The sequence below is a fragment of the Geotrypetes seraphini genome, chromosome 3 (genome assembly GCF_902459505.1).
Source record: "Geotrypetes seraphini chromosome 3, aGeoSer1.1, whole genome shotgun sequence".
Classification (NCBI taxonomy): Eukaryota; Metazoa; Chordata; class Amphibia; order Gymnophiona; family Dermophiidae; genus Geotrypetes; species Geotrypetes seraphini.
Genome location: NC_047086.1, coordinates 323,220,160 through 323,322,115, shown reverse-complemented (window position 1 = coordinate 323,322,115; position 101,956 = coordinate 323,220,160). Strand labels below are relative to the sequence as shown.

At 43.2% G+C, this 101,956-nt stretch overlaps 2 protein-coding genes across 2 annotated transcripts; both read right to left on the bottom strand.

The window, feature by feature from the left end:
• Positions 1 to 1,844: 1,844 nt before the first annotated feature.
• On the bottom strand, positions 1,845 to 82,608 carry KAT14 (lysine acetyltransferase 14). The gene is made up of 10 exons (XM_033936374.1): positions 82,259 to 82,608; positions 75,819 to 75,937; positions 54,629 to 54,750; positions 49,847 to 50,067; positions 46,504 to 46,920; positions 42,521 to 43,089; positions 35,363 to 35,499; positions 24,162 to 24,337; positions 20,415 to 20,605; positions 1,845 to 7,003 (listed from the first exon to the last, which is right to left on the bottom strand). The coding sequence occupies exons 1-10, from the start codon at positions 82,524 to 82,526 to the stop codon at positions 6,830 to 6,832; spliced, it is 2,394 nt and encodes a 797-aa protein (XP_033792265.1). The 5' UTR covers positions 82,527 to 82,608; the 3' UTR covers positions 1,845 to 6,829.
• A 185-nt stretch (positions 82,609 to 82,793) lies between these two features.
• Positions 82,794 to 97,575, bottom strand: LOC117356749 (protein PET117 homolog, mitochondrial). Its single transcript, XM_033936377.1, has 2 exons — positions 97,203 to 97,575; positions 82,794 to 82,968 (listed from the first exon to the last, which is right to left on the bottom strand). Exons 1-2 carry the CDS (start codon positions 97,296 to 97,298, stop codon positions 82,828 to 82,830), a joined length of 237 nt encoding a protein of 78 aa, XP_033792268.1. The 5' UTR covers positions 97,299 to 97,575; the 3' UTR covers positions 82,794 to 82,827.
• Between the last annotated feature and the right edge of the window lie 4,381 nt (positions 97,576 to 101,956).

Sequence of the window (101,956 nt, the reverse complement as noted above, 5' to 3'; positions counted from 1 at the left end):
TGAACCAATGGCTTTGGCTCATCTCAAATATATCACTTGGAAAGTGATTTTTCTCATTGCTCTCACATCTGCAGGGTCAGCGAGCTACAAGCTTTAGTTGCAGACCCAACCTTTCACAATATTCCATCATGACAAAGTGGTCCTCCATACTCATCCTAAATTCTTACGTAAAGTGGTTTCAGAATTTCATCTCAATCAATCCATTGTACTTCCAGTGTTTTTTTCCAAAGCCTCATTCTCATCCTGGAGAAACAGCTCTTCATACTCTGGACTGTAAACGTGCTTTAGATTTTTATTTGCAAAGGACTAAGCCACACAAATCTGCTCCTCAACTTTTTGTCTCCTTTGATCCAAACAAGTTGAGACGCACCATCACCAACTGGTTAGCTGCTTGCATCTCTTTCTGCTATGCTCAGGCTGAACTGCATCTACAAAGTCGAGTCACAGCCAATAAAGTCAGAGCCATGGCGGCATCAGTAGCTTTCCTTAGATCTACTCCTATTGAGGAAATCTGTAAAGCTGCCACTTGGTCCTCAGTTCATACCTCTCATTATTGTCTGGATGCTTTTTCCAGATAGGAAGGCCATTTCGGCCAGGCAGTGTTACAAAATTTATTCTCCTGAATTGCCAACACTCCCACCATCCCATTCTGGTTTGCTTGGGGGTCACTCACATGTTGAGAATAGGCTGCCTGCTTGTCCTGGGATAAAGCACAGTTACTTACCGTAACAGGTATTTTCCAAGGACAGCAGGCAGCTATTCTCACAATCCACCCACCTCCCCTGGTTGGCTTCTCTTCTAGCTATCTGAACTAAGGAGACGTACGCCCTGCGTCAGGCGGGAAGTCATTCGCGCCTGCGTGGTGCAGAAATCACAAACTTTCTAAAGTTCTTCAAGCAAGTCTGCTTGTGAAGCTGTCCACATCCGGGCTCCGTGGATGATGTCACCCACGTTGAGAATAGCTGCCTGCTGTCCCTGGATAACAACTGTTACAGTAAGTAACTGTGCTTTATAGCAAAACTTTTTATTATATGCTTTTATTAGCAGTTTCTACATGCATATATTACAGATGTATGCACTTCTTAAATGTTTTTATTCTGTTATATTTATTTGACTCCTGATGCAGGCCTGTTAGCTGAAATATGACTCATGTTGAATCATTTGAAGTTTTATCATACCAATAAAGCCTGACTGGTGTTTGTTTCCACTGGTTGCTATCTGCTCCGTTTCTTCTGTTGCTGGTTTCTAAAGAAGGAAAATCAGCCCTTTTACTGCTTTGGTAAAAATGGCCTTTTACTGCTATGGTAAAAGGGTACCCTAATTAAATAAGTTGTCAAACTGGGACAAACCGAAGGTGCATCAAGCTCAGTTTCCTGTTTCCAACAGTGGTCAATCCAGGTCACAAGTCCTCCTTACCTCTTATATCCAAGAGACATCAAAACATGAGGTGAACATACAACCAAAAAAAAACAAAACATGAGGAAAAAAAAAGAAACACTATTTATTATAATTTATCCAGAGACAAGAACTAAGTCCTTTTAAAGTTTAGGAATAATGAAAATATGACCATTAAACCCATGTACTCGTATAAAGACGAGGCAATAGTGATTCAAAATTAAATGTGATTATGTAGCAGAAATGAAGCAGCAGTTGTGCTGTCCATGAGCTCCATTTCCCTTTGAGAGAAGACCTGACCAGTGAATTGAAAAATGATATAATCCCTAGCAGAAACTGGTGCACGAAGGGCTTCCTAACACCAAAGGAGACATATTTCTAACAGGTCAAAAACCCTGTCAACCCTATGATTTAAACTCTTCCTAAATTTAACAAATCTCTCACCAAGCCTCTTAGAGCCTTTATCCCAGTTTATAGACTTTTTTTTTTTCCAGTCAGTTATTCCAAACATATCTTCTTTTATTAGGGATTCAGAACACACCATAAACATCCTTAATAATATGAATATTAATTTATCTAATGTTCTGTTAGAAAAACAAGATAAGATATTGAGTCCCTCTATACAAACATCCCATATATTTTTTAGGGGGAAGGCCTAACCAGTGTCCCCACTAAATTTATTGTTAATTGGTTTAGCCTTAACAAAAAATTATTATAGGTTGAATGGAAAGTTTTAATAATGGATAAAGAGCCACCATGGCTCCAGACATTGCTAATCTGTATGCAGATCATTTTGAAAAGAATTAACACCATGACTTCTGTACAAACAAGTTTTTGTGGAAAGGGTGTATCAACAATATCATTTTTTTTATAGCATGAGAACCACCAGCAATTAGATCATTTTTTTTCCAGTGGTTCAATTAAAGTGACAAATGATTGCAAGGAGTCCAAGATATTTTTTTTTTTTTTTTTAAACTTTTTAATTAAAAAAAAGATCATTTTGAAACCACAATTTTCCAAAAACCCACAGATGGAAACTGATAGAATAACAGTTTATTTCTATGTATGAAGTTTAAAAGATAAATTTATCAAAGAGACAGTTTTGAAAACTTAAAAAGATTGTGTACCATTCAAAAGAAGTTTGAATGAGAAGTAGATTTAAAAAACCGAGTTAGTCAGATAAATGTGTATGAGAATGAGTATAGAGAAAAATGAAAGAGGGCCCTGAGGAATACAGATTCAAGATGGGATATAATAGTGAAGACCTTTGTGTATGTATACAAATGTATGGGTAAAATACCTTTTTTTTTTTTTTTTTAACTTTTAGTGTGTCATTGGCTTTCATTCCTTAGTTTTAATTTCAAGGTCATGATATTAAAAATTATTTAATCGGCAGGAAAGGCTCCTGCCTAATTAAAATAGTGCTGAATGGGTTGGAAGGGAATATTCAGTAGACTTTAGCTAACTGGGCAAACTGGACTGCACAAACAAATCCTAACTTAGCCTGGCTAGTACAGTATGCCAGTATGGCACTGAATATCATTTGTACCCGTATAATTTCCAGGTACCGCTGATACCCAGATAGAGGGCAGTACTCAATATCCAGCTCTAATTTAGCTAGAATACATTCATTGCTACTGGATGAAATTTATTTTTAAGATATGTCTTTCAATTAGGGGTCCTTTTACTAAGGCGCGTTAGCATTTAGCGTGCGCTAAGACGCACTAGTGCGCCTTAGTAAAAGGACCCCTTAATTTGTTGTACGACATAACATTTTTTCCCACTTGGTAGATTGTTCACTTTATTCTTGTGTGGAATTTACTAGTTTATTAAGCTATGTATTATTTTCGCTGCTTGTGGAAACACATCTATTAGAAGACAAAGACAGCAGTTCGGTGTCTGTATTTACACAGGTGCCTAAAAAGCACCTAATTGGGAGCCTATTCTATAAAGAAAAATAGACACCTACTTTTCTGAATAGAATACTTAACAGGTCAAATTCCACGCCTATATTTTAAGTGAAAGTACTTAAACCAGGCACAGATTGTTGAAAACCAAGCATAAATTATTGTATTCTACAATTTATGTAACTGTGCACCCTACCTGTTTCGCTCATGTGAATGCACACCTTCAAACTATACACCATGGTGCCAGTTACAGCATAGTGCATAGTCCAAATACTAAACTGTGACGTACCACAGAGATCCATACTCTCACCCATATTACTCAATCTCTTTCTCGCTCCCCTAGCATTACTTATTCAGGAGTCTTCTAATCTATCTTTTCATATTTACGCAGACATTCTTCTTCTATATCCTACCACATCTACAAACCCTAATCTTAAATCATTACAAAATTGTCTTTAACAAATTGCGGATTGGCTACTCAACCACCATTTAGTTCTAAACCCTGATAAAACCAGTTGTTTGTTGGCTATTAGGCCATTTACCACATCCTGAAGGCGCCCTTTCTCTCTTAAATACCAATACCACCCCAGTCAACACTTTCCGTCAGCTAGGCATTCTTTTCAATTCTCAGCTATCATTTGCCCTCAGGTGTCTGCACTGAGCAATTCCTGCTTTTTTACACTTCACCAACTACACTCATTTAGAAACCTACTAGATGCCAATATATTTTCCACTCTCATTCTTGCTTTATTTACAATTAAGTTAGACTACTGCAACACAATCTATTCAGAAATTTCACAGGGTCCTATGCACAAACTTCAGACTTTACAAAACTGTGCTATCCAGCTTCTATGTCATGTCGACAGATACACTCGCGTCACACCCCTACTTAAAGAATGTCATTGGCTTCCCACTGAATCAAGGATTAAATACAAAATCCTCTTTCTTACTTTCAAAGCTCTTAGATTTGGACTTCATGATTATCTTTATTCTTTAACTAAACAATACATTCTACCCTGGGTTTTCCATTCAATGAATGATCACTGTTTAGTTCCCCCCCCCCCCTCGATTCACACATCTAGAATCTACACCACTATTTTCTTTAGAGCCCCAGCACTCTGGAGTAAATTACAATTTAAAAACTTAAAAACAGCAATTAAAACCTGGCTCTTTAACCATGCTTTTCATGAGTAAGCTGGAGAGTTCTCTAAGCATTTTGGTTTAGCCGGTTTCTATTCCCCTTCCTTCTATTCGCCCTATTGTGTCTGTCAAATGCTGATCTATGTTTGTATCTAACCTTTAATAAAAAATTTTAAAAAACCCTGTAATTTCTATCTATCTTAATTCATTTAGATTGTAAACCGCTATGTTATGGGAGTTTTTTTTTTTTTTTTTTTAACATTTAATAGCAGTATAGCAAGTACTAAATAAATAAATTTGGTGTCTAAATGTTGGCACTTTGGGCTGGATTCAGTAAATTGCGCTCAAATTTCAGCACAAAACAAACTTGACACTGAACTGTATTCCAAAAAGGTCGTTCCAGAATTGGCACCCTTTATAGAATAGCACATAACACTGGAATCCACGCTTAACTTTGGGCACAAGGATTTATACCAACTGAAACCAGGTGTAACTTGCAACGCGCAAGTCGGTTGTGGAGCCGCACTATCTATAACCCTGCGCACATCTTAAGGGAACGTCCCTAACCCGCCCAAGTCCCTCCCATCATTACTCCCCCTTTGCAGATCTGTATGGAAACCCTTAGGTGATGTTCTAAAAATGGGAGCATGGGTTTTCATGTGGATCTGCCATTTTGGCCTGGTTTCGACACCTTGCATCCATTAGAACACTTTTCTATGCTGAAGATCCACTGCAAAATTAGTGCTTAACGTTTGGCACCATATATAAAATCCCTCCACTTCTTTATAGAATTACTTCTATGAATGGATTGGTAGCTATAAAAGAGTGAACCAAACCAGAATGGAGTCCTGAAATCCAAGTCTGACATTGATTATATTAAAAAAAACAAAAAAATCCCACACAGTTAACATACAGTAGATAAAAGGAATGGGGATTTGTATACCACCTTTGAGAATTAAGTGACTTGCCCAGGGTCACAAGGAGCAGCACCGGGATTTGATCTCACAACCTCTGGGTGCAGAGGCAGCAGCTCAACCGGTGAGCCAAAGCCCTTCCTCTAGCAGTGGTTCATCTAATATGCTGAGTAACGTGCTAGAGCCATAGCTACCACTCTGTGCAGAAAATGCCTTTGTTTAGGATTGCACCTGCCTATCTCTGCAGGTTATGCTCCTCTTTGTTATTTGGCTTGCTTCCATCCCATCCTCTTGCTAGTTAGGGATTCTCTACATTTATCTCCCAGTTTCTTGACTGTTCATGTCCCAACTACTCCACAAGACAAAATAAGAGGGACTTCATGGTCAACAGCATGAGAAAACGCTATGTTCCTAAAAATTCCAGAACATTCATGCTATCAAGTAATGGAGACCACACAGCTCATTGTTTGCTTGTCATTAGATCACTGGATGATTTTATTTACTTATTTTTACTACAGCGGCTTCATCCTTTCTTTTAGGCTCACAGTTCAATTCAAACTGGGCCCTACTAGGACAATGAGCTTTCATTTGCAGCTCACCCATTTTTAACTTTGTCTAGTCTCTGTAGCAACAGTCCTTAGGCTAAGATATAGAGAATGCAGCTCCTTCTAGAGCAAATCAGAAATGCACTACCTGGGACTTTCTCTGCTCCCGTGGGATATAAACTTCATTAAAACAAGACATGATATTTTTACTTACCCATAATTACCCCCACAGCAAGAACATGTTGAAAAGTGTACACTTATTGTATGATAAAATGGTGCGTTTCCCTTCCTTCATTTGTAAACTTATGCATGTCTGTTCAAGGACTGGGTGTGAAAAGAGAATAAGGTATGTCTTGTGACAAAGACTGTATAAGGTGTGTGTGTGTGCTTGGTGCCTATTCATCTAGATGGAGAGACAGACAGTTGTATAGAACCTCTCCAACAGGTGCTAATGCTTGGACAAAACATGCCTTAAAATGCTGTGGGTTCTCTCTGCACTAATGCTGCCACCTGTACCAGGGCAACTGATTGAAACTAATTCTGGAGTTTTCACTTTTATCAACACACACACATAAGAGTCAATAAGGCCCTTAGCTCCTCAGAACTGCAATAATCTCAAGTTCTATTTATGAGGTTATAGGGTCCAAATACTTACAAAAGAGCTTCGATATCCAATCCTTCACAGAATAAGTTAGCTCTGAAGTATTTCTTGCTCTCAGACCTTGCTAATGCTTTGAAAATCTTGCATGCTTTGAGCATGTTATCTGGAATCTTAGCCCTCAAAACCTGTCTTACAGTATACATCCAATGTGCAGAGAAACGCTCCTGCTGCTGATAAAACGGCAGCTCTCGGCAATCAGCTCAGTCGTGACATGATGGGTCTCTTACTTCATGCAGCCTCTTCAGCATGAAAAACCTTCTTCTTGTCTCATCGTCGCAATCTCAGAAAGAATGCATGCTTGCACTCCTTGCTGTCCAAGGGATAGTATTTGTCATAAAAATCCAAGATATATTCCTCAGTCTTAAATCCAAACTTCTGATACAGCAGCATAGCAGGGTTGCTTGCAGAAACGTGAAGGGTTACATCTTTGCCCATGCAAGTCTGCCAAACCAAAAAAAAAAAGATATTAATGCAGAGAAAGACTAAGAAGAAACAAGCAGTTTGAGAAACCCTGATATGTCCGTAAGCTCTTACATTTGCCGACAAGGAAAGGCATAAGGCACACATACAGGAAAATAATTTCAAATCCTAGTTTTTCTTCTTAAAAAATGTAGGGAACTGACATTGCCAACCAGCAGAAAGTACTTTTATAGGGGAAAATGACTAATTTTAATATGCCTGACAAATCTTTAACTCTAATCAAGGCATACTGAAGGTGAGGAGGCTGAAGCTAAAATACCACACACTGTCATTTTCATCTAAACTCATTGATCAGTAGAATATGAGAGGAGCTGAACAATGAGAACAGAGTTAGTTACCAGTGAATGCCTAGACTCCTAGAAGTCTTCTTCATGAAGAATAATAATAATAATATTGGGATTTCAATATCAAAGGTCTTTTGTGTTTGGTTGTGGTTGTAAACCTTTGCCTAGAACAGTGTTATATTATTGCAGTATTTTCAACATCTTTCTCTTTAAATTTTGGACGCTCACCTGGCTCAACTCTTGCTTACAACACTACTACTACTACTGCTGCTGCTGCTGAGCCACTGACTATACCTGCTATATTTCTAAAACATCTGTCATCCAAACAAGTACACTAACCCCCCTTTTACGAAACTGCGATAGCAGTTTCTAACGCAGAGAGCCGCGCTGAATGGCCCGTGCTGCTCCTGACGCTCATAGGAGCTCTAAGAGCATCGGGAGCAGCGTGGGCCATTCAGCGCATCTCCCTGTGCTAGAAGCTGCTATCGCAGTTTCGTAAAAGGAGGCCTAAAATATCCTGGAAGTATTGCACATGGCAGAGGATGTACATCAGGCCACCAACCGAGTAGATGCCTGACAGTATAGAGTCCTGCACCACTCTGAAAATAGTTTTTAAATAACTCTACAGTACACAGGTGCTCATAGCATGCTTAGTAAGATGAGAACCTCTAACAAAACCTATTAAATCAGAAGACCAACAAACAGGCCAACATTTCAGTTCCATCATGAACCTTCAGAGTGCAGTGCCTTTGGTTTTCTGCAATTAAAAAAATCCAATGCAGACCTTTTTATTCTTTCTAATCCAATGAATGTTAGAAAGAAAAATTATAGGGCGTGGCTTAACGCGAACACGAATGGAAGTGTAATCGCTAAGCTCCTCTATATCTAGGCAACTGAAGAAAAAATATTATTCCCTTCTTGAAGATTTCAAAAAAAAAATAATTATTAATAATGATGGTGTTACCCTCTAAAGCCTGAAGTTGAAGATTGAAAGAATAACAGCTGAAAAGTTAGAGTGCCGACATCAAATCGCCGACATCAAAAAAAGCTGAGGGGAAGGTAATTTCACCGGCTTTTATCTTTATTGAAACGGCAAAGCAGAGAGTGAAGATAGATAAAAACTTAAAATGGCCAACGTATATAAAATTTATGGGCATTGAGAGAGAGAGTCTTGCAGCGAGAGAAATTTAAAAGATAGAGCTGTGGCGGTTTGAAACAAATTTCTCTTGCCCGCGCTGAACAGAGACTCTGAGGGCAAAGAATCGGCAAATTTTCTCCTTACTGAAATATTAGGAGACTGAAGAGGAGGTTTGCTGGAGCGATTAAAACTGACAAAAAGTTAAAAAGAAAAGAACTGATCTAATTGTGAGGCTGCTGTCAGTTGATTTGTGTGGCGATTTGATTTCTCCTGCCGGCGCTGACTCAGAGCCCTACGGGTGGTGAATGAGAGAGATCAGTATTGTCCTTTTTGCCGGTTTCTTTATGTGAGGACAGATCATTGAATAAAGAAAATTGGATCGGCACGGGATAGAGAAGGGATATTAGAAATTTAAACTGACCAAAAAAAGAAAGAAAGTAAGAAAAAGACTGATTCTAGTGTGAAGCCTGCTGTTGATTGAATTCCTGAGCTGTGACAGTTTGAAATTGCCATTTACAGCCAGTTGAAGCCCTGAGAGATCAATTAATAACTTGAAGTATTGAAAAAACAAAACGATCTCATTATAAGGCAGTTGTCAGTTTAACAATCTAAAGCTGAGACAATTTGAAGCAGCTCTCTCCTGCCGATATTGAGTTGGAGTCCTGAAAAAGATCAAATTACCCTCTGCTTGAAGTAATTTCTAGTAGAACATTGAATACTCCATTTAATTAATAAATAGAAAATTTTACACTTCAGACTGATTGGGATAGAGGGCTGCCTGTCAAAGATAAAAATATGACATTGATATAGCCCTCTCCTGCCTGAAGTCAAAGTAAAGCCTGAGGAAAAATAATTATTTCTTATGTGCTGAATAACATAGTGTTTCTAAAGAGCTGAAAGACATTAAAAGGAGACTTGTTTCTTTTCCTTTCTCATTGAGACAATAAAACAGATAACTAATAAGAAATTACTGTGGAGTAAATTTCTGCTGCTTGAAATTCTGAGAGAGAGAGTCTTGAGAACAAGAGGAAAAGGATTTTTCTTTTATTGACTATTATATTTAGACAGAGATACTGATTTGTAATCTGCTCAGTACTAGAACAACGCAACACTGGAGTAAAAAAGAAAAGATATCAAAGACAGATTACAAAAAAATTGTGACTGAAATATATTTTAAGATTCCTAACAAAACTGAATAAATAAAATCCACGAAAAAAGAAACAATAATATGGCAAGCACCAGACAAAACAAAAATGAGGCTGGTACATCTGCAAAAAGACAGAAACAAGACCAAATAACACCTAGCAAGATACCACTTCCTATCGAAGAATCAGACATATTAAGCAAAGCAGAAGTTATGGAAGAACTAAAACAAATCAAACAAATGCTTAAGGAAACTATAACTAATATGTCGGAAATGAAAGAAGAAATTTTAAATATTCATAGACAAATGGAAGTTAACAACAAAAGAACAACTGAACTAGAATCAAAAATGGAAACTATAGAATGTGAATCAAAAAGATGTAAAAACGACAGCCTGGAATTAAATAAATTAAAAGATCAACTGGAGGACTACGAGAACAGAGGAAGAAGGAAAAACATCAAACTTTTTGGAATACAAGAAAATTTAGAGGGAAAAAATACTATCCTTTTCCTTGAAAATTTAATTCCAAAAATACTACAGTTAGACTTGAAACAACCAATTGAAATTGAAAGGGCGCATAGAATCCCAATTAAAAATTTAGAAAACAAAAACAGACCAAGACCAATAATTTTCAAAATGTTGAGATACCAACAAGCACTAGAGATACTAAATGCTGCAAAAAAAGATAAAAACCTAAATTATAAAGGATCAAGATTATGGTTTTTACCAGACTTTGCCAAAAACACAGCAAATAAAAGAAAAAGACTACTAGACATGAGACCTCTACTAAAAGAAAAAGGATTTAAATATGGTCTATACTACCCGGCGAAAATGAGAGTATCATCTGGAGACAAATCCTTATATTTTGAGGATCCCGAAAAACTAAAAGATTTTCTCTCTAAACCAGAACCTATGATATTTTAACATAGAACATTAAGATGGTTTTGAAGACTCTATGAAAAATTAGAAAATATGACATATCGAAATATCTGAAGAAAAGGAGGAAAACAATACAAAGAAAAGACAACAATAATTATAAGAAAGAAAGAACAAAATATAGGAAAATTATTAAATATAAATGGATAATGATACATTAATGAAATGTTATGGAAAATGATTAAAGATATAAAAGATCAATATAGATAGATAGAAGGGAAATTTAATTAAATATTGAATATTGATTGCCTGGAATGGGGAGAATGTTTGGATTACAGTTCCAATGTGTATCCTTAAGCAGCCAATGTACTGGGTGGGAAAGGGAGGGACAAAGAGAATATTTACTAGAATAATTAAGGGAGATATATTAGGGTTAAATATGTGTGTCATGAAGAAAATTTTTTGGATATTAAATATGAAAGAGGAGAGGAAGAATAAGATAATGAAAAGTATTAAAATGTATAATGTCTTTTAAAATATATTCTATTAATGTCAATGGCCTGAATCATGTAATTAAAAGGAAAAAAATATTAACATTTTTAAAAAAGCAAAATGCGGATATTTACTGTCTGCAAGAGACCCATCTTAATATGAAGGAATCACAGAAATTATCAGGTGGATGGATAAAGGAATGTTTTTTTGCTCCAGCAGTGGGTAAAAAAGCAGGGGTTGCAATTCTTATAAATAAAAAATGTATGGCCAATATAAAGGTAAAAAGTTCAGATCCACATGGAAGATGGATACATATCGATATAGGTATGGGAAATGATACCCTGACGTTATTTAATATATATGCCCCTAATTCGAATCAATCAGAATTTTTCAAAAAGCTACAAAATATGTTATTACCACTGGCTGCCTCTAATTTAGTGGTGGCTGGAGATTTTAATGCTGTAATGGATCCATTATTGGATAAAAAACCAGGTAAAAATATTAAATCTTTAGGTCTAGATAATTTAGTTCGATCATGCGATTTGAAGGATATATGGCGTATTCTTCATTTTAATGATCAGGAATATTCATTTTGTTCACAGGTTCATAAATCATTTTCAAGAATAGATTATATTTTTGTTTCAACAAATAAAGTGCAACAGGTGATTAAAGCCTCCATTGATCCTATTATCATTTCGGATCATGCGGGAATATGGATAGAATTACAATTAGATCAATTAGAAAATAATAGACCTCTTTGGAGATTTGATAATGCATTGCTTGTGGATGACAAATTTTTGGAAAATTTTAAAACACAAATTAATGAATTTTTTCAAACAAATTTAGTGGAAGATACATCTATAGAGAATGTATGGGATGCATTTAAAGCAACTATGAGGGGTAATATTATATCATATTCAGCTTTTATTAGGAAACAAATTAAAAAACAATATATAGAATTAGAAAAAGAAATAAAAATATTAGAAGCTAAATTGATAAGTAAATGGGAATATGAAGTTTTGCAAGCTCTTTTGAAAGTAAAAGGTAAATATAATGAATTAACTTCAAAAATGATAAGAAAAGATTTGTTTTCCAAGCAAACAGTGTATTATGGAAATTCTAATAAGGCGGGAAAATTATTGGCAAATTATCTTAAGGCAAAAAAAAGGAAAACTAATATTAATGGAATAAAAGATGATAATGGTATAATAACAAATCAAACAAATATAATATTAAAACAATTTTTAAATTTTTATAAGGATCTATATTCTTCCGAACCTTGTTTGGGGAAACAAAAAGATGGAAAAAAATTTTTAGATTTAATTAATGGACCTAAAATTCCTGATCATATAAAACGAAGTTTAGAAGAACCTATATCATTAAAAGAATTAGAAACAGCATTGAGATCTCTTAGAGTTGGATCCGCTCCAGGTGGTGATGGTTACACAGTAGAATTTTATAAAACATTTCAAAATATCCTTTCCCCACATTTACTAAATTTATATCAGACACAACTTATAAAAGGTAATATTAAAGGTACTATGGCTGAATCAATAATAATTGTTTTGCCTAAGCCAAATAAAGATCCTACTTTGGTTTCAAACTACAGGCCTATATCTTTGATAAATGTTGATAATAAACTTTTGGCGAAAATTTTGGCTTTGAGATTAGCTAAAGCTCTCCCACATATTATAGATATGCATCAAACGGGTTTTGTTGCTAAAAGACATTCCTCCAATAACTCTAGACTATTATTTCACATGCTAAACTTATCAAAAAAAATGGATGAACCGGCTTTTACAGTTTCATTAGATGCTGAGAAAGCATTTGATAGGGTAGAATGGAATTTTATGTATCAGGCTTTAGAATGGTTTGGTATAGGTTCTGGATTTATACAAATGGTAAAAACATTGTATAGCTTCCCGATTGCAAGATTAAATATTAATAATATGATATCTGATGGTTTTCAATTGCAGAGGGGAGTTAGACAAGGCTGTCCTTTATCTCCTTTGTTATTTGATGTTGTATTAGAACCCTTATTGTTAGCAATACAGCAAACGAGGGAGATACAAGGTATTCCATATTCAGATATGGAATATAAAATTTCGGCTTATGCGGATGATATTTTGCTTTATTTGAGAAATCCAGAGTCTACCTTATCTTCTTTATTGGAATTAATTGATAAGTTTGGCAAATTTTCAGGTTATAAAATTAATTGGAATAAATCTGAAATTATACCCTTGAATGTTTACTGTGTAAAAGGATTATTTGATACTTTTCCATTCATATGGAAAGAAGAAGGATTTAAATATCTAGGCATTCAAGTTAAAAAAACAATTGAAGATACTGTAAAAGAAAATGAAAAATATGTATTAAAAAAAGTTACGGAGTTATGTGAGCAATGGAACCCATTACATATTTCTTGGTGGGGAAGAGTTCAAACTATTAAAATGATGATGTTGCCTGTAGTTTGCTACCAAATGAGTATGATACCTATTTATTTTCAGGGGTCCTTTTATAAAAAGCTTAATAGAATTTTAACAAAATTTCTTTGGCTTGGTAAAACACCTAGAATAGCTTTAGTAACCTTACAAAAATCAATTAAGGAGGGAGGGGTAAATTTTCCAAATTTCTATAGGTACCATCAAGCCTATATTCTACGTCAGGGTATGTATTGGATCCTCCCAGAACTTATAGATAATGCACCAGATTGGTTATATTTGGAATGGCGCCTTATGTTTCCCCTAAATTTAGTTCATCTACCAAGTATTAATATACCTAAAAGATACAAAGAAAATAAAATAATAATGGATACTTGGAAAACATTGAGATTTATTGATAAATTAACACCCATCCCAATATACAAATCAACTAATCAATCCATATGGATAAACTCCAAGATCAAAATTGGCGGAGCTCAAATCCTTTGGAAGAACTGGATTAATGCAGGCATTAGAACTCTAGATGATATTATCTCAGAAGGTAAACTGCTGGATTTTCCACAATTGCAATATAGATTTGGTCTCAATAAAACACAAAGTTTTAAATGGTTGCAATTGAAGCAGGCCATTCAGGTTGGGTTCCCTGAATGGAAATCATTAAACAATCAATATAGTTTAAAGTTCTTATGCTTTAAAACAGACTTCCTAGGACATCAAGCCGCATTGTGGTATAAATTAATATCTGGATATTTAAATAAAAAACCAAAAAATGGTCTAAGAGACATTTGGAGCATTGAGATTGGACATCAAATTAATGCATCTCAATGGCCACTAATTTGGTCTTGGAGAATGGGATGTACAGTGTCAGCATCTATGAGACAAACATGGTTCTTTTTATTACATAGAGCTTTTTGGACCCCTACTCGTTTGCAAAAATTAGACAGTTCTAAGTCTAATAGATGCTGGCACTGTAATTTAGAACCAGGGACAATAGATCATTTATTATATCATTGTCCTTATATTAAAATTTTTTGGAATTCAATTTGGCCACAAATTAATAAATTAATGGAAAATCATATTGCAATATCATATGATACAATTTTATTTGGAACAATGATGAGAATAAAAAGTCAAATTTCACCAGAAAATAATAAGCTTTTATTAATTATGACAGGGGTTGCCATTCAACATATAACTAATAATTGGAAAAATTACAACAACCTAAATTACACATTTTGGTGGAATACAATATGTCATATTTTTAAAATGGAAAGAACAATAGCAATACAAAAGGGGACATATACTAAATTTATAAAAATATGGGGGCCATTGACAAAATACTGTAATGAATAAATAATATGATGTTTTCTTCTTCTTTTCTTCTTTTAAGGATTTTTTTTTTTTTTTTTATGACACACATAAAGGGGGGGTAAGAAAAATTAATTTATATATAGTATGTTATAATATATTATACAAAATATAACGTATGAATAAAAGGTAATAAAAGGGTGGGGGGAGGGAAATGGGACAAAATTTGTTTAGATTATATTGTATTAGATATAAAAAAGTTATTGAATATTTATCAATTGTATTCTAATATGTTGTATACTTTTTATAAAAATTTGAAAATTAAAATATTATATTAAAGTAATGAAAGGGAGGGGGGAGGGTGAGGGGGAAAATCAAATTCAGATATATAATGTATTAGATATAAAAGTGACTAATATGCATTTATCAATTGTAATTTATTATTATGTACACTTTATGAAAAATTAGAAAATAAAAAATAATGGAAAAAAAAAAAGAAAGAAAGAAAAATTATATAAAAAGAGTTGAGAATGTGTTTGTGGGGAAAAGTAATTGTAAACCTGAGGGAATGGGACCAAATGATTTGGAGGGAAAACTCCTGAAAGGAGACACAGATTTTGAAAATGGGTCAGATTAACCCAGAGGGTGGAGGGTATCTGTCTGTAGTGCTAAATTTATTAGACAGAGATCAATCACCTTTTCCACATCAAACAATCCAGACTGAGAAATATCATTAAAAAAACAGTCCCACACACAGATTCCAGTACAGTACTTTATCTTGACAAAAGCCATAGTAAGATAGCTGAAACATCAAAGGGGTCAATTTTGCCCCCTTTGATTTTTCTAAATGTGACTGCTTATATCTTGGAAACTTGTAGAGAATGACATGATGATAGAATTTGTCACCATCCCCATTTCCGCAGAAACCATCCTGTGTCATTCTTTAGTGTCTATCTCAATCTCAGTCCTTCTATACCAGCATTCTTCAGTGCAAAGCTTCAGGGTCAGTGGTTGTGCCCATTCATACTCTGATTGTTCCCTATCTCCTTAAAGAATGACATGGGGATGGTTTCCCATGATTATCTGCGGAGATGGGGACAAATTCTGTAACTGTGTCATTCTCTGTTGGAAAGTACAGCAGATAGTCCCTTGAAACTTATTTATCATGTAAAACATCAATAATCATAATTCACTCATTAAGGTAATTTTGTTGGCATTTAATGTGACCCTTGTGGCAGTTCTAGTGTTAAAAAAATCTTATCATTTTCCCCTGATTAACATAAATGAAAAAATGGGGAGGGGGGTGGGTTTTCGGATTTCATTATTTGTTATAAAGTGATGGACGAATTTATTATATTATATATATTATTTAATATTATTATGGTGGGAGGGGAGGGGATAAATTTTATTTATTGAAAATGTTTGTGGAATTTCAAGTGATGTATTAGTCAAATTGTTATTACCGTATTTTCACGTAGATAACGCGCACCCGTGTAAAACGCGCACACGGATATAGCGCGCGAAAAACGCAAATTTATGTACAGAATTTTTTATATATCACGCACACCCGTATACCGCGCATGCTGCCCGACTTTCCTTTCGCCCGCCCCAACTCTCCTCTGGCCACCCCGACTCTCCTTTCACCCGCCCTGACTCTCCTCTCCCCCTTGAAGTCCTGCCCCACCCTGAAAGCCTGATGCCCCCCCCCGACGTCCGATTCACACCCCCCACCCCGAAGGACCGCTCGCATGCACTCCCACCCGCACCCCCACCCTGAAGGACCGCTCGCACCCCCACAGCCTCCCGACCCCCCCCCCATCATGTACAAGCTCCTACCGGTGTCCTGCTGCTTCCTCTTGGCGGTCCCGACTCCCCGACACAATCGGGGCAAGAGGGAGCTCAAGCCCTCTTGCCCCAGCCAACTGCGGCACCCCCGACACGATCGGGGCAAGAGGGAGCTCAAGCCCTCTTGCCCCTCTCCCCCGACTCCCCGACATGATCGGGGCAAGAGGGAGCTCAAGCCCTCTTGCCCCAGCCAACCGCGGCACCCCCGACACGATCGGGGCAAGAGGGAGCTCAAGCCCTCTTGCCCCCCCGACTCCCCGACACGATCGGGGCAAGAGGGAGCTCAAGCCCTCTTGCCCCAGCCAACCGCGGCACCCCCGACACGATCGGGGCAAGAGGGAGCTCAAGCCCTCTTGCCCCCCCCGACTCCCCGACACGATCGGGGCAAAAGGGAGCCCAAGCCCTCTTGCCCCGCCGACTCCCCAACTATATCGGGCCAGGAGGGAGCCCAAGTCCTCCAGACCCTGGCGACCCCCCCCCACTAGTTGTTCGGGCCAGGAGGGAGCCCAAACCCTCCTGGCCACGGCGACCCCCTACCCCCACCCCGCACTACATTACGGGCAGGAGGGATCCCAGGCCCTCCTGCCCTCGACGCAAACCCCCCTCCCCCCAACGACCGCCCCCCCCCCCAAGAACTTCCTACCGCCCACCCAGCCGACCCGCGACCCCCCTGGCCGACCCCGACACCCTTCCCCGTACTTTTCTGTAGTTGGCCGGACAGACGGGAGCCAAACCCGCCTGTCCGGCATGCAGCCAACGACGGAATGAGGCCGGATTGACCCATCCGTCCCAAAGCTCCGCCTACTGGTGGGGCCTAAGGCGCCTGGGCCAATCAGAATAGGCCCGGGAGCCTTAGGTCCCTCCTGGGGGCGGGGCCTTGGGCACATGGTCGGGTTGGGCCCATGTGCTTCAGGCCCCGCCCCCAGGTGGGACCTAAGGCTCCCGGGCCTATTCTGATTGGCCCAGGCGCCTTAGGCCCCACCAGTAGGCGGAGCTTTGGGACGGATGGGCCAATCCGGCCTCATTCTGTTGTTGGCTGCCTGCCAGACAGGCAAGTTTGACTCCCGTCTGTCCGGCCAACTACAGAAAGGTACGGGGAAGGGGGGTGGGGGTGTCGTGGGGGTCGGCCAGGGGGATCGCGGGTCGGCTGGGGGGGCGATCGGAGGTTCTTGGGGGGGGCGGTCGTTGGGGGGAGGGGGGTTTGCGTCTAGGGCAGGAGGGCCTGGGATCCCTCCTGCCCGTAATGTAGTGCGGGGTGGGGGTAGGGGGTCGCCGTGGCCAGGAGGGTTTGGGCTCCCTCCTGGCCCAAAAAACTAGCAGGGGGGGGGTCGCCAGGGCCAGGAGGACTTGGGCTCCCTCCTGGCCCGATATTGTCAGGGAGTTGGGGAGTCGGCGGGGCAAGAGGGCTTGGGCTCCCTTTTGCCCCGATCGTGTCGGGGAGTCGGGGGGGGGGGGGCAAGAGGGCTTGAGCTCCCTCTTGCCCCGATCGTGTCAGGGGTGCCGCGGTTGTCTGGAGCAAGAGGGCTTGAGCTCCCTCTTGCCCCGATCGTGTCGGGTGTCGGGACTGCCAAGAGGAAGCAGCAGGACACCGGTAGGAGTTTCTATATGATGGGGGGGGGGTCGGGAAGCTGTGGGGGTGAGAGCGGTCCTTCAGGGTGGGGGTGCGGGTGCGTGCGAGCAGTCCTTCGGGGTGGGGATGCGGGTGCGGGTGCGTGCGAGCGGTCCTTCGGGGTGGGGGTGCGAGTGGTCCTGCGGGGGGGTGAATCGGACGTCGGTGGGGGGGGGGGAACTATGTAAAAAAAAATTTGTACAACGCGCTCACGCGTATAACACGCAAGGGTATGCGCAGTATGTAAAAACCACGTATAACGCGCACGTTATATGCGAGAAAATACGGTACTTTCTGTGCACTTGATGTTGAACATAAAATGAATAAAGAATTTAAAAAAAAAACCCCAAAAAACTTAATAGACAGTACTGTATAGGTTGTAAGCAGAGGCGGAACATATATATAGATAAGACAGAAGACGCCACTGTTGATTAAGGCCCACTGGCTCCCAGTTTCCCATCGAGTCACTTATAAAATCTTGTTATTAACTTTCAAAACACTGGCTACAAAATTCCCCAGAACTCATTGACAGACTTCTAATTCCGTACACTCCAGCGAGAACCCTTCGTTCAAACAACCAACATCTACTATATTCATTCCTTCAATGAGACACATTAGCACGACACTTTCAAACATTTTTTCAGTTCCCGCCCCCCGTGCTTTGGAATTCTATGCCCACGCCAATTATGCAAGGAATTGATATTAGATCGATTTAAATCAAAATTAAAATCATTTTTATTCAAAGATGCATTCACTCGATAAATACTTTTTGCTCTTTAAACCTTTATTACAGATGGGCCCCCTCCTTGTGTTTTAACCCTGTCTCCCTATCCTATCTTGCGATGTAGTTCTTCCCCTTTCTCCTTTTGTTTCCTGTCCGTGCATCTCTGTCCATGTATCCCACTTTTTTTTTTTAGTAATGTATGCCGCTTAGAAACCTAATAAGCAGATTATCAAATTTTAAATAAACTTGGAAACGTGGAGTTAGACAGAAATAAGAGTGACTAAATGAAAAAAAAATTGCAGAGTCAGAAAAGGTGTGGGAACATGAGTTCAGCTACAGCAGGAGTGGATAAGCAAATGCTGCTCAAAGTGTGCTGCTGGTCTTAGTCATTGTGTGTGTGACTAGCTGGTTACTTCTTCCATTAAAGTCTTGAGAGAAGAACCAAGCTTTCACCTGCTTCCTGAAGTAGAGATGATCTTGCATTAAGCGAACCCTTTCTGAGATGGTGTTCCAGAATGTGTGTATGTGCATGTGTGTGTGTAATGTAATGTAATGTAATGTAATTTATTTCTTATATACCGCTACATCCGTTAGGTTCTAAGCGGTTTACAGAAAATATACATTAAGATTAGAAATAAGAAAGGTACTTGAAAAATTCCCTTACTGTCCCGAAGGCTCACAATCTAACTAAAGTACCTGGAGGGTAATAGAGAAGTGAAAAGTAGAGTTAGAGGAAAAATAAAAATAAAATAAACATTTTAACAAGACAGCATTGATCTAAATACTTTGGAAGGTAGAAGAGAGGAGAGAAAGGAATAGAAGCAGAAGGGGGAGCCGTTGAACAGTAGAATTCTGGAGAAATTTAAATGATAGAAATAGAACAAAACAAAGACAAAAGGCAAAACAGTAGATAAGATTAAAGATAAATCATAAGCTGGAAAGAAAAATAAAATAAAACTTTGTCTTCAATCCACGGTTTCAGCGTCAGTGATGAAGTGGAGCAAGTAAGTTTAGGAGGAGTGTGTGTGGGAGGGAAGCTATTTAAAAGGAAGGCTCATTGTTGAGTGTCACATCACATGATTTCCTTTGGAGTGGGTGTGGTTAGGATAACACAATTTGAAATGCGAAAAATGTACAAGGCATAGACATTCTTTCACTTGTTATCTACTGGTGACTGATCATTCTCAAACCGACATACTACTTAGCAGAAAATTGTCATTCAAAACATTTCAGGAAATTCATGCAATCAGGTTGAAGACAATTGGGTTTAAGGCCATCGGAACTTAAAAACTAAGTACACATGCACAATACAGCAGTGGCTGGGCAGTGTCACACAGATATACAGAAATGCTATTTTAAATACTTTAAGATGCGATGTTCATTCCATCATCTGGATAAACCAAGAACAGATTTCTGCAAGTCTGCCCCTCGGCTTGCTGTTAAATCGAATGCCTGCAGAAAATTAATGCTACATTTTACACACACGTACAGAAGGAGCCATCCTTCATTACCTGAATAAGGTGGTAAATCATAAATGTTGCAATTCCTGCTCTCCTCCACTCAGGGTGAACAAATAGGAATGAGATGTAAGCTTCGTTGTATTTGACATCAGGTACCATGAAGCCAAAAGCAATAATGACCTTCTTATAGAGGACGATAACACTGAAGTCTGGATACTGCAGACACTCTGACAGATCAACTCCTGAAGTGGAAAACCACACTGCTTTACTATAAATGTAAAGTCAAAAAGAAGAACTAAGAAAATCACAGCATCAAACTGCTAGAGATTCTGGGATATAAGGCCTTCAGAATATACATGGCCTAAATTACAGAGTTTCTTCCCATTTCATGGCCAGAGGGATGGGGAAGGGGAGTCTACTATAAATAAGGCATACATTTTTACTATTTATTACTATTTGTTAAGTGGGGATGTGGGTGGGTATTATTTTATTTACCTCACAATATGTATGAATTAATTAATGCATTTTGAAGTATTAGGTTAGATATTCTGAAATAGGAAGGAAGGGCTGAGGGGGGCTTTTTTATTTTATTTATATTTGTCATACATATTAAATGATTTACATATTATCTAAAACATTATAAAAATATGAATATAAATATGATATATTGTACTTAAAATATTCATGAAGGAAAATCAAGTGTGTGTTTATAAGATTATATGTATTTTTCTGATACACTTGTTGTAATATGAAAAAATGAATAAAGAAATTAAAAAAAAAAAAATCTTTTCAAAAACGCTTTGATTTTCCAAGTAAAGACAGTGCATCAATATATTCCCACCCTTCCATGGGAATTATGTTGTTAACTCTGATTTCCAAAAATAAAAACACAGATTTACATGATGTAACAAATTACAGGCCAGTAAATAGTGGTATTTACTAAAATTATAGAAGGACTTGTTACTGACAAATTGCACTTATACCTGGAAAAATGTGAGAATCTACATCCCTCTCAAACCAGGTTTCATAAACAGTACAGTACAGTTGTGGGCACTTTATAGGCAGAAGTAAGTAAAGGACACCAGGGAAATTTTATTGCAATCTTATATATTGTGTGCCTTTGACTTAGTGGAACGTGATATCCTGTTGTCAGTTCTTAGTACACTTGGTATTACAGGAAATACCTTCAGCTGGTTTAGAGGCTTCTTAGTTAAGCCATTTATATAGTGAGATTTGTCCTATCCTTGTCCAATCCATCATCCTCTCCAGATTGGACTATTGCAACTCTATCTACTTAAGCCTAACTAAGAAAAACCTCCACAGACTCCAACGGATTCAGAATGCCGCGGCCAAGCTCATCTTCGCTAAAAGTAAATTTGACCATGTCTCCCCGCTCCTGGCCAAGCTCCACTGGCTTTCGATAATCGCCAGGGTCCACTATAAATGCGCCTGTTTAGCTTTCAAAATCCTATATGGTATCCTCCCTCCCTTTATCCCTCTTTCTTAGAATTCCTCAAACCCTAATACCACCAGATCCTCCCACAAATTAAAACTATCCTTCCCCTCGCTAAAAGGCATTTCCCACACAGGAAAGCTAGGGACCTCCCTCCACTTCAAAATCACTGAGCTCTAGAACAACCTTACCTCCCCTCTTCGGAACTTGAGCTCTCTCCAAGTTTTCCGCAAACATCTGAAAACCTGGCTTTTCTCAAAAAATGTAAGTCTCCCTCCAACTTAGGAATCAAGGAAACTCTTATATCTTGGCTTCCCAAGTCCTCTAAATTTTCTTCACACTTCTACCTCTAACCCTCTGGTGTAGTTCCTTCCTATTTCCCCTACTGTAAACCGCATCGAGCTCTACGAATGTGGAGATGATGCGGTATACAAACCTAAGGATTAGATTAGATTAGATTTGGTGGCGCTCAATTGGATTTCTGGAAACCTGACTGGAGTGCCTCAGAGGTCTCCCCTGTCGCCATCACTGTTTAATGTTTTATTAAGTTGTTTGGGATATAGATTGCAAACATGAAGGCAGATAAAGACAAAAATGCCCCATCCACTCTGCCCCACCCTAACATCCACTATCTCTAAGAGGCTACAAGTCATTTTTCTATCCAGATAAAATTGCAGTATTTCTTCTGTTATCCTCAGCTGACATGATTTCAAATCAGATCACCAATTAAATTCTTGAAAGATGGAAGATCTGTATCATTTAAAATTAAACAAACATAAAACAACATTTCTGATGATAGGACAGATATTTGAAACAATATTTTGAAATTGAGTAATCTAAATTTTAAATTTGACTCTAGTCTAAAGATCCTAGGAGTTGTCCTGTCTAATATACTCTATTCTCCAGAGCTACAGATAAATTCATTGGTAAGGAAATCATTTCTAATATTGAAGAAAGAAATTAAGGAGAATTAGAAGAGTCTTAGAGTCTTTAGCCTTCAGGTTGGTAGTACAGAGCCTGATATTGGACTAGATTACTCTAATATAATGTATTTAGGTTTGCACAAAGTTTTACTTTATAAAAAACAAAACTACAGTCAATCCACAATACTGCAGCTCAGCTGATTATTTTCTGTTCACAAAGGCGAGAGGGTTTCTGCTGATAAAGCTACACTGGCTGACAGTACAGGCTTGTATCTACTTCAAGTAATGTACAATGATTTTTAATATTTTATAAGGAAAAGCTTCTCTTTATACATTGGATTTAATAGGTTTAACTAATATGGGTAGAGCAAAGCTATCAATAAATTCTTTATTAATGCAATATCTGAGCTCAAGAGATATTTGTTTCAAAACAGTATTTTGTACCAGTTTTACATTTTTTGCAGCACATATTTGGAATGCTTTACCAGCTCAAGTTTTTTATTTAAAAAATTTATATACCGTTTAAAAACTAAGATGTTTACCAAATTTACATACACAATATTTAAAATAAACACATACCCCCTCTTCTATTAAACTGCGCTAGCCATTTTTAGCGCAGAGAGCCGTGCTGAATGGCCCGCGAAGCTCCCAATGCTCATAGGAACTCTATGAGCGTCGGGAGCAGTGCGGGCCATTCAGCGCGGCTCCCCGCACTAGAAAACTTCTAGCGTAGTTTAATTGAAGAGGCCTATAGTAAAAACAAATGCATCGTTAAAAAACATATAAAGAAATAAACACAAAAACAATCTTCAAAAAGATACCATAATGTGGCTAAAAAGATCATGGATAGTTCATCAACTTTATCAAGAGTACCTAAAAAAAGGCATCAACGAATAGCTGCGTCTTTAGTAATTTTCTAAAGCTACCCTTTTCACAGCAATTTCGTATCTGACCCACCAAGGAATTCCATAACTTAACTCCTGCACAGCAGAAAGTCATTTTACCAGTCTCGACAAGTCTTGGGTTCAAAAACATCTTCAGTAGCGCTAAATTCTCAGAACGCAAAGATTTTTTTGGTATATAACTGAGTATATTGCTTTTAAGCTATCTTTTGATTCAGAAATGTTTTAAAAGCATTTGTTTTTTTAAAAGAAAATATTTGCTATGTTGATTATTAATATTTTTAATATGAAGTCTTTTTTTTTTGTAATTCTTCAGGGAATGCCTGACTTTCTTAACTTGTGATCCACATAGAACTTGTTAATATGGAATACAAGAATATTTTGTCATTGTTGTTTATCTAATACTTAAGCTGTCTAATTGAATTTGGCGACACCTTACTTTAAATGCCCTTTAAGAAAATGGCGTTCTCTGCTTTTATGGGGTTGAAAATGTGTATATTTTTGTGGTAGGAGTTCCCACCTGCCCAAAAGAATTCCTGACACATGGAGTTGATGGTGGGGATGTGGCCAGGGCGCACATAACAGTAATCGATGGGAGGCTCCACCTCGGGCACCCAATCAGCATCATGCCTGTGCAGGTAGGCTCGAATCTCTGCCAGCAGCTGGAGTTTGGGGGGCTTCGTTTCATAGTCACGCCTGCATTGTCAGAATAAAAAGAAACAAAGCTTTAAAAAGACATTCTGATTTTAAAACAGTATTTTTCGATGCTGGTCACTCATTCCACATAATTTGTTCAATAGAGTTGCAAGCTACTCCTGAGTAGAGCATGTTATTAGAGTGTGCCAAATGAAATAGCATGCCCTATTCTAAAATGAAAATACAAAAACGCATATCCCCATTCACCTCTTAGCATAGCTATATCAGAAAAGGGGACAGCACATATTATGGATTGGATCCACATCAAAAGCCATTTCTCATTTTAAAGGGGATGATCAATACAAAGGAATTTTATTGTGTAAGAAAGTATACAATAAGAAAATCTAAACACATGTCCCATTGCACAGAGACATACAGACAAAATAGACACATGTGATGTCTAATCCAATCCAGTTTTATTCTATAAATTTAGTACCCAACAAGGATCCTAGTTTCTGCACACAGATATGCCTTCTTCTGTATTTTATTGATGAATGTGAATGTTCTTCAGCGTACTAGGAACAACAAAAACAAGAGGGCAGTCGGAGAAATTGAAAGGGGACAGGTTTAGAATCAATGCTAGAAAGTTCTTCTTCACTCAGAGGATGGTGGATACCTGGAATGCACTTTCAGAAGATGTAATAGGACAGACTACATTAAGGGGTTTCAAAGAGAGACTAGATAAATTCCTGAAGGATAAGGAGATTGAAGGCTACAGATAAAGGAGGAGACAGGAGTAAAAAAGGGCATAGATAACCAGTGAGAGGTTGCAAACTGAAAAAACACCATGAATTCCTTCTCTCACACCAAGCAGCATCATGGGGTAAAGACCTAGAACAATTACTTTCGCCCTCTACTTATGAGGTATTTAGGAAACGTCTAAAAACACACCTGTTCTTAAAACATCTTGACAACTGATCCACTTATCTCTTTCCTCTCAATAGCGACCTACTGTCCTTTTGATCACTTTTCTCCTCAACAATGAATTTCCTGTCTAATTACTTCTCTTTCTTCTTCCCCTCTTGAAGTCAGTCAATTTGTACCTTTGCTTAATCTTTTGTAAACCGCATAGAACTTCACGGTATTTCGGTATATAAGCTGTTATTATTATATTATATTATTATAAAAGGGAACAAGGGGGGTTTTCAGGATACAAGGGAGTAGGAATCAATGGGTTAGACAAAAGATCATTCTACAGGTCATGGACCTGATGGGCCGCCGCGGGAGCGGACCGCTGGGCTCGATGGACCCTTGGTCTGACACAGCGGAGGCAAATTCTTCTTATGTTCTTAATGTTACATTTTATATGTTCATGATTTTAATATATCCCCTTTTTTTTAGGGTTCCCTGAAGACGGCATATCTGTGTACCAAAAGTAGGATCCTTGCTGGGTGCTAAATTTATAGAATAAAACTGAATTGCGTTGGATTGGACATCACCTTCGCCTTTCTTTTTTGTCTGTTTGTTTCTATAAGGCAAGTTATTTCTCTCTTTTTTTAAATTTCTCTTTTATTTAACATCAAAGAAAAACACCTTTGGTAAGGAAAAATAACAATATCCAATGAGGAGATAATAAAAATAGGGCTCCTTTTACTAAGCTGCGGTAGCATTTTTAGCGCCCGCTAACCCCCGCGCTACGTGGAAAAACTAACGCCAGCTCAATGGAGGCGTTAGCGTCTAGTGCACGCTAAAACTGTTAGCGCAGCTTAGTAAAAGGAGCCCATAATGTTAACATAAATATACTATGAAAATAGTCCACAAATTAGGGAGAAAGAAACAAGTACTGTTAAGGGTAGTTGAATTTCAAAGAAAAAGAAGGCATATCAATATACAGTGGTACCTTGGATTACGAGCATAATCCGTTCCAGGAGCATGCTCGTAATCCAAAATGCTCATTTATCAAAGCGAGTTTCCCCATAGGAAATAATGGAAACTCGCTTTGATGCGTTCTCCCCCCCCCCCCGAGAACCGGCATTGCTCCCCTCGAAGGCCCCCCCCCCCCGCGATCAGGCACCTCCCCCTGCGATCCGGCACCCACCCTGCCTCGAACCGGCACCCCCCTGCCACGATCCGACCCCCCCCCGCCACGATTGGGCACCCCCCCTGCCACGATCCGACATCCCCCCCGACACAATTGGGCACCCCCCCACCGCTTCTTACCCTCATCTGGGCACTCTTGAAAATCGGCCTTCTCGTCTGCTGGGCCTTGAGCATCTGAGCATGCTCAAGGCCCAGCAGAGAAGGCCGATTTTCAAGAGTGCCCAGATGAGGGTAAGAAGCGGCGGGGGGTGCCCAATTGTGTCGGGGGGGGGTCGGATCGTGGCGGGGGGTGGGGTGCCCAATCGTGGCGGGGGGGGGTCGGATCGTGGCGGGGTAGGGGTGCCGGTTCGAGGCAGGGGGGGTGCCGGATTGCGGTGGGGGGGGAGGGTGCTCATAAATCGAGCCATGCTCGGTTTCCGAGGCACCGATTTTGCAAATGTTTTGCTCGTCTTGCAAAACACTCGCAAACCGGTGCACTCGTAAACCGAGGTACCACTGTAATCATAAATACAGAGCAAAATCAGTTGTATATCATAGCAATCTGGGCAGTGATATCAGTAGGCATCTCTGGGGCTACTGAAGTGGCTTTGCCCGTCACAAAAAATTGTTTTAAATTTTTTATTCATTTTTCATACTACAAGTGTAACACAGAAATTTAAACGATCTCATAAAATATACACTTGATTTTCTTTCATGTATCACTGTAAATACAATATATCATTCTAAATTTATGTACAATAATAACTAAAAATGTATGTATTACATAATATGTATAACAATTGTTACTAGAATTTAAAACACTCCCTTCCCTCCCCTCCCATTACAAATAACACTTATAATAAAAATATTGACAAATACATATATTTTATGGGATAAATAAAATAAAATACCCACCCACCTCCCCTCCTAACAAATAATTTATTATGGGAAAATGATATCATTCATTATCCCAGGACAAGCAGGCATGATATTCTCACATGTGGGTGACGTCATCTACGGAGCCCCGATGCGGAAGCATTTTCAAGCAAACTTGATTGAAGATTTAAGTTTGCTCTGCTGCTCCACGCATGCGTGCCTTCCTGCTCCACTAGGGGGTGCATCCCCTCGTGGTCTCCAGTTCAAAATTTTCCGCGAGCCTAGAAGACGTGTTTTTCAGGCTCTGCCCCAACTGCCTTCTAGCACCGCGATTTTTTCTTGTTTTTTCACGATTAAGTCGCTGTGCGCGAATTCCTTACCTTTTTACTTGATTCCTGCTTCGTTTTCAACGACCCGGAGGCTTCCGGGTCCCCGTGACCGCGTGGCTAATCGAGCCGCGGCTACTTTCGATTTAATGTCCCGGCCTTTGACCGGCTTTAAAAAGTGCACCCGGTGCGAGCGGCTTCTTTCTCTCACAGACCCGCATCGCCGGTGCATCCTTTGTCTGGGGGCGACTCATCCAACCGACTCCTGCCCCCAGTGCGCTATTTTCCAAAACCGGGCCCTCCGCCGAAGAAAAGCCCGCATGGCGGATCTCTTCACCCCGGACCAACCCTCCACTTCGGCCTCGAGGTCGGCCCTGGCCTCGGCCCCGGCCTTGACCTCGGCCCCGGAAACCTCGGCATCGCCTCGAGACTCGACCCCGAAGTCCTCGGGACAACAGAAAGCCTCGGCTCCGGGTAAGTCCCCTCTTCCCTCTTCAGGTTCTGTAACAGCGAAGAAGCCAGCCTCGGGGACAACGGCGACGCATGGCGGAAGCCCCATGCTTACAGCCCCGTCTAAGCCCTCCAAGCCTTCGGGCCGTGCCTCCACCACACGGGAATACTCTGATACGAGGTCGCCCCCGGTGGAGCGCACAGAGGCAGGGGACATGCCTTCGATGCTGTCCGTGCCCGTCTTCCAGGACCTACTCCGAGCGATGATCACGTCGGAGCTGTCCGCTGCAATGGCCCAGTTTCAATCGGCCTCGACCTCGAATGTGCCAGACCAACCTGAGCCTCACACCGAACAACCTCGAGGAAAGGTGCGCAATCCTCGCCGCATCCCATCCTCCTCGGACTCCTCGCCGAGACGCCCGAGACGTTCCCCCTCTGCGGACCGCCGAGGGGCAAAACGTCGGGCTAGAACGACAGAAACCTCGAACCGCCGTACCTCCAAGAAGGCCCGAGGTTCACCAACCCTACGAGGCCGTTCTCCCACACCTCGTACAGGACCACTAAGGGTGGCTGAGTTATCACTCTCCAACCCGCGTATCCTCCGAACTCCCCCTCGGACGCATTCTCCGAGGGAGTCCGGATCGAGGTCACCAATCCGACATCGATCGGTACCCCTAACCCCGGCATCGTCTCCGAGGGGCTCCTCGAGACGCCGAAGATCGACAACCCCGGAACACTCTCACAGTGCTTCCCCAACCTCGGAGCATGGATCAGAGCATGAACCTCGATACTCGAGGGAAGCCTCCTTATCCTTCTCCACCCGGCGAAGGTCTCGTTCCCTGACCCCGCACGGGGCTCCGGGGACATCTCGCCCATCCTTCACTCGCTTTGTCCAAGACATGGGCCACGCATTGGACTTAGATCTCCAGTCCGACTCCAGATACTCTAAGGAGTACCTGGCGGAGCTGGATATGCCATCACTGCCCAGAGAGTCCCTTCGCTTACCACCTAACCCGGTACTCCAACAGGCCTTCTTCAGGAACCTGGAGACCCCCTACATGGTCACGGCCGTACCCTCCAAAATGGAGGCCAAGTACCGCACAGTACCTTATCCGGGATTCGAGCAACCACAGCTCTCCCACCAATCGCTGCTAGTGGAATCCTCCTTGAAAAAGGCTCACCCGTCCCGGGTCTCAGCAGCGGTACCCCCAGGCCGGGAAGGCCGAACCCTGGACAAGTTCGGCAGGAGACTATACCAAAACGCAATGATGGCCTCTAGGGTGCAAAGCTACACTTTCACCTTCACATCATACCTCAAACACCTCATTGGACTATTGAGAGCCTTTGAGACTGACCTACCGGCCTCCCGGCAGGAAACGTTCGGCCTGCTTTTAGAGTCCCTCTCCAACCTGCGCCTTCATCTATTCCACGCGGCCTACGATGGCTTCGAACTCTCCTCCAGAGAAGCAGCCTTCGCTATCGCCATGCGCCGACTAGCTTGGCTGCGCCTGGTCGACATGGACCCCAACTTACAGGACCGGTTAGCAAACCTCCCCTGCGTGGGAAAGGAATTGTTCGATGACACTATCGAGGCAGCGACAAAACGCCTCTCCGAACATGAACGCTCATTTGCCTCCCTTGTCCGGCAAAAGCCCAAACCCCCAGCGCCCAGGCCATACAGGGCCCCTCCGCGCCGCTACCCACAAAAGTCCACCCCTGCTTTCTCGCGGCCCCCACCCAGACGTCCGCAAGCCCATCACAGGGCCATGCCCAAGTCCCAACCGCCCGCGACCACCAAACCATCCCCGTCCTTTTGACGGGACACGCGGAAGGGGGCGGGCCCCCTCCGCCATAGTCCCAGGCCGCCTTCCCATCGGAGGTCGACTCAAAGCCTTTTACCCTCGCTGGGAACAACTCACGACGGACGCATGGGTCCTTGGCGTGATCTCATCAGGGTACTCTCTCAACTTTCGGGCCATTCCCCCGGACAACCCCCCAAGGAATTGCCCTCCCAACAGGAATCAGCTACCTCTACTCCTCTCCGAAGCTCGAGACCTGCTTCGCCTGAGAGCAGTGGAGAAGGTCCCCCCCGACCAACGGGGGAAGGGCTTCTACTCCCGTTACTTCCTGGTACCGAAAAAAACGGGAGACCTACGCCCAATACTAGACTTGAGACGCCTCAACAAATTCCTGGTACGGGAAAAGTTTCGGATGCTCTCACTACCAACACTCTACCCCCTGATCGACGAGGGCGACTGGCTCTGCTCCCTCGATCTCAAGGAGGCGTACACACATGTCCCAGTGCACCCCGCTCACCGCAAGTTTTTGCGTTTCCAAGTAGGGGACTGGCACCTACAATACCGAGTCCTCCCCTTCGGACTAGCATCATCACCTCGGGTCTTCACCAAGTGCCTCGTGGTGGTAGCAGCAACCTTACGCTCCCAGGGCCTCCAGGTATTCCCCTACCTGGACGACTGGCTAATCAAAGCCCCGTCCAAAGAAGGGGCTATCTCAGCGACCCAACAGACTATTACCTATCTACAAAGTCTGGGGTTCGAAATAAACTTCCCAAAATCTCAACTACGCCCCTCACAATCCCTACAGTTCATCGGGGCCACGCTGGACACGGTTCGCCTCCGTTCCTTCCTCCCCCCTCCGCGCCTGGAGGCGTTAGTAAGTCTGAGCCGAAGGATCTCTCGGCTGACCTCAGTATCAGCCCGACAGATGATGATCCTCCTGGGCCACATGGCCTCCACCGTCCATGTCACACCCTTCGCCCGCCTCCATCTGAGAATCCCTCAATGGACCCTGGCGTCTCAATGGCGTCAAGACTGGGACCCGATCGACCACTCCGTGACAGTGACTCCTTCATTGCAACGATCGCTCCGCTGGTGGGCCGACTCTTCAAATCTTTCCAAAGGTTTGCTCTTCCTCACCCCACCCCACAGCAAGGTACTCACCACGGACTCGTCGGAGTACGCTTGGGGAGCCCATCTGGACGGCCTGCGCACCCAAGGAATGTGGTCAGCACAAGACCGCCGCTGCCACATCAACGTGCTAGAACTTCGGGCCATCTACCTCGCAGCAGTAGCCTTCCAACATCTGCTCCGCGACCGAATGGTTCTCATCCGAACCGACAATCAAGTAGCGATGTACTACGTAAACAAACAAGGGGGCACAGGGTCTTGGCCCCTTTGCCGGGAAGCCCTGCGCCTCTGGAAATGGGCAATCTCCAACAACACCTTCCTTCGGGCGGTGTACATACAAGGAGAACAAAACTGCCTGGCGGACAGACTCAGCCGCCTCCTCCAGCCACACGAGTGGTCACTACACTCTCAGGCCCTACGAGGAGTGTTCGAACGGTGGGGGACGCCTCAAATAGACCTGTTCGCGTCCCCTCACAATCACAAGCTGCCTCTCTTCTGCTCCCGGATATACTCCCCGGACCGGCTCGAGGCCGACGCCTTCCTCCTCGATTGGGAGGGAAGGTTCCTGTACGCGTTCCCGCCGTTCCCTCTGATACTGCAGACGCTTGTCCACCTGAAAACAGTACAAGCCACCCTGATCCTGATTGCCCCTCGCTGGCCACGCCAGCCGTGGTTTTCCCTTCTACTTCAACTCAGTGTCAGAGATCCACTGCCTCTGCCTCTGTTTCCCTCTCTACTGTCACAGGGTCAGGGTTCACTGTTACATCCCAATCTTCAATCTCTTCATCTGAATGCTTGGTTTCTCTCCCCCTGACTGCTCTCCCCGTGTCTCAATCAGTCAAGGAGATATTGGAGGCCTCTAGAAAAACCTCGACGAGAACCTGCTACTCCCAAAAGTGGACCAGATTCTCAACCTGGTGCTCCTCCCACAGCCAGGACCCGGTGTCGGTCCCCGTCCCCCTGGTCCTTGACTATCTACTTCAACTATCTCATTCCGGCCTAAAGACCAACTCCATTCGAGTACACCTCAGTGCGATTGCGGCCTTTCATCAGCCCCTGGAAGGGAAAGCCCTCTCGCTCCATCCCTTAGTCACTCGCTTCATGAAGGGCATGCTGAATGTCCACCCCCCTCTCAAACCTCCCCCGGTGGTTTGGGACCTTAACGTGGTTCTGGCTCAACTAATGAAACCTCCATTTGAGCCCCTAGACAAATGCCATCCAAAATTCCTCACTAATTCCTCAGTAATTTTCCTACTTGCACTCACGTCTGCACGGCGGGTTAGTGAGCTACAAGCTCTGGTAGCGGACCCACCCTTCACGGTATTCCATCACGACAAGGTGGTACTCCGCACCCATCCAAAGTTCCTACCTAAAGTAGTGTCTGATTTCCATCTCAATCAGTCCATTGTCTTACCTGTGTTTTTTCCCAAGCCCCACTCTCACCCCGGAGAAGTGGCGCTCCACACTCTTGACTGCAAAAGAGCGTTGGCCTTTTACCTCCAACGCACTCAGCCACACCGGAAAGTCCCACAACTGTTTTTGTCCTTCGACCCAAACCGGTTAGGTCACCCAGTTTCCAAACGCACCTTGTCCAACTGGTTGGCCGATTGCATCTCCTTTTGCTACGCTCAGGCTGGTCTCGCGCTGCATGGTCGAGTAACGGGACACAAAGTCCGAGCGATGGCAGCCTCCGTAGCCTTCCTCAGGTCAACACCTATTGAGGAAATCTGCAAGGCTGCCACATGGTCTTCGGTTCATACCTTCACCTCCCACTACTGTCTGGACTCCCTGTCCAGAAGCGATGGTCGGTTCGGCCAATCGGTGTTGCGAAATCTATTTGCTTAAATTGCCAACTTCCCTCCATCCCTCTTCAGTAAGCTTGGAGGTCACCCACATGTGAGAATATCATGCCTGCTTGTCCTGGGATAAAGCACAGTTACTTACCGTAACAGGTGTTATCCAGGGACAGCAGGCATATATTCTCACAACCCACCCACCTCCCCGAGGTTGGCTTCTTGGCTAGTTAAGTGAACTGGAGACCACGAGGGGATGCACCCCCTAGTGGAGCAGGAAGGCACGCATGCGTGGAGCAGCAGAGCAAACTTAAATCTTCAATCAAGTTTGCTTGAAAATGCTTCCGCATCGGGGCTCCGTAGATGACGTCACCCACATGTGAGAATATATGCCTGCTGTCCCTGGATAACACCTGTTACGGTAAGTAACTGTGCTTTACAGAAATCTGCTAATGATCCCCAGATCTTCTGAAACTTACCAAAGTAAGCCACGAAAAATTGTAATTGATCAGATTCATAAAAGACATATCTATTAGCTGAATACATGACACAACATTTGCAAGGAAAGCGCAGCTGAAAGGTAGCTCCTAAGTTCAATACAGATTGATGTAACATTAGGAATTTTTTCTGCCGGGATTGCGTCTACTTGGAAACATTCTCAGCTCTGAAGAACAGACAAAAAATTGCTTCTTTGTTTTGTAAAAAGACTAAGGTCACAAGAAGTGTAGCCCTTACAGAAATTTTCAGTCTGTGAAGACTCTAGGATATCTGTGATGTTTAGTTCTGCTGATTGATTTTCTAAATCCTGTTTTATTTCTTTAGGAATATTTAGATAGCACAGTTTCTGTAATGGGGGTATAGTTGTCTCCGGATACTTATATCTCTTTTTTGTTTGTTGCATTGCACAGAGATCCAGGAACCAGATACTGCATGCCATTAGCCTCTGAAAAGCACAGGTCTCTAACAGATAAAGTTCCCACTGTATTAGAAGGATCCACATCGTGTTAAATTAGAATCTGCGTTATAGCTTTAGGCTTCCATTACATCAGGGGTCTCAAAGTCCCTCCTTGAAGGCCGCAATCCAGTTGGGTTTTCAGGATTTCCCCAATGAATATGCATGAGATCTATGTGCATGCACTGCTTTCAATGCATATTCATTGGGGAAATCATGAAAACCCGACTGGATTGTGGCCCTCAAGGAGGGACTTTGAGACCCCTGCATTACATTGAGAAATGTTTTGAATGATGGCCTTTACATTATTCGCATATCCGTATAGTTTAAGTGCTTTTCTGTAAATACCCATTTAACTTACATAGCGGGTCTTGGGTGGCTCCTACTTATGGAGGTTACTTATTGTACGTGGCTGGTGTAAGTATTTGTACCTAAACATTAAGCATGTACATACTTGGTTACGCTAGAATTCTATAAAGGAAAGTATATGTCAACGTTCCTTTATATAACAGGCTCTTAGCATGCACACTTTAGAACTGCCCTCATGTTGGCTATGTTGTTGGACTATTTTTGATTTTTAGGGTAGCTGTTTTGCTTCACGCTGAAATTAATTTTTAAGCACTTAGGGGGAAATTCTGTATAGGACGCCAGTCTCAGCAGCCGCCTAAGCAGCTGCTGAGAATCGCACACCAGCATCCTATACAGAATCAGTGCCTAACCAGCCCCATTCTCTAACCGGCACCCATGTCACAGATGCTGGTTAAAGAATCACACCTAGGAACTTCCCCTGCCCCACCTAGCGACATCCCCCCTTCTAGAGCCTCCCCCATGTGCAGATCCCCAGCTACCCCCCTAACCAATAGATTCCCCCCCCCACTGCAACCCCCCACACACCCCTATATCTTTTAAAATGAAAGTCCGGCCGGAGGGATGCATACATCTTTCGGACGGCAGGCCCATCATTGCAAAATGGCTGGCCTTTCCCTTCCTAGTGCATACTGGGATGCATCGGCAAGGGGCCTAAGGCCCTCATTGGCCCAGGTATCTAAGGCCCTTCCTATGGGGAGTCTTAGGCCACTCCTACTCACACTGCATCCCAGGATGCACTGGGAAGGAGGACTAAGACTCCAGTTGGCCCAGGTGCCTAAGACCCCTCCTATGGGAGAGACCTTAGGCATCTGAGCCAATCAGAGCCTTAGGCCCCTCCCTGGTGCATCCCAGAATGCACTAAGAAGGGGAAGGTGGGGAATAAGTGAGGAATAAGGGTCTCTTCCCTGCTCACATGATCCAGGTATCTTCTCTAATTAGACATGCCCCTCAAACCTTGGTCCCTGCTGCAGCTTCTCCAGCATGGTTTGACAGCATTACAAAAGGACTAGTCAAAGGGCCCCAGAGCTTCTGTTGGATCTGTCTCTGTGACACACATTTCCTGCTGCCATGGAGACACACATAAAATTCAATGGCAGGCCACATTTGGCCCACAGACTGCAAGTTACCCACCCCTGACATAGAATGCAAATTATTTTGGGCAGGGAGAAAAACCTACTATATATGAATTGTGCAACTCACCTTGAGCTTGGATTTGGATAAGATGAACAATTAAATCTTCCCTATTTCTCCCTTAAAAAAACCAAAACCCAAAACCCATTCCCTACAAGAGTCTCTCCTTGCATCATATTTACCTGATATAAGGCTTCAGGACCCGAGATGTGTAAGGACTGACAATACTATGGTCCGACACCATGCCCTCTGACCCAACCAGTCGATAGAGAAATTTTGTAGTTGGTTGCCGGTATCCCTTCATTGTGGGCAGTGCTATCTGTCAAACAGATCGTGGAAAAAAATTAAAAAGGTTAAAATGCAAGGACTGCACTCTCTGTAGGTGATAGGTCCTAATGGATACCAAATTACAAGATGCTCATGACCAGAAACTAAATAGCCACAGGGTCTCTCTAAGTAAACTGGCAGTGCCACACAGATGTTAAATATTAAAATATATACATTGTATTTCCACACACCGAATAAAGAAGCTATATTTAGGACATCAATGACTTACTTCCCCCTATTCATACAAAAATTACATTGGAGGAGTTCCTTTAGGATGTGGCGTGGTGCGAGCAATCAGTATAAGACCTTCAGAAGTTTAATATGGAAGGCTCTGTGATAGCCAGTGGTTGAGGATGCCGTGAAAGCAAAATTCACAACCACTGGGCTGTTTCCTCCATTGTGCAATAGTGGTGCTTAGTGGATGGATTTATGATCCACATTAGCATTAGGCTCTAGAAGCTGTGCTTAGTGGGCCCTATTTAAGGCTTTTGCTATGATGACTGGGAGGAGCAAGGATAAGATTAAAAATAGGAGTGATGCAAATGAAGATCTGTGGCATTAACAGGGGTCAGTTCAAATTCAGTTGTCAGCCTAAAGGAGCAATAGGAAGGTACCAGGTCATAAATATGAGCCTTCAACCACTCAGCTTCTAGCCTGGTAAATCCAGCCCAGAGAACTGTGTCTGAATCTGATATTAGAACTTATGAAATATTTATTTATTGGGCTTTAGCACCAACTTTTCATTATGAAGAGATTCACCCAAGACAGTGTACAGCAGAGGTGCCCAAAAGGTCAATCGCGATCGACCAGTAGATCACAAAGGCAATGCGAGTCGATCACGGAGCCCATCCCAGGCTCTGCGATAGACTTGCATTGCCTTTGCGTACTGTTATCCCTGCTTCCCAAAAGCCAGGCCAGGTGTGTACAAGCACCGGGCTCACAGCCTTCCCTTCCGACGTCAATTCTGATGTCAGAGAGGAAGTTCTGGGCCAGCCAATCACTGCCTGGCTGGCCCAGAACATCCTCTCAGACGTCAGAATTGATGTCGGGTGGGAAGGCTTGTACGCGCCTGGCCTGGCATCAGGGAAGCAGGGAGAAATCGGCGGCAGTGGCTTGGGGGAGGCAGGGAGAGAGAAAGACAGAGAGACAGAAATAAAAAAAGAAAGGGGGGAACAGGGAGACAGAAAAAGAAAGAAAGAGAGGGAGGGTGGAAATTTTGGGTTGGATAGTATTGCCTTATATTGAAGAGTACCAGTATGACTGTTTATGTTTTGGGGTGGGTATTTGGCTATCTGGTGTATTTGCCATTGTGAAAATTCAATAAAAGTTGTGAAAATAAAATTTAAAAAAAAGAAAGAAAGGGGAGGGACCAGGGAGAGAGAAAGAAAAAAAGAAAGGAGAGGGAGCAGGGAGAGAGAAAGAAAGAAAGAAAGAAAGGGGGCAGGGAGAGAGACAGAAAGAAAAGGGGCAGAGAGAGAAAGAAAGGGGAGGGAGAGGGAGAGAGAAGAAAAAGTTGGACTCATGGAGGGACAGAGAGAGAATGGAATGAGGTTTGGGGAGAGGAATCATACAGGAGGCAGAAAGAAAGGCAGAAAGAAAAAAATATTGGATTTATAGTCAGAAGAAGGAAATGCAACCGGAGACTCGTGAAATCACCAGACAGCAAAGGTAGGAAAAATTATTTAATTTTAAATTTAGTGATCAAAATGTGTCTGAATTTATATCTGGTGTCTATATTTTACACTATGGCCCCCTTTTACTAAACCTCGATAGCAGTTTTTAGCGCAGGGAGCCTCTGAGCGTCGGAAGCAGCGCGGGGAATTCCATGCAACTATTGCAGTTTAATAAAATGGAATATTTGTCTATTTTTGCATTGTTGTTACTGGTGACATTGCATTGTTGTTACAGGTGATTTTGCATATTTTAAAGTCACCTGCCTTGACCTCTTTGAAAACCCCCTGAATATAAATGATAATTAACATTTTCTCTGTGTACAGTGTTCTTAGTGTTTTAAAAAATGTTATTGTTGGTAGATCACTTTGACTTGGTCATTTTAAAAGTAGCTCGCAAGCCAAGAAAGTGTGGACGCCCATGGTGTACAGCAAGTACAGCATGACATAAAACATAATTTTGTTAACAGCATAATAATTTTAGTAACCTCCTTTTTTATCAAGCCGTGCTGAGATTTTTATTTTTATGAGCACTGGAGCTTTTACTGTTGCGGCCTGCGATAAAAAAAACAACCCTAATGTGGCTTGATAAAAGGGGAGGTAAATATCCAAATGTAAACATATATACAGTGAATGAGGTAAATTTAGATATGGCAAATAGAATCTTAGAAATATGAATAACATGATACAATTCAGGAAAAATAAATTCAGACAAGTTGAATGTCAAAATATCACCGATCTCAGAACACATTAAAAAACTTAACTGATGCAAGGGATAACCACATTTAAAACAAAAAAGTGGAGAAAAAGACCTCAGTGTCACCTAAAATAACACAAACAGCAAATCCAGGGGACAACCTAACTTCATAAAAGATATATTGAAGTAGGGGATACATCCTTGGTTAAAAAAACTCCACTTTAAACTGTCATACTCTCACTCAAAAATCATCTTAACAGCAATTCATACATATCTAAATTAAGTTGGAAAATGTTTACACACCAAACAGTACGTGCAAATGTGCAAAAATTTGCTGGGTTAATTCTCAAAGCAAAAGTGTGTGCAATCCTTTGTTCTGAAAATTTGTCAGTACCTGTACAGGAAAAAAGTATGTATATGCTATATATGTATATGCACACTTACAAAATGACCTCTATACTTATTAGCAAGACAAGAGAAACATGCAGATTATGGAATTACTAAATTCTAGCTTGTTTACATTTACTGATGTCCTTTTCAATAATAGAAGTGGGAGAAGTCTGGAACAAAACATGTCAATCCTCGGTAAAAATGCTCTGGACAAAATGGTTGAAATATACATGGTGTTTTATTCACAACTGAAGAGACTTAACATGGTCTGTGTTTCAGCTACAAAGAGCCTACCTCAGAGGTCACGAAAAATGAAATCTAACATCATCAACACTGAAAATACAAATATATAAGTGTATAACAATGTTCACACATTTACCGCTTCCTTTAGAAAGGCGCACTAGCATTTTTAGTGCCAGCCGTGGCAGTAACAGCTCCGATGCTCATAGGAATTCTAATAAAATTAATAATATTAAAATTAAATATAATAAATATAATATTCAAAGGACAAACAGTAGCAATGGTTTTAATAATTTTTAAAATCCCCAAAAAATTTTGAAGAGGAACTTGCAAGTGAGATTACTAAAGTGAACAGTATAGTAATAGACATACCAATTGTTGATGCTTATGAAAACTTATAAAAATAATTCACCACAGAATTGCAACTGAGCCAACAAACAGGGTTGAAATCTTGTATGTAACAGAAAAAAGACAATATAAAAATATAAAATAAATCATGAAATGCAAAAATGGCATATGGGGAGATATGCATTACACATCATGAAACAGACATTAATTGAAAACACTATCAGACATTACAACGTGGCACTATAAACAGAGTATAAATGGACTACTAAAAACTTATCACCTAAAGAAAGATTAGTACCCCCTTTTATTAAACTGTAATAGCAGTTTTTAGCGCGGTGAGCCGCGCTGCTCCTGACGCTCACAGAGTTCCTATGAGCGTCATGAGCAGTGCGAGGCATTCAGTGCAGTTTAATAAAAGGAGGCATAGGTTATGCATCTGAACTCACAGGTTGTTTGCAGAATGCTGTCAATCTCTTTGCACTCCTCCTCCTTCCCAGGGAGTTGCTCCTGCCGCCTCAGTTTGTACAAAAGCAATTAAGTAGCACGGTAATGACAGACATAATTGGGAGGAGGGAAATGGGGGGGGGGAAAAAATCCCCAACACTACAATTCTATTCTGCTCTGTAACACACATACCAATTAACATCCTAACAGATGTGAAACAGCACTAATATTATACAGAGCTTGTAGCTACTCGCATGTCCTACTAACAAGTAGAGACTTAGGGTTCCTTTTACAAAGGTGCGCTAGCGGTTTTAGCGCGCGGTAAAATGCCACGCGCACTAGCCACTACCGCCTCCTTTTAAGCAGGCAGTAATTTTTCGGCTAGCGTGCGCTAAAAACGTTAGCGCACCTTAGTAAAAAGGAGCCTTTAATCCAGACCATACTTTCTTGCATTGTTATTTTTCAGCTTATCTGATAGATAGAAGGATCCAAATCCAAACTGATCGTAAGACAGAAAGCAGGCAAAGCCTGCTTGCAGGGCGGGGCTTCGGGACTACTAGACACATCTACAAGAAAGAAAATTATCAAACAAAACCACCAGGTACTCCAGGCACTGGGTCAGTTCCAGCCGACTCTTGTTGAAGTTGACTATCCACCTCAGGTCCTGGAGGAGTTGGACTACTCTTGAAACCGCTCGTTTGCCTTTCCTCCCTGGTTGGGACTCTGATTAGTCAATCGTCCAAACATGGCTGCACTTGGATCCTTGCCTTGCGAAGGTGCCCTACCCCCGCCATGACCTTGGTAAAGGTGCGAGGTGCAAACCGCTAGGCTGAAGACGAGCGCAGAGAACTGGAAATGCTGCTCTAGCACATGATACCATGTTTCAAGGAGCAATCCCTATACAATATCAACAGAGAAGAAAAATACCATTTTGAATAGCAATTCTTTCCTCTAAGGGAACTATTCTTTTTTTATTTATTCAATTTTCTATACCATTCTCCCAGGAGAGCTCAGAATGGTTTTTACATGAATTTATTCAGGTACTCAAGCATTTTTCCCTCTGTCCTGGTGGGCTCACAATCTTTCTAATGTCTATTCACTCACCATTTCGAAATGCTATTCAAATGGCGGTTTTTCTCTGATACTTCTCTTTGTTGATATTATATAGGGATTGCTCCTTGAAACAGCTTATTCGCTTAATGTGAATTCATGTTGGATAACCCTGATCAGCTTTGTACATAAGTGATTTGCTTTTACACTATTAAGTGTAGAATTATAAATTTATAAAAAAATTACAGTGGTACCTTGGTTTGCGAGCATAATTCATTCCAGAAGCATGCTCGTAATCCAAAGCGCTTGTATATCAAAGCAAGTTTCCCCATAGGAAGTAATGGAAACTTGAATGATTCGTTCCACATCCCAAAAACAGGCCTATGTTGCACATCTCCCCTCCCCAAGCCCTAAACTCGACCAGAAACTAGCCAACCCCAGCTTAGCTTTCACTAAATCCTCTACCGAGTTCAGCTGCAAGCACTCCCCTAAGAGCTTCCGGCCCGGCAATATCGCCTGTAAAGAAACAAAGTGCCCCATTCCAACACAGCCACTTACCACACCTCTACCCTTCATCGTATTCCTGTGGGCCACCATGGCAGTTGAAGGGTACGGGACCCTCCATTCCCCGAAGCAACTCATGGCGCCGCCTTTGCTGCACTTCGCATTCTGCACCAAAGGAAGCCAAAACCACCCGGGCTACAACAGCACGGCTCTTGCACGTCACAAGCAAAGCTCCACCCACACAGCACCACCTGCAAAAACCATAACTACGTACGCATGCGTGTTAACATCTAGAAGGCACGGTGTATGCTGGAGGTAAGGGTTTGGGGGTGGGCCATGGGGGGGGAAGAAGCCGGTTCCCGGGGTGGACGCGCTCGTTCATCGAGTCAATGCTTGGTTTGCGAGTTAAAGTTTGCTCAAATGTTTTGCTCGTCTTGCAAAACACTTGCAAACCGCGTTACTTGCAAACTGAGGTTTGACTGTACTATAAAACAAGAAAAATATATATTATGGTTGATAGTGGAGGATTGACCAATAAGGAGACTAGCTATATTAAGCTTGGACTTGAATGAAATAGTAGCCAATGAGGTTTGACTTCATTAGAATTAGAAGGATAATGAATATTGGATGACGATTTACTCTTTTTAACCTATACGAGAGGAGTTATTAGGAAAAGCAAATAAGAAATTAATATTTTGATATATCAGAAGTTTATTAATGTGGAGTATTTTATAATACATGCTTTTCTGAATCTTAGATTTATTATTATTTTTTTGTCTATTTGCTTCTCTGAATCTTAGTTCTCTGACACGATATTTAGTAGAGGCACTGCTGTTAGGATGGTCTAAGAACTATAAAGTAAACACTATAGCCAAATTTTCTGCTTGTCATTTTAGTTTTGCCTTGACCCTGAAGAAAAGTTTCTACATTGAAACATGCATGTCGGGAGAGGTGCAAAGATGAACTAATCACTATTAAGTTAAGTGAAGTTTCTCTTTCTAATAGTATTAATACAAATATGAAGATTTTATACACATAAAGAAAAGGATATTAAAAAATAATGAATAAAAATTAATAAAGATTGGACTGACGAAGACTGTAGCAACTGAGGCGGTTTCTGTGCCCGGTTGCAGTCAGAAGGTCCATACAAATAAATAATATACAAAAAAACAACATATAGTATTGTGTGAACAAATGATCCATAAGTGGATAGTGTAATTGCTGTTGTTAAGACTTAGTATTGAACAATAGTTTGAATATTCAGCAGTTGACTTATTTTTACTGATGATTAAAGAGGGGGCATATTTAATGTTAATTTAATTAGAATTTTTAAAATTTGTGGACATTGTTGTACATTTATATTTTCAATGTTGATATTATTAGATTTTATTTTTATATATTATATATCTTTTTGTAAATATATTTGTAATAGATCTCTTCAATTGTGAATAAAACACCATTTTGTTCAGCACATTTTGTACTGAGGATTGACATGTTTTGTTCCAGTCTTCTCCCACTCATCGTTTCCTGTTTCGAGTTTTGTGGGATTTTTGTTCCATTTTTCTTGTTCTGGCTTTTCAGTAATAGCTCAAGGTGGCTCACAGCTTCAAATAAAGACAAGGGAAACATATCCATGATCAGTTTAGGATCCCTTATAACTGAACACTTACCTGATACCTATCAAGGATCCTGAAGTCCTGGCTAGCTGTCCGATACATTATATTTGTCAATGGTAACCTGCTACTTCCTTCCTTAGCACCATAAACCCCTCCAACCAATAGAAGGGTGGCATTCACAGCTTGATCTAAATCAAACAGTGGAAGGCCCCTCTCCCTCTTGGATTTTCTAACCAGCAGCTTCCGCCGGAGCCTCTTGGCTTCAGGAGTTACAGCTATAGCCTCAGGGCACCTCTCCAGCCTCTTCAGCAGTAGTTTTTCTTCATAGAGGGTGAGTGCGATGTCCTTGTGCATTCTAGACTTATCAGCCTTCTCAGGTTGTGCCTTCCTCTTGTCTCGTGCACGGGCCTGTAGAGACACATTTGAGCCCTCGGAGCCTGAGTGGTCAGCAGTCATCCTTGTCAGTTTTTCTTCCTCGCTTTCCATCTCTTGTTTGATTTGCTCTGGTGCTTTCATCTTCTTTCTGCTCATGGACATAGTGCCCCCACCAGCATGGGATGCGCTCGGAGGAATATATTCTATTCCAGGGTCAATCATCCCATCTCCTTCCATTTCTTCATCATCTAAATAGGGATAAAGACAAAAATGGTTGTAGAAGTCAGCCACTGTAAAAAAAGATAATCAAATCACAGCACGGTCTGGGTTTCCTATGGTTTCACACACTAAAAGCCACTTCAGATCATGATGTCACAATCTTTTGAGAGATTCTCTTTTTGAAGATTATTTAGTCCCCAACTACAGATACTTGAGGTTAAAACTATTCAGATATGTACATCATTAACTCAAACATTTATACAAGTTTTTAATCTTTATTTACTTGCTATTCTCTTTACACAATGGGGATGTTTTGTCTAATATAAACAAACGGCACACATGGGTACTTTCATATTTCTCATTACTGACTATATTTAGATAGTAATATATGTGGTGATTCAAGTTTATTTAAAATAGTGTATTGTCAAGGAAGTAACAACAGCTCTCATGGAGGCAGCTTGTTCCCAAAGCGCCACATGTCCTTGTGATGAAATTCAGCTTTAAGTGGGAATTTGGCAGCGGAATTGACAAAAGTCCCAGAGGCTGACCACTCTTCATCAATTGAGCTGTCCTCAATAGCGACGAAACAGTGGTCAGTCAATCTGGCTGATTTTACTTAGCTCGGGTAAGCGAGCTCAAGGAAGCATGGCACTACAACAGACCAGGACCGCACATCCTACAGAATGACGGGGAGAACTGGGTGAAGATGGCCCTATCCCGGAACACCAAGCGGATCAAGTATGGATGGCCGAAATAAAAATGGATAATAAGGCGGTCCAGTCTGATATTACCGCATTATCAGTGAGCTCCGAAGGAAAATCACAGCATTGGGCATGAGGGTAGCAGTTAATGAGACGTACCTAAATGAGCAGGCTGGAGCTATTGCTATCCTTGAGAGCAACTGGCTAGACTGCCAACAAACTGATCTTTACTTGATGTATAAAACTGAAGACCTCGAAAATAAAGGGCGTCAACATAATCTGTGTTTCCAAGGGGTCCCACAGTGCCCGGACTATAATGCAGAAGAAGTTGCGCAACAGATAGTTTGCACTATTTTGCAAGACCAAAAGCTAGAACCATCGATGGTGCAATTAGAACAGGCACACAGAGCATTAGACCAATCTCGTGACAATAGGCCTAGGGATATTATAGCCTGTTTTTGCAACTTCAAGCTGAAGGAGTGTGCACTAAGGCACAATCCCTAGACACCATCCACTGGGACTCCTATTGCATTGAAGTCTTTCAAGATTTGGCTTCTACAACCTTGTAGCATCTTCGGGAACTCAGACCATTAATGCAACACCTCTGTGATTTAGGGGTTCAATATAAACGGCAACACCCCTTTGCACTGGTATGTTATAAAGATGAATGGCTACATCAGGTAAGATCTAAAGAAGCTACTGCATTTTGCCCGTCCTTGGCTGTGGACCCCACCTCTGGAACATTAGCAAGTGCTGCTAGGAGGAACACTCACATACCTCGTTGCCAATGACCAGTCACAGGCAAAGGAAGGTTGGATGCTGAACTATGTTGTTAATGGACATTTGATGCAAAGTATGTTGTCTTATATTCTATTCTTTAATACAAGATCTATTTGGAAAAAAAATAGTGTATTATCTGTTCAATATTTAACCTGTTGTGTGTACAGCAATTTAGTATCTCTAGGTTTAAAACTTTATTTAACCTTTACTTCCATTGTACATCTACTTGAAAAGTGTACAGTTCATTTGGCCGTTTGTGTTTTGTTTGAACATTTTTTTGATTGTGTTTGTATTTATGATCCTAGATTTTTGCGATCCCTGATACAGGTGGTTGTGCTGAAATATAGCATCATGTTGAATCCTTCTGACCCTCCACTGTTTGGGGGAATTGTTTATACAGACCTGTTGGTCTATTTTTAGCATAATTAATTTTGTGTTTTGTCATTCCTTGACTCCAACGTTCCTCTTTTCATTGATTTATTTTTGTTGTTCTTGGTCCTCTACCACTTCTTTTCCTTTTGGGAAACCATTCAAACCACCCTTCTCCCATCTTCCACTGTTCACTGCGCTACAAAAATGACAAGTAGTAATAAATAGTACTTTCACCATCCTTACCTAATTAAAAGAATCTTATCACAATTGTCACAAATAATGGGTGGATACAGCTTCTACACACAGACACTTTGGTCTCAGTTCTTGAAGTGTTCTTATTTTGCCCTTGTTTTGGAGCATGCCTGTCCCTGGTCTCAGTCCCCACTGTGAAGCCACCATGCTGAAGTGGGTAATTGCCTGCCAGAAACGGGACACCCACTTCCCTACCCCACTGAAGACTAGTAAGCTGCCACATCATTGATCTCCCCCAAGCCATTGTCTGCTTGTATATGGCAAAATAAACCAGACTCGCACGACTCCTCTCCTCCCTTTTATGCATAGGGAATGATTCATACATGGCTTTAGCTGGTCCAATGATAATACAAAAAAGTTGACCCTGATCCCGCCACAAAAGGGGACACAACCAGAAACAAAAGAACTTGTGGAGAATTGATGTCCAAGATGAAGACTTGATGTCCAAGATGAAGACTTTATTAGAACAAATAGATAATCCACATAAAAATGTCTAGGGCCTGGACTACTGGAAACATATGGACCCAACACGGTCCGTGTTTTGACACTATTGTCTTCTTCAGGGGTCCCTATAGGTGGTCCTATAGGCAGGCTTGTGGATTAAATAGTGAAGACAATAGCCCTAAGGCATAGGAGCTATTGCCTTTACTATTTAATCCACAAGCCTACCTAAAGGACCTATAGGGACGGACCCCTGAAGAAGACAATAGTTCAAAACACGGACCGTGTTGGGTCCATATGTTTCCAGTGGTCCAGGCCCTAGACATTTTTATGTGGATTATCAATTTGTTCTAATGAAGTCTTCATCTTGGACATCAACTCTCCACAAGTTCTTTTCTTGCTGGTTGGGCCCAATGACAGTAACAGAATATACACAAAAAAACCCAAAAACAAAACAAACCTCAAGTTATTTTTCAGTACCAACACAGCTACTCAAATTCTTCATCAGAAAAGAGATATGGATTAGAACTGGGCAGGCCAAAAATTTTAATGTCTGTTTCCTGTGATGTCTTTGCGTTTTTTCATTTTATTTGCTGTTATTTGTTTTGTTTTACACCCCCCCCCATTTTGGAGACAGTGTTGTTGATGTCACTCCAGGCACAATATGGTGCACTACTGATGACAAAGGAATCCTCCCCCCCCCCACCCTGCCCCACAAAAAATAAAGTGTCTTGTCTCATTTTGAGTTAAAAACTACATGGGAAATGTCTGATGTCTCCTACACCATCTCGAATGAATGCACATCCCTTTAATTATCAATACACTTGTTCCCTTTCTCTTGTGCTAGGTCTATTACAGAAAGGCACACAAAACATGGGAAATGAAGCTGGTTCTCACCATGGAACAAGGCCTGTGGTGGCATCACGTCTGGTATGAGATCTGCTTCAGACAGCAGGCTAGGAGTGGCTGAATGAGAAGCTGGTGTGCCTGGAGCAGAGAAGTCCAAAGAAGGAGAAGGAGAGGGGCTGGTCATAGATGTTCGATCTGAGGAGCTCATGGAGGAGAAATCTATCACTTCTCCCCTCTCCAAAATCATGTCTGGTCGACGGACACGGTTCATGAACTTCACTGGTGTGGAGGACGTGCTGCGGTCAAGAAAGCCTGCTGCCTCCTTCTGTGCTCGTCGGATGTCTTTGGCTTCCTGAGTACGGGACCTCTTCTCCTTCAGCTCCATGGCAGATTCTACTGGATTGCGACTTGCTCGCTTCCTCAGTCCTTCCACTGTGATGATGGGATCCAAGGGCGGCTTGTTAGCTGTTGTAAATAAAGGATATTGATTATCTCAAGTCTCCTTCACTCTGCCCAGAGATGATTTTTTCCCCCTCACCCTCCCCACCTACATCCCTAATCTTGCTTCCACTGGATAATCACACAAGATGAGCTGCAGAAGGTTGGGTGAGGAGTCATTAGCCACCTCCCTCCATCCTTATCCCTTCTTAAGCTAAGCTCATTTGTGTCAGTCCACAACCAGCAGAGCCACAATTATCAGCTATCCTCTTTCTAGCATACCTAGAAACATTATCACCTCTGTGAATTATGCCACCAGGATATGGGTGCCTAACCATGTAGTGTGTATCTCAGAGTCTCTCTGAAGCAATAGCAGGGATGTTTTCTTCTATTGCCTTCCTCAATACCTTCCCCTACAGCTGAACAAAAATCAGAACACAGAAAGAAAAACAGCACAGAGACAAAGGAAAGTAAGTTCAATAATGTTCGATAAATAGAAAAGACCCCAAGACAGAAATTGGCTTGTGAAAGGTAAACTAGGATCCAACAGGAAATACCTCTATGTATAAAACTTAAATAACTTGGAGGGATATTTTAAATCAGATGTCTGTCAGACTTTGGATGTCCCCCTCAAGATGTCCAAAGTCGGAAATGGAGAAACGGACATTTTTTTGAAACCGGAGCATCACAAAATATCCAATTTTTTTTGAAAATCACTTACTTAGACATCTTACCCACCAGGAAGTCCAACTTTAGGACATTCAATTTTTGGCCACAAATCCGTCCAAGTTCAAACGTTCAAATCCACACCATTTGAACTTGGGAGGGGCTAAGTAATGAACTGGCCACAGACAAGCCAATAGAGCAGTGGGGCACCTTAGAAGGCACTGCTGTGAACTTCAACCCCGTAAAATGTAGGGTGAGCCCGCCAAAACTCCCCCCAAAATCTACTTTACTGATCTATCACCCCAAAAGCCCTTATGGATGCAGGTGGCACCTATATGGCAGTATAGTAGGATTTGGGTAGATTTTGGTGAGCTCACACGTTCCACCATAAATGTAGTGGTTTAGAGTGGTCTGGGTCCTCCTCCCTATGGCTCACTAGCCCACTTACCAGGCTACTTAAGACACCTATGTGATGCACTACTAGGATTTCTCATACTAGATGCTGCTGTTCTAGAGACAGGTCTCTACTGTTTAATTCAGATTTTTGGGAGTAGGAGGGGGTTAGTGATCACTGGGGGGAGGGGTGGTCAAGCTTTCATCCCTCCAAAGGTCATTTGGTCAGTTTGGGGACCATTTTGGCACTTAAGATGCTTTTAAAACAGGTCTAGCTCGCAACATCTAAATTTTGTTCAGGACGTCCTGAGGAACGTTTATTGCTGCAAGACATCCAAATCTAGGCCCGCCCAGAACTCGCCTTCAACATACCCCTTTTAATCTTGGATGCACAGTGGGTAGAATGCCTTGCAAGACATCAAGAAAGACGGATTAGAAAAGAGGCACTTGGACACCCTAGCGATTAGAATGTCCAAGTGCTGATTTATACCGTTTTTTGGATGTCTTTGTTTTTTGAAAATGTCCCTAATAGTAACATGGCAATGACAGCAGATAAAGACCAACATGGTCTATCTGGTCTGCCAAAGAGGTGACCAGGGTTCAACTTGCAGCTCATAGAAGGTTTAACTTGTACAGAGCAGTAGTACAACCCTAACAACAAAAGGAGGAAGTAAAATATTCCAACTTTGCCCTCTGTTGGGTAAGTCTTTAATAAAGTTAATACTTCTTTTAACTTATGTCTTATTTCCCTGAGAGAGCTAAAAGACTTTTCCAGAGCTGTATAATTGTAATGATGCCATATTATTGTCCAAACCGCATGTATTATTTGCTGATTTCATGCATTGTCTATAATGTACATAAAGCACATAAAGAAATCAGGCCCAACACAAGTAAAATATTGAAAAGTTGAATCACATGTACAGTATATGCATGTAAAGTAGCTCACTACTTTGGAAAGAAATAAAGATAGCTCAGACTAAACTTCACAAGCTGCACTGTTCTAAGACAGTTAAATTCACCTCAAGATGTGCCATCGATACTCTTCTTCCTGAGCATCACCAAACCCAAAGCAGTAGTGGCAGCCGGTGAGCAGAGGCAGCGCCATAAACAAGCTGCTTCCAGCCAGCCCTACAGCAGAGGAAAGGCCCTGCTGGGGCTGGCCAAAAGCAGCCATTTATGGAGCTGTATCTACTCATCAGCTGCCACTACTGCTTTGGGTTTGGAGGGGTTGTCAGGACCAGCTGCCGCTGCTGCTTTGGGGGATGGAGGGAGGGAGATTTGTGGCTGCTGCTGTGGGGGCTGGAGGGTGGAAGGGAGATTTGTGGTTGCCGCTGATGCTTTGGGGGCTGGAGGGAGGGGGGTTGTTGGATCAGGAGTGCACGACTTTGGAGGTTGTTGGGTGAGGAGCGCAGGAAACAATTTTTTTTTTTTTTTTTTTGAGAGTGCCGGTTTGTTGAATACCAGTTAACTGGGATTCTACTGTATTAAGTTTCAATCTGCTGATTTTGAGTTTACCTGACTCATTGTAGCTGTATATATTTGGTCTTTTTACTACTGTGATGCTGTTAACAAAATTGTAAGTTTTATGCTGAACTATACTTGCTGTAAAAGGCAGTTAATAAATCCAACTAAATAAATAGAAATATCTCATGGTAAAACAGCATGAGAATACTTTACTATGGGTGAGTAAAGAGGCTCTTCTACGCTTTCTCCAGAGCTTTTGGGGGTGTCCCATAAGGGCAGAATGAAATCCTGAGAAGCTAATTTCCCCTTGTTTTTCATGCAGGAGTAATGATATGCAGTCAGATGTACTCGCACTGTACAGCCTTTATAACACACATTACATTAGCTCAAAATTATTCCAAAGGGCTCCCAGAGCTGCACGGCTCCCCACCTGCCTGGCGCCCTGCACAATTCAAACGATGACTGGTACTTTTGGTTCTGAGGGCAGATGAAGAAAGCTTTTCTGCTTCAGGCTTCATGATGGGAGGCCTGTTGTGGACGAGTTTCCACCACCCTGGTTCCCCAAACTCCTGTGCTCCTGAGCGAAAGAGCAAGGGGCTACCCACAGAGAGGCAACCAGCCACTGTACTCCACCAAGTGGATGTCTTCTTCCTGCATTTAAGACAAAAAGCACAAATAAATGACATACAGGCATGGGACTGCTCCTAAATAGGGCTAGTGGAAGGGTGTTGGGCATCCAAGCACTGTTCTTCTAATGTGAGTGGAATCCTCCAGTTGCATTGCTGCCAGAGGGGTTGGGCGTTTCAATATTGTATTATCAATGGCTAGAGACAGGCAGGTTCCCTGGAATCCTGTAGAGCTTGCCTGTCCCTCATTATTGAAAATGTGATAGTGAAACATCACAACCCACTGGCAGGATTGTTGCTGAAGGTCTTCTGCTCAGCTTAAAAAGGGAACAGTACACCCAAGGCATTCCTCCCCTCAATTAAGCACGATCACCCCAATACCACTCCTCCCAGAACACTCCTGTAAAAATGCATAACGGGACCTCATACTGCTAAACAGGGTATGCATTTTGTCCACAGTATAATATTTAAAAGTATGATGCCCTATTATGCATTTTTACAGGACAGTACAAAACTATACACACACAAACGCATATATTAGCCTTCTAATTGTTGCTTTCACTTTGACTGCTTTCTCCAGTCAACCAACCGGGGATTTCACAGATAAGTCCCCCTGGCTCTGAAAGAATTTGAGTTTTAATCCTTCTCGAATGATGTCTAATGCCCAGTGGTCTAAGCATATTTGTGCCCAAGCCTCCCAGTAAGTCATCCACCTCTCACCTATCATAGGCGTCATCAGGCCTTTTTGGAGGCTGCTGCTGGTGGGCAGGAAGCAGTGGGATGAGCCCACCTGGAACTGCTATATCTCTGCCATGAGCTGTAATATGATCGCTGAGCAGAGGAGCCCACTGAGGCTGAGGGTAGACAAAATCTCCAAGAACCTCAAAAATTACCATGACCTGATCCTCTCGAGGTCTGAGCAAAGACTTAGGCCAACGATCCAACACACTAACCATGAGATTGTCCAATCCTTTGCCAAAGAGCACTGACCCTTAAAAAGTAGCCTGCTTAAAAGTGGCTTTGGAAGCTGAATCTCCTACCCACTGCCTAGTCCAGAGGATTCTGCAGGTGGAGATCGAGAATGCAGCAACCTTGCTCATGACTCTAAAAATATGTCATATAGGAGCATCTGTCACATAATCTACCCTGGCAATTAATAACTATGGGTACACATCGTCATCTGATGAAGGAATCTGACGTAACCTAGTATGGCAGGCACATGCAATATAGAAAGCCGTTGCTGTCACCTTCAGACTGAAAGCCAAGGCCTCAAACTGCCTTCTGAGGACTAAATACACCCTGCGATCCTGCACATCCTTATCACTCCTCCTTCAGTAGGGAGTAAAGTCCTCTTGCTAACCTGCGCTACCAAGGAATCCACCTTAGGCTGGACAAACAGATGCTGAAAGTCAGGAGACATTGGATACATTTTTGCCATGGTCTTGACAACCTGCAAAGGCTCCTCCGGAGCATCCAAATGCTCTGTCAGCATCATTATAATATAAGAATGTGAGGAAGAATGTGGTCTGATCCTTAGAACTGCTCATGACAGAACACTGAGCTTCTGGGGTCTACGGGGTTCTAACTTTTGCTCCTACAATGATTCAGTAATAATCTCAAGCAAATCTGCTCGTTTACAAAGGTGGTGCACCATCAGATCCTACCCATGATCCAGGGCTGCCACAGTCTCCCTGAATCCTCCAACATTGAAGATTCATTTTGGAGAATCAAAGAAATCAACTCCGAGACCCATTCTTCCCTGCGAAGGGAGGACTACATTCTTTGAGGTACAACCTCCTGTGCCTCAGATGGTGCCGACAGACCCCTATAATTTAGATAGGCTTAAAACATCAGACTCACAAAATCAGGGTAAATCCCTGTCCAGGGTTCCCCAAGGACCCCTGTAGGGATTATCTTTGCTTCCTCAAGGGCCCAGGGGCATTTGCTCATTAGCGCTTCAACACAGATGCCGAGTCGCTATTTCCAGGGAGGAATTTTTGACCCACAGACTAAGCCACCTACGAATCCATGGCCCTGGAGGAATCAGAGGGGGCTAAGCCATGCCTCTAAGCCCCAACCCCCTCCTCATGTGCTGCATAGCACACGGATGCTCATCTTTTGGCCATCCAGTGCAAATCTGGCACGATATAGGGATAGAACAGCCTGAGGAGTCCATCTCTATCAATTTTGAACCAGATTGAGGTGTTTTCAAGGCAGACTGAGTTGAACTGAAAAATCTAACATGGCCACCACAGAAGCATTCTGGCACCAAAAACAGCTCGATAGAGCAAAAATACAGTTTAAAAAACTTGAGAAGGGGTTTTTAAGAACTGGTGGACCCTAAAGGAAGCCCCAGCAACCTTCAAAAATGTAATTATAAGCCACCTTCAATGTCTTCCATAGGCTATAATAGCCTGTATTCACAGTTACTGCTGGTGCTGGAACTGCTTTAGCTGGGACTCCAGCTGAAGTAGAGAGAAGATTTCTGCATTAGACAAGCATTTAAGCAGCTCCAAAAGCTTGTATCTTTGGGCTGCCAGTCAAACCAATAAATGTGACCGAGATCTCAACCCCCCTAACTCCACGCACTTTGGAGGAAAACACAGCCCTAGGGACCGGCATAGGGCCATACAGCATGCACTCAAGTTCTGGATAACTAAGAGCAAGCTCTGCTACTAGGAGAATAGTCCCTGAGCCTCCAAATAGTTAGGGCAGGCTGACTAGGCAGGGTCCCCTAAGGGTTGCCCTGCTAGCTAAAGACTCATCCAGAGAGTCTGAGTTTTCTTGCAGTCAGGAGCTGTCCCATCCTGGGAACCTCTACAGCACTGAAAGTCTCATAATCCAGATAATATACCCCAAAATAATAAAAACTATCTTGGAGCAGATCAGAAACCACCCTCAGTAGAAGGAACAACCAAGGAGGCGCTAGAGCCAAAGAAAATTAACTCCTTCTACATAAACATGTGGGTGAAGATACATAATTCATTTGTCAAGACTCCTGTATTCTTTGCACCAAAAATATCCATATGTGTAACAATTAGGTTTAAATGGGAGGCCATCAGTTAGAATTATTCAAAACAGCATTATCCAGATGCTTAAGAAAGCCACTGCACGTAAAATATTTATAGAAAAGCTTGGCTCAAGGGATGACCCATTAGATCACTGTACGGTAGCAAAAACACGATGCAGAATCAGGTTGTCTAAGAATGATTTGTAAAATATAAGGGGTCCTTTTACTAAAGCTTATTGCATACTAAATGCTTCATATTCTATCTTACGCCTATGATAGGCCACATAGCACTCAGCATACACTAAAGTGCACTAGTGCAGGCTAAACTTTAGTAAAAGGGCCCATAAGAGACTACCGAGTCACACTGTTGGTCTAAACTAGATCGATACAATCATAGGTCTGACATTTATAGACATATCTTAAGCAGCTGGATAATGCTGCTTTGAATGATTGTAACTGGTAGTCTCCTTTATAATATAACATAAAATTTTATTTATATATCGCTATACACCTGGTAGTTCCTTTATTTTGGAACGTTTACCAATTCTTCTTTGCAAGAGGTATTCAACAATTTAGGGCTCCTTTTACGAAGGTGCGCTAGCGTTTTTAGCAGTGGATTAGCGCGCACTATAGTGCGCGCTAGCCAAAAAACTACCGCCTACTCAAGAGGAAGTAGTAGCAGCTAGGGCGCGTGGCATTTTAGCGCGCGCTATTCCGCGCGTTAAGGCCCTAATGCACCTTTGTAAAAGGAGCCCTTAAACTCTCCCTTCCTTCTAAGAAAGGGATTAAAGGAGTCAAGATCTTCAGTGAATCTTTGGTCTTTAAATTCTCTCAACTCTGGAATGATCTCCCCCTTTTTTTTTTTTAAAGGAGCTCCAGTTCGTTTCCATTTTTCCGTAAATCTTTAAAAACTACTCTTTTGAAATTTTGCTATTATCTTCTATTTATCATTTGTAAATCATTCCCTGTTTATTTAATTGCTGTAAACCGAGCCGAGCCTTCTCAGAATGATGACTCGGTATACAAAGTTAAGCTTTAGTTTAGTTTAGAATGATCTAAAAACAGCACATAGTACCAGATCAATGATCTAAAGGCTGGGCAGAGTCAGAGAAATATACGGATACAAATCCAATTGTTAAACTTATGGGTATATTGCTATTATCAGTCCTGATTCTGAGACAGTGTTTTGTGCTTCGTGTTGCTGGGGACCTCTTTTGCTACAGGATTTTGTAATTCTCCTCTTGGGAAACTAGTAATGATTAAGTAAAACACATGTCCTAAAATTGCAGACAATAGTCAGTTGGTTGCCTGATGCCTGATTTCTGGTCTTCTGGGAAAAACCAATGGAATGGTTTGTTCCACTTGCTGAATTGTCCTTGTGTTCATGCACTGGGACAAAACTCCTTCTGGAACTGGGTCCTTCAGTGCCCACTCCCCAGCACTTTCACAAGAAGTATTCCATTTCTTAGGTGTTGCATAATAACTGCACAATCTGCAAAGCACTACAAAATAACAAGCATTCATATATTTTAGTTGAAGTTTCACCATGATGTTTTGTTGAACCCAATCTACATACCTGTTTCCTAGTAAGAAAGTCCAGTGTTTTTCAATAAAAGCACAAATATCTTCTTTCCATCGGAAGTAGCCTTGACGTCCTGTCCCTTCTAGGGAAAGATTATACATCGCTAGCATAAGAACCTGCAACAAAAGAGCCAACATTTAATCACACATGTTCTGTACTTCTTGGCAGAAATGTACTGCCTCAGGATTATATTACCCTATGGGAAGATTAGGTTCTTACTTCGATAATCTTCGTTCTGGTAGAAAGGTACAGTAGTCTTGATAAATGGGTTTTGTCCCACTTTAATCGTGAGATTGCAGAAGATATCAACTATCTTTTTTTCAGCTCTGCCTCCTTCTACAGTGGACTGTGCTGTATTTCTTCAGTCTGTACCAAAGTAATTGCCAAGCACTATAGGAATAAATATAAGGAGGAGTATGGGGAATCTACCCAACATAATCAACTCTGTTCTGTAACAATTAGTGAAAAACATAACAATAACAACAAAAACTTGAGATAAAAAAAGGTGGAATAATCGAGCCACCTACCTGAGTGCTCCCTACACTAACAGTTATGGATATCTCCCACTCAATGACATACCAAGGGGGGTGGCAGTCCATCCTAGGTGCAGCCCATAATAGGGTGCTCCGAATGAGGGCCAGCATCATGGTTCAACTCCCAGAACTTCTTCCGGCAGCAGCAGCATTCAGAATTTGCTACTCCGACAGCATTGGGCCTTCCTCTCTGCCAAGTCCTGCCTACTTCCTGTTTCCCCAAAGGCAAGACCCAGCAGAGAAGACGGTCCGATGCCGGCAAGAGCACTGAGTTATGAATGTTGCACCGCCGGAGAGTCAGGGAGAGAAGAAAGAGAGATGTCAGACCATGGGGAAGGGAGAGAGGGAAGGAAAGGAAGGAAAGAGAGATAGATTCCAGACCATGGAGGGAGGGAAAGAAGGAGACAGATGCCAGGCCAGGGAGAAAGGAGGAAGGGAGGGAAAGGAAAGAGAAGAGATACCAGAGCATGAATGGGGAGGGAGAGATTGAAGGGAAGGAGAGAGTTGCCAGGGTATGGGGGGGAGGGAAGAGAAAGAGACTGAGATGTCAGACCATCAGGAAGGAAGGGAGGGAGGGAAAGGAAAGAAAGGAGATGCCACAGCATGGAAAGAGAAGAGAGGAGAGCGATCTCAGGGCATAGGGGAAGGGAAGCAGATGTCAGACCATGGGGTGAGTTGGGGTGGGAAGGAAGGAAGGGAAGGAAAGGAAAGGAAAGGAAAGGAGAAGAGAGATACCAGAGCATGGGAGAGGGAGTGGAGACAGAAAGAGAAAAATGGAAGGGACAGAGAAAGAGGGCGGACATTGAAAAGAAATAGAGAGTGAAGAGAAGATAAGGAAAGCAGAAACCAGAGATGGCAAAAGGTATTAAAAAATAAGGTAACCTTTTTATTGGACTAATTTTTATATTTTTTTACTAACTTTTGGAGACCAAACTCCCCTTCCTCAGGCAGTGGTGTACCAAGAAAGGGGGGGAATTGTGTGCAGCAATACTCTAGGCTCTGTAAATCTGAGGAAAAAAATTGCTCTGCAAGACCAAGCCTGCAGCTCAGAGATCCTTTGCACTGCGGCAATAGTGACTAAAAACATCATCTTAACTGTAAGATCCAAAAGTGACACCCTTGGTAAAGGGCTTGCATATTGCCATAATAAGAACATAAGAACATAAGCATTGCCTCTGCCGGGTCAGACCAGGGGTCCATCGTGCCCAGCAATCCTTTATCTAAACCTTTTATTCCCTAATCATTTAATATCCTGTATTGTAACCCTCTATCCATACCCTTCAATCCCCTTCTCCTTCAGGAAATCATCCAATCTCTTTTTGAAACCCGTACTCTGTCCTATCACCTCTTCTGGAAGCACATTCCAGGTGTCTACCACCCTCTGAGTGAAGAAGAACTTCCTAGCATTTGTTCTGAATCTGTCTCCTTTCAATTTTTCTGAATGCCCTCTTGTTTTTGTTGTTCCCACTAGTCTAAAGAATCTGTCCCTCTCCACCTTCTCTATGCCTTTCATGATCTTATAAGTCTCTATCATGTCCCCTCTAAGTCTCCGCTTTTCCAGGGAAAAGAGCCCCAGCTTCTCTAGCCTTTCAGCATATGAAAGGTTTTCCATGCCTTTTATCATCCTTGTTGCTCTGCTCTGGACCCTCTCGAGTATCGCCATATCCTTCTTAAGGTACGGCAACCAGTATTGGACGCAGTACTCCAGATGCAGGCGCACCATCGCCCGATACAGTGGTAGGATAACTTCCTTCGTTCTGGTCACGATACCATTTTTGATAATGCCCAACATTCTGTTCGCCTTCTTTGAGGCCGCTTTGCATTGTGCCGCCGGCTTCATTGTTATATCCACCAATACACACAAGTCCTTTTCTAGGTTGCCTTCCCCCAGTACCATCCCTCACATCGTATAGCTATACATGAAGTTCCCTTTCTGTATGTGCAAGACTTTAAATTTCTCTACATTGAAGCTCATTTGCCATTTTTTTGCCCACTCACTCAGTTTGTTCAGGTTTCTTTGTAGTTCTTTACATTACTCAACAGTTCTAACCCTACTGGAGAGTTTTATGTCGTCCGCAAATTTTATAACTTCGCACTTCATCCCTGTTTCCAGGTCATTAATGAATATATTGAACAGCAGCGGTCCCAGTACTGACCCCTGTGGGACACCACTCGTGACCCCTTTCCAGTCAGACTAGGGCTTCCAACACTATATTGAGGTGGCATGACAGAAATAGTTGTCACACCAGATGATGCATCTGTCATGCTCCCTTCAGACATCTGGAAGAGAAGCCAGAGCAACTTACTCCATGCAAGCTCTAAGACAGGAAAGGCCTGGTACCTGTACTTTGAGAGAATTGACCACCAAGCCCTTTCCCAGGCCAACCTGAAGGAAAGCTAGTACTACCAATATGAGGGCGTTAAAAGACTCCACCTTCCACTTATCACACCAACTGTGAAACATCTTTCAAGCTTTTACATAGCCTGCGACCGACACCATTTTCTTGGAGAGGAGGAGGGTAGCTATGACCACCTTCGAATAGCCCCTGCACACTTAGGCTGCACACTCAAGAGCCATGCTGTAAGCCCCCATAGAGTTCCAGATCCTCCAGGAATATAGGGCCCTGCGATAAAACAAAAGATGAATTGGCCACATGAAACATTTGTCTCTCTGTAGTCTAACCAGAACCGCATACCACAGCTGATGCGGCCAGGATTACCACCCCTGGATGGGTCACTATTTGGTGAATTACCCTTCCTATCACTGGCCAAGGGATAACACGTACAACAGCTCTGTACATGCCCAGGTTCTACTAGGGCATCCCATGCTGGCACTTCTGCGCTCAAATCTTCAGCTGAAGAACTGAGAGACTTTCTGATTGTTTGCTGATGTCATGAGGATGAACACTGAACGCCCCCAGAGACTCACAATCCTTCAAGGACAGAGGCCATTCCACTGGGTCTAGGGTCTGCTGGCTGAGATGGCTTGTCCACCCCTGCCACATGCGCTGCAGGTAGACCCATCCAATGGAAGACCAACTGGGCCTCTAGTCTCAACAAAGTACTCTTGGTGGTCCCTAGCCTATTGACATGGGCCATTACCGTAGCATTGTCCCAAAGAGCACCCTGACTGTTTTGCCTTCTAGGGTGCTTTGCAAACTCTGCAATGATAGGCAAATGACCCACAGCTTCTGCCAAATGATAGATATTTCCTCTGCGACAGCGACCATCGCCCCAGATCTGTATGATCCTCTTAAATGACCTCCGCAGTCATAAAGGCTGGCATCTGTCATCAGGACCCTCCAAGAGGAAATTCAGTGGCATGCTTCTCAATAGAGACTCTGGCCATAAGGCACCAGCTCAAACCATGTCGCGCCTCTGCTTCCAAGACCAGCAGCATCTGAACAGAGTCCCTCTGCAGAACCAGAGGGACAATAGCGTGTACTTAAGGAGGCGCATATGAGCTGTCACCCAAGGCACAACCTAGAGATAGTAAAATGTCGTTGGAGCTGGCATTACCAGCTCAGAAATCCACCTTGCTGAATCAAATTTCCAAGTACTCCAGTCATTGTGTTAGCTTCAGATAGCTTTTCCGGAAATGATAATTCAGTCCAGATCTTGAAGAAGCTGCCTGACTTGTGCCACTGTTTTCTTGCTGTCAGGCTCTGACAGGGCTCTAATCAGCCAAGTATGGATGTACCGGGATCTCTGCCATGCACAGATGAGCTGCCACAATTATCACCTTGGAGAAGGTGCAAGGCACTATCGCCAGCCTGAAGGGGAGTACAGAGAATTGTTAATGCGCCTCCATCACATGGAATCTCAAGAACTCCCTGATTTGGGAAAAAGAAAATATGCAAATACCGTGAAATCCAGAGTGGCTAGAAATTTCCCCGGCACCACTGAAGCAATAACTGAACTTATGGTCTCTATGCAGATTTAAGATACCCTGAGCGCATTGATTAACTTCAGATCTAAGATCAGTCTCCAGACGACTGAGGCTCTCTTGGGCATGATGAAGTAAATAGAGTGTCTGCCCGAGCCAGATTCTTCTGCTGGTACAGGTTCTATGGCTCGAATATCCATGAGCTTTTTTACTGCTTCAAAAACTTTGACCACTTACTTTGGCTGTCCAGCTGGAGAGTGCACCAAGAAGTCCAGCAGGAGATGAGAAAATTCAAGTTTGTAACCCTCTCGAATGATATCCAACACCCAGTGGTCTATGCAAATCTGCACCCAAGCTTCCCTATGAACCATTAACCTCCCTCCTATGTAAGGAGGTGTGGCTGCTGAACTGGCATAATTGCTGCTTCTTGGAGGCTACTGTTGGGTAGAAATCAGAGGCCTGCAGTTTCCTGGAGCCTCCAAATATTTATTGAGAGCCCAGGTGACATCGTTGTGCAGAGGAACTCCATACATACTAGCAAGACAGACTTTCGAGAGCTATGAAAATTACCTCGACCCGATCCTCTGAGGCACATGGCCAAATGTCAGGTAAAGCTATGAGATGATGATTTAACACACTGGCTATGAGATCGCGCAATCCCTTTTCAAAGAGCATTTGGCCCTTAAAGGGGAGCCTGCTCAAAGTGGCCTTGGAAGCAGTCTCGCACCCACTGTCTTATACAAAGCATTCTGTGGGCAAAGATATAATAAGCAGAAACCTTGCTTCTGATCCTGAAAATGTCATAAAGAGCGTCGGTCACATAATCCAACCCTGCAATTAGCCATTGGGGGAAACCTTGTTTTCCGCTACCAGGGTCCATTTACGTGTGCAATAAAAAGGGCTGCTGCTGCGACTTTTATTCCCTATGCCAAGGTTTCAAACTGACCTTTGAGGACTAAATCTGTCCTATGAACCTGAGCATCCTTTAAAATCACTCCCCCTTCACTGGGTAGGGAGGTTCGCTTGGTAACCTGAGCCACCAATGAGTCCACCTTAGGTGGAACAAATAGCTACTGACAATCCAAAGTCATCAGGTACAGCTTAGCCAGATCTTGACCACTCATAAAGAGCCCTCTGTGGAGTCCCACTGCTCTGCGAGCATGATTGTAATGCTTGGATTCGAGTGAAAGCATGTGGTCTGAGCCTTAGAGTCGCCAAGACAGAACATGAAGCAGCAGAGTTCTGCAGTGGTACTGGTTGCAAGTCCTGCAGCACTTCTATAATGATTTGTATTTAAAAAGGTGGCACACTGTTAGGTCGACTCCCAGATTCAAGGCTGCTACCAGCTCCTGACCGATAGCCCCAGCCTGAGACCCCGAATTCTCCAAAACTGAGGAGTCACTGTGAGAGAGTAACAGCATTGACTCTGATCCCTCAGACTTCCCAGTCTTTTTCTGACTGGACTCCTGGTTCTTGAGCAAGGCCTTGCTTTGGGGGAACTGTGCTCTCCAAGGGTAAACCCACTGAGTCTCCAGGCGGTACAGAAAGACCTCGAAAGTTTAGATAAGCTTCAAACATCAGACTCACAAATCATAGGTAAAGCCCTGTACAGGATGCCTCAAGGACTCCTGCAGGGACTCCTTATCTCTTAGGTTTCAAGGTGTCTGTGCAGTAGCTGTAGTTGCCATGTCGCTATTTGAGGGCTCTGGGTGGGAATCTGACCCACAAACGGAGCAACCTGCAACTCCACTGCCTTAGAGGGATCATAGGGGGCTAAGCCCAAGGCTCCTTCCCCCCTCCCTCAAGTGCCCTATAGCACTTAGAACATGGATGCTCCCAAGCCGGCTATCTAATGCAAATTTGTCACGATATAGGGGTAAAAGAGCCTGAGGAGTCTATCTTTGTCAAGTTTAAACAAAATTGAGGTGTTTAGAGGCAGACAGAAGCTTTTAAATCAAAACTGGGAAATCTAAGATGGCCACTGCAACAACGTTTTGGCGCCAAAACATGGTCCGGAAAGTTTAAAAATTCAGAAAAAAGGTTTTTGAAGGTGAGGGACCTGAACCCTGGTCCCAGACACCCCCCAAAAGTAAATTTTCAGATCCCCCTCGATTTCTCCCATAGACTACAAAAACCTATACTCACTGTGCATTGCTGGTGCTGGGTACTATTGAACTGCAGCTGAAAAAAACGATAGGAATTCTGTCTCAGACAAGCATGAAAAGGTCCAGATGCCTTTTACTTCAGGATGCTAGTCAGACTGATGTCTGGATTGAGTCCTCAAACACCCCCCCCCCCAGCTCTGCACGTGTCGACATAGGGGAGGAAATCACAACCGGCATCTGCTAAAGTATGAAGACCAATCCGGGATGACAAAGCCTGCACTCACACTCCTGATAAATCAAGAACAAGCCTTGCTGAAAGAGAACAGTCCCTAAGCTTTCATATTAGTGCAGGCTGGCTAGGCATGTGCCCTGTAAAAGGGTGCATGTATCCTGCTAGCTATAGACCTCTACTCTGTGTCTTCTTGCAGTCAGAGATGTCCTAGGAATGCTGGGAACCTTTGCAGCACCAAAAGCCTCAAAGTCCAGAAGAAAAACCTAAAAACAAAAAAGTGATCTCAGAGTAGATCAGAAAGACATCTTCCATCTCACTTGTAGAAAAAAAGACTGAAGAGATACAGCACAGCACAGCCCACTGGGGAAGGAGGCATAGCCAGAAAAAAAAAAGATAACTGATATCTTCTACAATTTTGTGATTAAAGAGGGACAAAACTCATTTATAAAGACTACTGTACCCTTTGCACCAGAACATGAATTTCATAAATTGTAACACCTTGTAGCAGAATGAGCAAGAACAGACCTGAAGCCTTAAATAACAGCCATAAGAAGGTGAAATAAACAAAATTTATTTTGAAAACAGAAAAAGTATCATATATACTTGAATATAAAACCATCTGAATATAAACTGAGGTAACCTTTTTTTTACCCCAAAAGAAGGGGGGGGGGAAGGTTGATTTGAACAGAAACCAAGGGTTTATATTCAAGTACTGGTAATCCTGTCTCTCCTTCCTCCCCCTCTCCCTAACATCCACATACCTGCCTTCCTTGAGGTACCCTGTCTGTCAGGCTCTGCACCCAGCTTCCCCTCCCCCCTCAATGTTTGGTCATGTAATGGTTGATCACAGGATTTTTTGGCCTAGTAACAGTTGACTGCAACTTAAATGTTGGCAACCAAACTCCCTCTCCCTCCCATGTACCAACATGCCTCTCTTCCTCCCTCCCTCTGTTCTGTGTCCCAAGTTTGTGTCCCCCTCCTGTGGATATACTTCTGTTATGGTTGTCTCCATCTTCCTTCTTACTCAAACTGCAGGTCCTCCATACTACAAGCAGCCGAACCAGAAGCTTTCCCTCTGACATCAAAGAGACTTTCCCCTGAGGTCAGAAGGAAGGCTTCTAGCTCAGCTACAAGTAGAGTGCAGGTCCTGCACACTACTGAACCAGAAGCCTTCCCTCCGATGTCAGAGGTCTTTCCCCAGAGGTCAGAGGGAAGGCTTCCGGCTTAGCTGTGTGCAGGACCCATGGCTCAAGTAAGGAGGAAGAGTGAGATGACCAGAACAGAGGTATACCTGCAGGAGGGGGGGGCACAAACTCGGGATACAGAACGGAGGGAGGGAGGAAGAGGGGCACGTTGGGACACGGGAAGGAGGAGGGACACAAAGAAGGGAGGAAGCACAAACTATGGAGGGAGAGAGGGGGACACCACATTTGGCCATGTAACGGTTGGCCCCCAAAGCAGTCAACATTGGATGCGGCCAAACATGGCTGCAGTCAAATGTTAGTGATCAAAATGTAGTGATTCAAAATCCCCATTGGCATTGCAGAGTCTTCAGATTATCTGGGGAGCAATTAGATCCCAATTTTTTCCGGAAAGAAAATACTTTCAGCACATCTCCCTGGGTTATTTGCCGGAGTTTTAGCCAACCTTTACTGATTCCTCTTTCCTGAGATAGGGGAAGCGTGGGCTCTATACTATAGGACAGCTTTGGGAGAAAGAAAGGGTGGTTTCTTTTCAAGCTCTGCAGGATGAATACGGTCTCTTAAACAGTGACTCTTTTAGGTACACACAGATACGTACCTTTTTAAACTGCCGTGTGGCTGAGGAATTGACCTTTGCTGAAATAAATTTAGAAAAAGCATTATCTAAAGGGTGTTATTTCCTGGATTTATTTGGCCTTGTTGTACCATTCTGATTCAATCTATCTATAAACAACGTTGGAAGAGGGACCTCCAGATCACTTTAACAGCTCAACAATGGAACCGCAGTCTTTCTTCTTTACTTACTGTATCTATAAGATAGTTCTTTAAGAGAAAATGGGCATAAGATATTTTTCCGCTAGTTTCACCTGGAAGATGGTGCATGTTGGTGAGACTGCGGTGACCAGGGGGATATGTTCCATATTTGGTGGGCCTGCCCAAAAATTAGTGGCTTTTGGAGTTCAGTCTATGCTTTGGTGCAACAGATTACAGGAGAGCATTATCCGGGACGGGTGGAGCATTGTCTTTTGCATGTACGTCTGTCTGGGGTTCCTCCTTTGGTTCATCACTTGGTCTCACATATTTTTGTGGTGGCTAGGCTGATATTAGCCAGAGCATGGAAAACTCTTTCACCACCATCTATGGCCGCGGCGAGAGTTGGTCAGCCCTGCGGGGAAGAAAAGCAGGGAGAGAGAACTCAGCGCCGGCCTGTTCCCGATGGCAGCAGTGGCAGCCTTTCCCCGGTGGCGGTGGCATTGAGTAGGGCAGGGAGAAAGAAAGAAAGAAAGAAAAAAAAAACAGGGCACAGACAGAGAGAAAGACAGACATACAGAAAGAAAGGGGGCATGGAGAGAGAAAGAAAGAAGGGGGCAGGGTGAAAGAAAGAAAGAAATGGGGCACGGAGAGAGAGAAAGACAGAGAAAGAAATGGGGCACGGAGAGAGAAAGAAAGAAGGGGCAGGGCGAAAGAAAAAGAAAGAAATGGGGCACGGAGAGAGAAAGAAAGAAGGGGCAGGGTGAAAGAAAGAAATGGGGCACGGAGAGAGAAAGAAAGAAGGGGCAGGGTGAAAGAAAGAAATGGGGCATGGAGAGAGAGAGAAAGACAGACATACAGAAAGAAAGGGGGCATGGAGAGAGAAAGAAAGAAGGGGGCAGGATGAAAGAAAGAAAAAGTTGGGGGAGGGAATGAGGTCTGGAGGAGAGGAAGCATACAGGAGGCTGAAAGAAGGGAAGAAATATTGGATGCACAGTCAGAAGAATAAAGTGCAACCAGAGACTGATGAAATTAGCAAAGGTAGGAAAAATGATTTTATTTTCAATTTAGTGATCAAAATGTGTCTGTTTTGAGAATTTATATATGTTGTCTATATTTTGCACTATGGCCCCCTTTTACTAAACCGCAATAGCGGTTTTTAGCGCAGGGAGCCTATGAGTGTTGAGAGCAGCGTGGGACATTCAGCGCAGCTCCCTGCGCTAAAAACCACTATTGCGGTTTAGTAAAAAGGGAGGGGGTATATTTGTCTATTTTTGCATAGTTGTTACTGAGGTGACATTGCATAAAGTCATCTGCCTTGACCTCTTTGAAAACCCGCGGAATATAAATGATAATTAACATTTTCTCTGCGTACAATGTGCTTTGTGTTTTTAAAATTTTATTGTTGGTAGATCATTTTGACTTGGCTACAAAGTTAAGGGGGAGTGACGGGAGCTGCTGAAAGACATCTAGTAATCCTTGCAGGCTTGACTGTGCAGGGAATTATTTTTGTAAAATCATGTTTTGTTATGTGACTGGCATTATTTAGACTTTAATTTCTATGAATGAATAGAATGAAAATGATAAAATTACTTACTTGTTTTTATGTGCATGCACTGAAGGAAAGTGGAGAGAGAGTGGGCTGAGGACGCTGAAGGGAAATGGGGAAGAGAGAGTGGGGAGAAGATGTTGATTTATAAATTGACAATTGTACAGAATATTGTTTCTTTTTATACTTTAATATAATAAGTTCAATATAAAACAATTCAAGGCTTGTGTGGATGGAATCAGGTGGTTTGCGGGGATGGGGACCGAGCTTACGGGGATTAGTCCAATAAAATTGTATTTTTTTTATTTCTCATTATTTGTTTTATTTTTATTTGTTAATTTGTAAAGTGGTGATTGTTATGTATCAGTTTTTTCAAATTTACATCTACTGTCTTTATATTTTGCACAGTATTAGAGGACAAGTGTTACTGTTTTTGTGGTGTTGCATTGTATGCAGTCTGGTTTCTTGGCGGTTCAGTTTAACTTTTGTCTAGATATTTCTATTTTTAGTTTGTGATTATTCCATATTGGGCAAGGGTATATTTCTGTTCTGTGTGTATGAAAAGAACATAGTTTTCAGTTGGCATTGACTGCAGGATCAATAGACTGTGCGGGATCTGGCTTGTTTAATTTTACAATGTATGTGTTGGTGTTCTAGTGCTCAATGCAGTGTTTAAGATGCTGCCTTTTCCTAGGTACACTCTTGTGCGATATGTGGATTGTTACTAAAAATCATATTTTTCATATAGATGGGGGGGTGTCAAAAAATGACGGGCCCCAGGTGTCACATACGCTAGGTACAAAAGACTCAGATATCATGAAAACAAAATGTATAAGATGATAAACATTTTCAATATAGATTGCTGTAGTGTCCTAAAGTAAAGTGTAAGGACAGCGTAGGCTGCACACCAATTAAAAATGAAGGAAAAAGCCTCAGAACAGGCCCTCCCACCTCCACCGAAGTGGTTTGCAAAAGGTGGTCAAGCGATAACCTCACTGGCAAAAAACCTTCAAAATATATTGGAAACTTGAGCCTTGAGCTGTGCTTCACTCATGAATAAATAACTGATAGAAGAAAATATTCAACTTATCTTCTGCTGATCGGTAACACCAACGGTGGCCAGCGTTTCACAAATAAGCTGCCTCAGGGTGTATCCTGACCGATCAGACTTCTCTCAAAAAGGGACGCCAAACCGTCTCACGCATCACGTTTTTTGCCAGTGAGGTTATCGCTTGACCACCTTTTGCAAACCACTTCGGTGGAGGTGGGAGGGCCTGTTCTGAGGCTTTTTCCTTCATTTTTAATTGGTGTGCAGCCTACGCTGTCCTCACACATGCTAGGTACGCCACTGCTTATGGGCATGGGTCCTCCTCTCCATGGGTCCCTAACCCACTCCTAAGATGGCTTAAGCTGCCTCTGTGCAGCATGACTAGGCTTTCCTATGCCAGGCTGCCAGGTGATGATGTTCTAGAGGCACAATTTTCAAGTTGTGATTAATATTATTATGGGGAGGGGGGGGTCGGTGATCACTGGGGTAGTGTGTGGAGGTCTGTATTATGTGTTTGCAGTGCTTATCTGGTGACTTTAGGTGAGTTTTTGTGACTTAGACCATGTTTTAAATGGTCTAAGCCAGTGTTCTTCAACCTTTTTACACCTGTGGACCGGCGGAAATAAAATAATTATTTCGTGGACCGGCAAACTACTAAGACTGAAATTTTTTTAAAAACCATCGCCGCCCCATCCCCGCGAGCTCGGTCCCACAAACCATCTGATCCCATCTGCACAAGCCTCAAATAGTTATGATTTTATATTGAACATATTTTATTAAAGTATAAAAAGAAACAATATTCTATACAATTGTCATTTTATAAATACAAATAATACAGGGCAAAGATCAACAAAAACCCTGTCTCCCCTCCCCTTCACATATATCCCCTCTACTATCAAGAAAACTGAATAAGCTAAATTATTACAGAATGCTACACAAATATCATGTAATAGAATACCACAGTCACACATGACAGGAATGGTTTTAGGGAGTAGAACTAGGGCAACTGCCCCCTGGTCAGAGAGAGCCCTAAGCCAGCTGGAAGCTAAAGAAGTAGTAGTGCCTGGGCTTTGCACTCCCCAGTTATGTCTAGCAAGATACATACTTCAAATCTGATATATTTGAATCACAAGATAAAATAAAATTATTTTTCTACCTTTTGTCGTCTCTGGTTTCTGCTTTCATTGCCTTTTCACTCTCTTCCATCCAGCGTCTGCCCTAAGAACATAAGAATTGCCACTGCTGGGTCAGACCAGTGGTCCATCATGCCCAGCAGTCTGCTCACGCGGCGGCCCTCTGGTCTAAGACCAGCACCCTAACTGAGACTAGCCCTACCAGCGCACGTTCTTGTTCAGCAGGAACTTATCTAACTTTGTCTTGAATCCTTGAAGGGTGTTTTCCCCTATAACAGCCTCTGGAAGAGCGTTCCAGCTTTCTACCACTCTCTGGGTGAAGAAGAACTTCCTTACGTTTGTACAGAATCTACCCCCTTTCAACTTTAGAGAGTGCCCTCTCGTTCTCCCTACCTTGGAGAGGGTGAATAGTGTTTTTATCTACTAAGTCTATTCCCTTCAGTATCTTGAATGTTTCGATCATGTCCCGTCTTAATCTCCTCTGTTCGAGGGAGAAGAGGCCCAGTTTCTCTAATCTTTCGCTGTACGGCAGTTCCTCCAACCCCTTAACCATCTTAGTCGCTCTTCTCTGGACCCTTTCGAGTAGTACCGTGTCCTTCTTCATGTACGGTGACCAGTGCTGGACACAGTACTCCAGATGAGGGTGTACCATGGCCCGGTACAGCGGCATGATAACCTTCTCTGTCTCTTCAGTCCAGCTTCTGCCCCTTCCATCTATCCTCCTGCCCCCCCCCCCCCCCCAATTTGGTCTGGCATCCATCATATTCCTTCTGTTCCCCTCATGGTCTGGCATCTCTGTCCTTCCCTCCCCCCTGTGTTTTTAGCATCTCTCTTCTCATTTCCTCCACTCAGATCTGATATTGTTCTCTGATCTCTCTTCCCTTTTCTTCTCTGGTCTTCCTTCTCTATTTTCTGCCTCCATCTAAATTAAATTCTTTCTTACTATTTAGTCCTGTTTCCCTCTTTTCACTGTGTCTACCCACAGCTTGTCACCCCTTTCCCTCACCCCTCCATTATCTTACTATTTTCTTCCCCCTTTATTTATCTCCTTCCATCCAGTATGTGTTCTTTCCCCACTTCCATTCAGAATCTGCTCTCCCCTCTCAACTGACATCCATCTGCCTTCTGCTCTCTCTCCCTTCTTCTCACTTCCATCATCTGTCCCCTTCTCTCTCTCATCTCCTCCATTCCATCATCTGCTCCTTCTCTCTCCCCCCCCTCCAACTTCCATTATCTGCCCCCTTCCCCTCACCTTTGCGGGTCACTTTCTTTCCCCTGAGGTGGCTCATGTCAGAGGGGAAGCTTTGGCCGAGCAGAACCGCTTGCAAGGAACAGTGGAACTTACTTGATTGATATCGATGCTGGGGCCCGTTGCCGTTTGAAGAAGAAGAAAAAAAAAAAAAGGTGGAAAAAAGGGACCTGCAAAGGCGAGAGGAAGGGAAACCTTCAGGACAGCTGCTCTTTGCCCTCCTTCAGTGGGCCAAGAATCCAGACCAGCAGCGGCAGCTCTGTATATTTTTAACTTCGGCACAGAGCTGCCCCTAATCAATAGTTTAGCGCGGTTTCATGAGGCAGCTTCGGGGCCTTTGCTAGGCCGGCCCACATCGCATCATCGAAGCGGGCCGGCCTAGCAAAGGCCCCGAAGCTGTCTCATGAAACCGCGCTAAACTATTGATTAGGGGCAGCTCTGTGCCGAAGTTAAAAATATACAGAGCTGCCGCTGCTGGTCTGGAGGTGCGGAGACAAGGCAGGAGGCAAACGCGGTGGAAGGCAGGAGTCCCGGCGAAGGCAGGAGTCCCGGCACCGCGACTGCAACAGGAAGTTGCAAGTCAGCTGACGCCGGCCTTTCGTTGCGGTGGGGACCGAATCCTTCGCGGACCGGCAAGATTTTTTTGCGGACCGCCACCGGTCCGCGGACCGGCGGTTGAAGAACTGTGGTCTAAGCCACAACGTCCAAGTTCCGTCGATCCTGTGCAGTACGACTAAGTCTAAGCCGGCCCACGTCCCGCCCAACTCCCACCCTTGACACTCCTCCTGACATGTCCCATTTAGCTCTGGTTGTTCAGCGGCACTATGACGGGAGTCCAGCTCCGGAGAGGCACACGAGCACCGCTCTGCCCCTCCCCCGAGCCAGCGAGGAGAACACTAAAAGTTTTCAGCGGGCGAGTTCTTTCGACGGGAGTCCAGCTCCGGAGAGGCACACGAGCACCGCTCTGCCCCTCCCCCGAGCCAGCGAGGAGAACACTAAAAGTTTTCAGCGGGCGAGTTCTTTCGACGGGAGTCCAGCTCCGGAGAGGCACACGAGCACCGCTCTGCCCCTCCCCCCAGCCAGCGAGGAGAACACTAAAAGTTTTCAGCGGGCGAGTTCTTTCGACGGGAGTCCAGCTCCGGAGAGGCACACGAGCATCGCTCTGCCCCTCCCCCGAGCCAGCGAGGAGAACACTAAAAGTTTTCAGCGGGCGAGTTCTTTCGACGGGAGTCCAGCTCCGGAGAGGCACACGAGCACCGCTCTGCCCCTCCCCCGAGCCAGCGAGGAGAACACTAAAAGTTTTCAGCGGGCGAGTTCTTTCGACGGGAGTCCAGCTCCGGAGAGGCACACGAGCATCGCTCTGCCCCTCCCCCGAGCCAGCGAGGAGAACACTAAAAGTTTTCAGCGGGCGAGTTCTTTCGACGGGAGTCCAGCTCCGGAGAGGCACACGAGCACCGCTCTGCCCCTCCCCCGAGCCAGCGAGGAGAACACTAAAAGTTTTCAGCGGGCGAGTTCTTTCGACGGGAGTCCAGCTCCGGAGAGGCACACGAGCACCGCTCTGCCCCTCCCCCGAGCAAGCGAGGAGAACACTAAAAGTTTTCAGCGGGCGAGTTCTTTCGACGGGAGTCCAGCTCCGGAGAGGCACACGAGCATCGCTCTGCCCCTCCCCCGAGCCAGCGGGTTTAACAGCCTACGGGATTCCTCCCTTTTACCCCCGCACCAGCTACCCGCAGTCGGCAGGGGATTTCGGGTCTATCCCGTGGAGCGTGGGAGCACGCTCATCCCCTCCCCCGATCCAGCAAGGGACAAATCTTCTTCCTTAAAAACTACACTGCCTACGGCATTTCCTTATTGAGTTTATAGTATTATTTTCATATCTGACTTTTGCAGCCATCAAGTCTCACCGAGGTTCGGTGAGATCCTGAGAAATTCCAGTCCCCCTAGTTTCTACTCTTGATCCCTGACCCAAGCCTCTCACCCCCTCTCAGCAAAATGGCACCCTCCACTACCAAACTCCTATGCATCATGTTACTGCTTTCCCTACTCTCAACAAACTGGAAAACAGCAGGCTACCACTTTTCAACAATTCCAATAGTGACAACAACACACAGACAGACACATCCACACAAGAAACTTCAGTTAGGAAACCTGATAGAATGCACAACAACCACACAAGAAAGCATCCCAACCACATGGGGACGAAAACCACCCCACAACACAAAGAAGTCAGGTCACAAACTCTCCCATACTTCCAAGAACCTCCTTCACCCACAGCTTATTCCCAACATCCACAAGAATCAAATCACAATCCCCTGTGCGTATATGAACATAAGATCAATCAGCCCAAAGGCAGACCTATTAAAAGACTGGATAGTTAAAGAACAGTTAGGCTGCCTTTTCCTAACCGAAACCTGGCTATCCTCCGACTCAGACCCTAGCATTACAGAATTCTGCCCTAAGGGATACAAACTCGAATTAGTCTGCCGAGAAAAAAAGCGAGGGGGCGGTCTGGCTATCCTAGTGAAAAACAACCTTACCATTACAGTCCTAGACAAACACTCCACCCCCCAATCAGACCTGCTTGCCTGTCAAATCTCCAGTAACTCACTCAAAGATACCCTAACTTGCATCCTCTGCTACATCGTTCCAGGAAAATGGAATACCACAAAACATGATCTTGAAGATTTCATCTTCCGGAACTCATTAACCTCAACACACAACCTGCTTCTCGGCGACATAAATCTCCACCTAGAAGACAGCTCCTCCAAACAAGCTGAAGGCATAATCTCATACCTCAATGCACTCTCCTACCAAATTCTGTATCCGCAACCCACACACGAAAAAGGCCACCAACTCGATATTGCAGCTTACATGGCCCAACACCCCCATACACCTAACATTCATATCTCCAATGGGGCCTGGCACCCCTCTCTATGGTCAGACCACTTCAAATTCACCTTCAACATCAACTGGACACAAAGCACAAGCAAACACGAAACCCACAAAACCACCTTCAAAACCCGACCAAAAATCGACCCCTCTACATTCTGGACCACAGTAGACCCCGCAATCGCCTCCATAGACCACAATGTATTCATTCGCCAGTGGCGCTCCCTGAGCGAAACAACCCTGAATAGACTAGCCCCAGAAAAGACAAAACACAAACTTTGCAGATCCTCTGACAAATGGTTCGACACAGAACTTCTTCAACTAAAAAGACACTGCAGACAACTCGAAAGAGTATGGCAAAAAAAGAACCAAGAACTAACCAAAGTAGCTTGGAGAAACCTAATAAAACAATACAAAGCCAAACTTAAAGAAAAACGAAGAGCTTACTACTCCAAACTAATCGGCACAGAACCCATAGACACAAAGAAACTCTCCCAACTTGTGAAGAACCTCACAGACACTCAGCCATTCCTAGCCACTCAAGGAACCCAACCTCCAAAGGCCACCCAACTAGCAGACCACTTCAAGAACAAGATCGCTACCATCAGAGCCTCCTTCTCCAATTCACCGACCCTCCTAGAAGAGATCATAATAAACCCCACAACTGATGAAGCCACTGCAGCCGACAGACACTGGTCCAACTTTAAAAAGGTGCAATGGTGGGACTTTAACCAACTCTACAATAAATATAGTCGAGCGTCATGCGACCTGAATAATTGCCCCTCATATTTACTAACAAATGCCTCCCCCAAATTTAGAGCTTGCCTATTGAAATGGATCCAAACAACACTCACGGAAGGCCAATTCCCACAAGACCTAGGAGAAATCATAATCACTCCAATACTGAAAGACCACAAAGGACCAATAGACACCCCTTCCAACTACCGACCCATAGCCTCTATTCCACTATATGTTAACTAATAGAAGGTCTGGTTGCCCAATACCTCACCAACTACCTTGAAGACCACAACCTACTCCACCCAACTCAATCAGGGTTCAGATCCAACCACAGCACTGAGACACTGCTAGTCTCCCTTCTAGATACAGCCCGACAACACCTTAGCAAAGGAAGAAGGATGCTGATAATTCAACTAGACCTCTCAGCCGCATTTGACCTGGTTGACCACAGTATACTTCTTCAGATATTAGAAGCAATAGGGATCTCAGGCGGAGTATACAACTGGTTCCAAGGATTCCTCAAAACAAGAACATACAGAGTAAAAACAAAAGATCTAATATCGGAAACCTGGACCAATCCCTGCGGAGTACCTCAAGGTTCACCACTCTCACCCATGCTCTTCAATGTCTTCATTGCCTCCCTTGGTACCCTATTAGATAAACTCGAAGTAACCTCATTCAGCTATGCAGACGATATAACCATACTCCTTCCCTTTGACTCACAAGACCCCACTACAACAGATAACCTGGTAAAAACCCTAGAAATAGTGGAAAACTGGATGACAGAACACAAACTGAAGCTCAATCCAGACAAAACTAAATTTCTACTGCTTGAAAAAGACAAAACCCCTTCGATAACTGAACTAGAAATAAAAACCACCAAATATCCTATACAGACCACTCTCAAACTCCTTGGAGTAACAGTAGATAGATGCTGCACTCTTCAGGTGCAAATCAACAAAATCACACAAAAAGCATTCTTTACCATGCGCAACCTTCGCAAAATTAGAAAATTCTTCGGCAAAGAACAATACAGACTCATAGTTCAATCCCTAGTCCTAAGTCTACTGGACTATTGCAATATCCTCTACCTTCCTTGTCCCACCTACCTAATAAAACAACTACAGACTGTCCAGAACACTGCCCTCAGACTGATCTATTCCCTTCGAAAATTTGACCACATCACCAACGCCTTCCTAGATTCACACTGGCTTCCAATACAAGCCCGCATCCAATTTAAGCTATATTGCATATTATTCAAAACATTAAACGGAACGGCACCCTCTCACTTAAACAACCGCCTAAATAGGAACCTCTATTCCAGACAAAGGAGAACCCAGTCCCCTTTCTCCTACCCCCCTTATAAAGGAACTAAGCGCAAAAAGATGTACGACAACCTACTAGCAACACATGCAGCTAAATTGGACCCCTCCATCACCAACCTACTGACAGCTTCAACTGACCTCAAAGCTTTTCGAAAAGAAATCAAAACCATACTATTCAAGAAATTTAACCTAATTTCCTAACCCCACTCTTCTCCCCTCTCTCCCCTTCTTAGGATCCTCCCTTCAAAATGTGATTTAGACCTAATGCCTTTAACTGTATTCCTCTTCCTAAAAACGTCCAGCTATCGTTAAGATGTATTAGGCCCAACGCCGTTAATTGTATTCCTATTCCTGGAAATGTCCAGTTATCTTTTTGTTGTAATCCGCTTAGAACTGCAAGGTACAGGCGGAATAGAAGTCATTAATGTAATGTAATGTAATTTATAAATACGTCCAAAACCTGTTTTTATTATCAGCACTTGGACGAAATAGCAGAAACGCTCCGACAAATTTGCAACCTATCCGTACCTTAAGAAGGACATGGCAATACTAGAGAGGGTTCAGAGAAGAGCTACAAAAATGATAAATGGTATGGAAAACCTTCCATACGCAGACAGGTTAGAAAGGCTGGGGCTTTTCTCCCTGGAAAAGCGGAGACTCAGAGGACACATGATAGAGACTTTCAAGATCCTGAAAGGCATAGAGAAGGTAGAGAGGGACAGATTCTTCAGCCTATTGGGAACCACAAGAACAAGGGGGCACTCGGAGAAATTGAAAGGGGACAGGTTTAGAACCAATGCTAGGAAGTTCTTTTTCACTCAGAGGGTGGTGGGCACCTGGAATGCGCTTCCGGAGGTTGTGATACTACAGAGTATACTAGGGGGTTTTAAAGAAGGATTGGATAAATTCCTGAAGGATGCGGGGACTGAGGGATACAGATAGAGGTAGAGATAGGATTATGAAAGGGTATAGATAGAAGCATAAAGGGGAATAAAGGGTTTTAGACAAGGATCACCTTACAGGTCTTAGACCTGATGGGCCGCCGCAGGAGCGGACTGCTGGGTGCGATGGACCTCTGGTCTGACCCAGCGGAGGCAACTTCTTATGTATTTTGACAGTTTGTCCAAGTGCTAACTTAGGCCGGTTTTTGTCTTTCGATTATGAGTCCCACAGGGTTTAGTTATTTAAAACCAGTTTATTAGGTCTTTTCTTATGATTTCCTTAAGGGTTTCTTGTTTTGGATGACGGTACTCTCCTCCCATTTTCCTTAATTTCTTTAAATTCTCCTAGGATAGAGAGTTTATATTGATATTGTTTCTTCTTGTGATTTTGCATCTTATATTTGACTCAATCTGTGGAGAATATTTTGTTCTATGAATGGTTGTAAATTTAAAATGGCAATAAAAGTGCAGAGAATGTCATGTAGATTAGCGGATCAACTTCTATCCTACTTTAATGCACTTTGATTATTATTATTTTTGGACAGAAGAATGTGAAAGTATACAAAGGTGTGATAACTTATGCAAGGAACTGTGCATGATCATTTAAAATTATAATCTGGAAGTTCTTAGTGGTTCAGTTATCCAAAGAGGAATTTCAGCTTTACTCTATTTAGTTATAAAGTGAATTCCATATAATTGGGACAACAACATTCTGTACTAACTTACAAGTGTGTTCATTCTGCAGCGCCTCTCAGTATCTCTTGTCTCTCCTTATACACTTCCTTGAGAACTTCGTTCCTTAGACAAATTGCTTTTATCTGTACCCATCTCCTCCACTTTCAATTCCACACTTCATTCCTTTCGCCCCATATGCCCGGAATAAACTACCCGAGTGTGTCCACCATGCCCCTTCCCTTGTTCAAAAGTAGGCTGAAAACCCACCTTTTTGAGACAGCCTTCAACTCATAGCCCTACTTTCTCTGCCCTTTGCTCACCACCCTGCAGTTTAAACATCTCCTCTAACTGTAACCTCTATCCTGGCATCCTGTTTCTCTGTCTTGATTGTTTAAATTGGAAGCTCATTCAAGCAGAGAGTGGCTCCTTTGTGACTCCGTACAGCGCTGTGTACGTCTGGTAGCACTCGGAGAAATAATTAATAGTAATGGTAATTGAATTCGACATGCATCACCCATAAATGTGAGGTTGTAGTGGCTGAAAAGCTAGCTATTTAAACATTATAAGATTTGGGCATTGGTCGACAGGTTTGCTATCAGATGAAAAATCAAACTGCATTATATCAAACATATCACAAATTATCTACAGAGATTGTATCCAAGTATGACAGTTCTGTACAAAAATTGACTAAAATATTTGAATTATAAAATGTCTCAACAATTAAATTACTGAAAATTGTTAAGCATCATTTAACAGATTCCCTTACTATTCACTATTTTATATTAAAAATACACACCGATCCAACCACATCTTCCTCCAGGAACTCTCAGCTGAAAAGTACAAGTGAGGGTGAATAATGCACAGATGCACTTTCTGACACTCCATCCCTTTCCTTTTACCAGTTCACGCTTGAAAGCGTTTCAACTTACTTGCTGCCATGTGAGTTTCAGCCGATCAAACCGTTCTTTCCTATCCTCAGAGCAATCATAGCAAGTGAACCTGAAAAAATTGTCCCCCTTGAGGTAGCTGGGCTGTTCTCTCAGCCGGCCTATCACGAGAAGATCACAAAAGGCATAAATTGAAACATAGTGCTACAAGTAAACACAGGAGCCTCCATGGCAAACAAAATTTGAAATATTGGGTCATTCCATGGCAAGTGGTCTAGGCCTCCCTATCTGAAAGTGTTAGAGCTAGATCTCAACTTCTTTCAAAGTTAGGGGCCTCATTATTGGGGGCCACTTTTTTCATTCTATGGAAGATAGTGCCAAAAGGTCAACCTTTGGTTCAAGTTGTGGAAAGGATAGTTGCTCGACCAAACTAAAAGTCATATTTCTAGTTCAACTGTGCTGAATCCAAATATACCACTCAGATCATTGGTACATACTTTGGTGGATTACTGAGGGATCACAAAGTTGATGAAAAAGCTTGTTGTGGAACAGGTAAATATTTGACACAACATAGCTCCTGAACAGAAAGCACAACAGGGCTTGGATTTTAGGAACTGAAAGAGATTACGGCCAGTTACTGTCCAAATAAACCTTTAGACGCACTGTGCTTGTCTTTTCTGAGATAAATGTTTATTAAGATTGATGAAAAAAATGTTATGCAAATTTTTAGCTATATTTAAATGTCATATATCACAACTGTACATCCTTCAATTTCTTTCCTTTCTTGCACCATTTGAAAGAGTAATTTTTTGGCTACAAAACTCACCAAGTCACATTTTTGACCCACTATTCCTAATAGCTTAAAATAGGCCTGAAAGTACACCAAGGTTTCAACCTGCATTTAATGTTAAAATATGTGAGAGATGTAGACAGGCACTGGAATAATAAGAGAAATTTTGAACTGGAAATTTGTGGCCAATATTATTATTATTAAAATTATTAGGATGAAAAATTAATATAATCAAAAAACAGTATGGTTTGGATAAGAGTAACAATTTCAAAGACAAATCAAGCTTTACAATCACTTCAAATACTGCTTATCATGCAGTAAAATGCCTTGAATTTGTTGTCAATACTGGACAACACAGCTCGTGAATAGCTGTATTGCTTTCCTCTTGAGATTGTCATTGGAGCTTCAAGAACCATAAAAATATGTAAGCCCACAAGGTATCTTTTTTAATGGCCCAATGAAAGGATCGAGCAAGGCCTTGTGGATGCATAAAGTTAATTAAGGCATCATTGTGTTCCAAGAAGATTTCAGAGATATTTCCAATCCACCAATAATCATTATACGTGCAAGCAACATATTGGCCAGGCTACAGAGTCACAAGTTGAATAAATGAAGGAGGATTATCAGCTTTACTGACATCAGCAATGAAAAATTTTTAATCTCCTGATATACTGCTGACACAAATTTTGGTTTCATCAAACTGGTGAGTTTCCTGAGTTCTAGATAGGATTCCTGAATAAGTCTTAATTTCTTAATGTCTTCCTTTGAAATGAGTAAGAATTTGATCCCAGTAATATTTTCTTCACAAAACCAAGACAAATTGTTTGGAGTGAAGATATGATTTTCCAGAGGCCACTGCAAGCTGGCATGTGTAGCAAATCATTTTACAGTTCCCCCAATACCATCACATGGTAATTTTCTATGTCTAGTACCAAATAAATTTTATTCAGCAGAAGTTTCAAAGTCTTTGTAATGGCAGCAAAGATAGACAATATTTTTTTTGTAATTTTTGTATTGTGCTGCAGATTCATCACTAAAGAATTGCACATTTTTGATTCCAGGAATAAGTTAGTTCATAAGGCAATTACAGTTTTCAAAAAGGCATGAACTGCAAGTGTCATGCTGCAAGCAGTCACTAATTATGCAGACTCAAATTCTGAAGTCCTGAGCCAGAACTGAAGTAAAGCATAAAGAGGAACACACATGAACAATGAAAGAGAGAACAGAGTTCAAGCGAATGTATTGAACTTGCAATGAATCACCAACAACTAAATGTCCATTTTGATGAGCCATTTACAAGAGTACGAGAAAGCAGTGGATATGGTAACCCGAGTTAGCATGGCAAGTCCAACAAGCTTAGCTGCACCGTGCAATTTCACACTTCTATCTCATTTGCATATTACACAAGAGGATGCCAAAGATGCCCTTTTTTAACACTGTATATGCGTGTGAATAATGCATGCATTTGAGACCAAACTTCTGGCCAAAGCAAGGCCAGGTCAAATATGAAACAGAATGGCTTTTGTAGCAAAAAATACTCTTTCAAATGATATAAAAAATAAAAAAAAATTGGATAATGTACAATTGAGATATTTGCATCCAAAAATGGCCAAAATCCAAATAAAGCACTATTATTTCTTTGTGTAATTATATCTTTGCTTCCAATTGGCTGCAAAGCTTCATAATGCAAATCCTATGTGCGTGTCATGTGCTATGACTGCTGGAACAGTTATGACTTGAGTCAAAATACAGGTCAGGAGCAATGAAGGAGTCAAAGTAGACATTAAATTTATTTTCTAACATTTTTTGCCTACTTTTCTGGCTCATAATAGGGGAGGTAAACTAATGTTATATTCCAAACTTTGTACATTAAGTTAATAGTAGTAGTAGGGGTTGTATTAATCCTCAAAATTTCAATTCTCTTGGAGGCTTTGTTGGGCTGTAGTGTCTAGTCAAAGTTGCCATTTTGGGTTACGCAGAGCACAGAACTCCAAGAATGGCTTACATTCGACAGCCTCTAGGTCTGAAAGCAATAGAGATTCAGCTCAAAAATTTTATGATTTCATTTGAGGCTTTAGGGAACATTCACACAAAATTTTATTCAATTTGGAGGAGGTTGAGTGGGGATGATTTTTTAATATTAGACCACCTGACATGGAATGACCCTATTTTCACTTTAGTTGCTTTGTCACACTTTGAAGGATAGACAAAACAAGTCTACAGAAAGCTCGGGGGAAGGGTTTTCCTAATGTTATTCCACTGGAGTGTCTCACTTGAATGCAGGACTTCCCATCAATTTGCTTATTTGGAGGTTTGGCAGAGCAAGACAAACATTTGAGTATTACTTGATCTGAAAGTTGGTGGATCCTGGAATCCAGCATATCTCTGAAGATGAGTTGTTGCTCAAACATGCACCAAAATACTAAGCACTTGGAGATAGAAGAAAAGAAAACACAGAAATGTCAATTCTTTAAAAAGATTTTACCAAGGTAATGAAGCACCTATGTGGGTAAATATCTAGAGCTGAAAATTCTTCCTCTATAGATAAAAACATGAGGTGTGGTGGGGGCTGCTTTAAAGCCAGAGCTATCCAGGGATTTTATTTTAAAATTCCTGCTGTGGACCCAGTATCTGTTGCATAATCTATTGAAGAAGATTCCATTTAAAATGTGCTTGTATGCTACAGGGATTAAAAAGTATCCCATTTAAAACACTGGAAAACTAGATTCCTATTACACCATGACTTGCATGCATGGCTACAGAATACTTCTTCAACCCAGTCTTCAGAGCAGACTGAGCCAGTCAGATTTTCAGGATACCTAAACTAAATATGCATGAAATAGATCTGTATGCAACTGGAGGCAGTGCATACATATCTGTCTCATGCAAATTCATCATGGACATCATGTAAACCCAACTGGAAAACTGGATTGAGAACCACTATCCTATTAATACTTGGTTGCAGAACTGCAGCACGCCTCAGGCTCCCTTTCAGGGAGTTAAAAGAAAACCAAGTGCTACTGTCACACAATGCAGGGAACTTTACAATTGGAAGACCACAAGATAGTTAACACAGAACATGGGTTAGTAAATGAAGTTTTATGCTGTCAATTTTTCTATTGCAACTTGCTTGGAGATTTACAGATAAGAGTGTAATTAACATCCGTTTTTTACAAAACCGTAGCATCTATGAGCATCAGAGCTGTTACTGCTGCGGCCAGTGTTAAAAACCACGCTATGGTTTTGTAGAAGGGGGTGTTGAAGATTTCCACCCCACCCCGAGAACCGGCATCGCGCCCCCGCCCGCTCGCCCAAACCCTTACCGCGATCGGTCACCGACACGTCCTGTGGGTTGGTGCTGCATGCCGGTGCCCAATCGCAGTAAGGGTTTGGCCGAGCAGGAGGGGGGCGCGATGCCCAAAGAGTCTGCTGCTTGCTGCTGATTCTGCTGGGCCTTGAGCATCTGCACATGTTCAGGCCTTCTGGTTCCTGCTCTCTCCGAGTTTCTAATGAGATTCTCAGTGTCTCACCAAAGTACTCTGCCTATTGGCCACAGGAGGAACACATACAGGAGCTCAGGCTTGGACTAGAGCATCCAGCCCAATGCTTCCGGACTCATACCTTTGGCTGAAGAAACAAGCCACCTTTCTGTTGGATGCTGGGGCCATGAGGTTGAATGGATGCCACAGATTATACGGTCGACCTGGGATTCAAGGTCTGCTGACTTAGGAAGTCAATTTGCACATTCACCACCCAGGCTGTGTGCCACCAAGATGGCTAAGAGCAGGCAAGCTTCCAAGCTCAGCACTGTACTCCTGGTGCCTCCTTGCCCATTTACATAGGCTACTGTGGTCACATTGTCTGACAAGACTTGGACTGCCCTTCCTTCTAGGGAGCTGTCCAGTGCTCACAGAGCTAACCACATCACTCTCAGCTCCAAGCAGTTTAACAACCACTTCCTCCGAGATGGGGACCACCACCCTTGCAGTAGACATCCCTCACAGTGCACTCCCCAGCAATAGACCAACATCCATCGCCAGGACTATCCACTGGGAGATACATAGCGGCATTCCTCTTTTCAAGGACTGTGGAACCAGCCACCAATCCAGGCTTTGCCTGACCACGGCAGCAGGAGATCCAGGGCATCAACCTGTGGAGACCACCTTGAGATAGCGACTCCTGAAGCGGTTGCCCAGGGAACCATATATCGTTGAAGATACTGCCAAGATGTGGAGGCTGACAGGCCACGAATCTCCTGAATTTGCCTCACAAGCTTAATTTTGTGTGCTTCCAGGAGGAAGATCCTGTTCTGTGCCACCTCTAAACAGATTCCCAGGTATTCCAGGGACAGAGTCAGGATCAACTGATTCTTCTTGAAATTGACTACCCAACATAATGTGTGTAGGAATTGGACTAATTGCTCTACTGTCACTCTCTTGTCCCTCGAGGGTGCTCTTATGAGCCAATCGTCTAGGTAAGGATGCACCTGAATTCCTGCCTTGCAGAGATGCGCTACCACAACAATCATCACCTTGGAAAAGGTTTGTTGTGCTTTTGCTAGGCCAAAGGGAAGAGCAGAGAATTGGAAATGCTTGTTCAGAATATGGAACCTCAAGAACTTTCTGTGAGCTGGAAAGATGGGAATATGCAAGTATGCCTCTGTTAGATTCGGAGAGGCAAGGTATTCCCCTGGCACAACCAAGACAATGACCGAATGCATCATTTCCATGTGGAAGCGGGGAATCTTGAAGGCTGCGTTGACTGACTTTAGATCCAGAATTGGTCTCCCATCTTCCGAGTCTCTTTTGGGCACTATGAAGGTGGTATATAAGTCCCAATCCCTTTCCCATGCATTCCAGGGTCTGTTATCTGGTAAGAATTTTGGCTTGCGATCCACCACACCAGCCATTATAATTCATCCAGGCCCTTGCCAAAGAGCAACTGGCCTTGAAAAGTACTATGGTACTATGTCGGGATACTAAAAGGAAGAATGAACTGTTTATCACATATGAACAAGCTGAACAGATGAGGAATAGCTACTTGAATGATGATAAGTTATTTTAAGACAAGCCCCTCTAAGTGGGGTTATATGCTAGACAATATTAATATAAAATCAAGATATTATACACATTTAGAGGCACAAATAGGTATTAATTGAAATTTGAACTAATGAGGAGTGGAGTGAGTGGTTCATTGAAAAGTTTCTGAAACTACCTCACATTCTGAAGGTCCACAAAAAAAAGAAAAACTTACAAAATATGACTAGTCCATGAAAGACTTTTTGGATTTAATTACAAAACAGACATTTTGATGGACTGAAAACTTTGGGTGTTTTTTGCTAACGATTATTTTTAAAACATTTTGATCTGCAATTATTTGTAGTTTTCTCATTTGATATTAATGCCATTTTTCACCTCAAAAATTTATGATATGTAAATCTTTTTTTTGCTGAGATATTTTTCTTTTTGTTGAGATATTTTTTCTTTTTGTCTAATCTGCTATTTGGTAATTCTATAAGCACTTTCTTGCATATTGGGCTTGAAGATCTCTTTTTTTTTTTGGCTTATTCATAGTTATGAACTCGAGCCGTTTCTCGAAATACACTTGCTGAAAAAAAGAAACTTGATAAATGAATACAACTGAAACTAAATCTGCCTGATGAATATAAAGCATACGCAAAATGTATACATACTTGACGGCGTCCATTTCTGACACTTGTCACAGTAATAGGATATTTCCTCCATCCATGGTGAATCTCCCTCATCTCCCAAGTCGCTGTTAAAGGAATCACCGCTCTGGTCATGGGATAGGTCTACAGATGTCTGGTCCTCTGACTCAACGATCAACAGAGTTTCTCCTTCCACCTCACCCTCTTCCAGTCCTTCCGAGGTGGATGTCCTTGTGGCCTCATCGTCCATATGTCGACTCATCAGACGACTCATGTGGACAGTATTTTCCATTTCTCACCAGGCAAGGAATATTCTCAGCCCAATCCAAATTCTAAGAGAGCCTACAAAATTGTCTATGCCAATCTCATATGCAGTCTCCGACAGAGATTTGCAATGTACATTAGGTTATTATAAAATCATTACTGAGATCTTTTGCCAAAACACTGAAAAAAAATCAATTCCATGTTTACTGGTTTCTGTGAAGTAGAGGAACATAACCTCACCACAAGCTGTACAGGAATGAATACCAAAAACTTTATTAAGTGTATAAACCATTTCATGGATTCTGAAACTTGAATTCAGTTCTATGACATCAAAGTTGTTTGGATGCAAGTGTTTTCTCCCTCTCCGTTTCAAGATGTCTGGTCAAAACAATCTGCTCTTCAAGAAGACGAAGGTTTTCTTGCTTACGAATTTGTCTTTCAAGGTCTCTGACCACCCCTTCACGGAGTCTCTACAAAAGAAAGACAAAACTGTAAGTACTCTCTAAATTGCTGACATCCAGTCTTATGACGACATGCCTAGTGGCTCAAAATAAAGGAGTTCTTAGCTGAATGGTTCTAATTCCACACTCTGAAGTATAATTTAATTTGTATTTTGCTCACATCTTTTTCAGTAGCAGCTCAAGGTTTGTTACAACAGTTTATATCATACAAGCCTAATCCTAATGCCATCTCCTACTCTCACTAATTAAGAAAATAAAAGACAGGATACGATAAAAACAAACAATAAAATCAGATTTTCAACATGTTTATTCATATTTCTAGACCGTTCTTGACTAAAACATCAAAATAAGTCCACAGGCATCATACTATACATGGCCCATCCACCAGCCTTATCATTGCCCCAGTTCCCCAATAACTCTCAAAGGAGCCTCCATGGAAGCAGTTAAGGGCTTCCTCTTCCCACCAAGATGATGTCAGCAGGGAAGGGATAAGAGTCGGCAACAGACTGGAACAGGGCTCAGCGCCAAAGCTCCTTGTGGAAAACAGCACCTTTAGAATGATAACATTCCGGCTTTTGGTCCTCAGCTATTGATCATTTGATTTTGCTCACTTGCCAAAACAGTATTAAAAGTTAAAAAAAAGAAAAAAAGTTTGTGTCACAAGGGCAGTCATTTCAGCTGGTAAGTGATCTTTTGACTTTGTGCTCCTAGAACCAGACAGAGAAACAGGATTAGAGAAGCAAATTGTTTTAGTAAAACAGTTGATGCAAAAAAAGGATGACATTATAGAATTAGATAACCACACCGAAAAAGGAAAGTCTACAAAGCTAAAAGCAAACAAACAATGAGACAGTGAATCCTACCAGGTGCTGCTTGAACAAATACTTTTGTTCAGAAAGTTTTCTCAAGAAACTGTTAAGAAGGCAGGTGGGTAAAAATTTACAGAGACATGAATGGCTCCAAATAAATATTACTGAAATCTTGTGTCAACATTGAACTCTCTAGAGCAGTGGCTCCCAACCCTGTCCTGGAGGACCACCAGCAAGTTGGGTTTTCAGGATAGCCCTAATGAATATGCATTCATATTCATTAGGGCTATCCCAAATACCTGACTGGCTGATGGTCCTCCAGGAAATGGTTGGGAATCACTGCTCTAGAGGGTGCTTTTTTTTTTTCTTTATGCAAGTGGTTCTGGTTGGGAGTGGATTTACTCAAATTATTATGGATGGTGATCTCAACCCTCATATGGATTTAATTCTAGATAGACAATTCAAAATGTATACAAAACAAAGTCTTAGAAGCCAATATTGATGGGTTTATCGGATCCTTGGCATATACAACATCCTTCTGAGAAGTATATGCAGTTCATCCAGCATCACAAGCTATTGAAAAACTGGCTGAAATTACATCACCTCAATCCTTTCTGTTATTCATCTTCCAATCATTTTGACTATTACAACTTTTCTTTACATTGCCCCCTCTAATCTTAATTATATATGTTGATGGGACTTGCTAGAAGGCACAGTGGCAGAACTAGTAAAAAAAAAAAAAAAAAAAAAGAGGATAAGTAAAAACTAGATTCTCTAGATGCAATGCATTCCACCTTAAAAGAGCCACTGCTTCAGGGAGATCCAGAGGATTTAACTCTATTAAAAGCCTCATGGAGGATCCAAGATGGCCACACTCACCTGATACTCTGAGGATCCCATCTGAAGGTTTCTTTTTGCCTGAAAATTTTCCTCTTAAGTTTGCTCTCTCCATTTGGAGGGGGTCATTTTTTCCTTCATTAGGCTGAAACGTCACGGCAAGAGCTCCGTTGGAGCCTCACGGTGCTCCGAGACTGCTTCATTGGGCTCGATGGATAACTTTCTGTGGAGGTTGCAACAGGAGATGATGACGTCAGGAGGACGCCCGCAGGAGACGCCTGCAGGGAGTGGAAGCGTGGCGACTATCCAGGGCCTTGATACTACTAAGCCCCGACTTTAGAACTCCTCCTTCTCAACTATTGACCTGCAGCCGAGTTTGGTGGTGTCCCTTCCCCAGGAGGCTTTGGAATCAACTCCGGTGGACTTCGTTTCTTCCCCCATAATTGGGGGAGAGACAGTGAAGACTTCTGCTTCTTTACCAACTTCTGAACAGAAGCAGAACCTTGATGGTGCTTCATTGGATGAGGGGCAAAAGGGTGAGAACCTTTTACTGTGCAATTACAGATATGGACCTTTGATAAACCCTCTGAGGTAATCTTGGAATCATTATGGGATTTAGTAGCGAACTTGGGTAAGACTTTATGCCATCAAATTCAATGTATGGGTAGAAGGACAGATAGACAAGAAGAAGAATTGAAAGAATTAAAGGTTGAAATAAATCCTTTAAAGTCTCGGATAGATAAGACTGAAAAAGATTTAGCTGAGATACGTCAGACTCAGGAGACTATAATTAAGGATAATACAAATATGAGGAGAAAGATAGAAGCATTGGAAAACAATTTCCAGAATAATAACTTACGATTCTTGAATTTTCCCCAGGAAATGTTAAAAATATATTTTTGGGAAGTTTTATTAATATCAGAAGATTTAATTCTTCCTCTCTCTCAAGTGTATTATTTACCAATAAAAAGACAACAGGATCAGCAAAGCTCTAATCAGAATGAAAGACAGTTGATATCTCAACCATTTGGGGGACCTCTGATAGAGAGGCAGCTAAATCTTCAACGTTAGTGGCTTCTGTGATACTTTTGCCAGATAAAATTTGGATTTAGAAGCTATTCATGAAAAACAGACAAAGAATTTTTAGGGTTCAAAATACAGATATTTCCAGATGTTTCTCGAGATACACAAAGACGTCAGTTTTTGATTTTGAAACTGGGCATTACCCTTATAGGAGGGACTTTTTACTTGAAATATCCCTGTAAATGCATAGTAAGATATCAATCTACTAAATATGTATTTTTTTGAATCTTCTCATCTGTCTGCTTTAATATCCATCTGTCTGCTATAATTGAGGACTTTAGAAGACATCATGGCATTTTGATAGATGTGACGTCCGCATTTGTCCATAGTTTTCCCTTCCCTGCCAGGAGGAACGGTGGCATAAACCTTGGAAGGATGGCACCTCTTCAAGGAGGACTCAACAAACAGGGATTGATGAGATAACTGCGAGTTGTCAAATCCCTTACGATGCACAGTTTTATACCTAGAGTCCAATTTTCCTGGAACAGCTGGTATGGAAAAAGGTGTCTCCATGCATCGACCAAAAGTCTGATTCAAAAGCTTATGAAGAGGAAGCTTAAGTGACTCTGCTGGAGGCTGAGGAAGATGCATGACTTCGAGATACTCCTTAGAGTATTTGGAGCCAATATCTAATTGAAGATCCAAGTCCAAAGCCATCTGACGAAGAAAAGATGAGAAAGATAGTTGATCTGCCAATGCTTTGCCTCGAGAAGGACTCGAGGACGTCGAGGAAACCTGGGTCGAAGTTGAAGCTTCGGCAGGAAAAAAGGCATCAAAGGAATATGGTGACTTGGACGAGGCAATCGAAACTGCTACATCCTTGAGGTTCGGCATTGGAGACTTCGAACGAGGAGTCGGTGGTCTAGTCAAAGTAGGGGTAGATCAAGGCTTAGTTGAAAAAGGTCATTCTTTAGAAGAACTAGGCCTGGAAGGATGCCTCGATAAAAGCCTCGATCGTCGGTGAGAACTGTGCCTGGAAGCAGATCTCGAAGATCGAGGAGACTTCGCCTCGGAGACAGAAGTAGCCGATGTTATCAAAGAATGGATAGGACTGGAGGCTGTAGATCGAAGCTCCAGAGGCTTGATGGAGGAACCTCGATGCACTCCCAAAGACTCTGTTCCTTGTATAGAGTGTGAGGATTCCTGCCGAGGCACTTGCAAAGATTCTGCTCCTTGCTTCACGTGCTTAGATGCCAGAACAGACACTCGCAGAGACTCTGCTCCCTGCAAAGAGTGTGTAAGCTCAGACTGAGGCAAAGGAAGCGGCTTGACCTCGCGGGAATCTGCTGAATGCCCAGGCTGGATAAGAGGAAGAAGCTTCGGTCCCATATTAGTAAGGAACTGAATGAATTGCTTCTCCAACATGGTCTGGAAAGAAGTCGGCAAGGATGGATCCGCATCTGAAACCGGACCACCTGCTTTGGCTGGAGGTTCCCCCGATGCAGTGTGAGTGTGCTTCGACATGGAAGTCTTAGGCACTTTAATCACTACCACTGGAACTGTCTGCTGAGCTATCTGACCTGAGGAAACAGGGGAAGATACAGCAGATGTTGTCAAAGAAAGAGCCGCTGCAAACGACGAAGGTCTGATGAGGCTTGAGGTGGAAGCAGTAGAAGCAGGAGGGACCTCAGTAGGAGTCGAGGCCGAGGTCGCCTTTGAAGTCGAGGGATCAGAAGAAGAATCCATCCCGAAGAGCTTGTCCACCAAAATACAACGACGGTTGAAAGCTCGAGGTTGAAGCGTAGCACAGTGCAGGCACGACTTCGGATGATGTTTCGGCCCAAGGCACTTGAGGCAGCGACAGTGTGGGTCTGTAAGAGAAATCGCCCACTTCTTGAAGCCCGTGACAGGCCGGGACATAGAAGTAAAAATAGCCGCCGCAAGATCGAAGCCCTTGGGGTTGTGGCCGAGTAGTCTGTCCCAGCAAACGGACAGAAGATGAAAAAAAATTTTTTTTTAGACTAAAAATGAAAGAAATAAAATAAGAACAGCGATTCGTGAGGAAAAAAATACAAACCACGGTTCAGAGAAGGCACAAAGTAATGAAGTTAAACGCAGAGAGTCAAAGACGGACTTCTCGGCTCAGCGGAAAACTGAGAACTGAGGAAGACACTGGCGCATGCGCAGTGCGGTCGACTCGAAACTTCGAGTTTCTTCAAGCAAGTCTTTTTGTGAGACATCCGCATCCGAGCTCCATCAATGTCATCACCCATATGTGAGAATAGGCTGCCTGCTTGTCCTGGGATAATTAATGCTTGGTATGAATAATTGAAAATTGATAAATAAAATAATAATAATTTAAAAAAGCGCCTCATTCATCTACTCAGTGTATGGCTTCTAGAAAGAATGCCAATAAAGCACAGTTACTTACCGTAACAGGTGTTATCCAGGGACAGCAGGCAGATATTCTTAACGCATGGGTGACGTCACCGACGGAGCCCCGGTACGGACACTTTTAACTAGAAAGTTCTAGTTGGCCGCACCGCACATGCGTGAGTGCCTTCCCGCTTGACGGAGGAGAGCGTGGTCCCCAGTTAAGATAAGCCAGCTAAGAAGCCAACCCGGGGAGGAGGGTGGGATGTAAGAATATCTGCCTGCTGTCCCTGGATAACACCTGTTACGGTAAGTAACTGTGCTTTATCCCAGGACAAGCAGGCAGCATATTCTTAACGCATGGGTGACCTCCAAGCTAACAGAGAGGGAGGAGGGATGGTTGGCCATTAGGAAAATAAATTATGTAACACAGATTGGCCGAAGTGTCCATCCCGTCTGGAGAAGGTATCCAGACAGTAGTGAGTAGTGAACGTGTGAACTGAGGACCAAGTGGCAGCCTTGCAGATTTCCTCGATGGGAGTGGAACGGAGGAAAGCCACAGAAGCAGCCATAGCTCTGACCCTGTGGGCCGTGACAGCACCTTCCAGTGAAAGACCGGCCCGAGCATAACAGAACGCAATGCAGGCAGCAAGCCAGTTGGAAAGCGTCCGTTTAGAGACAGGACGACCTAGACGGTTAGGGTCGAAGGACAAAAAGAGCTGAGAGGACGAGCGGTGAGCCCTGGTACGGTCAAGGTAGTATGCAAGGGCACGCTTACAGTCCAGTGTGTGCAACGCCTGTTCCCCAGGATGAGAATGGGGCTTAGGGAAAAAGACAGGCAACACAATAGATTGGTTAAGGTGAAAATCCGAGACCACCTTGGGAAGGAATTTAGGATGGGTACGCAGAACCACCTTGTCATGGTGAAAAACAGTGAAAGGTGGGTCGGCAACCAGTGCATGCAGCTCACTAACCCTCCTGGCAGAGGTGATGGCAATGAGGAAAAGCACCTTCCAGGTAAGAAATTTGAGCGAAGTTGTGGCAAGAGGCTCAAAGGGAGGTTTCATGAGGGCAGATAAAACCACATTCAGGTCCCAGACGACTGGAGGAGGCTTCAGAGGTGGTTTGACATTGAAGAGGCCTCTCATGAATCGGGAAACCAGGGGATGAGCCGTGAGAGGTTTTCCGAGGATAGGCTCATGAAACGCTGTGATGGCACTGAGGTGGACTCTGATTGAGGTATTCTTGAGGCCAGCGTCGGACAGAGAGAGCAAATAGTCCAGTACAGTTTCCACCGCCAAAGAGGTGGGATCGTGGTGATGTAGGAGACACCAAGAGGAGAACCGGGTCCACTTCTGATGGTAACATTGGAGGGTGGCCGGTTTCCTGGAGGCATCCAAAATGCGATGGACAGGCTGAGACAGATTCTCTGGAGAGGTTAGCCCAAGAGAAACCAAGCTGTCAGGTGGAGCGAGGACAGATTGGGAAGCAGTAGATACTGATGCTGCTGTGTAAGTAGAGTAGGAAACACAGGAAGAGGAATGGGTTCTCTGGAGCTGAGCTGGAGCAGGAGGGAGAACCAGTGTTGACAAGGCCACCGGGGGGCGATGAGAATCATGGTGGCTCTGTCCCTGCGGAGTTTGAATAACGTCCGCAACATCAGAGGCAGTGGGGGAAAGGCATAGAGGAACCGATCCGTCCAGTTGAGCAGGAATGCATCCGGGGCCAGACTATGCGGGGAGAAGAGTCTGGAACAGAAGTGGGGCAGCTGATGGTTGTGAGGAGCTGCAAAGAGGTCCACCTGAGGAGTGCCCCACCGAGCAAAGATGGAGCGGAGTGTGGGAGGATCCAGCGTCCACTCGTGAGGTTGAAGGACGTGGCTGAGATTGTCGGCCAGGGAGTTCTGTTCGCCCTGGATGTAGACAGCCTTGAGGAAGAGACTGTGGGCCGTGGCCCAGGTCCAGATGCGGATGGCCTCCTGACAGAGGAGGGGTGATCCGGTGCCGCCTTGTTTGTTTATGTAGTACATGGCGACCTGGTTGTCTGTGCACAGGAGGAGAACCTGAGGGTAGAGAAGGTGCTGGAAGGCCTTGAGAGCATAGAACATGGCTCTGAGTTCCAGGAAATTGATATGATGTTGACGCTCCTGAGGGGTCCGGAGTCCTTGGGTGCGAAGATCCCCCATGTGAGCTCCCCATGCATAGGGGGAAGCATCCGTGGTTATGATCATGGAGTGAGGGGGTAGATGAAAGAGTAGACCCCTGGAAAGATTGGAGGAGTTCAACCACCATCGAAGAGATCGCTGAAGAGACGATGTCACAGAGATGGGATGAGAAAGAGGATCCGTGGTCTGTGACCATTGGTTGGCTAGAGTCCATTGAGGTGTCCTGAGGTGGAGTCGTGCCAGAGGAAGCACATGGACCGTCGAGGCCATATGGCCCAGGAGGACCATCATCTGCCGAGCTGGGATGGAATGATGAAGGAGCACCTGACGACAGAGGTGGAGCAGGGTCCGTTGTCGGTCGGAGGGGAGAAACGCCCTCATCACAGTGGTGTCGAGAACTGCGCCAATGAACTGAAGTCACTGTGTGGGAAGCAGGTACGACTTGGGGTAGTTGATCTCGAACCCCAGGAGATGGAGGAAAGAGATGGTGTGTTGAGTGGCTTGTAGCACAAGCGGAGACGTAGGTGCTTTCACCAACCAATCGTCCAAGTAGGGGAACACCTGGAGGTTGTGAGACCTGAGGAAGGCCACTACCACAATAAGGCACTTGGTGAACACCCTGGGCGATGATGCGAGACCAAAGGGTAGCACTTTGTACTGATAGTGACGGTGCTGGATCTGAAACCGTAGGTAGCGACGTGAAGTCGGATTGATTGGAATGTGAGTGTAGGCCTCTTTGAGGTCTAGGGAACATAGCCAGTCGTGTTGTGAGAGAAGAGGGTAAAGCGTGGCAAGGGAGAGCATTCTGAACTTTTCCTTGACCAGACACTTGTTGAGGTCCCGGAGATCGAGGATGGGACGAAGGTCTCCTGTCTTCTTGGGAACCAGGAAGTAGCGGGAGTAGAATCCCTGACCCCTTTGGTCCGAAGGCACCTCTTCGATGGCATTGAGAAGGAGGGATTGGACCTCCCTCAGGAGGAGGAGGGATTGGGAGGAGTGAGAAGCAGACTCTATGGGAGGATTGTCTGGTGGAAGAGTCTGGAAGTTGAGAGAGTAGCCGTGGCGAATGATGTTGAGGACCCACTGGTCCGAAGTGATGACCTCCCAACGGCTGAGGAAGAGATGGAGGCGTCCTCCGATAGGCTGAGGAAGAGGTAGCGATGGTGGGAGACAGGCTATGCCCTGGAGAAAAGAGTCAAAAGGGTTGAGACGGTTTTGATGGAGGAAGAGGCTTGGCAGGTTGATGAGACTGGGACCGAGCCTGAGGTTGATGCTGGTGACGAGGACGGCGAGACTGCTGTTGAGGTGGGTTGAGAGGTCTGGCCAAGAACCTGCGCTGGTAGGAAGATTGCTGTCTGTAGGGGCGAGCAGGTGGAGTCTTCTTTTTAGGTTTGACCAGAGTATCCCACCTGGTCTCGTGTGCTGAGAGTTTCTGGGTTGTCGAGTCCAGGGACTCCCCGAAGAGTTCGTCACCAAGACAAGGTGCGTTAGCCAGGCGGTCTTGGTGGTAATGTCAAGGTCAGAGACTCTCAGCCAGGCCAAACGGCGCATAGCAACAGCCATGGCAGATGCTCGAGAGGTCAGCTCAAACGAGTCATAAATGGAACGAACCATGAACTTCCTGAGTTGGAGTAGGCTGGAAATTTGCTGCTGGAAAAGGGGGACCTTACGTTCAGGAAGGTATTTTTGTAAGGAGGAGAGTTGTTGCACCAGATGCTTCATATAGAAGGAGAAGTGGAAGGTGTAATTGTTTGCTCTATTGGCTAACATTGCATTTTGGAAAAGGCGCTTACCAAACTTATCCATAGTTTTTCCCTCTCTGCCAGGAGGGATGGAGGCATAGACACTGGAACCCTGAGATTTCTTCAAGGTGGACTCCACCAGGAGAGATTCGTGGGGCAATTGAGGCTTGTCAAACCCTGGGATTGGAATGACCCGGTACAAGCTATCCAGTTTGCGAGGGGCCCCGGGAACAGTGAGGGGAGTCTCCCAGTTTTTATAAAAAGTTTCCCGTAAGATGTCGTGGACGGGCAACTTCAGAAATTCCTTGGGAGGTTGCTCAAAGTCTAGGGCATCGAGAAAAGCCTGAGACTTTTTAGAGTCGGACTCTAAGGGGATAGAAAGAGCTGCTGACATCTCCCTAAGGAATTTGGAGAAAGAGGACTGTTCCGGTTTTGAAACGGTGTCAGCCATGGAGGGTTCTTCGTCGGTCGACGAAGCGTCCTCCTCGGTACCGTGCGGGGAGTCTTCCCATAAGTCCGGGTCCCTAACGTCGGGGTGTGCACATCTGGACATCGGTGTGGAAGGCTCGGTATGGCGGGTCTTTGAGAGAGACTTGCCTGAGCGCACCGAGGCGGTACCGGGAGAGGAAGACCGGTGTCGTTCCTGGGACCGGGAAGGGTCGGCAGCAGCACGGGTATGCAGTGTAGGTGGTTCAGCCGAGAGCACCGGCATGGAAGTATTAAATCGGTACCGAGGGGGTCGACACCGATGGGACAGTGCGAGGCTCGGACCGGTCCTGTACCGGAAGGTGTGGGGCCAGCAGCGCCGGCAACAGTTGTTGTAGTTGTTGCTGCAGCTGCTCCTGTAATTGGGATTGGAGTATGGCCGCGATGCGGTCATCCAGGGGGGGCACCGGTACCGCTTTTTTCTTCTTCGGTACCATAGGTGCCGCTCTACGCTCCGGCGATGAGGAGGCCGATGACGAGGCACTCACCGATATCGGAGCAGAGCGTTTACGGGGTCGGTGCGGTGCCGGAAGGGTCGGCGTCGCGACCGTGGCAGGAGGGCGTTCTAGGGAAGTGGAAGGCTTCTTAGCCGGCTTACCTGGGCCCAGCGACCCCGAAGAATGATCCGGTGGCGTCGACGTCGTCAGTGCCGACTTTTGAGGTGCCGTCGACGTTGCGGCAGATTCCATCGCAGATCCGATACCGAACAGAATATTTTGCTGGATCTGCCTATTTTTTAATGTGCGCTTTTTAAGCGTAGCACAGCGGGTGCAGGTGTCAGCCCGATGCTCTGGACCCAAGCACTGCAGGCACCAATTGTGCGGGTCGGTGAGAGAGATCGGGCGTGCACACCACTGGCACTTCTTAAAGCCCGGTTGAGGGGGCATGAAGGGAAACACGGCCTCCGCAAAATCGAATCCGGAGGCCTGTATGGTGGCAACAGGCCCCGCTGGGGCCGGCCAGAAAAATACAGAAAACTCGACGAGAGTTTTTTTTTTTTTTGAAAGTAAAAATAAGGAATCAGAAAAGAAAGAGAATAAAACCGAAAAAATTTTACGCGAGCGGGAAGGCAGAAAACTCGTTTTCAACGGCTGTTGAAAAAACATGTGTCTTCTTCGCTCCGCGGAAACGAAGAAACTGGGGACCACGCTCTCCTCCGTCGAGCGGGAAGGCACTCGCACATGCGCGGTGCGGCCAACTAGAACTTTCTAGTTAAAAGTGTCCGTACCGGGGCTCCATCGGTGACGTCACCCATGCGTTAAGAATATGCTGCCTGCTTGTCCTGGGATAAAATCCCAGATCATTATTTGGGAGTGGAGTGATCACCAACGGACCCACCCTACAATAGTCAGGCCTCCTGCAACCAGCCACAGAATCTATTTTGGGGTTTTTTAACTGAATTGGTTTGCAGAACCTGGGCTCTTTTCATTAATATTTTGGAGACCATGGATCAACTTTAGCAAGCAGAGAAAAAAGGTACTAGAATTCAGTACTCCATGTACCCCCTGAAAAAAAAATCCCACCTCTACTAAGATGGATAGGTGCAGGGTCTGATGCTTTTTAAATTTATTTACCACCCCTTTTATAAAACTGCACTGCTCCCGACACTCATAAGAACTCTATGATTATCAGGAGCAGCGCAGAGCATTCAGTGTGCCAGCCTGTGCTAAAAACCACTTTTGCGGTTTGTAAAGGAGGGGGTGGAGGTTAATGGGATATATTAACTGCCTTTATGAAGAGATTCAACCCAGGAGGTATACAGCAGGTATAATTCAACATAAAATCTTAACAAACGGATCTCTTAGCTGAGCGGCTCGTCTCAGGAACTCTCATCAAATAATTGCCTGCTTCCTTTAAAGATAGCATTTACCTCTAAGAATGCCAAAACAGAGGGGCTGTAGTGCTGCTGGAGCCTTGCAGCGTCCTGGCCCTTCCAACCTCGGCAAAATTGAGGAGCTCTTGCGACAAATGCAGGATATCGCTGGGGCGTCGGCATGCCCACTGGAGACGCTCCATTGCGAGACGGAAGCGGTATCCCTGGGCTTGGAGACCACCTTAAGCCCCGATGCCAGAGCACTTCCTCCTCCTCCTTAGACCACCAGCTCCCCGCAGACAGAGGAGCCATCGGAAGACGGTGTGCGATTCTCTCCAGAGGCCATTGAAATCATGGAGGGGAGTATGGAGTTGGACTCCCTGCGTTTCCAGGGGAGTCCTGTGGAGACTGGGGATTTGCCAACTTCGCAAAAAGGAGAGCCTTATTCATGAGGAGATACTGGTTGGTGGAAATGCTGTTAACACAAAACTTTCTTCTTTACCAGAAAACCCCCGAGAGGTAACTCTTGAGGCTATATGGGATTTTGTTGCAGATATAGCTAAATCAATCAAGCCCCAGCTAGTTCAGATGGAGCATAAAGTAAATACTCAAGAAATGGATATTAAGAACTTTAAAGCTGAATTACAAGAATTAAAAAATTCAACGCTGAACTTTTCTCAAGATACAAAAGTTTCTAAACAAACTATAGACACATTAGTGAGAGATAATATTAATCTGAGAAGAAAATTGGAGTCTTTAGAAAATTTATCTCGTAATAACAATCTCAGACTAATTAATTTTCCCTGAATTGCGGCAGTAACTCCTAGAGAAAATGTTGGAACGTTATATGATAGAAGTGTTAGAAATTTCAAAGGAATTACTGTTACTCCTCACTCAAGCTTATTACCTACCTATTAAAAAGGAAGAACAAGTAAAAGTAAAGGAAAATGATCAACAGCAGGGAAGTGGCAACACCGGCAACACTTCTTCTTACAGTAGCCTTGGCACCAAATAAGAATTGGTTATTAACACTTCTTTTAAAAAAAAAAAAAAATAATAATAATAATAATTTCTTGGGTATAAAATTCTAATGTTTCCAGATCTAGCATGAGACACACAAAAACATCGACATGAATTCTTGATTTTAAAGCCAGGTGTTACTGCTCTTGTGGCGACCTTTTTTCTTCGTCACCCTTGTAAATGTGTGATACAATATCAAATGCAAAAATATGTTTTCGTTGATCCTAGCCAGCCGACGTCCTTCTTGTCAGGGGCCCGCCTGAAAGAAGGGAAGATATGAGTTCTCTCTGATTTGTTAAGATATCCTTTTTCAGCTAATAGAACTACTTGTTTTCTTTTATAATTAATGTTTTTCTTATTACTAATATGCTCGCTGATTCTACTTCTTGGATCTTATTTTGAGGACTTGAGCCGAAGTTAAGCTAACATTTTCTTATTATAGTAGATTATATCTGTATAGTTTGTACTGTATTTTATTTTCAGCTTAACTTTATCTTTCTGTACAAGTGGATACTTGATAAGATATTGAAAAATTGATAAATAATAAAAAAATCTTAAAATTGTTAACAGCATAACAGTAGTAAAAAGACCAAATATAAACATAAATCCAAATGAATGAGGTAAAGTCAAAATCAGTAAATTGAAATTTAATAAGACTAGCATAAAACAATTTTAAAAATATACTTATTAATAGCACATTGAAATTCAAATAATAGGGATATAGTACATACTAAAAGGGAGACATACTTATGAAGCATCTAATGAGTACAAATCAGAAATTCAAATAACAGATATGACAGTAATGCTTTTCTATAAAACAGCTTATCCTATAGCCAAGGGATCGAAACAAACAAACATAGAAACATGATGGCAAATAAAGGCAAAATGGCCAATCTAGTCTGCCCAGCTGCAGGGTGACTAACTTAAGGAAAAATTGCACATGAAGTCAGAAAAGCTGTAGGAAAATAATCTCAGCTAAAGTAGGAGTGGATTAGCAAGTTCTGCTACAGTATGTGTAGCCGATATTAAACGAGATGCCTAACCCATAGTTTATAATGGATTTGGAGAATTCTGCTTTTACCCATTTTAGTAGAGAATTTTGTGCAGTATAAGCAGCAGATCTTCCAGATTTGATACATTTCACCTTTATAAAACAGATATGCAGCTTCTATCTTTTACCCAGCATGGTAAAACTGGATTCAAAATGCTCCACGTTAATGGAATAGCCTTAAGATGAACAACATACAAATTCAGCAGCAACTATAATGTGAAATATATCTAATCTGGTTTACAAAAATAAGTAAAAGCTGGATCAAGATTTCATCCTTTCAGGAAAAAAAAAAGGCTCAACTCCTGAATCTGACAGCTGGCCTTAGATTGGTTATAGAGCACCCACGAGAAAGATTTGCATGCATAATCTATAATCACTATTGTATGCAAATTTAACTCATTACACTATGGCTATCCCAAAAACAAGACTACCCTGAAGGTTTCCTAGACACACATGGCTAAACTAAGACAGCCAACTGGATCTAGATTCACAGGATGGGCTTGATCCGATGCTGGGTTGATCTAGTTGAATGCAGCGACTTGTAGTTCTGATTTCCCCACTGCCGTCACTAAGAAAAGGAAGACTACAAGTCCCAGCATGCACTAGGGTACACCCAGGACTGGATCAACTTTGTCTAGCAAATCTGACTGCCAGGTTTTCAGCTTTAAGCTATGCATATGCAATTGCATTTATTCTCAACATCCTTTACTCCCAAAAAGCGTATGAGAAATATCTGTATTGATGGCGCTCCAAAACTGTCTCTTTAAATCTTAAAATTAATTTTATTTCCTTTCACGTGCAAAACATTATAGCCCCTTAAAAAACAACAACCCTGCTTTATTGAGTAAAAAAAAAAAAAAAGGAGGCAGCAGTGGTACTTAACCTATAAACGCGAAGGTCCCTCCCCCTGGGCGCCCGCACTCACCTCTCTCTCCAGTTTCTGCTTCACGTGTACGCCCGCCACCGTGGCCGCCGTCAGCAGCAACGACACGCCCAGCACCACCTTAGAGACCATAGACATCCCTGGCGGTGGTACTCGGAGAAAGCCCTCCACCGGTAACGTAACAGCGTTCGGACAGCACGCACCATGCGCGTGCCCCCTCCGTGTCTGCACGCAGCCTTCTTTTGCTCCGCCCCGCGCTCACTCTCCCAGGCAGAAGTAATCGATAATCTAGTCGACGTTCTCTTCCTCGGGGTTTTCCGGCCGAGCTTGTGCTTTCTAGCGTCACCACGCGCTTCTCGTCTTCCAAGCAGTTTAAAGAACTACTAACGCGAGCGCTGATTCGATAGCGTGCTGGGCGCATGCCTGGAGAGGCGCGAATTTAAGTATGCGATTGCTGTACCTTAAGTTCAGTGGGGAAAAGCAAATATAGGCAATCACCGGGTTAAAAACGAGTTACAATTTTAAAGCTGTTGTTAAGTCAAAGTTGTATGTAACTCAGAACTTGTAGATTTAAAGATTCTTGCTGCTTACCTCTGCTCCCAACTGACAAAAGGGTCAACTGTCCCAGTTCCCTCTAAGGTACAGCATGCACAACCATATACCGTTATTAATGTGGCCATGCATCATTCTTAAATCTGCTGTAGGTCCCTCTAAGGTACAGCATGCACAACCATATACCGTTATTAATGTGGCCATGCATCATTCTTAAATCTGCTGTAGGAGAAGAGTAGAAGTTTATGCAACTGCGTTCTTAAGTTTGAGTCGTACTTAAGTCGGGCATAACTTTTATTTATTCAGTTTTCTATACCGTTCTTCCAGGAGAGCTCAGAACGGTTTACATGAATTTATTCAGGTACTCAAGCATTTTTCCCTGTTTGTCCTGACAGGCTCACAGTCTATGTAATGGACCTGGGGCAATGGGGGATTAAGTGGCTTGCCCAGGGTCACAAGGAGTAAGGTGGGATTGAACCCACAACCATAGTCTGCTGATGCTGTAGCTTTAACCACTGCACCACACTCTCCTGGGGACTGCCTGTACTATGTCTACCCAGCTCTGACCCAGTGCCCTTTCACTGCTGGATCCTGAATGTTCATTCCTGGCAGCTATTTTTAACAGTTTTTAGAGAGGGCTACTTTTGTTAACAGGGATACATGTTTGTGAATAGGTCAAAATAGGGTAACTAGACATCTAGATTTCCCTGGACATGTCCGGACAGCTTTTCAAAACCTGATACTTTGCCTTCCTGCCCAACAAACAGGCGGGGATGGGTGGAACTGAGTGGGCCTGGAGGCGAGTCGGGTGGAACTGGGTGGGCTTGGAGGCGAGTCCAGGGGGTCCAGATTTTACTGAGGTAAAATCTGGTAACCCTAGGTCAAAAGGCATTAGTTAAAAAAGTGTGTTATGTTGTTATAACCCATCATATCCTCATCAAATTAAATTTGGAGTGAGTAACAAAAAGTATCTATTTGACTATAATCAACAATATTTAAGAGAAATAATAAGTATCAAAACCTAACCTCCTGACAGAAAATTTTGATATACAGTACTCCCCCGATATTCGCGGGGGTTTCGTTCCAGGAACCCCCGTGAATCTTGAAAAACCGCAAATCTTGAAAAACCACGAATACGGTTTTTCAGGGGGGAAATTGGAGAGGCAGGAGAGAGCAGCCGGAGCGCCGGCGAGTGCAGGAAATCACTCGCTGTATGCTCCGACCGCCTCTTCCTGCACTAAGTCAGGCCTTACCAATCAGGAGCTGCGTGTCAAAGCAGCTCCTGATTGGATAAAGCCCGACTTAGTGCAGGAAGAGGCGGTCAGAGCATACAGCTAGTGATTTCCTGCACTCGTCGACACTCCGGCTGCTCTCCTGCCTCTCCCGCTGCCCTCTCCATGTCGATGGTTTGCAGTCGGAAAATACCGCGAATGACCGGGACCACAAACCGCCGACTGCGAATGACCGGGGGAACACTGTATATAGGGTGGTGCAAAAAAATTAACAAATTTCATTTGTCCACAATGCTAATTTTATTCCTTTATATAAAAATGAAAAACACTTTTGTTTTTTAAACTACCACTAAGCTTAACAATATATTGTAATTCTTGTAATAATGGTGTATGACATAAGAGCCGCCTTTGATACGAAGAAAACTTCTTTCGGTTGCTATCCACTAGCCGAAGAACAAATCACTTATGTTCATCTTTTTTCAAAATATCATCATATTTTTCAATGAGGCTTATTCCTCATTCTGCTGCATCATTAACAACAGTCACTTTGGATGCCCTATTCCAAAGTTCCTTGAGAACTGGATCATCAATCCACTCTGGGTTGTTTCTTCAGGAATATTTTCGTTTTGCTGATGCTCCTTCAATCAAGAGATCAAAAAATGACTGTGTTCTTTGTGTTACAAGACTTTCAAAGGTCACAGGTTCCGTTTCATCTGTACGCATGAGACATTGTGGAATGTCTGACAACGGTGGATGCTGTTAAGTTTTGCACCATCCGTAATTTGTTTCTGGTGCAATTCTGTCATCAGAAAAGGCAAGTGCTTCTAGGTGCTTGGATAGAAACCAACAACCGCAGGAGATGTCAAGATATTCTTAGGTGTTTTGTCAATGATGTAGTACTGACTACCTCAATAGTCACTGATTTCATAGGATGATATTCATCTTTGCTTTCAGACTCGCCAGATGATGTTGAAGAAAATTCAGATGTTATATGGGTAACTGCATAGAAACATGATAAAATGGCCCATCTAGTCTGCCCATCCTTGAGATCCCACGTGCCTATCCCAGTCTCTGTCTCCACCACCTCTTCCAGGAGACTGTTCCATGCATTTACCACCCTTTCTGTAAAAAAGTATTTTCTTAGATTACTCCGGAGCTTATCACTTCTTAACTTCATCCTATGTCCTCTCATTGCAGAGTTTCCTTTCATAGAAATATGATGGCAGATAAAGGCCAAATGGCCCATCTAGTCTGCCCATCTGCTTAGGTCTGCCTTACCTCATACCTCACTTCTTTTCCTTGTGCTACCTCTTTGTGCATACTTTTGCAGTTGTTTGAAGGTCAGCTCCACTTGTATAGCAAGAAAACATGTTCTGTCTTTGCTTCTGTAGGAATTAGATGACGGCAAATAAAGACCCGAATGGTCCATCCAGTCTGCCAACCTGATTCAATTTAATTATTTTAAATTTTTTTCTTCTTAGCTATTTCTGGGCAAGAATCCAAAGCTCTACCCAGTACTGTGCTTGGGTTCCAACTGCTAAAGTGTCCGTCAAAGCTCACTCCAGCCCATCTACACCCTCCCAGCCATTGAAGCCCTCCCCTGCCCATCTTTTTTTGAAATATCAAACAACTGTTCACTTTTAAAGATTTCTTCATTCTGTCTATCACCTCGTTAAGTTCTGTGTTTCTTTAGAGACAAATCCTTTTTGTGTAGTTTCTTCAACTCCCTAATGCAAGAGTCTAGTCAGTATTCTGATTTGATCCCATACCGCCATTGCTGACTCACATGCCAACTTACAGCTTTCCGGTAAAGATTTTCCTTTGCCCTAGTGATGAAAATTGACCAGTCAAAGAACATCTAGCCCATGTGGCAGTCTAGCAGTCTGACTTCCCAAGGAGCCAGTTTTTGGGTGCAGGTGACAAACTAGACGACGCCATGCAAACTAAATATGCACAATCACTTATAGACACAAGCAAACGGTGCATGCTGGGGTGACCTCTAAATATTGTCTAATCAAACTGAAATTTGACATAAGAGTAAGACATACCAAGTGGACAAAACCTTGTGGATTTGACAAGGTTATTTTGCATACTACCATGGACCACCCTAATACGTACATGAGGGCCTGATTCCGTAAATAGCACCTAAATCGGCAGCTGCCTATAAAAACAGCCCCAGCCGTATATTAAACTTGCTTAGGCGTTATTTAAAGAATCACAGCTAACGGCGCCTACAACAAAACCTAGGCCTCTTCAATGTAGGCCAGGGTTTTGAGAATCATGTCTGATGGTGCCAAGTTCATCTGCACCCTTAATCACAGCTACTTTGATCTTAGGTGACTTCCTCTAGATGCGATTATGACACCTCTAGTAGGCGTCTACCAGCACCTTCCTTTTTTAACAAATTTTAATTGTTTTTTAATGATGTGGTCAATTACTATGCCTATTAAAGCCAATTAAAACAAGTTTTGTGGCAGGGCGCCCACTGCCACCTAACATTTGGCACTGTTTATAGAATCAGACCCAGAGTGTTTGGAAATAAAACAGGACCCTCCAAAATTTCCAAATAATCCAAAAAACAAATGTACTGTTATTAAAAAGAATATTATTATTATTGACAGGGGTTACTGCAAGATGCTATCTATGAAAGTTGGATGATTCCTATTTATGAAGATAAACTTACAATTAAATTTTTGTGACAAAATAGATCAAAAGGCACAAAGCATTTGCTAAGGGTGTTTCCTTATAAAGATTGGGCTAATGTATGATCGCAAAGGTAGAAAGAACAAGGAGGAACACGAGTATAGAATGTCAGGTGCAACTCTGGGTAAGAGCGAACAAGAAAAGAACCTGGGTGTACTGATAGATAGGACCCTGAAACCGTCAGCACAATGCAAGGCAGCGGCAAAGAAAGCAAATAAAATGTTAGGCATGATAAAGAAGGGAATCACGAGTAGATCGGAGAGGGTTATAATGCCACTTTATAGAGCAATGGTCAGACCACACTTGGAA

Excerpts from the sequence above, each read along its gene's own strand:
- KAT14 (XM_033936374.1), bottom strand. The coding sequence starts at position 82,526 with ATGGAAAATACTGTCCACATGAGTCGTCTGATGAGTCGACATATGGAC. Across the intron at positions 46,921-49,846 it reads TTGTGCAGGGCGCCAGGCAG|CTAACAAGCCGCCCTTGGAT; the intron begins GTGGGGAGCCGT and ends TATTTACAACAG. Across the intron at positions 7,004-20,414 it reads TGATTTACCACCTTATTCAG|ACTTGCATGGGCAAAGATGT; the intron begins GTAATGAAGGAT and ends TTGGTTTGGCAG.
- LOC117356749 (XM_033936377.1), bottom strand. The coding sequence starts at position 97,298 with ATGTCTATGGTCTCTAAGGTGGTGCTGGGCGTGTCGTTGCTGCTGACG. Across the intron at positions 82,969-97,202 it reads AGCAGAAACTGGAGAGAGAG|AGACTCCGTGAAGGGGTGGT; the intron begins GTGAGTGCGGGC and ends TTTCTTTTGTAG.